We start from the raw sequence: 144,179 nt of genomic DNA, 5'->3' as shown, positions 1-144,179 counted from the left end.
AGTGGGTGGGGCATGAGGAAGAACACAAAGTTAAGTTGCTATGTCACCTCTGGAGAGCTATTTGGACTCTTTGGAGTTTCGTTTCCTAAGCAAAACTAGTGGTTGGTGGGATTAACAGATCCTAGCTCTGGCAGTGGGAGGCTTGGGTGTACTGTGATTGGTTGAGAAGTATGTCACACATAATTTGTTTGAAGTTATATTTAAGATGAGGCTTAGTAAATAATTTTGTTTCCTAAGAGTGAATTCAAGATTGTTCCTATAACATTGTCCCTCTTATTTGCTTGCATTGAAACATGCTTTTATGGGTGGAAGAAGGCAGTGCAGACAGCAGCTGCTGGGCCAGAAATTGGATAATCTGTGTACTTCCCAAGTGTGTGTATGTGTTGGGGAGGGTGAGACACACTGGACCAGGTGGTCACTGCAGTGCTAAATTGGAAACATTCTAAGGAGAGAGAGATGGGGATAACCAACAGTTATTTTTTCTTCTGGATAAGCGGGCACATTCTTTATTTAAGGGAGAAACAGAAGAAATTGTTTTTAGTTCGTCTGACAAAACAGATATAAGCTTGTAATGAAAATGAATTTGTATTCTAATTTGTCCATTTTCAAGGAAGCATGGTTGTGGTTTCCTTTTATAACATGGAAAAAAAAATGAAAAACTGGGAATTTTTCCTTTCATTTGGCTTGTCAATGGGCCTCAGATCCCTCATTTGTAATGAAAAGAGTTTGGCTTGAGTTATCTCTAAAATTTTAGGAGTATAGTATTTGGGTTCTTTATCAGAAATTTAGATTCATATAATTTAAAAGCCCAAGTTCTTGCTTTCATTTTCAGGTAACTCCAAAGAGTTTATTATTGCTTCACAGAGCCCGAACTACTTTATAAATTTATTTTCACCATAGACAATGGGAAATGAGCATAATGGGAGCAATAGCTTAAAAAATATGGTCATTTCCAACCTACCTTCAAAAAATCTTCAAATCCTGAGGGTTGCAATAAAATCTATCAAAAGGGTGGATAATAATGAGTTGGACTTTCTTTGTTACTAAGTTGGGTCAAAATGCCTTAAATTATCTTTTTAGGTACAAGTAGAAATCTTTGGTTATTTAATTTTTAAAAATTCAATGTCTTAGTCATCTAGTGCTGCTATAACAGAAGCACCACAAGTGAATGGCTTTAACAAAGAGAAGTTTATTTCCTCACAGTACAGTAGGCTAAAAGTCCAAATTCAGGGCCTCAGCTCCAGCGGAAGGCTTTCTGTCTCTGTCAGCCTTCTCATCAATCTTCCCCTAGACTAGGAGCTTCTGCTCACAGGGACTCCGGGTCCAAAGACGTGCTCTGCTTTTGGTATTGCTTCCTTGGTGGTATGATGTCCCCCACTCTCTGCTTGGTACCCGTTCCTTTTATCTTTTGTAAGATAAAAGGTGGTGCAGGCCACACTCTAGGGAAACTCCCTTTACATTGGATCAGGGATGTGACCTGAGCAAGGATGTTACATCCCACTCTAATCCTCTTTAACCACAGGCAGAGGTTATGATTTATAATACACAGGAAAATCACAAAATGGAGGGCAACCACACAATACTGGGAATCATGGCCTAACCAAGTTGACATATATTTTGGGGGGAGACAATTCAATCCATGACAGTCAGAAACTGAACTTTTAAAACTGCAAAACAAGCAGCTATTTGGCCATTCTGTTTTGCAGATGATTTTGGACACCACTTACATTGGGTAGAGAGGGAATACGGGGAGTTGGCCCTGGCTTGCCTGTCTGCGGCTTTTCTAGACCTGGGTCTGGTGAAACACGAATCCCAAATAAGATCAGCAACGTCAACAGCAAGTGGGAGACTGCCCAGGCACTTGAGGATGACTAGCCAACTTATTTGTTTTAGCATCTATTTTTATGGAGACAGGGGTGTCTCTTGAAAAATCAGCAAAACCTTCTAGGTAGTTGAGTACCTTATTTCCTCTGACTTCACTATTGGTTTGGAGAGTCCCTTCTTTGGCTTTTGGGGTTTACCTTTTACACAGCTGTTAATACTGTTGCTGCCCAAGTGATCCCAGGTAATTGGGATCTATCTACCTCAAAAATTTTCTCAGAGAGGCGCTTAACCTGGTGAGCTTAGGCGGGGAGCCTGGGCCCGGTTTCTCTGAAGACCTGGCACAGCTGATTCCTTCCTGCCATAGAAGCCGGAGCCACGGGCCGTTGGGAATTGTGGCTCCGAGGTCGTGACCCGTCTTCTCACCCCCAGACTTCTTCTGTGGGATGACCCTTGCCCAAACGTCACAGCGCGGCTGCTTCCTGAACGAGTCACCCTGGTAGAAAGATGCAGCCCTCGCCCCTTGCAGATCTCAGACCCTCTGCCTGCACGGCTGCACCGTGTGTGCATTCCCGGCCGGGTCTCGGTGCCGTCTGTCAACGGCCTCTCATAGCTCGCCAGCGACCAGCACATCAGCAGCAGTGTGGCAGCTACCAACAAGCTCATGCTGTCCAGCAACCCGATCGCCACCGTCATCAGCGTCTCCGTGAAGGTGGTGGACACCTTATAAGAGGACGTCCAGCATGAGCAGGTGCCTGCGCCAAGGCCCCTGTCCTGTGCCTCTCTGACTTCGCTGAGCCCATTGCTGACCCCGTCTGCGACGTGGAGACGAAGCAGGACCACTCGCTGACCACGTCCACAAAGTGGAGACGAAGCTACCCTCTGTCTCGACTACCTCATGAAGTACCAGTCGAGACCCTGTTGGACGCCCACGCCTGGACCAAGTCGTGCAGGCAAAACTTTCGCCCCCTCAACGGCTTTCGGGAGCAGCTCATTCTTTACGAGTTCCAGCTGTTTGGCAAGAACCGGGTGCAGACGGTCAGCTCCCGGACGGGCTTGATCCCTGACGTCTACGAGAAGGAGGCCCGTTTCGTGACTCTGCCGGGAACGGTCAGCCCAGCCCGACATCCGGGTCAGGGGTGCGGATCTGCCGTTCATCCTCCGCCTCGACTTGAACGTGAACGTTCTATTTTCGTTGATAGTGAAAACCGGTTGTGGCCTTTTATGAGGGCAAGAGAAAAGGAAGGGTTGCTGTAGATTTTAACCTTGTAATCCATATCTTTACAGATTAAACTCACTGAATGTAAGAGGTGGAATTAGTTTCCTGCTCTGTGAGTGGAAGGAGCCCTGGTGGTAATGGTTAAGCTCGGCTGCTAGCCCAAAAGTCAGTGGTTGAACCCACTAATGGCGCTGTGGGAGAAAAGACCTGGCAATCTGCTCCTGCAAGACTGCAGCCTAAGAAACTGTATCTGGGGTAGTTCTACTCTGTCCTATAGGGTCTTTATGAGTCGAATCAACTAAGGGCACACAACAACAAGCCTGTGAGTGATTCATTATGGCTGCTTGGGCATGGCCAGGGAGGAGGGGGAGGGAGTTAGTGCCCAGCTCAGATAGTTCTGCCAGCTTTGACCAATATATGTGGTGGGTCTGGAATTCTGCAGCCCTCCCCCAGGCCCACTAACCCCTGACTGCTGAGCAAATCCGCTAGAATCACACCTCATTCTTTAGAACCCAAAGTCAGAGCCTTAGACATCATGGGACCACCTGTGCTTCTCATAGTAAGTCCCGACCTGCTGAATAGGTGGCCTTCAAGAGGTGCTTCTGGAGCCTCGGGAGCTTCAGGCCACTCCTGTTTTCACCTTTAACCACAGCAGCCCAACTCTGATTTTCCATATTGGGCTTGATGCATAAAACAATTTTTGAAGAAAACATTTCTCTGTATAACGTTACTAAAACTTTTTTTTTTTAGTATTCTTCTAGATGGCAAAGTCTCAAGGTGCCCTGGGCAATCCCCCACCAGCCTTTGATGAAAAGCGATGTCAGTCCCCTTCTCCCGGGCACATGCTGAGAGATAGCAGGCCTGACATTAGGTCTCAGAGGTTCCTTTCCTGGGCTTTGGCTCAGAAAGCTGGAGTTTTGGGCTGGGGCCCAGCTGGGCCATCTACGTCATCTCCTCCTCATGTGACATGGAGCCTCTCAGAGGCTTAGTTGCCTCACCTGTCAAAGCAATGACAGTCCTTCTCTCACAGCGTGGTTGTGAGAGTTAAGCGATTCCTTAGCAGAGTGCCTGGCACATGATACTTGCTTAATGTAAATGGCAGCTCTTGTTATTAACGATACATGCCCCTATAACAGAGCCCTGTTGGCAGAGGTTAAGCTTTTGGCTGCTAACCAAAAGGTCAGCAGTTCAAATCTGTTAGCTGCTTCTTGGAAACTCTATGGAGCACTTCTACTCTGTCCTATAGGGTTGCTGTGAGTTGGAATTAACTCGATGGCAATGGGTTTTTTGGGTACCCCCATAACAGCATTTTCCCCATCTGTGCACAGCCCTTTATCCTTTATTGTTTACAAAGTGCTCTTCCAAAAAATCATCCTGTGTGGGAGCAAAAAAAAAAAAAAAAAAAGAAAGAAAAGACTTAAGGTCTCTTCAGATCCTAACTCAGGGGTGAACTAGATGTAGAAGCCTTTTCAGTGTTCCCATTGTGTTTAATCCATATTCAATCAAGGAGTTGTAAAATAAGAAACACAATTCCAGCTCCCCCAAAATGCGTTGTTCAGAATCACTGACCCATTAGAGCCTGTACCTTAATCTGACTAAAGACTGCTATCCATGTAGGCACTTGCCAAAGGTCTCACTAGTAGCCCTTAGGATCTAGGATTGTTCAAACACCCCAGGTGCCCGGGGATCTGGTTTAAGACCAGCTATTCTAATCCAGAGATTTTTAGACAAACCAAAGCACAGTTGACTGAATTGTGGGCCTAGAGTCCAGTGGGGGCTGCATTCCTTTCCCTCCAAAACCTACCCCACACTCACTTCCACAAAGAGGGTGCCCAGGCGTATAATTTTTTTAAGAAAAAAAAAAAAAAAAGAATGAAAATCACTGTTCTAGACTGATCTTCTCATTTTACAGATGGAAAAATGGGCCACAGAACACCAGGGCTGGTGTGGCAGAGCTCCACAAAGCAGCTTTTCTGACAGAAACCCAGATGAGAATTTCTTTTTAAGTATATATACAACACAAGCATAAATATGAGTATATACACATGTGTGTGTGATTTAAAAATTCTAAGTTTACCTCATGAAATTATCTTTCTTTGAATGTATGGTTCTATGAGTTTTGACGCAGGTATAGATTCCTGTAACCACCACTGTAATCAGGACACAGAGCAGTTTCATCACCCTGAAATATTCCCTCATGCTTCCCCTTTGTAGTCAGACTTTCACCCCACCCCAGCCACTGGGAAACACTGATCTGTTCTCCATCCCTGTGGATTTGCTTTCGCCAGAACGTCATGTAAATTAATCATGTGTATGTGGCCTCTGGAAACCCTGGTGGCATAGTGGTTAAGTGCTACAGCTGCTAACCAAACCGTCGGCAGTTCGAATTCGCCTGGCGCTCCTTGGAAATTCTACGGGGCAGTTCTACTCTGTCCTATAGGGTCGCTATGAGTCGGTATCGACTCGATGGTACTGGGTTTGGATTTTGGTTTTTTGATGTAGCCTTTGGAGACTGGCTTTTTTTCCTCAGACATGTGCGAGTTCTAAAATTGAGGCGCTTGGCTCATATCAGAATGATCGGCCTGGGCCTGAGCCCCAACTCCATCTGAGCTTTTTGCTTATTCCCCTGCAACTGTCAAACCCTTAGGGAGACTTAAGTGCAAAACAAAGGGTTTCCCCTGCAACTGTCAAATCTTAGACTTAAGTACACAACAAAGGAAACTTTTTTCTCCGTGGTTAATCTAAAGATACAGAAAGAATGTTCTTAAGGGAGGGCCTTAACACAAGACCATTGTCAGAAATCCCCTCAGCAGCCCTCAGGAAATATTTTAAGATAATTACCTTTTGACCACCCAGGAGACCCTCCCTCACTATTTAAATTAACCAATCCAAATAGGCCACGTGCATGCTTCTGATCAATCTCTGTAAACCCTCCTCCCTTTCTAGTTGTCCCCGCTCTGGCTTCCAATCAGAATGTTGTGATTCAACCTCATAAATATGACTCTGTTACCCCACCATTTCGGAAAGTTTTGATTTCACTTTGTGAGACCAGTATCTCCAGTTCGAACTGTTTTGAACCTTCAATAAATCTCTTTGCTTTTATGCTAACAGAGTAGTGTTCTTACTCTTAGCATAATGTCTGTGAGATTCATTCATGTTGTTTTTTTTTATGATTGGGTAGTGTTCCATTGTATGGATGTACCATGGTCGTTTTACATTCAGTAAACATTTGTGTGAAAAAAAAAATTCAATGTATATCAGTATTTATTTGCAACAAATATATGGCACGTTATTTCTAAATGTAAATAAGAAAAAGCCCAAAACTGTTTTGAGACAAGTTGTATTAGGTGCAAGAATCAAATTTTATAGCCTGTAATAGTGTTGTAGGGGAGAAAACATCACAAGGTTTAATAAAGGAAAAAGAAAGTTTTATTCTGCATATATTCAAAAAGACAAAAGTGGGAAGCAGACACGCATGCTGCCAGAGCTAATGTCCGCCCAAGTCCAAGAAAATATTACAGAGTAAGTAAGAATGCGAAAACGGACAAGCGTGCTGCCACAGCCATGTCTACCCAAGTCCAAGGAAGGTTACAAAGTTATCAGTATGTACTAACATGACAAATGGGCAAAGCTGTAGAAAGCTTTACCTTTTCATAGATTGGCCAGAAACTGTGATCCTACATTTTGAATTGCCTTTCTTAACAATCATTGGTACAGGTTTCAGTAACTGACTTCATTGGTCCAACAAATTTCTATTTACTAAATGTTAATAGAAAAAGACAAGAGTGGAAAGTCCTCTGTGTTCTGGCTTATGTGAAAGGTTTCCCTAAAAGATATTTTCCAAGATTATTCTATCTATTGTCTTTATCTCAGGGCCCAGTTGATGTGTCCTTGTGAGTCCTTGTGAGCCCTTGTGAGCCTAACTTCAGCTGGGTCACATTCTCTGTGCTCAATGACAGGGAATAATCACTCCAATATTATTTCCTAAATAAGTAGCTAGGCTTGATATGCCATCATTAGGGCTGGATTCAGAAACCCTGGTGGTGTAGTGGTTAAGAGCTACAGCTGCTAACCAAAAGGTCTATAGGGCAGTTCTACTTGTCCTGTAGGGTCACGTTGAGTCGGAATCAACTGGATGGCAATGGGTTTTTTTTTTTTTTTTTGGTTTGGGGCGGATTCATGGGCATTCAACCTGTGCAGTCACATGGAGCCCCATGCTTAGAAGGGCTCTGTGCTTGGTTTAATCCTCTATTGTAGCTGTCTTGAAATTTGGCACTGGGTGTTGTAAATGATGAAGCCATATTAATAATCATAATCATAAGGAAAATTTCAAAATCTACTAGTCTTTCCCCAGTCTTTTAGATATTACAGTTTTTCTTTTCCAATTCTTTTAGTTCCCTATCAACAGAATTAGAATATGCTGATGAAGAGGTGGGAACCCTGGTGGTGTAGTGGTTAAGTGCTATGGCTGCCAACCAAGAGGTTGGCAGTTCAGATCTACCAGGCACTCTTTAGAAACCCTATGGGGCAGTTCTACTCTGTCCTGTAGGGTTGCGATGAGTCAGAATTGACTCGACAGCAATGGGGTTTTATGGGCTAAGGAGGTGGAGACTCTCTGGAGGAGGAAAAAAGACTATAGCTGAGAAATTTAAGAACAGCTGTTTCCCCCTACATGGTATATAAGTTCTAGCTATTGAGACTTTTGAGGTTGGGTTTGTATCATCAAGGAGCCTAGTGATCCTCATCTATAAGGATTGTTAATATATGAGATGAACACTTTTTAGGCCAAAGAGGAATAGCATTAGTAAGCTATCTTCCCTTTAAGTTTTACCTGACTTCTCCACTATGGTTGCAAACAGTTATAGTGTTGTATCATTTTTCAAGTTAATATTTTGTAGATTATAAACTCTTAAAAGACTCTTTCCTTACTTTTTTTTTTTAATCATATTTGATAGCAGCTTTTTTTATTGGTTACAAAACCTAAGCCCATATACAAAATTAGGAACACATTTAGATGCATGCCACTTTTGAAAGAACATGTTAATCTTTTTTAACGGAATTAAAAAAAAATGCAATTTTGAAACACTGTTTTGAAAACTTAAAAGTGTAGCAATATACTTAGTTTCCTTTATCTACGAAATGGTGCGATTCCAATTCAAAACCCTGTAAGGTCACAACAAACTGAATCAAGCCAATGCATACCCAGGTTGGCACTACTTGAAGCTATTGCTCATTGAAATGTTAGTTTGCACTTAGAACACAAGAGGAAATAGGAATCCTCACAGTAGAGGCCTGATTTTAATCTCAGTGTGTGCAAAATTTAAAAGGTAACTGTCAGTAAGTATGGATAAAAAAAAAAAATGGATAGTCCAAAAGAAACTAAACTGGAAGGGGTACAAATCACAATATCAAGAAGATTTGGACTTCAAGGGTTTCACCAAAGCTTGTGACCTTAATTAGCTTTGATTTTGTTATTCCCACTTTTAGTGAACACCACACAGTTTCCAAAATTGAGACTATAGAGTCTGAATAGGATGCAGTTACCGTAGGAAGCTTTAACTCAAAACCTGGATAAAGAAAAAAAGGCACAATGAATTTCAACTCAATTTTATGTGCACAAGAGTTGAAAAATCTGAGCCACCTTAAAGAGAAATTGATTCCAAAATTTATAAAACCTGTAAATAATCAGAGGCCAAACCACTGTATTAAAATAGATTCTCCAGCAAGTACAAATCTTGCAGTTTAATCATATGTTTGTATCCCCTTTAGATACAAGACAAAACTCACTCTTCAAAGTGGCTCCACCTTGGCAGATGCATATAGTTTTAATAACGCACACCTGCTATGTGTTTTTTTTAATTAATTTTTATTAAGCTTCAGGTGAACATTTACCATTCCAATCAGTCTGTCACATGTAAGTTTACATACATCTTACTCCCTTCTCCCACTTGCTCTCTCCCTATTGAGTCAGCCCTTTCAGTCTCTCGTTTCGTGCCCATTTTGCCATCTTCCCTCTCTCTCTATCTTCCCATCCCCCCTCCAGTCAAGAGTTGCCAACACACTCTCCAGTGTCCACCTGATTTAATTTGCTATGTGTTTTTTATCAGTGAAAAAACCCCAGCTGATTCACGACGCTCTGATGGCATCTGTCTCAGCTTCATCACAGTAAATACACCCCCCAATGGAAAACGACAGTAGTTTAGACTTTCCATCCTTCACGTCAGTGCATTGGGAAATGATACCCAGTAAACAGTACAGTAGCAACAAAACCATTTTTGTGATAGCACAAATTATTCCATTTAAAAATTTTCAAATCCATATCCTTTCATTAATAGCTAGGTCAGACAATTTTACCAAAAGCAATGACTTTACATAGTAACACCAGATATTGCAGAAAGATCCCTGAAAATCAGGTTTCTGTTAAACACCTGCAGATTATTCCTCTACACAGATCCTTGTCTGAAGGTTTTAGTATGTCAACATGCTTTTAGAGTAGGATCTGAATTAAATGCTTCCAATACTCGAGAAAATGAAGTCTTATGACACTTCTAAATAGTTGCTGGTTTGTTGCCAACCACATTATCAAAAGCACTGGTTTTAAGGAAAAAATAGTTTAAGACTAAATTACAGTAAACATGAAAGCTACACAGTTTAAACTCAACATAAATCAACCAATTATCAATTTAAAACAAAAATATTAACTCCTGAAAGCTGAAGGCAAGATTTTTTTTTTTTTTTTTTACATCACCAATGGGTATTTTAGACCTTTTTCCCCTTTTATGGGTAGGAACTCTTACTTTCACCTTTCGTAGAAGTTCAAGCCCGTAACAGGTCGCAGCTCAGGTAAAACACCGCGCACAGCATTTGATTACTTCAAAGCAGCAGGAACACACCGGCTGAAGTGAATGGTCGAACAGGGCTTGCTGTTCTCAAAATTTAGGTACAATGATGAAAGCGTTGCCATCCATATCTAAAGTTCTTCCTCCAGCCCTGGTTTCTGAGGCAAATAATAAACACACCAATTACTGGTAGATGAAGTACAGTTTTTTAAAACTTATCTGTTTAATCAATAACCAAGCTTTTTTTTTTTTAAGTTACTTATTTTGTGTGTCAGTTCCATCAATGAAAATCATTTGGCTTGTACTTTAAAATCTATTCTTCTACTTAAAGAGCATGAAAATACGTTTGTGGAGGACAATGACAGAGGAAAAGCCTCTTTTTTTGAGTCTGGTTTGGCCAGGACTAATTGTTGTGGAAAAGAGCCCTCGTAGCTCAGTGTTCAAGAGCATTGGTGCTAACCGAACGAAAGGTTGGCAGTTCGAACTCTCCAGCCTCTCAATGGGAGAAAGATGTGGCAGTCTGCTTCCCTAAAGATTTACAGCCTTGGAAATCCTATGGGGGCAGTTCTGCTCTGTCCTATATGGGAACTATGAGTCGAAATTGACTTAATGGCAATGGCTTAATTGTCATGGGGTAGTGTATTTGTTTCTTAGGGCAGCTGTAACAAATTACCACAACCTGGTAGTATTTTGTGTTAGGACTTGGTAGGAATTTATTCTTTTACAATTCTGGAAGCCAAAGTGCAAAATCAAGGTGTCATCAGGGTTGGTTACTTCTGGAGTCTCTGCAGAAGAATCTGTTCCATGCTTCTCTCCTAGCTTCTGGTGGCTGCCTGGCAGCCCTTGGCATTCTTGGGTTTGTATACAGATTATTCCAATCTCTGACCTTGTCCTCACATGGCCTTCTCCCCTATGTCTTTCTGTGTTCTCTTTTTCTGTTGGTGCTATCTTTTATAAGGACAACTGTCATTGGTTTTAGAGCCCACACAGATAATTCAGGATAATCTCATCTCAAGATCTTTTATTTAATTACATCTGGAAATGCCCTTTTTCCAAAAGAGAGCACATTCACTAGTTCCAGCTGACATATCTTTTAAGGAATGAGAAACTGTCATGGATTGAGTTATGTCCCCCCAAAAATATGTGTCAACTTGGTTAGGCTACCATTCCCAGTATTCTGTGGTTGTCCTCTATTATGTGATCATAAATTTATGTTAAAAGGATTAGGGTGGGATTGTAACACCACCCTTACCCAGGTCACATCCCTGATTCAATGTAAAGGGGTTTTCCTGGGGTGTGGCCTGCACCACCCTTTATGTCTCAAGAGATAAAAGGAAAGGGAAGCAAGCAGAGAATGGGGACCTCATACCACCAAGAAAGCAGTACTAGGAGCAGAGCACATCCTTTGGACCTGGGATCCCTGCTCCTGAGAAGCTCCTCGACCAGGGGAAGATTGATGACAAGGAATCTTCCTTCAGAGCCAATAGAGAGAGAAAGCTGTCCCTTGGAGCAGACACCCTGAATTTGGACTTACAACCTACTAGGCTGTGAGAGAATAAATTTCTGTTTGTTAAAGCCATCCACTTGTTTTATTTCTGTTATAGCAGCAGTAAATGACTAAGACAGAAATCATTTTAATTCTCCTCTAATCCAGATTTGTGGGTCCTTGGAGCTGGGGTAACCCACTCAGGACATCTGCTCTTAGGAGTCCTTTTGAACCTTGAGCCTTTAAGAAACTTTCCTAAAGTCACCTTCAAGTCAAATAATAGCCTAGTAAGCAGCTTAGGGGAGATGGTTTGGCCTTAGGCATTGAGCTCTTTGTGCAGCCAGTTTCGGGGAGCAGGAACCCCGGAGTCTGACTGGAATTGTATGGCAGTAGTGACTGTGTTTCTCCAACCAACAGGCCCTGAAACCCTACAGGTGTTCTGACGCTATCTTCTGAGATATTAACAGGACAATGACCTGTATAACCTGTTTTCACTGTCCTCTTTTCAGAGTGCCTTCCTGACGCTACCTAATTCAAATCGTATCTACTCACAATAAATAAATTTTGTTACACTAAATTTTGGTGTTTCTGTGCACATTTTAGGTTTTTGACAGGGGCCACCATCCAACCCACTACAAGTAGTATGTCTTTTGGCCAGTAAAATCTCTTAAGCTTCTGTGAACCAAATAATTTTCATCTTAAATAATGTTACCAGTCCCCTAGGGCTAGGGGCTGTGACTGTAGTAACGGATACATCCCGGACTCTCTGGTGTTCACTGGTACCAACATGTGTTAGTTTGCAAGAGCTAGCTGTTAAATTTCTAAGAATTTTGCAAGCCAGGTATTTCCCACAGACATTACTGAAAGTTAAATTATACAAATATTCAGTTAAATAAATCATATTAGAAATGAAGAACACTATACACACAACTCTATACTTCTATACTCAATACCTACTAATTATTTTACATTTTATTATGAGCTACGCTCTTGAGGTTATTTACGTCTATTGTATGTATACTGTGCATCTGTTTCCAGTTCCACATGCAGTCACATTGATAGCTTGAAATCAGTCATGGCAGAAGTATTAAAAAAAAAAAAAAATTACACCATGGAAATTGGTAAATGCTACAAATTAGGGCCTTTCCCCTCCCTCTGGACCCAGTTGTTGAAACATTTCCAGCACATCACTGATCCTGGTAACCATAACAGTGTGCAACGGAAACTTCAAAGCTGGAAGTCAGCACAATGCACCCCGTGGCTATGGATACCATGTACCCTGGATGTTTAAAGTTTCCCAAGATTTTAGTGAGCAACTTTTAAAATATGCATAATTGAATGTGTTTAGTTTTTACACTTACATTTGACTTTACCTATTACTAATTTTACAAGTCAAAAAGATCCTTTGCCAGTCCACATAGCTTCACTTTTCTTTTTGAAAATATTTTCATTATATCTCAGAGGATAACGTAAATGCTTGCAATAGGGCAAAGCTAATAGTTTGTAAATGCTTGCAAACCTTTTATTTGGGCCAGTTCTGGGGTACAGGGATACAATAACAAAGATACTCTGTAAAGCCATGAGTTTGCGGACTTTTGGTGCTATCTGATGGAATATTTTAGTCTTATTTACTTTCTTCTTTTTCCTTTGTTATGCACTGGCACCCCAGGCATTAAAAAAAACCAAAGAACCTGTGGATTCGGACTCATAGTGACCTTAGAGGAGAGAATATAACTGCCCCATAGAGTTTACACGGAGCAGCTGGTGAATTCAAACTGCTGACCTTGCAGCTAGCAGCCATAGCTCTTAACCATTACACCAGCAGGGCTGCCCAGGCATTAGCCGAAGGTGAGTGAACTGCACTTAGAAACTGTGATTCATTAGCCAGCAAGAACTTACAATAGAATTGATTATCTGGAGGTGTTTGCTGATGGAAGCAGCCCTCCCACCTGTCCGTTTCCATTTTAACCTAAGAGGGCGGGAAGCTTGTTAATACCTCTGATGAGTTTGATCCCTCTGCCTGTGTGGCTTCTGAATTAGGGAAGGATACTTAAAATCCATAAAAGGGAAATAGAAGCAAATATGACAGGAGAAATATAGTTCTAAAAAACTACTTGAAGGTATATCTTTACCCCCTGCTGTTGAGTCGAATCTGACTCATAGCGACCCTACAGGACAGAGCAGAACTGCCCGATAGAGTTTCCAAGGAGCGCCAGGAGGATTCAAACTGCCGACCTTTTGGTTAGCAGCTGTAGCACTTAACCACTACGCCATCAGGGTTTCCGCGATATCTTTAGTCAGTGTCAAATAAAAAGCAAATCCGGATTTAGGCAAAAAGAGACTTTATTAAAAAAAAAACAAAAACCAAACTTTGCAATAGGGTGAGGGGAACAATTGCAGCAGAGGGAGGGAAACTCGGAACAGAGAGAGCTCTCCAACAGTAGTATCTACTAGCGTCTCAAAGGTCAGGAAGAAAGGCAAATCTTTTTGCTAGTTAAGTTAAACTATTGCTCAGTTTTAAGAAGGCTTCAGGAGCTATTTTTTGTTTAAGGTTTAAAGATTATCTCAGGGCAATAGTTTCAGGGACTCATCCACACTCCCTGGATCCAGAAAGTCTAGAATCTATGAGAATTTGGAATTCTGCTCTGCATTTTCCCCCTTTTCATCAGTATTCTTCTGTGGAATCTTTGGTCAAAATGTTCAGTAATGGTAGCCAAGCACCATCCGGTTCTTCTGGTCTCATAGCAATGGAGGCAATTAGCCGTACATTGTATAACCTCCTCCTATTCCTGACTCTCCTTTTTCCTCTGTTGCTCCAGGAGAATAGAGACCAATTGTTGTGCCTTGGATGGCTGCTTGCAAGCTTTTAAGACTCCAGGCACTATGCAACAAAATTGGAAGTAGAACAGAAGCATAAACACATTGTTAGGCCAATTGACTGGGATGTCCCATGAAACTATGGCCCTAAACATTATGGAGTTGATTCTGACTCATGGTAACCCCATGTGTGTCAGAGTAGAATTGTGCTCCATAGGGTTTTCAGTGGCTGATTTTTTGGAAGTACGTTGCTAGGACTTCTTCCAAGGCACCTCTAGGTGAACTTGAACTGCTAACCTTTGGTGTGTAGCCAACTTCATTAACTGTACCAGCCAGGGGCTCTTTTTCTTTTATGTTGTTGTTGTTCTGTGCCAGTGAGCCAACTTAGACTCATAGTGACCCCATGCGACAGAACAGAACTGCCCCATAGGGTTTTCTAGGCTGTAATCTTTATGAAAGCAGGTTACCAAGTCTTACTCCCATGGTGGTGCTGGGTGGATTTGTACTGCCCGAGCATTTAATCGAGGAGCCATTAGGGCTCCTTTTTCTTTTATAGGGAAGAATAAGGAAGGCTAAGAAGAGTTGGGTGTGGAAAATGGGATGAGCAGGTGGTGTCTCTGGATCAGGAAATGTCTGTTTTTCTGGTCAGCCAGTTCTCAGAAGGTGCTGTTAGGGAGTGTTGTCTTGTGTTCCAATGCTTGCTTAAGCTACAAATGCCTGCTTAAGCTCAAGGATGGGCCAAAGTTCAGGGGACTGGGGAAAGGGGAGAAACCTGACTAAAGTCTGGTCAAGTCAAAATAGCAGGCATTTTGTCCAGATTGGTCAATGGGGACAAAAAGTCTAGCTAAGCATCTATGAGACAAAGAAAAGGAATTTCTATGAGTGGGATTTGACTCGATGGCAATGGGTTTGGTGCCTGGCCTTGTCATAGTTAAACAAGAGGGTCATCCATGCATCCTATCTAGGTCCCGTTGGGAAGGGTAGTCTTTGCAGTAAGGTGCTTTCCATAATACAAAAAGCTTGGGGATGGGGGGGGGGGAGTGGGGTGGTGGGGGGAGGTGGTTTCAGCAACACAGGGTGTAGGTAAAGTTCAATGTCATCAGCGAATAATGCAGGTTACATAGGACTTCTTAACTATAGGCTCTTGCAGTGTGCTCTACATGTATGGATTGCTGTATCAGATATTTTTGTTTTGTACTATTCCTTCTTTAAAAAAAAAAGCCTTTGGAATTGGTTGGAGTGTGGAAGTAATCATTTTGCCTAGGACAAGTCTTATAACTTCTTCTGTTATCGTCACAAAGAACTGTGTTAAGATGCGGGCTGTTACCAAAGTATTTTTATAATTGGAAACCACTCCAATATAGGCTTTCAAATAACTTCATGGTGCTCTGAAGCCTGGATACGTTTCTTTCTGAAGCCAGCACAGAGTCAACTTTCCTTTCTTTCATATCTTTCCCTCTGCTCCCTTCTCTCCTTCCTATGAATATTGTCAATTCTTATATTGGGAAACCCTATTATTGTATAGAATTTAATCTTAGAAATTAATAATGAGATACTCAGGTTTGGCATACATAAGCTTGTTTAATTTATTGCAAGGTAGTCATGACAAGGCACATAAGACCTCACAATATTCATTTAGAACCGGAGAATCAGAATTAACAATTACAATGTTAGCTCAGTGGTTGGAGTCCCAATCTTTAGCCTTCAGGTGTTTACCTTTAGTGAGCGGTCTCAGGAGGAAGGCTTAACTGCCTATCTTGAACTAGACAGAGGTCCCTAGTAGCTAGGGCTCAAGGTTTTCTGTGGGCAGAGTCTCAGCAGGCTTTTGGTTTTCAGAGAGAGCAGGTGACTAGAGAAAGATCTCTCGGCTTCTGCCTTCTCGTGAGCAGTAACTCAGGGTTTATTTGTGGAATTCTCCCCTTGGCTTCACACGATAAGGACCAGTGCGACATCAAAGACCAGCATGTTGTGTCTTCTCTCCAGGGTTAGAGATTAGCCGATTGTCACATCTTCTATAAAAGGTTAGAGATTAGGGAGGTTCTTTAGATTTATGTATCAAGGCTAGTTTACAAAGATTAACTATATTATGTTCTGTCACAGCTTTTCAACCCAAAGTGAATTTAAAGGTTTTTTTTTTTTTTTAATTCTTCACATACTCCACATGCTTCTATGTGTAAGCAGAAATTTTCTAAATATCTTTGTAGTGACTTACAAATTTCTAATAATTTACAGTTAATATTAGGGAGCCTCACAAAGGTAGATGCAGTTCTAAATTCATACTATCAGTACTTATTCTGAAAGCGTACTAGTGACTTACGCCATACGTGATGAGAATATTATAGAAACATACAGAACAATTAGAGACAAACGGCCTTTTCACAAAGAGTTATTGTACTTGAATTATCCATTTTCAGTTAACACTGAAACAATATAGAACATAATATTGCTTGATTCAGAAAACACTTTAGAATCTTTTTGTGTCATTAGAACTATAATCATGAACCTACTCCTTTTAATGTGTGCTGATCAGTAAAGATTTACTTTGGTTTCCTTACAGATTTAGAATATTCTCACATACTCATTTCACAAACATTCTAAGTCAAATTAAAGGAATAAATACTTGGGAGGCTGGGTAGTGTTCTTAAGAGTACACAGCCTGAGGGTCAGACACACAGACCTGTATGTGAACGTCAGCCTTCCCACTTGAGGTCAGCCAAACTCTCTGAGCACCTTTCCACATCTGCAAAATGCAGATAGTAAGACATCTAATGGAGTTGTTGTGAGGATTATCCAAACGAATAAAACTGCATATGTAAAAGAACACAGACTTACTCAGTCTGGGTAAATGCTAGTTTCCTTCTCTCATTTATTGAATGTTAGTGCATACAGCGGAGCCCTGGTGGTGTAGCGGTTAAGAGGTCGGCTGCTAACCAAAAGGCTGGCAGTTCGAATCCACCAGCCACTCCTTGGAAACCCCATGCTGCAGTTTTGTGAGTTGGAATCAACTCAGTGGCAATGGGTTTGGTCTGGTTTTTCAGTACAAACGGCAGAAGTCACAGTAGCTGCAATGGTTAAGCGCTTGCCTGCTAACCAAAAGGTCAGTGGTTTGAATCCACCAGCATCTTCGCAGGAAAACAGACCTGATGATCTGTCCCCCTGAACATTACAGCCTGGGAAACACTATGGGGGCAGTTCTACTCTGTCATACAGGGTCACTGTGAGTCTGAATGGACTCAACAACAACATACAGGAAACTAAATGAGACACTACAAGGGTTCGACTTTCAAGGAATGTACAGGCTAATTGGGGAATCATTGAAATAATACTGATATAAAATTTGGCATATTCACCTAGGACTTTGCAGTTTTATCAACATTTGAAATTAATCTTGTAATTTGATCTTGTGCTTTCACCTTAGGTGGCTCCTTTTATCACCAATCCTTTTGCCTTGGTCATTTGGCCCCCTTGGCATAGAAGTTTTATTAACTAACAGCAAAACTTTGCTCCTTCTTGCTTAGCATTGTATTAGTAGTCATTACTGTGGCCGCATTGCATGCGCCTGACAAAACCTTTGCCTTCCAGGCCTGTCTTTCTCTTTTTGCTCCTGCTGGTTTGCATCTCTTGGTTGCCCAACACAGATCAATCTCACTCAGGCCGCTGCCTTCTCAGAAGGAGCCAAACACCAAGCCAGCCAAATGAAACCCTCCAGCCTAGGTGAGTCGGAAATTAAAGGTAATAGAAAAAAAGCATTGAGGGAACGCTGGGTCAGTTGGCCCCACAGGGGCCATAAGCCGGCGAGGGGCGCAGCCTCAGCACGGTCACTATAGTAGAACCAGCAGGATCGCGCTCTGCGGCGGGGGAACAATTGCGCGCAGATCCGCGGCTGCGAACGGGGCCAGATACCCGCTCCGCCACGCTCGAATGTCCTTTTTGTCCTCGGGCGGCCTGGAAGCTATAGAGCTGAGTGAGGCATTAACGCAGCAGCAGAGAGATTTCGTTTTGCGCTTAGTAAATAAAGGTCACCCTGTCGATCACGGGAACGAGGACTGCCTGCAAATTTCTTTCTCGACTCTGGCCGGAGAATTTCACTTTCGGGGCACGAAAAGCTGCGTTAGCGCCCTCAAGAGGCAACACGAGGATTGTTAGGCTTACCTGCTGCACAGCAGGAAGTGAATTACCACCCCATGGCTGTAAAAAGTCCTTGATTCAGGCTTTTCTAGGAGCCCTGCTGGTTCAGTGGTTAAGCACTGGGCTGCTAAGGAAAGGTTGGTTGGAACCCAGCAGCTGCTTAGCGGGAGAAGGGTGTGGCAGTCTGCTTCCCTAAAGATTATAGTCTTGGAAACCCTATGGGGGCAGTTCTACTCTGTCCTGTAGGGTCAACATGAGTAGGAATTGAGTGCAAGGGCTTGGTTTCTGGGCCATTCTTAGCCCAGCAAGGGGAAACATTTTTTTTTTTTAATTGTGCTTTAGGTGAAACTTTACAGCTCAAGTTAGTTTCTCCCACAAAAATTCATACATACATCGTTATGTGACCCTACTTGCTATCCCCATAATGTGACCCTACTTGCTATCCCCATAATGTGACCGTACGTTCCTCCTTTCCCCCGGGATTTCCCGTATCCATTCAACTAACTCCTGTCCCTCTGTGTCTTCTCATCTTGCCTCCAAATAGGAGCTGCCCACTTGAACTAAGAAGCACACTCTTCACAAGTATCATTTTATATTTTATAGTCCAGCCTGTTCTTTGTCTGAAGAGTTGGCATCGGAAATGGTTTTAGTTCTGGGTTAACAGAGAGTCCAAGGGCCATGTCTTCCAGGGTTCTCCAGTCTCAGCCAGATCATTAAGTCTGGTGTGAGACTTTTCCATTTTAACAGAGTCCTTCACAGATTACAGGAATTACTAAAGGGCTAACACTAGGTGACTTTGAGGGATGGGATGACCTGTGTAACAGAGATTATTGTTAGAAGCTTCTTTTAATGTCTGAAAATAGGGCCTGACCTTGATTTGAGTTTCAAAAGTTTGGGGAAATTTTTAGAGACCCACAGATTCTTGAAATGGAGCACAGAATTGTCAACGGCAATTCTGTACAGTATGGTAGATGTAGACTGAATCACAGTTATTGGTGAGTAATTTATTTGGTTAGGTACAAACTAAAAATGGGGAGACAAAGTAATTTCAAACCTTTTAAAAATGTTTACATTTGACATAATTACAGATTTGCAGGATTTTGAAAAAACAAACCTAGGAGTTTCCCCCAATGCTAACCTTTTGCACAACTATAACAGGTTGATCCATTGAACTCCATTGTGTAAGGAGTGGAGCAGATTATGGGCTAGGTCACGAGGCAGTCTTTGAGGTGATTTTTCTGACCACAAGCATTTGCGTGTATTTTATTTAGCGTATTCGGTGTGTGATATATTATTATTTTATAGAGCTGTACATTTGGTGGAGATTGTCAGTTACATAGGTTGCAAATATCTTGTCCAAATTGTTGCTTTCTGTTTTGTTTATTATGTCTTTTATAGTAGAGTTAATTTTTTTCATTACTTTCATTTTTTATTGTGATAAATATATATGTAACAAAATGTATGACATTTCAACAATGTATATTTCACATGTACATGACATTATGTTCATCGTGTTGTTCAGCTGTCAGCCTTATCTATTCTCAAACTCTATCATCACCCTAAACAGAAGCTCAGTGTCCTCTAAGCACTAAGTTCTCCTTTCCCCTTGAGTTTTAAAATTAAATGTACTTGAATTTATCAATATTTTTCCTTATGGTTTGAGTTTTTCTTTGTGTGTGTGTGTCTTAAGAAATCCTTCTATGTCTGAAAGTATAAGGATATTCTTGTATATTTTCTCTTAAATGTCTTTTGAAGTTTTTATTTTTCATATTTATGTCTTTAATCCATCTGTGGGGATCTAATTTTATCCCCCCCCCAACACACACACAGGATAATTGCATTATCAGGATAAATCAGTCATGCTGCAGCAACAAATTAACCCTCAAGTCTCAACGGCTTAACGCGTTGGTGGTGGGTGGGGTGGTGGTGAGCACAGTTGGTTCTCTGCTCCGGAAGTCTTGCAAATACCCAGGCAGAAGTTGGCTCTGCCATTTTGCAGCTGTATCATCCAGAATACACAGCCTCCTTTGTTGTCACTGCTGTGGAAGAGAGCCCAGGGAATCTCATACTTGCTTTTCGTGTCACTTCTGCTCACAGGTCATTGGCCATAACTTGTCACATGGTCTGACCAGCTGTAAGATGACTTGCAAATGTGGACTTCAGTCTGCTTGGAAGGAGAGGAAAACTGAACATTGTTGAGTACTGTGACTGTCTACCAGGTCAACTAACTGTCCCAGCATCGTTTAGTGATTAGCCTATCTATCCTCCTTAGTTTTTTATGTCACCTGTGTTATATCTCTTCCATCCATATAAGCAAGAATTTGTTTTTGGGATCTTTGTTTTGTTCCACTTCTCTAATTTTCTATAATTTCTTAATTACTATCCCTTCATAATGTCTTTATATGTGACATAGTGAGTCACTTATATTGCCCTTTTTCCTCAAAACTGTCTTTTGAATTATAACTAGCTGGTTGCTTCCGTATAAATTTTAGAAGCAGCTTGTTAAGTTGCATGAAAAATCCTGTTAAATTTTGACTGAAATTATGTTTAATTTATAGACTAGTTTTGGTAATACATGGCATCTTTAAGATATTGAGTCTTACGGTTCATAAATACTTATTTAACTTTCAAGTCTTTCAATAAAGGTTTGATTTTTTCTCAATAAAATCCTGCCATACCTTTTTCTAGGTTTATTTCTAAGTACCTCGTAAGTTCAGAAGAGGATGTGGAATGAGGGATACCATTGCTGATGTCAGATGGATCTTGGCTGAAAGCACAGAACACCAGAAGGATGTTTACATGTGTTTTATTGACTACACAAAGGCGTTCAACTGTGTGGATCATAATAAATTATGGATAACATTGTGAAGAATAAGAATTCCAGAACACATTATTGTGCTCATGAAAAACCTGTACACAGACTAAGAGGCATTCGTTTGAATACAGAACAAGGGTATTCTGCATGGTTGAAAATCAGGAAAGGTGTGTGTCAGGGTTGAATCCTTTTGCCATACTTATTCAAACTGTATGTTGAGCAAATAATCTGAGAAGCTGGACTATGTGAAGAAGATCGCAGCACCAGGATTGGAGGAAGATTCATTAATAACTGAAATATGCATATGACACAACCTTGGTTGCTGAAAGAGAAGAGAACTTGAAGCCTTACTGATGAAGATCAAAGACCACAGCCTTCAGTATGGATTACATCTCAACATAAAAAAAACAAAAATCCTTACAACTGGAGCGATAAGCAACATCATGATAAACAGAAAATATTGAAGTTGTTAAGGATTTCATTTTACTTGGGTGAACAATCAATGCCCGTGGAAGCAGCAGTCACAAAATCAAATGATGTATTGCATTGGGCAAAGCTGTTGTAAAAGACCTTTGAAAGTGTTAAAAAGCGAAGATGTCACCTTGAGGACTAAAGTGTGCCGGACCTAAGCCATGACATTTTCAGTTACCTCCTATGCATGTGAAAGCTGGACAACGAATAAGGAATACTGAAGAAGAATTGATGCCTTTGAATTATGGTGTTGGTGAAGAATACTGACTAAACCATGGGCTGCCAGAAGAACAAACAAGAATGTCCTGGAAGAAGTACAGCCAGAGTTGATCTTGGAAGCGAGAATGGTGAGACTTGGTCTCCTGTGCTTTGGACGTGTCAGAAAGGACCAGTCCCTGGAGAACGATATCATGCTTGGTAAGGTAGAGGGTCAGTGAAAAAGAGGAAGACCCTAACCGAGATGGATTGACACAGTGGCTGCAATGATGGGCTCAAACATAGCGACGATTTTGAGGATGGCGCAGGACTGGGCAGTGTTTCGTTATACATAGGGTTGCTATGACTCAGAACTGACTGGATGGCACATAACAACAACAACAACCTTACAGGTTATTTTTAAATAATTTAAATAGTGTCTTTTAAAAATTACATTTTCTAATTGTTGTGTATGTAAAAGAATGTAGTTGACTTTTTGTATTGATTTTGTGTTCAGTGAGCTTTCTAAACCCTCTTTTGTTTATAACTTTTGGTCTGTAGAGTCTCTTGAATTTTATGTGTAGACAATTATACTATTTGAAAAAAATGATACTACCCTTTCCCCCAATCCTTATATTCTTTCTTCTTCCTTCTGCAATGAGTTTACCAAGCTGCACAGTCTCGGGGCACAGTCCTCCACAAGATTGCCCTCACTTCAAACACTTTTGCAAATTTAGGGGCCCCAAGGGCCATCCTCACTTCTCACCAGCTGGTTACAAATTCGGAAATTCCCATGACTACCGTCAAGTTTTTTAATTTGCTAGAAAGACTCACAGAACTCAGGAAAGTGTTATACTTATGATTACAGTTTTAGTATACCAAAAAGATACAAATCAGAACCAGTCAAAGGGAGAGATGCATCAGGTGAGTTCTGGGAGGATCCCAAATATGAAGCTCCTCCTCTCTGCTCTACAACTGGCTCTCTTTTGAGGCAAAACTGACCAATCTCGTTGGTGGACCACAGTTACCCTATCACACAATCACCTGGGTGGGAGTTAAAAGACATGGCTAGAAAGGCCACACACAAAAGTAATTAATGTCACTGGAGCTGCATATGACACTTTTTTTAAAAAATAATCTTTATTGTGCTTTAAGTGGAAATTTACAAATCAAGTCAGTCTCTCACACAAAAACCCATATACACCTTGCTACACACTCCCAGTTACTCTCCCCCTAATGAGACAGCCCGCTGTCTCCCTCCACTCTCTCTTTTCGTGTCCATTTCACCAGCTTCTAACCCCCTCTACCCTCTCATCTCCCCCCCACGCAGAAGAAGCCAACATAGTCTCAAGTGTCCACCTGATCCAAGAAGCTCACTCCTCACCAGCATCCCTCTCCAACCCATTGTCCAGTCCAATCCATGTCTGAAGAGTTGGCTTCGGGAATGGTTCCTGTCCTGGGGCAACAGAAGGTCTGGGGGCCATGACCACTGGGGTCCTTCCAGTCTCAGTCAGACCATTAAGTCTGGTCTTATGAGAATTTGGGGTCTGCATCCCACTGCTCTCCTGCTCCTCAGGGGTTCTGTGTTGTGTTTCCTGACAGGGTAGTCATTGGTTGTAGCCGGGCACCATCTAGTTCTTCTCGTCTCAGGATGATGTAGTCTCTGGTTCACGTGGCCCTTTCTGTCTCCTGGGCTTATAATCACCTTGTGTCCTTGGTGTTCTTCATTCTCCTTTGATCCAGGTGGATTGAGACCACTCGATGCATCTTAGATGGCTGCTTGCTAGCGTTTAAGACCCCAGACGCCACTCTTCAAGGTGGGATGCAGAATGTTTTCTTAATCGATTTTATTATGCCAATTGACTTAGATGTCCCCTGAAACCATGGTTCCCAGACCCCTGCCCCTGCTACATTGGCCTTTGAAGCATTCAGTTTATTCAGGAAACTTCTTTGCTTTTATTTTAGTCCCATTGTGCTGACCTCCCCTGTATTGTGTGCTGTCTTTCCCTTCGCCTAAAGTAGTTCTTATCTGCTATCTAATTAGTGAATGCCCCTCTCCCACCCTCCCTCCCACCCCACTCTCGTAACCACGAAAGAATGTTTTCTTCTCAGTTTAAACTATTTCTCAAGTTCTTATAATAGTGGTCTTATACAATATTTGTCCTTTTGCAACTGACTAATTTCACTCAGCATAATGCCTCCCAGGTTCCTCCATGTTATGAAATGTTTCAGAGATTCCTCACTGTTCTTTATCGATGCGTAGTATTCCATTGTGTGAATATGCCATAATTTATTTATCCATTCATCCATTGATGGGCACCTTGGTTGCTTCCATCTTTTTGCTATTGTAAACAGTGCTGCAATAAACATGGGTGTGCATATATCTGTTCGTGTAAAGGCTCCTATTTCTCTAGGATATATTCCAAGGAGCAGGATTGCTGGATCGTATGGTAGTTCTATTTTTAGCTTTGTAAGGAAGCGCCAAATGGATTTCCAAAGTGGTTGTACCATTTGACATTCCCACCAGCAGTGTATAAGTGTTCCAATCTCTTCACAGCCTCTCCAACATTTATTATTTTGTGTTTTTTGGATTAATGCCAGCCTTGTTGGAGTGAGAAGAAATCTCATTGTAGTTTTAATCTGCATTTCTCTAATGGCTAATGATTGTGAACATTTCCTCATGTGTCTGTCAGCTACCTGAATGTCTTCTTTAGTGAAGTGTCTATTCATATCTTTTGCCCATTTTTTAATTGGGTTATTTGTCTTTTTGCAGTTGAGTTTTTGCAGTATCATGTAGATTTTAGAGATCAGGCACTGATCAGAAATGTCATAGCTAAAAACTTTTTCCCAGGCCGTAGGTAGTCTTTTTACTCTTTTGAAGTCCTTGGATGAGCATAGGTGTTTGATTTTTGGGAGCTCCCAGTTATCTAGTTTTTCTTCTACATTCTTTATAATGTTTTGTGTACTGTTTATGCCATGTAGTAGGGCTCCTAACGTTGTCCCTATTTTTTCTTCCATGAGCTTTATCATTTTAGATTTTATATTTAGGTCCTTCATCCATTTTGAGCTCATTTTTGTGCATGGAGTGAGGTATGGGTCTTGTTTCATTTTTTTGCAGATGAATATCTAGTTATGCCAGCACCATCTGTTAAAAAGGCTGTCTTTTCCCCATTTAACTGTTTTGGGGCCTTTGTCAAATATCAACTGCTCATATGTTGATGGATTTATGTCTGGATTCTCAATTCTGTTCCATTGGTCCATATATCTGTTGTTGTACCAGTACCAGACAGTTTCGACTACTGTGGTAGTATAATAGGTTCTAAAATCAGGTAGAGTAAGGCCTCCCACTTTGTTCTTCTTTTTCAGTAATGCCTTATTTATCCAGGGCCTCTTTTCCTTCCGTATGAAATTGGTGATTTGTTTCTCCATCTCATTAAAGAATGTCATTGGGTTTTGGATCGGAATTGCATTATATGTATAGATCGCTTTTGGTAGAATAGACATTTTATAAAGTTAAATCAACAAAGGTTGTTGTGATTCTATTGTGTCAGTTCGTCCACAGGTACTCTCACTGTTGATTGGTCTATAATTATCAGTAAGATATCTTAGTTAGCCAGATAGTTATTGAAGTTCTTTGTGATAAAAAAATCAATTTTCTGTAATAAAAAGATTTATGGTTAAGTCAAACCAGAGATCTAAATCTAAGGTACTGCCTCTTGTCTTTGGTCTGAAGGGCAGAAGCCTCTTAGACTTCTAGTTCCTGGCTGGTTTACTGATCCGGTAGGATTATGTAGGTGATAAACTGCCACTGTCATTTTATGACTGAGAGCAGATTCTACCATATACATACATACTACAGGGCATTTAATCCTAAAGATTTCCTGGGAAATAGAAGTTTTCTATCAAAAAATGTAGCCAAATCTCCACTTGTGCACTGCTGAGGTTTCATGTCAAAATGCTACAGAATGGAGTGAGTGAATGCTTCTAAATATGTCAGAAGAATATTAGTCCTTAACGATTTTCTTGAGGGAAAGGGAAAATAATCTTAAAATAGCTTTCTTTTTGAAGCAAGTTTTAAAATGAGCTGATAAGAGAAATGGAATAGCATAGACTTAGCTGGGAGTTAAGATACCACCCCTCCTTCTCAGACTGAAGACCACTGTCCCCATATAATGACAGCAGTTTCATTTTGGCTAATTTAGCAGAGATATCCTGTCACTTTCCCAGTTCTATTCTTTTCTAAGTGAGCTGTTATTTGAAGATATTTTTGAGTTAAGTGTACATCCTGTGGTGGTTACCGAAGGATAATCCTTGCTCCTCACAGAGAGAGAAGCCTGGGTAGTGGATCTTATCTAAAAAAAAATATCTAGAACATGCTTATTTCAGGCCAGCAAGACGGGAAATCAGCAGACTTGAAAACTGTTAATGACACCATGCAAGGTAGCATCTTGGTAAATTTGGAAACAGCAATTATTGCCACATCAACAATTGAGGCTTACAATAATGAAGTACATGATAGGCACTCGGCAGTTTATTGAACTGTTTAGGACAAAACTTACTTTGGAAATCCATGTGCTTCAGTTAAGGGAATGTTTATAACACTGATGATCCTTAAACAAAACTTCAGCAGGGAGAAAACAGAAGTAATACTCATATACCCATGAACAGTATTTTTTCATCCAGTTTTCCAGTCTTCTGGAAAGCCCCTTTATCTGAAAGGAATTATTTCACTGGCAATAATTATTTGTTTGGTGCTACGATTCCTAATAGGCTCTGGGATTCCAGATGATACACATTTTCTCATATTCTTTTCTACATCTCCACTTCCTGGCATTTAGATGACATTCAATGAATCTGGGCTGGGAAAATGTTCTGAATATTACTGGATGTCTTGCTGTCTCCCCTACTGGGTATTTCCTGTTACTGACAGCCTTCCTTCCTTTGGGCGGCTGAGCAGTCTGCCTTGAACTTCTCACCAAAGGACTGATGAAGGAGATCATGATAACAAGGGGAAAAAAACAAAAACAAGAACGTTGAGTCTTGAGGTTCAATATCAGACACGTAAGACAAAGGTTTAGAAGAATACGCAATAAATAACAGCAGAGTTTCCCATCTCAGGCATGTTACTGATTCTCCAGGTTGGGGTAGGAGTTGCCAGTGTTTCAAAACCAGTGAGGTCCAGAAAAGAAGCCTTGTGCCTTGCCTATCTTACACTTGCCCAGCCCCAGATGATCTCTGTGAATCAAAGAGAGGAGTAAACATAAGACAGAGAGAGAGAGAGATGGGGTTGGGGGGAGAGGAGATCGGAGAGAACATGAAGAAGGCCTTATCTTCAGAAAAATATATGACATGAGGCAGTGGGTAGAGAGTTTAAAAATAATCTTTCATATCAAGAGATGTGACAATAACAACAACGATAGAAATTTCTGTGGCTCCTGGAGTTACTGAAAGAAATGACCACATTCCATACTTGTTTATATTGTTTAAAGCCTATATTTCCCAGTTGACTGTAAGCTTCTCTAGGTTAGAGACCACCAGGGTAGAGACTACCAGTGCCAGCACAGGTCCTGAGAGGTTTCACATAATTATTAGCTGAATGAATGAATGGAAGAACCTCAGGAAGCCACATGGCTACATCGAGAGGATGCAACCAAATCAAGAAGACTCCCTCACCTTAAGCCACTATAAACCTACAAAGGATGGAGATTTTTCACAGATGCACAAGGTGGTAGTGTTTAACCCAGTGTTCAGGGGAAAGAGAAACTGAATTAATTCTGTGTATCTAATTTTCTATTCAAGTGAAAGGGGTAATCTCTCTTTGGGAAGGAATGAACCTCCCGGCCTCATAATGTCCCCAATTGTAGGTTAACAGACTGGCTGTTCATAATTAAAAGAATGTTTTGCTTTTGATGGCACAAGGGCATGTAGCTTCCATTTACTGCTAGCATTTGCAGATTTACTAAGTACTATATGTTATTTTCTGTTACTTAAGTTTTGTCCCAACACTATTCCAATAATCTCGTAACAAATCAGAGAATTGGACAAGCACGCCTGATCCAGCACTCATAAACTCTCAAGTCGTGGGGGCCAGGGATGGGGACATGGTGGTGACTCAGAACAGTTGAGCAAAGGCAATATTCTGTGAAACTAACTGCTGAGGAAACTCACAGAATGATGCGTTGACACAGATGTTCCGTTGTGTATCCTGACATGACAGTTAGTCTCCTTAATTGTCAGACCCAGGACTTAGTGCAAAATTAACCAGAAATAATGGTAAACAACCAGCACCTGGCAGAGTGGATGCATTCAGTAAATACGCCTTGACGTTCGTTGAATGTATGAGTCAATGGCATTGTATTACTCTTTAACTGGGTTTTCAGTGTTGTGTAGATGGACAGCTTAGATGGATCATTTTCATGTTTTTTTCTGTGATCTTTGAGAGGCAGCATGATGTCCTAGAGGAAAAGGTTAAAATCCCAGCTGTATTATCTTGGGCGAATTGCTTTGTCTTTCCTTCAGTTTCCTCAACAGTAAAATGGAGATGATAGTAGTACCTACTACTTAGGATTGTTGTGAGGATTAATAGTACATATAATACAAGTAATAGTACTTAGTAAGTATTGTGTTAGTTTTGTCAGTTATTAATATTGTATTAGTTAACTAATGTGAATTCAGCATACTCAATTCATCTCGATCCGTGACATAGCTGAAAGCCAACCATTTTTAAGGAACTGCTTTGAGACTGGAAAAACACTTTGGGAAATACCTGTCTTTAGTTAATTAGGAAATCCTGATGGCATAGTAGTTAAGAGTTCGGCTGCTAATCAAAAGATCGGCGGTTAGAATCCGCGAGGCGCTCTTTAGAAACCCTACGGGGCAGTTCTATTCTGTCCTACCGGGTCGCTATGAGTCGGAATCGACTCGACAGCAACCAGTTTTTTTGGTTTTAGTTAATTAGTGTGACATGAATATGGGGTTACCTTGCTTCCCCCCCTCCTATTGCTACTATCCAGGTCATTCTGATAATTATGGACGTCAGTCTTAACCCAAGAAGAAGAGCATAGAACAAAATATCGTTTGACTTTGGATATGAGAACCAAGGAAAATGGATAGTCTCAGTAAATCATTGAAGGATGTATAAGAAAGGTATACGCTGAAATTCCGTGTTGAAGTCATTAGTTAAAGAGGATTACCGGAAAAAGTTGGACAGAGTTACTGGAATACTGACCTATAGACTATCTAGGAAATTGGTTGGCATTTTTTCTTTGCTGTGACACATCAGAAGAGAAAGCATGGAGTTTGTTTGTAATATCAGCATCCTTGGTTTCCAGCCCTGTGGGAAGTCAATACTGCTGAAAATCTGTCTCAGACAGCTGCAATATTAAAGATTCGGCCTCACAGATTTGTGACATGGTGTACTTGCTCTTTTAAAGAAAGTAACTTAGAAAGAAGAGCAAAATGAATGTTCCTAAATATGAGAGAAGACTGAATTATAACAGGAATAAAGAGTAAAATGACAGTTATTTATCAATACAAGGGCAATATTGATTGCTTTATGTACATAATCTCATTTAACCCTTACAACAATGTTGGTGGGCTAATATCTCCATTTTATAGATGAGGACATGGAAGGTAAAAGCATTAGTATTCAATAAGTACTGCTATCTAAAAACTTGGTTAAATAACAAGCCAGTATTGTATAAAGGGAAACCCTGGTGGCATAGTGGTTAAGAGTCTGGCTGCCAACCAAAAGATTGACAGCTTGAATCCACCAGGTGCTCCTTGGAAACCCTATGGGGCAGTTCTACTCTTTCCTATAGGGTCACTGTAGGGTCTCTATGAGTCAGAATTGACTTCATGGCAAAGGTGTTTTTTTTTTTTTTAAATGGTATAAAATGTTAAAAAGTGAAGATGTCACCTTGAGGACTAAGGTACGCCTGACCCAAGCCATGGTATTTTCAGTCACCTCATATGCATGAGAAAGCTGGACAATGAATAAGGAAGCCTGAAGAAGGATTGATGCCTTTAAATTATGATATTGGCAAAGAATATTGAATATACCATGGACTGCCAGAAGGACAAACAAATCTGTCTTGGAAGAAGTACAGCCAGAATGCGCCTTAGAAGCAAAGATGACGAGACTTTGTCTCACATACTTTGGACATATTATCGGGGGGACCAGTCCCTGGAGAAGGACATCATGCTTGGTAAAGTAGAGGGTCCATGAAAGAGAGGAAGACCCTCAATGAGATGGATTGACACAGTGGCTGCAATGAAGGGCTTAAGTATAGCAAGGATTGTGAGGATGGCACAGGACTGTATAGTGTTTCATTCTAATGTACATAGGGTTACTGTGAGTCAAAACCGACTCAGTGGCACCTAACAACAACCGATGGTATATTGGTACAGAATAGGTCAGTAACGCTAGACTAAGTTGATAGTTATGAAGTAGTAGAGTCAGGATTGGACTAAACTCTGATTCTGAGGCCCAAGCTCCGCATAGCACTCTGCTCCCTTCCATTGTTTTGTGTGGCTGCTCTGTCACTCACTAAGAGAGATTTCTGAGCACTTTTACTAGGGTAATTTGCTAAGTGCTAGAGGTAAAAATGTGGGTGTGACAGGGTCCATGTCATGGCCATTGACTTATTCATGGCAGGATCCACAGTCTTCTGCTTTGTTTCGCTTAGGTTGAACAGAACCTGTTGTGGGATTGAAGTAGGTGCTGCTGCCAACTACGGAGCAGAGTAACCTGTGGGCAGTTAATTCATATCAAGATGTAACAAATCAATTGTAGCAAAGTGGGAGATGAGTGTGCTAGGAACTACTAGCATTTCTACCATGGTAACTTCCAGTCGAAGGTACCCGAGATATGCAAAGAGGTAGGACTACCAATAGCCTCTGAACACTCTCCCATTCTCTAACTCACCAACATTTAAATCACTATTACCTTCCATTTATTGAGTGTCTACTACACACCAGACTTTCATAAGGCAACTTAAATTTGTTATTTCCAGTCCTCACCACAATCTTATGAAGTAGGTAATTTGATTCCCATTTTACAGATAAAGAAACTAAGAATGAGTGGGCTACATGGCAAGTCATTGGCTGACATGGGATTTGAACAAAGACATGCCTGACTGGAAGACATTGCCCTCTCACGTTGGTTCTGGTCATTTCATTGGGCATCTAAAAAACTTCCTAATGCAAGGAGAAGGAGCCCTGGTGGCATGGTGGCTAAAGTACTCAGTTGCAAACTGAAAGGTCTGCGGATCGAACATACCAGTTGCTCCTTGGGAGAAAGATGTGGCAGTCTGCTTCTGTAAAGATTTACAGTCTTGGAATCCCTATGATGCAGTTCTTCTCTGTCCTACAGGGTCACTATGAGTCAGAATTGACTCTATGGCAGTGGGTTTTGGAATGCAAGGAGATAGGCATACCTAGGTTCTCCAGGAACACAGGCTTTAAATTTAAAAAACCAACTCTTCAAAGTGCATGGGTAATGGAGAATGGGATGAACTTAAGTGGCTGTGGCCCCATGGTTAGCCAGGTGGGTTTTTGGCGTTGACCTTATGGTCAAGAGACTCTGTGTAGGTAGCAAATGAATGAAAGTTCCTTGAATAAATTGCCTTGACTTGGAACATACCAGAATCTCACAAATGCCTATTTCTATTTCCTCAGGGAAAGACATTAAAAAAAAAAAAAACAAGAAGTTCAAAACATTTGATTTTTTTAAATTTGAATTTCTTCTCTTACATGTGATGTGCTTTCCACTTCTTTGCCCATTAAAAAAAGGAAAAAAAAAAAAATCCTGAGGAATAAGTGAAGAGAAAAAACAGTTCCAATTTAAAAGAAGTGCCAGCAGTGAATGGGACAGCAGGTGCAATTGGTAAATTTAGCCTAATGACAGGAATGCAAGTGGAAAATTATGCTGGAAACTTCCTACTTGGTAAAGCTTTTAGTTGAATTACAGTGGAATGACTTGTTAATAGAGCTCTTTAACCCTAACTCTTGCATAATACACACATTTTATGGAGATGAAACCAAGATATTTGAGATGACTTGCTCAATGTTGTAGGTTTCTTTTCGATTATTAATTTTGACTTTGTTAAGGTGGGATTACTTGCTGAATTTTGGTTGTGGTTATGTGGGAACCATTGGCTTGGAAATACATAGAACTGTATTTTGCACGAGTCACAATTGTTTAGAGTCCCAGTTTTCCCATTGATAGATGAAGATGTTAAGCAAATAGTGCCTAAATTCCTCCCATTTTAACATTTTATGAATTGTTGCTATAGAAAAATAAGAGTTTCACATACTTTTGGTGGGAGTGATATTTCCTTGAGATTAAGTTTTTTTTCAGAAGTATATTTTTAATTTAGTTTGAGCAGGCAAAACTTTAAGAGAGGAAACCTGAAGTATTGATGATACTTACTTGGGGAATGAGTTTCCAGTGTTATTCTATCAAAATCCAGTCCTTTTCTATCAAAAGGAAAATTTGAAATCATAGATTTCTCTATGGAGCAGACCCAGCCCTTCTCCTCACAGAGAAAATGATGGGTGAAATTGGTGGCTTGGTATCCAGGGGTTAAGGATGGTGGATCTCAAAACTTTCAGGAGCAATAGACTTTGGGCTCCCCTTACCTCTTACTCCCAAGTCCTGATTTTTGAAAAAATGCTATTGGTGTGGTACTGAGCAAGTACATTTTGGGAAATTATACATATGTGTGCTTAAATATAAGCATATGGTAATTCATACACTTCTTCCTGTTGCTGTCAAGTCAATTCCAACTCATAGTGACCCTATAGGACAGAGTAGAATTGCCCCATAGGGTTTCCAAGGAGCAGCTGGTGGATTCCAACTGCCAATCTTTTGGTTAGCCAAGCTCTTAACCACTGTGCCACCGGGGCCACTCCTGATGTATATGTAATTTATATTGGAAAATTGTAGGACAAAGGTACTATAGATACAAATATGATTTACTATACGACATAAGGTTAACCAAACAACCCACTGCAAGCCAACCTCGTAATGATGATACTAAGTCAATAGTAATTTACAATCTTAAATGAAAGTGGTGAAAAGTTTTCTGAAAACAATGAAAAACTTAACACAACGGTCATGTGATTCTGATAAGAAACTTGGGCCTAAGTAAGAGCTTTACTATGTTGCCAAGGCTTTATTAAAAAAAAATTTAGTAAAGGCTAAATTATATTTTTCAGTAAGCTTGTATAACGTGCAGCTTAGGGATACCAAAATTTTGTGATAACAACAGACATTTGTGGAGCTCTGCCAGCTCTGCACCAGAACCTCTAGCATCCTTCTATCCTTTCTGTGTGCTCCTGCCTTGGTTTCTGTGTGCTTTTGTGCAAGAGAAGTTGGCCCACACCTGTGATTCTCTTTGGAGGCATGCCCTCATGTACTGGTGCTGCTTTGCCTGCTCATGTAGAAATGCCTGAGAATTGACATCCCACCCAGGGTGGCTAAAACAAACAAACAAAAAAAACAAAAACCAAATCCGTTGCCATCGAGTCGATTCCAACTCATAGTGACCCTATAGGATAGAGTAGAACTGCCCCATAGGGTTTCCAAGGAGCGGCTGGTGGATTCAAACTGCCAGCGTTTTGGTTAGCAGGAGTAGAACTTAACCACTACAACACCAGGGTTTCCCTGGGATGGCTAGTCAGTACAAAAGGCCAGCAACCTGGCCTCAAATGAGGACAAATTCTGAGGCACAGCTTACGGTCCAGAGTTCCTCTGTAGAATGAGGCTGAAGCCACCCTCTGTGGGACTTCGCCTGAAATCACATCCTTGTTGAGCTTCTTCTCTTTGCTGTCCTATCCTCCTGTTCCCTTATTGGTTACTGTTGGAAGCACTTCTTTAATGAGTCATTTGCACCTGGGTTCTTATCTCAGAGCTGGCTTCAGGGGAATCTGATCTAAGACCCGTTCATAACTGATCTAGCAGTTTTCAAGCAAGTAGCCTTTAGCCTCACATAAAAATAAAAATTTGTACTTTGCTGTAGAAGCTCTCCCACATTCCCTGACTCTCTGAACCACAGCAGGCACCTTTAACTGCCTTGATCTGAAAGCAAGATGAGCAACAGTGGATGAGAATTTTTTTCCTAGGGGCTCATGAATGCAAGAGTGCACCTCAGGCTATCCACAGCTGCGGAGAAACCCCGTGCATCCAGTGCTTCACCAGCCCCTGCTGAATGCCATAGAGGAATTTGCCGCCCTCAGGCTATGCACACATTTGTGACATTTACTTTGCCTCTAGAGTCTGCTTACGATGTTGGTTAAATATAAGACTGTAAAATTAGATCATTCTCAAAAGGCAAATAAAAAAATACTTCCAGGTTTTATTTTATAGAAAGTGGATTTTGATGGAACAACACAGTGACAAATAAAGTCCAGTTCCATAGTTAGGCCACACTTCTTCCAAACTCTAGTCTTATTTCATTGGAGAGCAATAGACCTAGCATCACACAGAAGTTTCACGAGGTCCCTAAAATAACCTCTCCCCTGAGCCTTATGCATCCAGGCATCCAAGTAATGTAATGTTTTCACAGCTGAATCCTCCACACTTTGAGTGATGTTGCCTTTTGCTGGAGTTCTCAGCGGTGCAGCTCTTCCACCCAGTTGCATCCAATTTCACTGCTCAGTAGCTCTGGCTTAGCTTCACCCTCATATATTCAATAATTCAGTTGGCAGGTGCAGAGTAGACACGTCTAAAGAGGAACTGCAAGATCTTGGAAGAACAAGGAAAATACTTACTGTTTACTCTCTCTTGGACCCTGACATTTAATTTGGATATGAGAAGGATAAGTAGTTCCCGCATGCTCTGGTGCCAGAGATATTTGTTATTATTTTTTTAAGCATGAATTAGATTTTTACTCATTCTTCTACAAAATGGTTTCAGTCTGTATATCCCTTAAAATGCCCGTGCTATCAATCGATAGGTTGCTCAGATGTGGCCAGTCATTGGGTCATGGTGTTGGGTTGATCAAGCATGGGAACATACCAAAATTTGAAAACCAACGGACATTTTCCTTCATGGAAGCATCTTTCTGAAATTGTACCTGAGCTTGGCAGCTGTGATCATACAAAAAACTTTTTTCTTTAACTGTTTGTTTTAGAATACTTTTAAACTCAGAGAAAATTTGCAAAGATAGTACAGAGAATCCCCCTATGTCCTTCATCCAGCTTTGCCTAATGTGAACATTTTACATAGCCATTCTACATTTGTCAAAATTAAGAAATTAACTGGGGTATGATATCAATAACTAAATATAGACTTTATGTGGAATTCACCAGTTTTCCACTACTGTCCTTTTTACGTTTCAGGGCCCAGTCCAAGATCCCACATTGCGCCTGGTCATCATGTCTCCCTGACCCATACAGAGACTAAAAAAAATCTTTTCAGATGATGTACGTGTGAATCTGTAATTTGAGGAGCTAGGCTGTCTGAGTTCCAGTCATGGTTCTGCTAATCCGTTGGGTAACTTTTGGCAAGGTAATAAAACTTGTTGTGCCTTACCTGTCATTTGGGGATACTAATAATACAACAGCAGTATTTGAGGACACAACTCATACTAACCTCCTGGGGTACTGCAAGAAGTGAGCAAGTGAGTACATAGGCAAGAGCTTAACACTGCCAAGCCTATGATAAGTGCTCGATGCATGCTGTTATTTTTATGGTTATTACCCTTACCCTTATGTAAGGATCGAAATCAAAAAAGCAAACCAAACCTGTTGCCGTCAAGTCAATTCTGACTCATAGTGACCCTACAGGACAGAGTAGAACTGCCCCATAGGGTTTCTAAGGAGTGGCTGGTGGATTGGAATGCTGGCCTTTTGGTTAGCAGCTGAGCTCTTGACCACTGTGCCACCAGGGCTCCATGTAAGCACCCAGCTAAATTTTCACATATTAATTCCTTTCCCTTATGGCCACAGATCACTCATTTTTAAATATTCATTTTCTCCAATAGATAATACTTGCCCATGGTAAAAAAAAAAAAGACTGCACCAGTACTGATGAATATCTAGTAAAAAGCAAGTCTCCTTCCCATCCCTGTCCCCACCGTCCTGTACAGTCTGCCTTACAGAGATAATCACTGTTGTTATTTCCTGTGCACTTTTCAGAGATGTTCTGCACATGGAAACATATTTGTTTAAATCCTCTGCTGGAAAACTTAAAAACATGGTGTATACAAAAGGATGATTATTATCTAAAAGGGGAGAATTAAGTTTGCCTCATTTGTATTGTGACTAGTAATAATAATAGTAGCTGTACTTTATCGAGCACTTGTTACGTAGCTGGTGCACTGTTTTCATATACATATAAAACCTCATTTGTTACTTACAATAGCTCTATGCAGTAGGTACTATTAGCACTCCCACTTTGCAGATAAAGGAAACGGAGGCTAGAGAAGCTAATTGACTTCCTCAAGGTCACTCAGCTAGGAAGCAGTAGAGCTGGGATTGAAACCTAAGAAAGCTTTAGAAAAAATTAGACATAGAAATATGTTACATTTCTTTCTTTGGATTCCTTCTTCCATCCTAATTGTGTTTTCTATCCCTCTTTATATGCCACCATCTTTACCCACTGGAAATAGCTCTAGTTCACTCTCCATTCCTTTTATCATTTACACTTTCCAAAATTCCACTTTCAGAAAGCCTCATTAGCTCTTTACCTCCTAGATAATTGAGTACAAATCATTCATTCTGGCTTCCAAGGCCTACTGTCATGTGGCTTCATCTGAATGGGCTTGTCTTATTTCTCACTAGCACGCTGCATCACATGGAGTAGCCCTCAATAACTGTTTACAGAACTGAGTAGTTGATAGGCCTCCCTTATAAAAGCTACTCAGTAATTTCTTTAATGACACATCTAGAAAGAGAAACTTAAAATTCTCCTTTATAGAGAATGAGGATTTCAACAATTTCAGTTTTCAATTTTGGTGATTTGGATAGTGCAAAATCAGGCTTTCTGGGGTCTACATTAATGATAAGGACACCTAGTAACTCAATGATTAAGTGCTTGGCTGCTAACTGAAAGATCAAACCCACCAGTGACTCCACAGGAGAAAAGACTTGGCAATCTGTTCCCATAAAGTTTACAGCCTGGTAATCCCTATAGGACCGTTCTACTTTGTCATATAGGGTTGCCATGAGTTGGAATTGACCCGACAGAATACAAAAACAACAATTGTATAGTTTGGAGCTACAGAGTAATTATTGACTGAAAATTTGAGAAGGTGAACAGGCGGCTATACTTTCTAATTTCTTCTGGGGAGCCAGAGTTTGAGACACGGTAGTATTTCTGTTCAGACCCAGCCAAATATTTTTTTTTTTTTTTTAAATGCTGTGGACTGCAATAGCTTGGTCTGGCCTTGGATAAAGGCCTGGCATGAAGGTACAATTCCTTTTATGTTTTGAAGACTGGAAACCCACCATCATAGAGCCAATTTTAGGATTCATAAAGAACTCTCTGCTAATACAGAGGAGTTTAAATACTGCTGTATTTCAGAAGAATCACATCACTAATTGACGAGAGTTTTTTCTGTTGAGATGTTGGCGAGAGACATTTGGATAACTTGGCAGAGCTCAACGAGTTGTTGGAAGATTGATTGCCTTGGCTTGGTGATTGGTTTCCTGGCCAACAAGTCGGTAGTGTCCTGTCTGATAACGTTGAGTCTCATTCATCCTTTTTCTATGAGAATGTTTTGAGGCCCTGCAAAGCAGGCACTATGTCTTGCTTATCTCTTTACCCACAGTACCCAGTACATGTCATGGCACGTGGTAGGTACTGAGGAACGATTTGTTTGTCAAATAAATGGATGCAAGTTTTCCTTGTCCATGAAAGGGGGCTTTGGATGTCAGCTTTTTTGGTATCGGTCCAAATTAACTGGTTCAAATTTTCTGTCATTACTGGACTATAAAATGTAAAATGGGAATTTCTGGCCTATGAAGCTTCTTAACAACACCCGGGGACCTACAGAATTAGACATAATAACTCGAAGGTGTGCTGATGATGTACGTGAGGGCACCTGCTTTGAGCCCCAGCTCTTCCCTGGCATGTCACGGGGCATCCTCAGAAGGGCACTTCTGGGTTGAGGGAGCTGGTAAACCTCATGCTTATTTTAACCACTGTGCCATTTTCTCTTTGATCTCCTGATGAGCTCTCCTGATCTCATGGGTGAAACTGAGGCAGTATGGCCACTTCTAAGATATGTAAATAATATTTCTCCTTTGTTTACTTGAGGAAAGACTTGAATGTTTTAGGAGTTAGGAGGAAATATGGACAGTTAATACTGGAAGGACTTCAAGGGAGTAGAGAAATAAATTATTAGAGTAGGGCCAAATGATAGAGTACAGGGACTTTGTGTTCAGCTATAAACATGATGTCTGTTTTCTGAGTCCTTCAGTGGTGCCTGTCGTGGACACTGTGGTGTACCCCAGATTCCTCTGCATGACAGAGGCACTCAGCTTTTGGGAGGTTAGACTACTGAAGGGTCATAGCTGAGTCCTTCTCCACGAATTGTCCACCAGGCGCCCCTTGGAAACCGTATGGGGCAGTTCTACTGTGTCCTATAGGGGTGTATGAGTTGGAAATGGACTCAATGGCAACGGGTTTGGTTTTTTGGTAAAGGAAGCTGCCTTGCCAAAGTTACATTCCTCCCCAGGGGCAGCCTTATCCAGTGACTGGCCAGTGCAGGATGCAAAAGCCTTGCCCCTTGCCTCAATTGGGACTACTCAGAAAGACTTTCCAAATTCATCCAAATTTCCCACCTCTCTGAATTCAAGTATTTTCAAGGAAGCAAAAAGTTAATAGTTCAAAGTTAACAAATGTATCTTGAACAGCTTACATGTTTCTTTCACTGTGATGTCTCCATGATAGATCGAATTGTGTCTGCCACACCCCCAATATGTGTTGATTTCTGTAAGTTCATGCCAGAGGCCCTTTTATCGGAGGCCAGGCCAAGCTGTTGCAATTTGCTCTAGCGTTAATACTTCAACACTTTGTTCAATCTAGCTTCCCTCACCCCTCCCAGCTCTTGTTCCCCAAAATGATCCTTAGTAAACCTCCACTATGCAAACCTGAGAGCATAAGAGTCTGTCTTCTGGAGAACCTGGAGAAAGTGCCCCTATTTTCCCACTTGGCACTCCGGGGCCTCATGCATTGTTCTCCTTTTCTGTATCAAAACTTATCCTCAGGAAAGAGTCTAACAACTCCTTTATGATGAAACGTCATTGGTTGATAATCTATTCCCTCTTGAGAGATATTTGTATTTTAACCGGGGCCAGACCCTCAGGATGCAGCCATAAATTGCTGTGTATGGAATTTCAGGCAACAGTGCATTGAATAGGGGTGTGTTTCAGGGTGCCTGACAGGAGGTGTGACCCAGGAGCCTCCAAAATGCCACCCAATGGGTGAACTCCTGCTGGGGAGGCTGCTTCCTCCTAAGGAGCAAACAGCTGGTACTGTCCTTGACTCTCTGGGTCTGAGAGGAACAGCCACATTCCTGGCTCATTTAAAGAGAGAAACTGGCTTTGTCCAGGAGCATTTCCTTGGCTTTCATTGTGAGGACCGGCAGAACTTTCTGCCCCTCTGAATTTAAGTATTTTCAAGGTAACTAAAGGTTAATAGTTCTAAGTTAACGAATATATCTTCAACAGCTCAACCATTTCTTTCACCGTGACATTTCTGTTATGGACTGAATTGTGCCCTCCCACACCCCCCACACACTCAATTACTGGCTCTTGTACCTGTGGATGTAAACCTGTTTGGAAATAGGGCTTCTTTTTTATTATGTTAATGAGGCCATACCAGAGTAGGGTGGGTCCTAAACCTAATGATTTCTGAGTTATAAGATGATGAAAATAGACAGACACACATGCACACACACACGTGTGCACAGACACACAGGAAGACAGTTGCCATGTGAGGATCCTCTACAAGCCGAGGGGCACCAAGGAATGCCCAGGGCTATTGACAAGGAAAGAACTGACACAGCCAAAACTCTTATGGACTTTTAGCCTCCTGAACTGTGAGAAAATAAATTTCTGTTCTTTAAAGTTACCCACTTATGGTATTTGTGCTACAGTGGCACTAGATAACTAAGACAACTTCCCTACCTTCCTAGGCATTAATCACCCCTTTTTCTATTCCAGTGGTACTTTGTACGTTTTTACAGAGCACTTTGTGTTCTACGTTTCCATTTTTCCAGTTACCTGTTATCTATTCATTAGCCTTTTGTGTTTGCTGATGACAGGGCCAGGCCATTGTTATCTGTGAATCCCTGGCTCCTGGTAAACAGGCTGGCACAGAGCAGTTGCTCAATAACTGTTTGAATGAATAGGTAAATAAATTGACCTCTCACATTCAGACACTATGAAACACAAGTGGGAACAAAGGTGGTAGAAATAGTGAACACTCTTTTAGTACTTATTTAACTTTAACCTTGAACAAGCATGACTCATGGGATGCAATTATAAGGCACCTTGACTTTTGCCTCTCTCTATCACTTTAAGTCATTGGCTATGTTTAGGTAAGACAAGCAATTAAAACGTCTATTCCTATGTTATAGTAAAAATATTGAACTTGATTTAACATTGAGCCTTTTCTTCCTCCTCTAGCTCAGGCCTGACACACAGGAAGAAATATATCGTTAGGGAAGGGGACGTGGTTGGCTTCCTCTCTCAGCCCTCACCTAATGCTCCTATTTCTCCTCCAGGCTTCTTGCTAACCATAGTTTCTGAGCCCCCAGGGTTGGTGTGCCAGAAGAGAAATGGGAGAAAAAAGTTATTGCCTGACCAAATGTGTGATAGTCATGGTCTCTGGGTAAGGCAGGTATTCAAGTTGACTTTTTCTTTCATAGGTTCATTGGAAGACCTCATCCCACAGAGTCGGGGCCTGAAGACCCTTTGTGTGGGTAGTACACACTTTTAGCTTGTTGCCCATCCAGTGAAACCTTCAGCTCCTCTCTGCTGAGTGTGTTTGCCCCTTCCAGATGACCCTCTTGGGTAAGATCTGAGACAAGCAAACAAGCATTGGCTCTCTTGTGTTCTCTCTCTCTCTCCTGACCTACTTCTCATCCAAGGAAACACTCCTCTTTGTCTTCACAAACTCAGACAATTGACTGACCATTATAGCCTCTCCTTCTTTGATTCATCAGCTCTTGGCAAACCCAAACTCTGTGCTTCATATTTCTCAGATGGACAACTTGCACCAGTCCACTGTGTTCTCCACTTGTGGGGACATGTGATCGTCTCTGGTCTCCTCAGGCACTCCACAGTAGACTTGAGGTAAAGGGCCAGCAGCTTCATTTCTTTCTCTTGACATCCCAAACATTCCTTCCAAAACTTTATCTTTGTTGCCTCCTTTTTAATTTCTCCAACCATTTTTGTAAGTCGGAGATGGGTGCTCTGCTAAGTGTTGCAAAACTTGTTTTCTGCATTTCCTTTTTGTTAGGATGGTTTCACTTTGGAATATGACAGCTACTGTCTTCATGTATCAAGCAAAACTAAGGCAGGAAAAGCCCACTTATTCCATGTTTCATGTTATTCTATGAACCAAGAGCTGATCTCAGGTTTCTAAGCATTAGTTCTTTTAATACTCAGAGAAACCCTGTAGTTGAAGAAACAGAGGTACAAGGAAGTTAAGTGACTAGACAAATTTCACTCAGCTAGCAAGTGGCAGAGTCAAAACGGAAATGCAGAGTTCTGGAGCCCATGCTGTTAGTCACTCTGCTCCTCTCATAAATGAGGCACAGTATGTACTGTGAGAGATGTATAATCTGGTGGGGGAGGAGGGGATGAAAGATAAATAACTGTGAAACATGAAATAACAAAATAGGCAGATCCAGAGGATTCTAGGGAGGTTCAAAGGGGAAAAAACAGCACATCTGATTTGGGAAGTAGGATAAGTTTTCATGGATGAGAAATGAATAGACTCTATTGGTTAAGATGGTAGGAAAAGGATTCCAGGTGATGGCAGTAGTGAGAATAAAGCAGAAGGTGGTTTTGGGATCAGTGAGAATCCAGTTTGACTGGTACAGAGGAGAGGTTAGGGGAGCCGTGGGCAATGAGACTGGAAAGGTTGCAGCTTTACTGTGGCTTTGATTGTCAGGGTGAGGATTTTATCTGATCTAGAGTGTAATATGGAGCCATTGAATGTGACAGGAGTGTGAGCAAAGATAGTTGGGAAGAAACGCAAGAGACATTATAGAGATAGAATGAAAGGACCAGGTAGCTGAAGGGATGTGGAGTTAAAAGAAAGGAGGATTCCAAACCCTGGGTTACCACTGACAGAACTAGGAATGGAAGGGGGAGGACTCAGCCTTTCTTTTTCGTTTTGGTAAAATATGCCGAATTGAGCTTTTGGACGATGCTAATATTTAATGACTACTTATAGGCCAAGCAGAGTATGAAGCACATTTTATCTCATTTAATCTCACAAATAAAATCTTATCACATAGTTTTGAAGACCCCTTATTCTCTCATCTCGATCTTCCCTTAGATTACTTTGAGAAGGGGGCTGCCTTGTTCACCATTTAACCTGAGAATCTAGCACAGCGTCAGACACATGATAGGTCCTTAATAAGTATTACAACAAGTGAACATACGAACCTATCCTTTCTGCAAACAGAGGGGGTGCTCTGGGACCCCAGGAACACAGGGGAATGAGTGAGGTATTCAAGCAGTGGTTCCTTCTGAGAGAAACACAGTTGACCACCTCTGAGTGAATCTCCGTAAAAGCAGGAGAAGCTAAGCTTTCAATAGAATGATAAACCTTAGAAGGAGGGCAATCCTTTTATGTGGCCTGTCATTGCTAGCTCCTCTGCTGTAAGGAGATAATAATCACAGGTCAGATGAAGAGGGAGGGACTCCTAATTGCCTTGAGATTATCTGGCACCTAGAAGTTGCTGAGTGTTCTGAATAAAAATCTGACAAAAATTGACCCATTATCCGTGAGGCTGCCAATCAGCCTCATGTATACCGGCTGTAGTTCATTCAGAGGCTGTGGAAAGTTGGATTATTGGGATTTGCCTGTTGGAGAACACGAGTGTTTGTTGAATTTTCTTTTCTTTTAATCTTTGCCACCTGGGACTAGGGCTAACCTGTTCTGCTGTGGTCTAGGCCGATTTTGCTGGGCACACCTCTGTCACAAGCAGCATCTGCTTTTCTGAGAAATGTGCTGATGTGGCTGTAGAAAAGCCTTCTGAATACTTTTGCAGATTTGATGGTACTAATGTCTTTCCCTGGGACCACCTGGACAGTTTCGCCCATTTTCACTACAAGCATAAGCCCGTATTTTAGGGAGAGGTGCCTTGGGTTAATGGTGCAGTCCAAGCCTGTGCAAACAGGATTTTATTTGTACAAAGTTATAGGATTGCTTTCGCCTGAGATTCTCCCAGTCTGTCCCACCTCAGTAAATGGCAATATAATTCTTTTAACTGTCCGGGTCAAAATCTTTGGAGTTGTCCATAGCTCCTCTGAAAATTCTGTCAGCTTTTCCTCAGAATATATTCAGAATTTCACCAGTCCTAAGCCACCTTTGGCTTTTGCTGAATTGTTCCAGTAGTTTCTCAACTGCTCTCCCAGCTTCTGTCTTGCACCTTTAAAGCTGTTTTATACGCAGTATCCAGAAGGATCCTTTAAATATGAACTTAAATCATTTTATTCTTCTACTCTAAACCCCACGGGCTTCGCATACCCCTTAGTTTGCCATGTATGTGGGTGTTGTGACTAGCTACTTTTTTTTTTTTTTAATTAGGATCCGAAGGGTGTCGTTTCACCGTTCAGACGCGAGGTGGCAGTCTGAGACCGCGCAAGGTTTGGACTGCCATGACATTTTTGTGGGGCAACGATCTAGCACTCCTTTCAGGCTGAAACCTGTGTGCAGCCTGGCCTAAAACTGAGGTAACCAAATTATGGTTTAAATTTTTTTTTAATATATTTTTTAGGAGACAAGGTATAGCTTGGAAAAGATAAACTGGAAAGATTCTGAGTTCTCTGAGAGAGAAGCGTCAGAAATTTCTGCTGTTAGAGAGAGTAGAACTTAGGGGGATTGGAGGGTAAGGCAGGGTTGGGGTGGGAGAAGCACCCGAACTCCAAGGTGGGGGGGGTCTGTGTGCGCAGCTGAGGATTGTCTGGCCAGAGGCTTTGGCATTAGGGAAAAGAGTCTAGAGTTTAAAAGTGTTATCCAAATTTCGTCATATTTACAAAACGCCTTATTCTTTCATCTGAGGCTGTGAAGGAGGGCTGGTTAAGAATTCAGATACTGGAGTTAGGTGGTCAAAGGTTTGTAGGTGTGTATGGGGCGGGGTTAGGCTAGAATAAAGGTGTGTGTGTGTAAGTACGTATGCGAGTGGCTCCCTCATGGCCCCGGGGCGGCAGGAAGAGAGAGGCGAGCTGGTCTAGCGCTGTGGGAAGGGCTCCTGCTATATAAGCTGTGAGGGGTCAGCTGGGCCCTGCAGGGCACCCTGGTTCCGCCCTCAAGCTGACACCCCTGGAGGGCTGGAGGCCCTGCCCTGAGGCCCAAACCGACCTGGAGGGGACTGGGGGTAGGGTGGGGTAGGGACGCTGCCCTGCCCAGTGGGTTTCTGAGGCCAGGAGAAACGCCTGGCCTCTCTGGGTCCTCACGTGGCACAGCTGGCATGTGCGAGGCTCCGAGGGCGCTTCCAGGGCAGCCGGATGGAACTGCAGTTATTCACCATGCATCAGAGAACACGTTTAGTGGACGAGGATTGATTTCCTTGGCTTTCATTAGTTTCTTGTGTAGAGACCGGATCGCTCAGAAGGTTCCCTCTGGGCATCCTCTTTTGCGCTTATTATAAGTAGATTTAAGGTCCTTGCTTGGCACAACCCTGGTGGCAGAGCGGTTAAGAGTTCTGCTTCTAACCAAAAGGTCAGTAGTTCGAATCAACCAGGCGCTCCTTGGAAACCCTACGGGTCTGTTGTACTCTGTCCTACAGGGTCGGAAACAGTTGGAATCGACTGGATGGCAACTGGTTGGGTTTAGTTTGGGTTTGGGTTGGTGAAAACAGTTGAAATCTACTCCACGGGCAACAGGTTTGGTTTTTGGTCTTTATTAACAGAAAGGTTCATAGTTAGAACCCACCCAGGAGCACATCCCAAGATCTGGCGATCTGCTCCCGTAAAGATTACAGCCAAGAAAGCCCTGTGGAACTGAGTTGTACTCTGTACCACATGGGGTTGCCATGAATCAATCAATCTACTCCACGGACAAATGGTAACTAGGTTTGGGTTCTAAACTGATGATATTGGGCCAATTAAGAAACTCTTATAAAACCTCAATTTCTTCATCTGTACCCTGAGTATAATAATAGTGCTGACTTGTTAGGATTTTGTAGGGACTAAGTGAGATGAGAGCCCTGGTGGTGCAGTGGTTAAGAGATTGGCTGCTAAGTAAAGTTTTGGCAGTTCCAATCTACCAGCTGCTCCTTGGAAACCCTATAGGGCAGTTCTACCTTGTCCTGTAGGGTCCCTATGGGTTGGAGTCGACTGGACAGCAACTGGTTTGTTTTTTTTGTTTGTTTGGTAAGTGGGATGAGGCCTGCAACGCATAAACACAGTGCCTGACAGGGCAAATAACAGCGCTTATGATCATGATGATTGAGATTCTGATGGACATAATTGCCTCCTTTGTGCTCTGAAGACCTCTTCCGTACTTATAACACGTAATATGATCCTTGTTTTCTAAAAGCTATACACACAGATAAAAAGATTGAAAATATATATGCCAAAATGTTAACTGTGGCAATATCTGGATTATTAAAAAAAAAAAATATATGGATAATATTTATTTTCTTTTCTAATTTAAACATTTTCTAATTTTCTAAAATAAGTATGATTTATGTAATAGAAATAAGTTTAAAACTTTTAAAAAGATAGATTGTGGCTGTTTCTTCAACCACAGGTTGTCCTAAATTTGGTCAGTGTTGAGAATGGTGTGGATGTCCAGAAAGGCTCCACAGTAAGAGTTTTGCTGCATCAACACGGTGTTAAAGCACTCAGAGGGGAAAAAAAGGCACTGCAACCATTGGTCCGGCTTTATGTAGTCATATTGAGATATTGACAGTTTTGATGTTGAAATAAACAGAATACAAATAGGCAGCTACTTGAGCTCATCTAGGAGCCCTGGTGTCACAGTAGGTAAGCATTTGGCTGCTAAACCAAAAGGTTGGCAGTTGGAATCCACTCTGCGGGGCAGTTCTACTCTGTCCTGTAAGGTCACTATGAGTCGGAATTGACTTCAAGGCAATGAGTTTGGGTTTGGGGGAGCTCATCTGACTTTAAAGATACAGGGAAGCCTCTTAGTCTCCCCAAATGCCTCCCTCTCCTGATTCCTGAATTTCCAGTATTGGATATTCCATCCCTTGCTTTGGCATTTCAAATATTTATTAAAATATGTGAGATAATAAATTATATTCCATAAGCTTTTAAACCCTGAACAAAGGCCAGTCTATCTTGTTCACAGCATATTGTTAGCATAGTAACTTGTATGTCGTGGGACAAAAGAATGGATGAATTACTCTTCTGCAGCTTTGTGTGAATAAGTTCATCAGAATTTTTTTTTCCTTTAATAGGACACATTCTCATTGAGGACTGGAGAAGGGGACTTGAAGATGTTTTGAGTGTGCTGTTGCAGAGTGGGAGGGGACAGGGACAAACTGACGGAAAGAAGTCACTAAAAGGGAGACGAGATGGCTGCTGAGAGGAGTAAAGGGTATCAGTAAAACTCAAACATGCCCTTTTCTCATTTTGTTTGTGACTAACTTTTGTGCAATCTAGGGTTTCTCGACTGTAAGCAACAGAAAGTGACAGTGGTAAATTATGTAGAAACAAAACCAAAAAAAAAAGGGGGCGGGGAGGATTTTTTGAAAGTATATGGGCAGCTCACATTAATTAAGGGAAAAACTAAATAACCAAGCTCAGAGTCACAGTGGGCAGGGACCCGGCCATTCCCAGGAATCTCGGCTGTGAGAAGTACCGTATGGACAGGGTGATGCTGCTGGTATGACTCAGCTCCAACTATGTTTGTTTGTTCTCACTGTGATCCAGAGTCAACATTCAGGGAGAGAGGGCCCTAGCTTGGAATTTGTGCCCATCTGTGTAGGGCCACTATGAGTCAGAATCAACTCAGTGGCAACGGGTTTGGTTTTGGGTTTTTTTTGGTGGCGTTAGGAGGTCAGGGCACTCGATCAATAGCTCTTCAGACCATTTTTGATTAGGGAAGGGCAGTTCCTCTGTTAAGACAAGGGGAAAGAAATGTGAATGGCAAACCAACCAGCAACTGCTTCTCCACTCTTTTGCTACTCACTTGGTAAACGGTTTCAAACAAGTGACTTAATCTAGCACCAGTTTTCCCTTTTGAAAAATGGCGTAGAAGACCTGACCCTTTGTAACTCAATGAGCTGTTTGAGATTAAATAGACAATGAGTTATTATATAAACACTGAACTGGAGACTATATTCTGGAACCAAAAAGACAACCAACCAACCAATCAACCACTGTTCTTTTCAGAGCTTAAATTCTACAACAATAGGATATTTATATATGCAATCTGTTAAACAAGAGAGTAACATCTAATGACCTTTAATTTATTTTTTTCTAGCTTGCCTTCAGTCCAGAAGGTCAAAGCACATAAAATAAATGAAGTCAGTGTCTTGACTCACTGCTCTGTATGACTTCCTGCTTATTCTGAGGCTGCAGCTGTTGACTGTATGTACGTATTTCCTACTGTGTTTAAAGTTAGGGGAAATGTCTTGTTTCTTCAGTCTACAGAAGACGGGTTATTTCTAAACAGTGTTTGAAAATAGCTGCTTACTTTGTGGGAACCGTTTTCCTAAGCCCCTCTTACCTGTTATAAACAGGGACCAAAACCAAAAGAACCAAACCTGTTGCCGTCAAGTCGATTCCGACTCATAGTGACCCTATAGGACAGAGTAGAACTGCCCCACAGAGTTTCCAAGGAGTCCCTGGTGGGTTTGAACTGCTGACCCTTTGGTTAGCAGCTGTAGCACTTAACCACTATGACACCAGGGTTTCCAAACAGGGACTGTGATGATTTAATACCTGCCTCGATATCTTTCAAAGGAGCAACCTTGGAATGGAGTGTTTCGGAAGCTAAGGAATAAGTATTTTCTGGGTTGTTTTGAAACATGGTTTTGAAATAGAAGAATCCTAGATGGCAGAGACTCTGAGAGGCCACAGTTGAGCTCAGGCATCAGGAAGAGAGGCTCTAAATCTTCCTGAAAGTGATTTTGCTTTTGATAAAAAGGTGTGGGTATTTGGTTCTTTTCAGTGGAAGAAGAAGATGCCAAGATTTGAAAATGTTTAAGTCTATGTTGTTTTAATTTGTTGTTCTGTTAAGGATTGAATTGTGTCCCCTAAAAATATGTGTGTTGTAAATCCTAACCTCAATGCCTGTGGCCATAACCCCATTTGGGAGTGGGTTGTCTTTGTTAGGTTAATGAAGAAGGATTATTATAGGGTATATCTTGAGTCAATCTCTTTTGAGACATAAAAGAGATTAGACAAGCCAGCAGAGAAAGAGATGGGGTAAGATAGATGCCAAGATACAAGGAGATCTCCAAGGAACCAGGAAGCAGAAGTTGAAGAGACAAGAACCTTTCTCTAGAGCCAGGAGAGAGAAAGTCTTCCCCTTGAGCTAATGCTCTGAATTCAGACTTCTAGCCTCCTAAACAGTGCGAAAATAAATTTCTGTTTATTAAAGCCATCTACTTGTGGTATTTCTCTTTAAATAGGACTTGGCACAAGATTTCTTTCAGAGAGAAATATGTTTTAGTTTTCTAGTGCTGTTATAACAGAAACATCACAAGTGGATGTCTTTAGCAAAGCGAAATTTATTCTCTCACAGTCTAATAGGCTAGAAATCTGAATTTAGGGTGCCAGTTCCAGGGGAAGGCTTTTTTTCCGTGTCGGGTCTGAAAGAACATCCTTGTCATCTCAATCTTCCCCTGGTCTAGGAGCTTTTCAGCACAGGCACCCTGGGTCTTAAGGATGTGCTCTACTCCTGGCACTACTCTCTTGGTGGTATGAGGTCCTTTTCTCTGCCGGATTCTCTCTTTGATATCTCAGAAGAGATTGATGCAGGATACAGCCTAATCCTGAAGTTTGAGTCCTGCCTCATTGACATAAGTGCCTCAAATCTTGCCTCATTAACATCATAGAGGTTAGGATTCACCTGTACACATAGGATAATCACATCGGATCACAAAATGGTGGACAACCACACAGTACTGGGAATCATGGCCTAGCCACGTTGACACACATTCTTCGGAGACACAGTTCAAATCCATAACCCCTAGGTGGAAATTTTGAGTCTCAGTGAAGACAGTAAAAACTTGAACTAGATAGTTAGAAACTATAGAAGCTGATTCAGATTTTAAGTAAGACATTAAGGATCTTTTTATTGTAGACAAAGCTGGGAACTGCTACAATGGGCCAAGCCCAGGGTCCATGGAATCAGCCCTGAAACCCAGCATTCAAGGACAGTTTTGGGGGAAGCCTGCCTTTCTAAGCAAATTTAAGGGGAGCTTAAGTTGTGGCTGTGCAATTGTGCTTCAAGCCTATGGATTTGGAATCTGAACTATTAAGCAGAGGTAGCAAGATAGGAACTAATAGAGAAAACAAGAGGAGGCAATGGGAAGTAGTGTGTAAGGTTTTCTGGAGCCTGGACAATGAGGCAGGTTGGCAAGATCGCCAAGTTCAACAGGAAATGGAACCCTCAGAGACCAGCTCGCATTTAGCAGTGCTTTTTGCTCAGGCTGTTTGGATTAACAGGTTATTATTAAGTAGCCAGCCTATCTCCTGATATCACAATATTCTTCCCTCAGATTAGCTTGCCCTATCTCTTACCAACATTATTTAGACTTAAAACCTCCCCCACTCTATCCTTGTTTGGCTATTCCATTTCTCTGTATTATAGTCTGGTTAACTACTTTGGAGCCTTGGTGGCGCAGTGGTTAAGAGTTACGGCAAGTTAAGCTGCTAACCAAAAGGTTTGCAGTTCAAATCCACCAGCACTCCTTGGAAACCCTATGGGGCAGTTCTGCTCTGTCCTGTGTGGTCCCTATGAGTTGGAATCCACTTGACGGCAATGAGTAACTTTGGTCCTACCTTCCAAAATCATTAATTCTCTCTCGAAAGTGTCTAGCTCACTATTTACTCATTATGTTAACTTTTAAAAACCATTCAATAACTTTATTATTTCTAGAATTTTTTTTTCCCCTTTACATCTGCATGTTATTTTTTCATAATGTCATGCCCTTGGATTTTTTTTCTACTTTGGATATTTTAAAAACATTTGTTTTAAAGACTCTTTCAAATTGTTCTGTATTCATCATGTTAAGTGTAAATTCTCTCATTTATTCCATTAGCTGTCTGTCTCTTATAATGGTGGGTTTGTAATTTTGTCTGTGAGCTCATCTTCAGTGGGAATGGTCTTCTTTGGGAGTTCAGTGGGTACCCTGGACTGTGGAGATAGTTTTTACATTAGGTTCTTAGCTTGGGTTTTCATACTTTGTAGGCAGCGAAAAGGTGGTAAGAATTTGGGCTACATACATACACAGGGCAAATTTGGGGTTTTGAATTCTCAGGATTGATTTTTCATCAAAAACTCAAGATGGCTGGTCTACTTCCAAGTTAAGACCTTGAGCCAATGGAGAGAATTGTTTTAGTTCCTGGTCTGGAGTGGGTTAATTCCTTTTTTTTTGGCTACTGGGTTTATGGAGGAAGCAGAATTCTGTGTCTCCATGAAGAATGGATGTTGTAGTTTTAAAACCAATCCTTAAATGGGAGCTAAAACCTTAGTTCCAAAAGTGTATATCCATTGATGTAGCTTCAGCATTTTGCATGATGTACTTATATGCTCTGGTCTTGTGTTCCATTTTTATTTCTGTCATTTGGAGATTTTCCTTTCTTGCTTTTGAGCTTGGATGAGTGTTTAAGTATTTATTTTTTATATTGAATTTGTCATTTCTATATTATTTCTACATTTCTTGTTGTGAGCAAGAGAACTCAGGTCTGAAGGTTAAGAGATGCCACCTTTACTATAAGTTTGTGTATTGCTTCTGTAAGTGATGGCAAAAGGAAAATTCAACACAATGGCTTACCAATCACATCCCTGCATGTGGAAAAGGAATAGTGACTGATTGTTAGTACACCATTTTGACTATAAATGCCCCCAATAAGGTAGAACATATAGTTTGAAAGAAATAAGTCACATGTTATATGCTTAAAAGTACAATACCTGCTGAATTGATATAAGAAAAATGATTGTACTACAGTAGAGAGAAAGGCTGAATGCCATTTTAATTAAATGTATTGATTAATATGTTTATTTAATGTTGGGACATTTAGAATCCATAATAAATCAGGTATCAAATTATTTTCTCTCATTTCTTTTTTAAAAAGTTTCAAATCTTATTTAAAGTTTACTAAAATTTTAGTGGCATCACTTTTACTTTATCGTAAATTTTATAAAATGATTGCTGTAATTAAGTGGCAACGTAACTCTGATTTACGTAGGGATGGTTAATAGACTAGTACATTGTGTGGTAAAGAAATTAGTGTTAAGCCATTTTGTATTTGCTGTGTGACTGCGTAGATCCTGAAATGACTGGGCAACAGTAGAGCTGCTGAGCTCTGAACATCTTTAAGCTTCTCTACATTTGAGAGACAGTTTCTTTCCTGTATCATTGCTCTCCAAGAAACAACACGTGTCTTAAAGGTCTCCCCCTCTCCAGCCTCCTCTCATCCTCATCATAAGACTCTGTTTCTGTATGAGGACATCAAGTTCCATAAAAGCAAAAGGATTTGCCGTGGCACACACAGCTCGTTCACTGCCCCCTGACTGGGCGTGGTATGTTCATTTTCCCTGGTTATATTAAGTCTGATTCCTCCACAACTGAGAGACTGATTCTGGGATTATTAAAAACAGTTAAGATGGCACTCACAGCCCAATGGACCATGCAATGTGTGAGGTTTTAAAGTAGAAAATGAGGTCTTTTTGTTGTTAGCAGAATGTGCTGGGATACCAGTGGACAACTCCATGGATCCTGATTGTGTTTTCATCACATGGAAAGAGCAATCTTACCAGTAGAGGCGCTGGTTTGCTGATTTTGAGTCCACAGTTCTTGCTATTAGATCTGGCTGCCAGAACCCTCACAGAACTAATTTTCTCAGTATTGGGAAACCTTGGCTGGCAATGACATAACAATAGAATTTCTGCTTTTCTCCTTCCACTCTCAACTCACTACAGGAAAAAAAAAAAAGTCAATGTAAGAAGCAAAAAGCAAATTTTCCTGCATAAGGACTTTTCTCTCTTTAAAAACCTTCTGCTTTTAATTCACCATTCTGTTAAGTCAAGAATTATCAGTTTAGATAAGCCACTCCTTAGCCATGTGTTCCTTCCCAATTTAAAATTGTATCAGACTGAGTAGGACTAAGGCTCCCAGGATTTAATTTATTGATTAAAGCCAATAAAATGAATGGCTATACTTTAAGTTAATAAATTAATCTAATTTTGCATGATGTACTTATGTGCTTTTAATGACCATAAGCAATGACTTGTTATGTGGGGGCTAAAGTTGATGAGGCAGATATTTTCTGATACATTCTTCCTGACTATTAAAATCACATTATAACATTAATGTAACTTGTTTATTTCATTATTTCTTGGTATAAATGTAAAGTTAATTTTGTTAGCTATCTTCTAAAAAAACCAGCTGAGAGTTCCTAATGATTCATTTACTATAATTGTTTTAGAGATATTCATTTTGAAAGACTTCCCCTTTTGAGAAGTTATAGAAGACATGTATTCCAGGCCAGGGGCAGTAGCAGTAATAATTTATTGAGAATAAAAATCAGCCCTTTGTGAAACACACCACGTTTTCGTGTAAGGGCTTCCCTCTCAGTAAATCGTGTTAGGATTGTCAAGAGCAAACATTTACTGGAAGCCCATTAGTAAAGCATGCCATTCACAACTGCAGTTGAATTTTGAGTTCTGCAGGATTCTAGAAGGAAGGTAGTTTGCCAAATCATTGCTCCTTTCCCCTGTATTCCACCACTGACTTCCTCATTCTCTACTCATAAACTTTTATCTTACATAATCATTCAGAAAAAATCATTTGCACAATTACCCAAACCCACTTAATTAACTTCTAAGTGGCAGAACCTATCATTCTAAAATCATCTTTAGAACCTCTTTAGGAGGGCTGTAAGTTTGGTTTTGTTAATATATGAATAAAGCGATATCGTCTTTTTTTTCACTCTTTACTTTCATTACTAGAGGAAGAAGTGGAAAAGTTGATGCATCAGATGGATGAAGATCTTACTGGAGCTTGTGATGGTTAAGGTTGTGTGTCATCTTGGGTAGGCTGTGATTCTCAGTGGTTTGGAAGCTATCTAGTCATCCTCCATGATGTAATCAGCCGATCAGTTGTAAGGAGAGTTTCCTTGGGGGGGATGTGTGTGGCATGCATTACATATATATATGCATATACATACATATATATACACACACACACACACACATATATGTTCTGGCAAAACTCACTAGCTTGCTCTGGATGCTGCATCCAGCTCGTCATCATCTGACCTCCGGTTCTTGGAACTGAAGCCAGCACCTGCTGTATTGCCTGCCGCTCTTGGGATTCGTTGGCCTCCATAGCCTGTGAGACAGCAGCCTGCCATCGTAACTGCTGATCTTGGATTCATCAGCCTCCGCAGCCCATGAGCCAGAAGGGTTTGTCAGCCCCTGCAGCTATGTGAGTCAGGAGCAGCCTCCAGCCTGATGCCTGACCCATAGGCTTGGAACTTGCCAGACTCTACATCTGCATGAGCCATTTCCTTGAGATAAATCTGTCTCTGTCTGTATATGTTTTATATATATATATGTGTATGTATATATAAAAACACACACAAAAAACCAAACACACACACACACACATATGTATTTTCAATTTATATACATACAAGCTTCACTGGTTTTGCTTCTCTAGAGAAGCAAATTATTTTGTGCATGGTAGTCTGGTAGACCAGTCCCTGGCTGCTTATTATTGTAATAAAATAAATTTTCTACCCTAAGGCAAACCCTTACTGCAAAATTAAATTTACTTGGAGAGGTGGGGAAATTATGCTCTAGAGTGGTGGTTTTAAAAAACTTTATAATATGCCAGCTATAAAATTTATTAGAATGTAGATTCCAAGGAAAAAAGTTTAATAAATCTAGAGGGGGGCTCACCTTATGGAATGAGGGATATCACTGCTTATGTCAGATGGATCTTGGACGAAAGTAGAGAATACCAGAAAGATGCTTACCTGTGTTTTATCCACTACACGAAGCCATTTAACTGTGTGCATCATAACAAATTATGGATAACATTGTGAAGAATGGAAATTCAGAACACTTAACTGTGCTTGTGTGGAACCTGTATATGGATCAAGAGGCACTTGATTGAATAGAACAAGAGGATACTGTGTGGTAATTGAAAAACATGTGCAGCAGAGTTATATTTTTTTTTGTCTTTTTAAGAATTTTTATTTTTTATTGTACTTTAGATGAAGGTTTACAGAACAAACTAGTTTCTCGTTAAATGGTTAGTACACGTATTGTTTTATAACATCTGTTAACAACCCCAGACATGTCAAAACTCTCCCTTCTTGACCTTGGGTTCCCTATTACCAGCTTTCCGGTCCCCTCCTGCCTTCTAGTCCTTGCCCCTGGGCTGGTGTGCTCCTTTAGTCTTATTTTGTTTTATGGGCCTGTCTAATCTTTGGCTGAAGGGTGAACCTCAGGAGTGACTTCATTACTGAGCTAAAAGAGTGTCTGGGGGCCATACTCACAGGGTTTCTCCAATCTCTGTCAGGCCAGTAAGTCTAGTCTTTTTTTGTGAGTTAGAATTTTGTTCTATGTTTTTCTCCAGTTCTGTCCAGGACCCTCTATTGTGATCCCTGGCGGAGCAGTCAGTGGTGGTAGCTGGGCACCATCTAGTTATACTAGACTCAGTCTTATGGAGGCCATGGTAGTTGTGGTCCATCAGTCCTTTGGACTAATCTTTCCCTGGAATCTTTTTTTTTTCTTCAATTCTCCCTTGCTCCTGAAGGGGTGAGACAAGTGGAGTATCTTAGATGGCCACTCACAGGCTTTTAAGACCCGAGACACTAAATTCACCAAAGTAGAATTTAGAACATTTTCTTTATAAACTATGTTATGCCAATTGAGCTACAAGTACTGTATTTGTTTTACCTTACTTATTCAATCTATATGATGAACAAAAAATCCAAGAAACTGGACTATATGAAGAAGAACACAGCATCGGGATTGGAAGAAGATTCATTAACAACCTGTGATATGCAGATGACACAACCTTGCTTGCCTGACCTGAAGCACTCATTTACTGATAAAAGTAAAAGACTGCAGTCTTCACTCTGGATTGCACCTGAACATAAAAAAAAAGAAAACAAAAATCCTTACAACTGGACCAATAAACATCAGCATGATAAATGGTGAAGAAATTGAAATTTTCAAAGATTTCATTCTTTGTGGCTCAACAATCAATGCTCATGGAAGCAGCAGTCGAAAAACCAAACGTTTTGCATTGGGAAGATCTGCTGCAAAAGACCTCTTTAAAGCGTTAAAAACAAAGATGGCACTTTGATGACTAAAGTGCACCTGATCCAAGGCATGGTTTTTTCATTCTCATATGCATGTCGAAAGATGGACAATGAAGAAGGAAGACTGAAGAAGAATTGACACATTTAAATTGTGGCGTTGGCGAAAAATATTGAATATACATACCATGGACTGCCAGAAGAACGGACAAATCTGTTTTGGAGGAAGTATAACCAAAATGCTCCTTAGAAGTGATAATGGTGAGACTTTGGCTTACTTTGGACATGTCATCAGGAGGAACCAATCGCTGAAGAAAGACACCATGATTGGTAAAATAGTGAAAGAGGGAAATCCTCAATGAGATGGATTGACACAGTGGCTACAACAACAGGCTCAAACATAGCAATAATTATGAGGATGGCACAAGACTGGGCATCATTTCATTCTGTTGTACATAAAGTCATTATGAGTTGGGGCTGACTGGGTAGCTCCTGACAATGGCAACAACAGGGGGGAGTCCAGGAATCTGTATTTGAAAAAATAGGAACCCCCTGTAATTTTAACGTAGGTGGTTTATCAGAACTCAGTAAGAGAAATACAATGTCAACAACTTTATGATTTAATTGTAATTGTTGCCTTCGACAAATTTTTGTGTTATTTATTAAACCTGGCCATTTGATCCTGATCTTTTTCAGACTCAGCAATTAAAAAAAATCGATTTTTTCATCACTCAGCTTAGACCTTAAATTCTCAAGTGGTACTTGTCTCTGTGTAATTATGTCATGGTCTTGGGTTGGCACAAACCATCTGGACTCAACTACTAACCTAAAGGTTGGTGGTTTGAACCCATCCAGTGGCGCCACAGAAGAAAAACCCGGCGATCTGCTTTCATAAAGGTTATAGCCAAGAAAACCTTATGGAGCAGTTCTACTTTGTAACACATGGGGTCACCATTAGTCGGAATCTACTCTAAGGCAACGGAGTTCTTTTTTGAGGGGGAGCGTTGTGCAAGTGGTCAACGCACTTAGCTGCTAGCTGAAAGGTTGGAAGCCTGAGTCCACTGAGAGAGACACCTTGGGAGAAAGGCCTAGTGATCTACTTCTGAAAAAACTCAGCCATTGAAACCCTGTAGAATCCTGTTCTACCCTGACACACATGCGGTTGCCATGTTTTGGAACTGTCTCCACGCAAATGGTTGTTTAATTGCACAATTGAAAAAAAACCCAAAAAAACCCCCCAATAACCCAACTAGATATCATAAAATGAGTCATGTCTGTTTAAAATTGAGATTGGAAATGATATTAAAGAAAACCAAGAAGTTTTCTTTTGAGGGAAATGTGAAATAAACAAACCCAGGCTGTTAATTATATATTAGGTGAGAATCTCCAATCCACAGTGCAGGTGTAACATCAAAGTTCCCAAGTAAAATGGTTTCTTATTAGCATTTAAGTAAGATTTTTATCTAGTCCTAACACAGAGGCTGAAACCAAAGGAGTTTAATAAGCACCTCATCACTGGAGGTTAGGCCCCTAACAGAGTTTTAATTAGCATTTGGATCATACTAGCAACTTGAAAAAGCGATGCCAAGGGAATGCTGTGTGGATTTTTTTTTTTTTTTTTGGTGCCAGTTCACTCTTGTTGGCAAAAGGGAGCATTAAACAACCTGCAACTGAAACTTAACACACATCTGCTTACCATAATTTTTAAATATTTTCTGTGCTCACAGTATCTCTGCTGTCAGAATTGTGTCACAGTGGGAAGGGTGATAGGAGAAGCAAACATTTCCAGGAAGGTGAAGCAAACTTCTGATTTCTTGTAGCAGTCGTACGCAGCATCTGCATTTAGAAAGCATACAGGTTTTAGGTGTATATAGGTTTTGGGTCACAAACTACAACAAACATACTGGGAGTTAAAAGGAATGACTTCAAACTTCAAGGCCATTTTGATTGTCTTTTATTTCTGAAAGAAAGCCTGTTGTAATAATCTGGCATAGCTCTCTTTGGTATATTTTCCAGGATTCTTCTTGGTTGCTCAGGGTTGACTTTGTGTGTTATTTGAGGGGTATTGAAATCTCTGACCCAAAGCATTTCACAAGCTGCTTGTCAAGTACACTGACCCTCAAACCAGTCTTTTATTTTTTTTAAACTTAGGAAGACAGCTTTTCCTGAAAACCCAGTTCAGTGAAAATTTTCTATGTTAGGGTCCAAAGAGAGATGGGGAATTGACCTGTTCCTCCATCCTCAATTTATCAGAACAATGACCTGTTACTGTCTCACAGATGCTTACATATAGAAAGCCCCTTAGTGGTTCTGCTAATAACCATCTGTTGGATATTAGACAAGTCAATTAACCTCTCTAGCTTTCATTCTTTCCATGAATAAAATAAATGTATTGGATTAAAAATTCCCTAGGCCCCTTTCAACTCAAACAATCCATTGATTGTTATTAATTTTTTATTTAATATGTCTTCTTGAATTTTCTTTTCTAAAAACTTGATTCTGGATGCAATTTTTTGATAGTTGAAATATGATAGATTCAATTCAAAGTAGCAGAATTTTATGGTGGACCTACAGTATATAAGGAACAATAAATAAATTTTCCTGCAGATCAGGTCAACTCTGGATTTTTGAAGGAGAGTCCTGATTTCTGATGTATTAGTCTGTAGTTCTTATAAACTAAGGGTCAAAAACGAATGGAATGTTGTTGGCCATATTCAGCTATTGTTGTGTTTTGTTTGGCCCACAGGGTGTTTAAAAAAATTTGGTCACGAGATGGGCATATGATCTCTAGCTTGATATGATCCTGGCTCTCTCTGTTGTTTACACATGAGGAATTTTCTAAAGACTGTTGTCATAATAAACTCTTGTTAGGAGAGTAACTGCTTTGGATGTAGGGCTTTAAGTTACTGCAGTTAGATAGTTGTAAGAAGCCTGTCAGCCAAAGACCACCAGGGACATATCTGTGGTCAATCAAGATTAGGTTTATTTTGCTTGCTGCAGCAAGGAAGAGGCATATGTGAGGGACTGTTGTGCATTTTGGTAAGGAGTTGGAAGGGACTTAAAGGATTTGGGCTTGTGCTGGGTTAATTTCAAGGAGGATTTAAGAGAGTGGAGTCTAGTTCTGGTTTGGCTGCTTTCATGAAGTACCAAAAAACCCATTGCCTTTGAGTTGTTTCCAACTCATAGCAACCCCATAGGACAGAGGAGAACTGCCCCATAGGGTTTCCAAGTAGCAGTTGGTGGATTTGAACTGCTGACCTTTTGGTCACTGAGCCACCAGTGCTCCTTCATGAAGTAAGAGGTATTTTGTACATTTTATCTAGAGATCATGCTCTAGATTGTAGATACTTGTTATTTTTGGTGATGAGAAAAGTAACACCAAATGTGGGTGTAATGAGCACAGCTTGACCAAAGTAAATGGCGCCACTAAGAAGTGTTCGAGAGAAAAGGATGTTTGTGCTAAAGAATATGACATATAATTTGACAACGACACCAATAATAATCAAAAATAAGCGTATGGTCACGTAGGTACAATTGTGTATATATGTGTACACAGAAGTATTTATATGTAAATATTTTTTTTTATACATACAGATATGTGTGCACACACATATATATTCATAGAGGACACAGTTACAGGTACTTCTCAGACATAACCAAACATCTTGTAAGGTTAGTTTTCTGGGTTTGAAGGCTTAGGACCTTAACCTCATGGAATAACTCAGTCAATCGGCATAATAAAGTTAAGAAAATTCATGTTCTGCATCCTAGTGAGGAGAGTAGCATCTGGGGTCTTAAAAGCTTGAGAGCAGCCATCTAAGATACAACTATTGGTCTTTACTCGTCAGGAGCAAAAGAGAAAGAAGGAGACTAAAGTCCCAGAGAAGAAACTAGTCTATGGGGCCAATAGCCTACACAAACCACAGCCTCATCTCCCCTGAGACCAGAAGAATTAGATGGTGGCTGGCTGCCACTACTGACTGTTCTGATCAGAGCCGCACTAGATGCACCCTGACAGAATGGGAAAAAACACTGAACAGAACTCAAATCCTTAAAAAGTCCAGACTTTCTGGACCAGTTGAGACTAGAGGGCTCCCTAAGACTGTCACCCTGATATGCTCTTTATACCTGGAACCAAAACTATCCCCTGAGCTTACCTTTTAGTGAAGTAATAGATTGGCATGCAAAATAAAGGATATTACCCATGAGTACGGTGCTCTTTAAAAAAAAGTCCATGAGACCAAAAGGTCAACAATTACTCTAAAGCAAAGATGAGGAAATAAGGGGGCAGGAAAACTAGAGTACTGGAAACGGGACAACCAGAATGCACTTAAAGAGAGAGCTGACACATTGTGAAAAATACTGCTAATGTCATTGAACAGTTTGCTTAGAAATTGTCAAATAGGAACCTAAATTGCTGTGTAAACTTTCACCAAAAGCACAATAAAAAATGTTAAATTTTTTTTGTCTAGAGCTGGAAGGATTAAAGTGAGGCTGGTGTTCATTGGTAAAGAAACAGTGGTCACTCGTGTAAGTCAGAAGAAAGGGGTGTTTAGCTATCTTTGTGATTGTGATTGCAGAGTGTCCTTGTCTCTGTTTCAGACGTGATCACAGACTGTTTTATCTCTGTCTTGTTGCACCGTCTCACAGAGTAGCCTTGTTTGATTGTCATTTACTCTGTGAAAACTGTTAACATTCCCTTGAGAGTATTAAAGCCTAACTTTCAGGTGCTGGGGCTAATTTTCACTTTCTCACAAACAAAAGTCATCCCTCCCTTTTCATAAAAAGGCTTAGATGTAAAATAAGCCAATTAGAAATTAGTCCCTAATTCTAACTAATTCATCTTGGTGAAGATAAACCAAGAATCAGTGGGTTCCCTTCCTGTCATTATCTGTTATATACCTGATAAATCGACTTGTCTTTTACTTTCCAAGTCTAGGTGTTTAGTGCTTATTTTTCCTGTGGTTTCTTGTGTGCCCGTTAAGGAGGCAGAACAAATGCACTTTTATATTGCTGAGTTAAGTCTTTTTGGGAAGCTAAAATCTGGTATAGGATTTTAGGATGTGGTAAGATACCCAGGGATCCAAGGCTGCAACCATATTTTTGTTCCTTCAGTAATGGAGGGAGGTCCAGTATTATCGCATCAGACTTATTGGGCAGGGACTAAATCTTAGAAAGTATGGCATATAGAAAACCATCCTGGGTGTCTGGTGGGCTTTTTGTCCTCTCAGGATGTGGTCTTTCTAGCTCAGGCTTTCACTGTTTTTCTCCTATCATGTTTGTGGTTAGAGCATTTAAGTTAGTACCCAAGCACTAGGAACCCAGCCTGAAAAACAAAAAAGTGTCAGTTGAAAATGACATACAGGTCCTCAAAAAATATGATTTTCATCAAACTATACAGCCTATCAGATACTGCTTTGAACATTGAGTTGACTTGGGTCGAATGAGTGCAGACTGACATACAAGTCCCCTACAGTGATGTGTCCTTTAAATATGAACAAGTTCCTGAGAACCTAAGGGTAAGGGGTGAACTCATACTAACCTCCTTCCTTGTAGGAATACCAGTTGTGGGCCCTAATACAGCCTGAAAACAAAACTCCTGTTTGCCTTACTAGTTCCCATTTCTCAGTGCAGGGCTGGCCCAATATGGAAAAAAGTAATGGTGGAGGAAAAAAAAAGAAGGAAATTGCTGTTTTCGACTTCCCCTCATTACTTGCAAATTCCCCACTTCCTGTACTAGCTTTCTCAGCCCCTCTTCCATTTCTTTCCCCAGGCCCAATTCTTCTTTTCTGTGCCCCTGTCCTAACGATTATGATCCAGGATACCTGGAGTCTGGTTTTCCTTTGGTGTGTAAATTAATCTTTGCTTCTCGGCCACCTACAGATCCACTGTTATTACCAATGTGCACAGAATCTAAAAGAAGAAGGAAGAGTGCAGAAGGGCCTATAGGAAGAAGACTTTTTCTTCCCTATATATTTTTGTACTGTTGTGCAGTAACCAGAGAACTGGGTGCTTATTTCAGGGGAAAAAATATTGGGGGAGAACCAGAAAGAGATGGAAAGGAAAGGCAGAAACTCTGGTCAGAGGCACCAACTTGCATGAAAGGAGAAGAAGGTGGTCCTGAGACATACAGAAGGAAGAAGAAAGTGGTCCTGAGATACACAGAAGAACATGGAGGTAGTGATGGGGAGCTGGGATGAGGCTCCTCTCCTGCTGCTTTTTGTTGTCCACTCCCTAGAACACTTGTTTGGACTCTCAGGCACAATCCACTAGTCTCTTAGAGCCTATTTTCTGGGCCACCCTTAGAGACAGGGAAATACCACAAAGGACGAGAAGGGTGGTATGGGCAGTCACTGACCTTGCCACAGAAAGTATCCCCAGTAGGGAATCTGAAGGTTCGTCCTGGCAAAAGCCTTGCTAAATACAGTGGCCATGTTCTATAGAGCAGCAGCATCTTGCTGCCAAGGAGTTTAACTTCAGAAAATAAACAGCCAGTCTGATAGTAGGCAGAATTCTAAAGATGGCACCCCAAAATTCCTTCCCCTGGTTATTTAATCAAAGACTAATTAGGAGCTGCTCTGAAGGGATTTTAGAGAGTAATTATAGTCCCAAGTCATTTGACCTTTTAGAAGTTTACCCAGGAGGTCAGAGATCATTCAGGTGGGCCTGATGTAATCACATGGGCTCTTTATAAGAAGAGGAAGCCAGAGATATTTGAAGACTAAGAAGGATTCAACACGTTGCTGCTGGCTTTGAAGATGGAAGGGGCCACATAAGAAAGAATGACGGCAGCCTCTAGAAGTTGACAGTGCTCCCAGCTGACAGCCAGTAAGGAAATGGGGACCTCAGTCTCATAACTCAGGGAGCTGAATTCTGCAAACAACCTGAATGAACTGGGAAGCAAATTCTTCCCCAGAGTCTCTAGAAAGCAGGGCTTCAAACTGGTTCATTCACGTTTGACCTCCTGCTGAGGACTTGCATTTCTACCCCAGATGTACTGAATCAGAATCTACATTTTAATGAGATCTCCAGGGGATTCTTACTGGTTTGAAGCCCTACTGGAAAGGAATGAGGCTTTGCTGACTCCTTCATTTCCGCCTTGTGGGACTGTGAGCAGAGAATCCAGCTTCTGACCTACAGAGCTGAGAGATAATAAGTTTGTGTTGCTTTAAGCTGTCACATTTGTTGTAATTTTTTACATAGCAATAGAAAACTACTGTAAGTCCTAATATTTACAATGAGCTTCCTATAGTTCTCAAGGGGATGCAAAAAGGCACAACTGCAGAAAACACGCTTTCCTTTAAAGGTTTGCGTTCGCCTTGTTATCTGTAGTCTAAATTCAATATTTAGCACTGTACTTGGAAGTCTCTGCAGCAAAAAAAAAAACAAGGTAGAAAGCCTTATTTCTCTGTAAAACCAAAACCCATTGCCATTGAGTCGATTTTGATTCATAGTGACCTTATAAGACAGAGTAGAACTGCCCATAGGGTTTCCAAGAAGCAGCTGGTAGATTAGAACTGACAACCCTTTGGTTAGCAGCCGATGTCTTTAGCTCCTGTACCACCGGGGCTCCATTTCTCTGTAAGATAGTTTGAATCATGTGTAGACGTTGCTGTATTTATGGTGGGACAAATTTTTAAGTTCTTTTACTCGTACAGAGAAACTGTAGTAAAGTGGATTGGTTAGGAGTTAACAGGGTTTTTTGAAAATTAATTGACATAATGAATTCTAAAGGAGTACGAAATATTATTATTGTGTGTGTGGGTCTCTACAGCCAAAGGAAATGCAAATATTTCAGGAAAATTTCTGCCTAAATATCAGATGACAATTACTTCCTTTTCTTGTCAGGCCCTAAATAAAATATTACATTCTTGTTTTTTTTTTTTTCCTCCTGTGATTTAGAACTCTAAGAGGGTTATGAATCTAAGGAGTTTTTCAATATTAATAATCACATATAAATTTAACTGCTTTGTCAGTTCTCTAATTGTGATGTTTCTTTTCTTGCTGTGTCTCAAAAAGTCAAAATTACTCCATCCTTCCTCCCTCCCACGCCCAGTTTTAGCTCTGTGTGTATAATCTGGTCTCCACTTCGGGGTGAAGGGGTGACCTCACTCCCTGTTTTATACCTAAGATGACTGACATTAAGTTACAGCTCTCCATCCCTCATTCAGTGTACCCAGATGCAGACTTTTTCTGTTCCTTAATAGAATGTTATAAAGAAGCAAAAATGCAAAAAAATTTGCAAGATGTAAAGATTTTAAACTTCTTATAATTTCATTTCCTTCCTTTGGATTTACATATATCTTCTCATAGGAAAAGACCAGTCTAAGTCCTGTGATACCCTGAAGTCCTGGTGACAGTTTATGAAACACATCTATTTTCCAGGCAAAGGAAGGTTGTCATATGGTAGATGTGAGTCTATTTACTGAGGGAGGACTATTCAAGATCTCCTGGTACACCAAGCAAAGTCAACCCAAAACTAGAATAACTTTGACCTTAGTTTTCCAAGGATTTGCTCAAATTCCTCTAGCTGCCCATTTATTTTTATAATTGAGAGTTTGTCTTATAATCTCCAGTGGACACTGCTGATTACTGACCCATGTGTATATTCAATTGGGAAATTAGCCACGTGGGACAATTAGACATCTATACTTCTAAGTGCTCACTCTATGATGATCACAATGCTAGGTAGTATTGAGTTAACAAAGGGAAATAAAAAGGAGGACCTAGTCTTCAATTTGATGGCCAACAAATACTTACTGAGCACCATCTCTGGGCCAGACACACATTATGGGGCTGGCAGGTCAGCTGTTTCAAGACACCGTGACACACATATATTAAAAAATTATGCAGTATGAGGAGTGTTGTGAAGGTGTCCGGAGAGCCCTCAAGTATCTTAAACTCTGCTAGATAGAGCAAGAACATTTAAAACAGAGATTATAATTACTAGGCCAAAGATCGATTTATCCAGCAGATATGTTTTGTTGGATTTAAATTTGTTGCCTATACAGGATTTTAAAAGTGGGTTTGACTGTTAATAATTTTTTAAAAGTATAAAAGTTCATGTAATATTACAGATTTCTAGTTCTGCTTGAAATACGGGAAGTTATGGCAATATTGAGCCTGCTTTCCCACATGTCAGCAATTGTTGGAGCTGAATAGTCCCCTGTAGATGTTTCCTGTGCTCTCCATTTTGCCACAGTCCCTACCAATTCCTACTGTCTCTCTGATACTGAAACTGAGGATCATGTGACATTTATCATTTCACACCTGGGTGGTGCGTTTCACTAATTTACATGCTGACGTAAAGCCACAGGAACAGTTTTTAGTGTATGCATAGGGAGTTTAACAGAGTTGAAATGTCTGAGAATTGAGAAAATGGTAAAAAATGAATTACATTTTGGATAACTTCATAGAAAAAGTGGTAATGCTTAATGGCATTTCAAAAGAGGCCTGTACCATGGTTTCTTAAGACCAGTGGATAAACTATTCTTTGTAGGAAGAATTATTCAAAGTCTTAGGGTTGCCAGTTGAATAAACCCAAACCTGTTGCTCTCAATTTAATTCTGACTCATAGTGTACCTATGGGACAGAGCCGAATTGTCCCATGGGGTTTCCAAGGCTGTAATCTTTACAGAAGCAGACTGCCACATCTGTCTCCCATGGGGCTGCTGATGGATTTGAACTGCCAACCTTTTGGTTAGCAGCCAAGCACTTAGCCACTGAACCACCAGGGCTCCTGCCAGTTGAATAAAACCAAAAAACCAAACCTGTTGCCGTCGAGCTGATTTTGACTCATAGTGACCCTATAGGGCAGAGAACTGCCTCATAGGGTTTCCAAGGAGCACCTGGTGGATTTGAACTGCCAACCTTTTGGTTAGCAGCCATAGCTCTTAAACACTACATCACGAGGGATTCCTGCCAGTTGAATATAAGCCATTAGTTGTTAAAAAAAAAAAAACAGAGGTTAATCAGAGGAGCTTTTTCAAAACACACATGTCCAGTTATTGCCTCCTGAGATACTTTTCTTCCTTGAAATTTTGTTTTATGTGTCTGGAACGAGGACATGAAATGTGTGTTTGGCCAAAGCGCTCTAGTGATTCTCCTGTGTACCCTCTCCTTAGACTTCTGTTTTGAAAACCACTACTGTAAAATACGCTAAAAGATTGACGTAAGTGGATGGAAGGGGAAGACTTATACTTTGAACAATGGTGACAAGTTACTCTATGCTAGGTGTTTTTCTTAACACTTAACACATATAAAAAACTCTCTTGATTGTTGCAACAATCCTGAAGTAGGTATTATCCTATTTTACATATGGGAAACCAGGTTCAGAAAGTTAAGTAACTTTCTCAAGTCACAAAGCTAAGGTCTTCTGTCTCCTGAGCCCATTCTCTTAAACACTATGCTATTCTGAATAGATGAGTGAGCTCTGAGAAGGCCAAGCTGGAAGAGGAGGGAGGAAGTCCTCTGTTCCACATGAGTCACATTGAGGAAGACTGGGAAGGCAGGAAGATTTAGTGTGATTCTTAGGGTCAATTTTTGCATTCTTACCACTAGGATTTCACTGTAACTCTGTGGTGGTTTGGCAATGATTTGTGCAACTGCTCATTGTTTAATAGAGAAATGAGTATAATTTTCAGGTAGCTTTTTTTTTTTTTTAAATAATTTTTATTATGCTTTTTTTTTGTTTATTGTGCTTTAAGTGGAAGTTTACAAATTAAGTCAGTCTCTCACATAAAAACTTATATACACCTTGCTACATACTCCCAATTACTCTCCCCCTGATGATACAGCCTACTCCCTCCCTCTACTCTCTCTTTTTGTATCCATTTTGCCAGCTTCTAACCCCCTCTACCCTCTCATCTACACTCCAGGCAGGAGATACCAACATATTCTCAAGTGTCCACCTGATCCAAGAAGCTCACTCCTCACCAGCATCCCTCTCCAACCCATTGTCCAATCTAATCCATGTCTGAAGAGTTGGCTTCGGAAATGGTTCCTGTCCTGGGCCAAGAGAAGGTCTGGGGGCCATGACCACATGGGTCCTTCTAGTCTCAGTCAGACCATTAAGTCTGGTCTTTTTTTACAAGAATTTGGGGTCTGCATCCCACTTTTTTTTTTTTTTTCTCCTGCTCCTTCAGGGGTTCTCTGTTGTGTTCTCTGTCAGGGCTGTCATTGGTTGTAGCCGGGCACCATCTAGTTCTTCTTCTCTCAGGATGATGTAGTCTCTGGTTCATGTGACCCTTCAGGTAGCCTTTTCTTGTGTGCCCAGTTGTACCTTGGAAGACCATTAATTGCCTTAGGTATGCTGATGATGAATCTTCTTAAGATCACTCAGGCATTTCTGATTTTAACTACATACCTCAAACTCACTTTAAAAATACTATTGACTTGAAAGGAATATTCTTCAATGGACACATCTTTCAACTCTCATTCTTTATTGCTGGAACCTTATACCACCCATAGTTTCTCCCTTTGCTCAGTAAGGATAGAGTTGGCTGAGGGCTCCATCTCTGCCTTTGGATTCTTCCCACAGGAACAGTGGTTCATAGTTTGTAGGTCACCTCGGAGTCAAGGCTGTTGTTGGGTGCCATGGAGTTGATCCTGATTCATAGTGACCCCATGTGACAAAGTAGAACTTCCCCATAGAGTTTTCTTGGCTGTGATCATTTTGGGAGCAGATTGCCAGGACTTTCTCCCTCAGAGCTACTGGGTGAATTTCAACTGCCAACCTTTTTGTGAGTAGTCAAGCACTTAACTGTTTGTGCCACCAAGGCTCCTTGAATCAAGGCTAGCCCCTATAGCATGCTCCACTGGAACTGATGCTTATTAACAGTTTCAGAAGCGATCTTATTCTTTATTGTTTCTGGTACCTGAAGCTATCAATCATCAGGGAAAAAAGTGTCGATGTATTAGAGACAGTAGTTCTGTTCTTGTCTCAGAGCAGAAAACACAATGCATTTAGGCATTTTTGTGTTAGAAGTTTCAAACCAAATTGGTCACAGGCTTTGAAATGAAATATCCCAGGAAATTCACTCTTTCTAGAGGAAAGAACAGGGATGACTTTTAAAATGGAGGCACATATCAATCTTTTCATAAGGAGGACATTGGGGACCCTTCTGTACAAAAGGATCTCAGTTCATTTTAAAGAGCCAGGCAGTAACACCAGCAGTGAATACTACAGTCTCTGATTTCCTATTTTAGCTCCTTTCTTTAAATAACAGTGAGCTTAGTAAAGTAGACGGTTGGCAAAGAGAGGAAGACCCTCAATGAGATGGATTGACACTGTGGCTTTAACAGTGGGCTCAAGCCTAAAAACGATTGTGAAGATGGTGCAGGACCGGGCAGTGTTTCGTTCTGTTGTACATAGGGTCACTATGAGTCGGAATCAACTTGACAGCACCTAACAACAATGACAACAGTCCTTCTTCTGGGGAGTTGAGCTAATGGTCTGTTGGCAGGAATGCAGCAAAATTGGTGCAGCTAATTCCTAGCCACTTATCTTTTTCTCTCCACTCCCTTCCCACATCACCTCCTCTCTACCTCCCGTGAAGGGAAAACAAAGCAAATTCTACAGACTGGAATTTCAAGTCCTGTTCACATTTCACCACTCAACATGACAAAGCCCTATGAAAAAATGAATACATTAATAGTGTGAACAAGACTTGAAGAGAGAACAATGAAAAAAATTAATTTATCCATCTCATATTTCTGGGTATTTCTACTTGCCAGGTGTTGTGCTAACACAGATAATGTTATCATAGTGTGGAAGGACTGATATTTACCTATGGATTTAAAAAAATAAGTTGTATTGAGGGGACCACAAAGGGCAATGTTTAATCTCTTGGGTTTAATGGTCAAACAAATCTACACTGGAACTCCAGATCTCACACTTATCCTTTGTGACCTTGGGCAAGTAATTTAACCTTCAAGCCTCTATAAAATAAAGATTTAAAAGAGGCCAAATTATAGAATAGTTATGAGCCTTGAGTGAGACAATACATTTAAAGTGCTTAGCTCAATGCCCAGTATACTTGATTAATGGTAGTTATTATTATTATTACAATATATTTCCACTTCTAGGCAGCATACTACCCACAGCAATCTCTCTGAGAGATAGAGCGAAAGTACCTGGCAAATTCCACTAATTAATAGAGAATGCTGCAACTCAATTAATGTAAAGACTGATATATGAATTATTTCAGTAGAAGTGTAGATTTGTAACTTTGACCTTCAAACATTAGTCAGGGATATGCTAACAAAATATTTAATAGAATTTCTATTCTATCTAAAAACAGGTAAGAAAGATTAATAATTAGTATGTCAAAGCACAAATTAAATGGTATTCTTTGTACTAACTGAGATGAATGTACAATGTATGAACTCAGGGAAAGAATAATAGAAAAACCCACTCCTCTGACTCGGTGGGGTACCTTTAGGGGAGAGAGTAGGTGTCTGACCAGAAATCTGGATAGAACAATAGTAAAAGCATTTGAACCACAAGAAATCACAGCCCCATTTGTGGCAGGGCAACTTGAGTCTTAGATAATATTACCTACATGGTGGTGGAATACATAGCCAAGAAATTTCAATTAAAACTGGATTCTGACCCATAAAACATTTGGGTGCCCGGAAGATAAAGATGTAAAAAAAAGTTCAGTAGCAATACTTCCATGACCTGGATGGTTGGGACTTTCATGGAAAGAAAGAACAAAAACAAAACTAAAAAAACAAAAACAAAGATGCAACAATTTTTACAGAAGATGAACACACACACACGTGCGTGCTTCACAAAGCATTCAGTAAGCTAATCTGTTACCAGCGTCAATCAGCAGATAGCATTACCAAGAGATTATATTATGAATATACTTTACATTATTGGAGGCCTGGTGGTGCAGTGGTTAAGCATTTGGTAGCTAACCAAAAGGTCAGCAGTTCTAATACACCAGCTGCTCCTTGGAAACCCTATAGGGCAGTTCTACTTTGTCTTATAAGGCTGCTGTGAGTCGGAATCAACTCCATGGCAACAGGTTTGGTTTTGGTTTAGTACAAAGGTAAATGTTGCCCAGGCTTTAATAAGAAAAAGTCTGATTTTGTGATACAAATCAGTAGATATTACAAAAGAAAGCATAGGAAGAGTAATAATAAAATATACAGATCATGTGCTAAAAAAATTATATACCAAAAATGTATGTTATGCCAGTATATGTAAATGTAGCTGAGTTGAAATTCCTGCTCAACATTTTGCCTTTTATAATCTAAAAATTAGATTTGCCTTTTCTATACTCTCTTGCTTATACTTTTATATTCATAGCATAAATATTCATTTTTCTAAATATCCGGCATAAAATATATTTTACTTTAAACAAAACATTTTCACATTATTGAATCTAAATTGCTACATATTTCAGAGCTACCTATTAATGTCATGACAATATTAATCTTTCTTGATGCCATACAAATTTACTTCCATAACTCAGTGTAAAATTTATCAGTATTTCAATGCTAACCAATTTTGTCACAAGGATATCTGTGTGAATGCTTCCCCATTTATTTATTCAGTATCAGCAATCATTCTCAAAGCATGTGGAAGACTCAAAATTTTAGGAGCAATGGGGAAATCAAATATGTATCATCCAGTATGTGAAAGCAAAGGACCCTAGATATTTATAGAAATTTCAATATTGTGCAGAAAAGAGTTAATGTAGCAGGCCTGATGGCTAGTATTTGAAAGCTTGCATACAAGGCAGGTCCTTTCCTGGCTTCTGGGAACATGAATTTCAGGAGGGTTCTCACCACTCTGTGTGAGAGTGGCTCATTGTGCCTAAGCTGTTTGTGCAAGCAATGTGATTTATACTGAACACCTGGTTTCCTTCTGGGAGTCTGGAATTTTGGTATACTGTAGACAGAGGAAACCCTGGAGGCGTAGTGGTTAAGTGCTACGGCTGCAGACCAAAAGGTCTGCAGTTCAAATCTGCCAGGCACTCCTTGGAAACTCTACAGGGCAGTTCTGCTCTGTCCTATAGGGTTGCTATTAGTCGGAATCGACTTGTTGGCAGTGCGTTTTGGGTTTAGGTAGACAGAGGGTGCTTACATGACCAATCTCCAAGAAAACCCTGGGCACTGAGACTCCAGTGAGCTTGCCTGGTAGACCACATTTCACATGTGTTGTCACAACTCATTGCTGGGAAAATTAAGTGTGTCCTGTGTGATTCCACTGGGAGAGGACACTTGGAAGCTTACTCCTGGTTTTCTTTGGACTTTGTCCATGTGCCTTTTCCCTTTGCTGATTTTTCTTATATTCTTTTGCTGTAATATATCATATTTGTGAATATAGGTAGTTCTTGATTTATGATGAGGTTCCGTTCTGACAGCTCTGTGGTAAATCAGTTCTGATATAAGTCGAATACTTGTTTTTTTTTTTTTTTTTAGTTTTCATTATTACTGCCTTATATTACCAGTATCTTTATAAATCCAGTCTTTATTTGTCAGTGTAAGTGTCATAACAATGAAGTCGGAGTTGTAGTGGCTCTCGGGCATGTGCACAGTTCAGCTGTTGTATGTTGTTGGAGCTGAACACTGCCTAACTTTCTATTTGTTATGATTCTCTATACCAACACCAACGCAGCCATTGTAGGCCAGGCCACAGCCTGCTATATGGCTGTGTTTTGATCAGTAAGTCATAATATTGAACATCTGGGTGTGAACATCTGAGAATGAGAACATCAGCAAATTACACATTGCAAAACTCTATGTTGTACATATTACTAACGATAAGATGTACAAAAAAAAGGATGGTTGTATATGTTGTTTGTCATAACTAGAATATGTCGTAAGTTGGGGACTACCGGTACACCTGTACCACAATATGCTCTGAGTCCTCCTAGTGAATCCTCAAGCCTGTGAATGATCTTGGGAGTCTTCTGACACAAATATATTTTTTAGTGGAATTTAATTGGGTCTTTTGATATTAATGTCTCTAACATGTAACAAAACTGATTTTTTTTTTACTATTACTGTATTTTTACACAAATAATGTGCACCTTCTACATTTGGTTGCCAACCGTGCCCTCCCTCCGCAAGGTATTTCTGTAAGCACTGTTATGCCAAGTTTTTTTTTTTTTTTACATGTTGCTGTAAAAAAATCAGCATGCTTACGAAAATACCTCACGGGGGGCGGGGGAAGGTGCAGTTGGCAAAAAACATAGGTGTGCATTATTTGCGTAAAAATCCGATAAGTTGATTTCCTTTTTTAGTTAGTAAAACCTGAATATTTAGGCTTAAATTTGTGCTCTGACTTGTAGTTGGTTATTGTGGAATAGGCATGACCCCAGAGTTGATTCAGTTACTCCTTAATGTGTGCTTGGATAGAAACAAAAGTTTAAATTTCTGCAATGCAAATTTCATTCAAAGAAGTTTATACTCCTGTGAATCTGATTGATGATTTTCAGGACTGTTTTGTTAGTAAAAAAAGAAAATTTTTTTTCTTTTTTTTTTTTTTTGTTATATTAAATGATTGAACCATTTATGAACATTTATTTATTTTTTAATTGTACTTTAGATGAAGCTTTATGGAACAAACTAGCTTCTCATTAAACAATTAGTACACATATTGTTTTGTGACATTGGTTACCAACCCTACGGTATGTCAACACTCTCCCTTCTTGACCTTGGGTTCCTTATTACCAGATTTCTTGTCCCCTCCTGCCTTCTAGTCCTTGCCCCTGAGCTGGTGTGCCCCTTTAGTCTCGTTTTGTCCTATGGGTCTGTCTAATCTTTGGTTCAAGGGTGAACCTTGGGAGTGACTTCATTGCTGAGCCGAAACGGTGTCTGGGGCCATACTCTCCGGGTTTCTACAGTCCCTGTCAGGCCAGTAAGTCTGGTCTTTTTTTGGGAGTTAGAATTTTAATCAGGTCTCATTTTGTCTCTACCAAGAACCACATTGTAGAGAGAACACTACCTGTTTTGATGATTGGAACACTCTTAACCAAGGGAGGTCAACACTTAAAGCATGACATTTTCCATTGATACTGAGTCCAAATAAATGAAGACAGTATGATTTCTAAATCAGCAAGATTGTGTGCTCTCTCCTTAGGATAAAATGTGTGTGTATGTTGTGTGTTTTCCTCTTGAAATGCAAAACAGTCTATCTACAAATTGATACTAGTTGTGGTAGACTGCATAATGCCCTCCTAGCCCCCAAAGAGCTCCATGCGCTAATCCCTAGAACTCGTGAATATGTTACGTTACTTGGCAAAAGGACTTTACCAATGTAATTAAGGCCTTAAAATCGGGAGATTATTCTGGATTATCTGGGTTGGCCCAGTCTAATCCTGTGAGCTTTTAGAAACAGAAAACTTTCTTCCACTGAACTGAGAAAGAGGCAAAGAAAAGGGAAGTCAGAGAGAGTACAAGTGTGAGAAGGATTTGATGCTCTGTTGCCGTTCTAAGACATAGGGGCCCATGTGCAAGAACTAGAAAGGGGCCTCTAAGAACTAAGGGCAGCCTCTGGTTTATAGCTTGCAAGGAAACTGGGACCTCAGTCCTGCAATGAAAGTAGCTCAGTTTGGCCAACAACCTCAATGAGTTTAGAAGTATTCTTCCCTAGTGCCGCCAGTAAAGAATGCAGTCTGCCAAACCAAAAACCAAACCCATTGCCATCAAGTTGATTCTGACTCATAGCAACTGTATAGGACAGAATAGAACTGTCCCATAGGGTTTCCAAGGCTGTAAATCTTTATGGAAGCAGACTGCCACATCTTTCTTCTGAGGAGCAGTTGGTAGGTTTGAACCACTGACTTTTCAGGTAGCAGCCGAGTGCCTTAACCACTGCGCTACCAGGGCTCCTGAGATGCAGTCTGCAGACACTTCAATTTTTATCCTGGTGAGAGATGCGTTGGACTTCTACAGAACTATAAAATAACGGCTATTGTTTTAAGCCATTCAGTTTGTGGTAATTTGTTACAGCAGCAATAGAAAGTAATACACTAGTCCAATTGGTTATTCTAAACCAGACAACTACCAACATTAGGCCTAGGGCATCTTTGCTTTTCAGGAATATTGACAGTTGTTAAACGGATAGTTTCTGGGTTGTAATAACTTAATATTCCTTGTATGCTCACTTACTACTGCAAAAATCAGATTAAGAATTGAAGTTGTGAGAACTGATTTTTACAGTTTGGATAAATTAAATTTATTTTTATGTGTTTTTCTGGTAAAGGAAAATAATTCAGTTTTTCCAATTACTTGTCTGAATAACAGGGGAATCCCAAAGTGTGGGTATCTTGTTACCTCCGTGTATTTTGGGTATCAGGGTGAGCTCACTTATACAGAAAGCACGGGGATGAGCCTGGTGGTTCCTTTCAAGGGGATCCTGAGACACTCTCCTTTTTGTTAAGGACAGAGTTTGCTTGCTCTTTATGAAACGCTTTTGTCATATGAGCAAGAACAGCAAGGGAAGGCAATTATGTGTCCTGCACAAGCAATTTCATCCAGTTGCCATTTACATCCAGGAAGTAAATTCTGGGTTTAATGCTGCCCTAGATTTCTAAATAAAAGGAAGTTGGATGTTGCCCTTGGAGAATAGAAGTCTGTGCCTTATTTAGCATTGAGTGAATGACAAGAGAGAGAATTGCCTCCTTTTTCTTGAAATCTTTTAGTGATAGTTATTTGCTATTCAAAGAGGAACATAGAGGTGGTTATCTTTTGGTATAACAAGAAGAACATGAAAGACAGGAACTCGAGTGTATTTTTCCCCTTCCATTAAAAAGCAAACTTAGATAATTGTAATGCTTGACATTGCATGTGGACAGGGTAGCCAAGTGATTCTGTGAGGTTCAGTACAGGAGGCAGGAGCTTTTATTTGGGCTGACATTTGAGAGAAAGCCTGAGGTTAAAAACAAGTTGCAGGATGGTTTCTCTTACTGATCTTGAGCATGGTCTCTTTTGGCCCCACTACTACTCATTTTCTGTTGCTATTTCAGATGTGAGGTAAAAGTAGTAGAATAGAATTTCTCAAAGGCAAGATACATTAGGTGAAAAAAGTTAATAAGAAAAATATGCATTAAACAGAGTTAAGTTTATTTGCTGTAAGATTTTTCAGAGCCTGTAGATATTAATACATACATACAAACATACTGAGTACTTACTACGTGCCAAGCATTGTTCTAAGTACTTTGCACGTATTAATTAGTTTAATCCCTACACCAACCCTGTTCTGTAGGTACTATTATTATAATACCTGTTAGGGATTGAATTGTGTCCCCTCAAAATGTGTGTTGTAAATCCTAGCTTCTATGCCTGTAGTTATAATTCCATTTGGGAATGGGTTGACTTTGTTATGTTAATAAGATAGGATTAGCATAGGGTGTATTTTGAGTCAATCTCTTTTGAGTTATTTAAGAGATTAAATAAGCAAGTTAGCAAGCAGAGATGGGGAAGAGACATGCCAAGCCACATGAAAATCACCCAGGAGCAGAAGCTCAGAAGAGACAAGGACCTTCCGCCTTTCAACAGAGAGAGAAAGCCTGCCCCTAGAGCCAGTGCTCTAATTCAGACTTCTGGCCTCCTAATCAGTGAGAAAATAAACTTCTCTTTGTTAAAGCCACCCACTTGTAGTATTTCTGTTAACAGCAGTACTAGATAACTTAAGACAAAACCATTTTACACATGTAGAAATGGAAGCTAGAGAGGTTAAGTCACTTGCCCAAGGTTACAGAGCTCATAAGTTTGAGGGCAGGACCCAGTAAGTAGTATGTCTCAAACTTAGTTGACAATAACCTTCCTCCATTTCTTTTTTTACCTGTAGCATTTCATAGGATTAGTGTTCTATGAGACACAGTTTTGGAAATGTTGTAGTAGAGAGGACAGAGTGGTTTGTATTTTTCATCACAGGAGACTGAGATTCCAGTAGCCCCAAGGGCAGGGGAATCCTTTCCCATCTCAGCGACCAGAGATACTACGTTTATAACTAGGATTCAGTATTTTCAATTCTGTGATCTTCCCTCCTGGGTGATTTCTTTCCATATCTAGTAAATAAATTGAGTATGGAGGAAACAAAAAATTCTGACACATATCACACAACCCCAATTCAAATTTTAGAAGCATTTTACTTCACTGAGTATATGCCCTCCATCTCACAAGCCAAGCCTCCAGTATGGCCCTGACCAGATTTTAATGAATTTTAACAGGCTGTCTAAATTCTCCTTCTATACTAAAAGGCTGTTGTTTTAAAAACATAAGAATAAGAAAACAAAATAGCCATAAACATATGAAAACATGCTCATCTTTACTCCTAATCAGAGAAATCAAAATGAAGACTTGAATTATTGTTTTTTCTACCTCACCAGTTGGCACATAAAGCAGTTTGATAATATATAGAGTTGGAAAGATCCTTTCAAACACTGTTGGTGGGAATGTAAATTATTACAGTGTTTTTGAAGGGCTCTTTAGAAGTCTAAAATAAAAGCAATATGAAACGGACAGACCCTTTGGCCCAGATATTTTTGCTGTTTCTATCCCTAGGATGCTCCTCCGTTCTTCTTTCTGCCCAGCTATCTCCCCTACATACTTTATGGTGCAGATATTGGTAGATTGTTGTTATGGATTTAATTGTATCTCTCAAAACCCCTGTACTTGTGAATATAATCTTGTTTGGGGAAATAGGGTTTTTCTTTTATTATCAATTGGGTCAAATTAGGTCATATTGGAATAAGATGGGTCCTAAACCTAATCCATTCTGTTATACATAGGGTTCCTATGAGTCGGAATTGACTCCACAGCCCCTAACAACAACAGCAAACCTAATTTTTTCTGAGTGGTATCTTGTGAAAGGGGTACAGACACAGAGAGACACACACAGGGGGGATACAGATGCCATGTGACAATAGAGGAAGATGCATGTATAAGCCCAGAAACACCAAGAATTTCTGGCAGCTTCTAGTAGAAGCTGAAAGAGACAAAGAAGGACCTTCTCCTAGAGCCAATGCCTAGAATTTGGACTTCTAGCCTCTAGAACTGTTAGACAATAAGTTTCTGTTCTTTAAAGCTACCCACTTGTGGTATTTTTGTTATGGCAGCAGTAGGAAATTAAGACAGTTGTATTATTTTATTGTGATATTAGTGTATTATTGTTGTATTATTTGCTGTCTTCTTTTTAAGAGTATTATATATTCTCGTTGGTTACTAAGTAATTTGCTGTGCCCCTCCCAGTAGGAAAGGTATACTTGCTACCCTGTGGACAGCAAGCTTGGCCAATGGAGTTTGGGTATGACCAAGCAGAAAGTTCAAGAGGCATCGTGTGGTTCCATCATTTTTATTGCTCCTCTCTGCCAGGAGATTAAAATAAGGCTGTTTTTTTTTAGTCTGGGTCCTAGAATAAAGAAGACATAGAGTAGAGCTGAAACGAACTCTCATGTGAGTGAGAAATAAATATTTGGTAAGTCATGGAAATTTTTTATCATTTATTAACTTCAGTGTTGTAATTCAACATAAACGAATACAAGCTCAGTATTCACTTGCTACATAAAGCCTTTGGTGCCTCCCTTAACTTGTTGTTGTTGTTAGGTGCCGTCAAGTCAGTTCTGACTCATAACAACCCTATAGGTCAGAGTAAAACTGCCCAATTGGGTTTCCAAGGAGCAGCTGATGGATTCAAACTGCCGACCTTTTGGTTAGTTGCTGAGCTCTTAACCACTACATCCCCAGGGCATTTTCCAAAGCCTATAAAGAATTTCAAGTCTGTAATATAAATCTTTTGAAGTGTGTGTTTTCTCAAATTGATTTCCAATTATATTAAATATGTTATTACTCTCTGGATGTATTATAAATTCCTTGGAGTCTCATGCCACACCTTATACTTTAAAATTATTTTATCTGGCCCTAGAAACAGTAGGAACTGAATAAATAAACCCTCTTCAGCCAATATAAACCAAAACACACTGCCATCAAGTTGATTCTGATTCATAGCAGCCCTACAAGACAGAATAGAACTGTCCCATAGGGTTTCCGAGGCCGTAATCTTTACAGGAGCAGATTGTCACATCTATCTCCCACAGAGCAGCTGTTAGGTTGGAACCCCTGACCTTTCCATTAGCAGCCTAGCGCTTAACTACTGTGCCACCAGGTCTCCTACTCAGCCAATATACCTACAAGTATTTTTTTTTTTTTATATTGAGGACCTATAATATGCAAGCCACCATTGCTTTAGCGGTTGGTAAAAATGATAATTAAGGATTTTAATTCTGCTGAGGTTGGCAATGAATGTTTGTCTATTCCCACAGAAAGAGGTAGTTGGTTCTAGAATGATTCTTCTTGCTCTCTGACTAGTTCTTAGAGGTCCTTCTGATGATTGACTTGCTTTACATGACTCATGTTTTCACCCATGAAGAGCCTGAGGAAAGCCATTAAAAAGATACTCAACTCAAAGTGGTCCCATTGCTGCTGGAGTGGGAGGTGGATGTGCCCTCTTAAGCCTAGCCCAGCAACCAGTTTGTTTATTCTCACAGTAGAATAAAAGACAATTATTTGATGTGTTTAGATTACCCTAGAGCGAAATTGCTTTAGAAAGGAATGTTTGTGTAAGGCGAGAAGAACAGAGGCAAGAAGGCAGAGAAACAATGATCAGTGCAGTTTCTTCCTGAAAACAACTCCTGTTTTCCCTGGGGCATCAGTGGCTGGCCAGGTGTCTCAGATATAAGATTTATTTACAGCTTTTTATCATTTCTTAGCAAGGAATGCATTAAGATAGGCGTTGAAAGCCACGTCCTATTTTGCAGAGTATTTTTTTTTATGCTATGCTCTTTTATATGCTAAAACAAAAATCATCTTGAAAGGAAGGCAGCTTCCTGAGACCTGTAAAATGACTTCTGGCGACTTCACATCGGAGGCCTTTCTGGCATATTGTGTGATTAGGTGTGACCTTAGTGAAGGAGGAGGGACACCGCTGTCAACCGTTTGATGTCAGTTTGGATGGCATTAATCTGAGAACAGCAGGTACCTGGGATATTTCGTACAAGGGTAGGCAGGACAATACAGCTGTAAATTTTCTATTTTTGCTGAATAGCTGTAAAAAATATATGGCCTCTGTATGAAATTCTTTACTGTGGTCTCATAATATTTTGATACTTAGAATAAATGTCACTGGATCATTGCACAGTTAACCTTGTGAAGTTTTTTGAAGCTAAGAGGCCAGTATAATATGAATTGATAGGAGGCACTAGCCAAGGTTAAACAGTTATTTCCATTAGGTGGTACATGGGCCATTTTAATGTCTTACAAGGAAAGAAAGTGCTTGTTTTCTGGAGAGACTACATACAGGGTAGGATTTTCCTGATTTCACAATGACTGTTGCATCAGTTAGGCATGACCCTTGAAAGGTAATAATGAAGAATGAAAGTGGTAGTCCCTGTGTATAACAGTTTGGAAAACCCCATCATCTCTTCATGCTTCCAGTTTCTTCATCTTTTTATAATCAGTACAATTCTATCTGTGAAGTTTTTCACTCCTCAGAAGCAAGTGTCTAGCAAAATTCAGAATGTCTTACATTTCTATAGTTGCAAAGGGCTCTAAGATTTTTGGTCCGACCATTTCATTTCTTGGTGAATAAAATGAATCCCAGAGTTATTAAGCAACTTGTCCTAGTTCATGTTCGGTGTCAAAGCTGTGATTAAAATGTTAATATTAAAAACATATTTTAGGTGAAGGAAATTTGAAAAACAAAAACAAGAAAATTGAGATCCCAATTTGGATTGAAGGTGGTTATCTCAAGGATATCACTGAGATTTTGTGGGATGGGACCAGAAACCTGCTCACTGCAGAGGAAGATCAGCCATAGAAGGGGTAGGAAAGTGTTAGGAGGGTAAACACATTCATAAACATTGAAATACACACTTGGGAATAGATACAGAATATGGAGAGAATCCAGTGAACGGATCTAGGAGAATTACATTATCCTAGAGGGAGTTCTCATGACTTGTACTCTGTGGCTTAGTCCTTTGCACTGAACTGTCTGTCCAATGTTTTGTGTAGCTGACTTGGATGAATCTATATAATGGATGGCAATCAGAAAGCACGAAGCTGGGTGGAAAGAATTGATAATATGTTTAACGATTGATAAGATAGATACAAAATAATTTACTGAGAAGTGAACCTTGGACTCAAAGCAATGAGTGAAAATGCAAAAAAACTAAGAAATAACCAAAATAACCCTAAAGAATTTGTATAAGTTCAGGTTTGGTGATATTTGGCTTGATAGCAGTGCAAATGGTACATATGTGGATGTTTTAGTTATTCATAAACTCAGCGTAGTCCAGTATTCTGTCAAAAAGTTAAGTGCAGTTTTAAGCTATTTTCATAGAAGTGTTGTGTTTTGGTTTATATCAGAGGACATAATAGAACAATAGTACTCATCAATGGTCAGGCCATTGCTAAACTATTACATCAACTAGGCATGACCCTAACCCTTGAAAGGTGGTAATAAAGAATGAAAGTGCTGGTCCCTAAGCTTTCTAAGGTTGACCCCTTTGAGAATCAGTTGAATGCTACATCTTTTCTCCACAGAATATAAACATGATGACTTAATTTCATATATAATTTCAGGGGGTTTACAGGTGCAGATTGAATGTAGAGATGACCAATAGAGTAATCAGAAAGATGTGGGTTGTGGAAACCACGTCATATGAAAACCAGGTGTTGGAATAAGGGATGCTTATCCAGGAAAAGGAAAGATCCCAGGGGAATATGGGCAGTTTAAAAAAAAAATTTTTTTTTAATTGTCTTTAGGTGAAAGTTTACAGAGCAAATTAGTTTCTCATTAAACAATTAATACACAAATTGTTTTGCGACATTGGTTGCCAGCCCTGAGATGTGTCAACACTTTCCCTTTCTCCACCTGGGCTTTCCTGTTTCCATTAGTCTAGTTTTCCTATCCTTTCCCTTACTGCTTTCTCATCTTTGGTTTTGGTCTGGTGTGTCCATTTAGTCTCTGTATACATGATTGAACTAAGAAGCAGGTTCCTCAGTATTATTGTTTGCCCCACAAACCAAAAACCAAACCCGTTGCCATTGAGTTGATTCTAACTCATAGCGACCCTATGGCTGAAGGGTGAACCTTGGGAGTGACTTCAATACTGATTTAAAAGGGTGTGTGTGTGTGTAAGGTGGGGGCATACTTTTGGGGTTTCCCCAGTCTCTGTCAGACCAGTAAATCTGGTCTTTTTTGTGTGTGTGTGTGTGTGAATTTGAGGGAATATGGGACAGTTATTACTAGAGCTCACTGACACTCAGTTTGCTTCATCCCACTCAGGAGAGAGATTGTGTGCCCATGATGACATCAAACACAATTTCCATTTGGAAAAATGCAGTACCTGACTTCTTACGTACTGACATGGTTAGGTTCTGAAGACCAGGTTGTTATGGAAAATCTTGATATGCTAAATACTCAGAATTTCTTGCCATAGCCCCTCTGTACCTGCAGCAGTCATGGGCCCAGCTCTCCTAGCTGGGATCCAAATCCATGCTGCAGGCTGGGGACTGGTGTCCTCAGCTGCCCTGAGTCTGCAAAGGTGAGCACTGCCCCCTGCCTGCATCCCACTCCCACTGCCCCCTGGGTGGTGCCTGGGCTCAAAGCAAGCAAGGTGCAGAGGGTAGGTGCACTGAAAAGGAGCCAGGAGGTGGGAGGAGAGGCACGAACAGGGAGGCACCGGGTGCCCCACAGGTTCCAAACTGGGGCTAAATACCCCAGGAGCAGTGCAGTTTCTCCCTTGCTTGTCCTGGACAAGCTGTGCAGGGAGAGGGTGTGGGGTCTTTAATGCACAAAATAGATAGTAAATTTTTCACCGTTGTAAATTGAAAATGTCAGATAATGAGATAGTAAGTGAAGAGTAAGTGTATAAATTTCTCTCTTTTCTTTTGCAGGGCTATAGAAATACAGTGCACATAATTTCTAAACAAAGGGGCTTTAAGCAGGGGCTTTGCAAATATTAATATATATATATTTTTTTGCAAACATTATGTGTTTCTCTCATGTTTTGAAGATATTTTTTAGTCTACCCTCTGGAAAGAGACACATGGATTTTTATGTCTTATTTAAGACAAGGTAATAATCATTGTCTGTTTCCCATAAAAAGGAAATACCGTTATTTGCTGCAGATACTCTCATGCCCATGAAAAGGATTTTTCACAATAATAAAGAAGACCTTTCAAACCATTAGGGCTGTCTAAGAGCTAAATGAGCTGGGAGCCTCCTGGGGGCTAGAAGTATTCAAACAGTGATTACATAGAAGGAATTTGGGTACTAGGTGGACTTCTAAGGTCCAGTCACATAAGTCTATGGTTGTTTTCACCTAAATTTCCCTAGGCCCTTTGATTTTCTAAGGCACTTTTTAAACATAAGCAAATCATGAGTAAACATAGCATTTTTAAAGACACCCCAGAGTTTTTGCATAATGCATACACATAAATGTTTATGAAGAATTCTGGAACATGGTATAAAACATTATTACTTTGTAACACACTTTTTTGTTTTTGTGCAAAAGTCCAAATTTCAAAGGTAACAAATGTGCTTGGTGGATGTGAAGATCTGTAATTCAACTATTCATAAAAATTCCAGGGCATACATGATGACCAGCCTTTACTAAGGGGTGGGAATCAGTACCTAATCAAGAATGAGACACTGTCTTTTTTAGGCCACTAGACCATGTTCATGAATAAATTAATTTTTCTTTTTAATTTTTTGTTTATATGTTTTTTCATTAATGGCATGCATGCTGAATCATTGAGGGTGTCTGAATTTTTTCATAGATAATATGGATTTTTTTCTGGCCTCAGCCCCACAACCCTACCCTCAGGGTTCAGAGGGACATATGTGTCCCACATAAAAAAAAAACAAAAACAAAATCCGTATTTTACCAAAAAAAAAAAAAAAAAACCCAAAACAAAAAAACCAATTCAGTACCACTACATAGAAAACAGGGTACTATGGTATTTGTGCACGTGCTTGTTTCTTCTGTTGTACAGGTCCCTGCCTGCTGGCAGCATGTACTGTCAATGCTATAGTGCCTTACCAATAAACCTGCGAGGTGGGCTCTATATATTCCACTGTTCATGAAAGAGTTTTAATATTCAGAGGAGTGATGCCTTGTGAATCACTGATTTAGGAGCATATCCAGCTGTGCTCTTCGCAACACGGAGTTTTCACATCCTCCTTTGCATGGCCCTCTTGTGGCCTGTTTTAAGTCCTAAAATGAATGTAAAGTAGTATTCCCAAGAAAATGAATCCAGCATCCTAGATGTTGACTGTTTTCATTTATATAACAAGTAAACTAAGAATCATTGCTTCATGAAACAGGTCATGGCTGTGTACTAGAGTCACAAATACCTTGTGTGATGGCTCAGTGAATTCCTTTGCCTAGAAATGTAAAATAATGGGGTCACAAAAAATATATATCTATGCAGGGTGATTTACCTGAATTTAAATTTGTGTTGTTTATATTTGAAAATGATCACAAGGGAATCAGGTGCACTGAAGCTATGTTACTTGTTGATGAAATAGCACACTTTTTTAGAGGAAATGACAATAAATTCTAAAATGAGTAGGTTGGATACTGTGGGTTAAAGATGAATAGGGAATGAATATTTGCATCAGAAAGAGTGACATTAATGATACGGTGGCCAGAGGCACTGTCTCCAAACACAGTTAATTTACTATTCCTAGATAGTGTAATCTTAGACACATCGCTTAATCTCTCTCAGCCTCACTATTCTCATCTGTAAAATGGAAATGACAGTTTTACCTGTATCATAATCCTATTGTCAAGATTAAATGGGAAATGCATATAGGGCAAGTAACAAATAGCCTGGTATGTGATAAAGGATAAAATCAAAATAGAAGCATCTAACTTATTTGTACAATGACTAAGACTTCAATGTAACCTCTCCCCCAAACTCTATGTTTGTTGACTAGGAACCAACTCCTATTATTGTTAAGGAAATAAGTTTCTTTTTGGTCAGTCTAAAGAATGTGAATACCTCATGGAAACTCATCTGTTCCCTGATGGAGACACTTTGTTCCCAATCTTCTCTGGAGATTGATGCTCTAAGCAAGGTAACTTTTAACAGACCATTCCTGAAAATTCCCACCATGTCATTGCTTGGAAACCAACATGAGGCTACCCCTTGACCATGTCTTTTAGCCAATCAATGTATTCATGTAACCAAATTTGTCTCACCTTTGACTGATCTTAATCACTGTAAACCAACTGGAATATTTTGTTTTGTACTTCCTCCTCCAGTCCTATAACTGGGATTCCCTGTTCCCCACATGCAATATTCTTTTGTGCTGCAGCTGTCTCTGTTCCCTCAATAAGACTCTCTACTTTCAATTTGAAGCAGACTTTGTGATTCTGCTCTATGACATATGTAGTAGGTGTTTGATAAATATTAGTCCTTTTGTTGTTCTTATTATAAATGTTCACTTTGGGCCTGGGTAAGGCAATGTGGCCAGTTTGGTGGGAAGCAATGTGTGGCAGAAAAAATAACAGATTGTGGATCAGTAGGCCGAGGTTTCTATTCTTGCTCTACCATTAAAATTCTGTGTGGTTGTCAACACAATACCTACCTTCTCTGGATCTAGATAAAGTTTTTTTAGTTGTGCTTTAGATGAAGGTTTACAGGGCAAATTAGTTTCTCATCAAACAATACACATATTGTTTTGTGACATTGGTTGCCAACCCCATGAAGTGTCAAAACTCTCCCCTTTTTGACCTTGGGTTTCCCATTACCAGTTTTGCTGTCCTTTCCTGCCTTCTCGTCCTTGCCCCTGGGTTGGTGTGTCCATTTAGTCTGATTTTGTTTTATGGGCCTGTCTAATCTTTGGCTGAAGGGTGAACCTTAGGAGTGATTTCAGTACTGAGTTAAAAGGGTGTCCAGGGACCATACTCTCGGGGCTTCTTCAGTCTCTGTCAGACCAGTAAGTCTATTTTTTTTTTTTTTTTGTGAGTTAGAATTTTGTTCTACATTTTTCTCCAGCTCTGTCCAGGACCCTCTATTGTGATCCCTGTCAGACCAGTTGGTGGTGGTAGCCTGGCATCATCTAATTGTGCTAGACTCAGTCTAGTGGAGGCTGTGGTAGTTGTAGTCCATTAATCCTTTGGACTAATCTTCCTCTTGTGTCTTTGGTTTTCTTCATTGTCCCAGGGTTTAGATGGGGTGAAACCAGTGGAGTATCTTAGATGGCTTCTCACAAACTTTTAAGACCCCAGGTGATACTCACCAAAGTAGGATGTAGGACATTTCTTTATAAACTATGATGGCAATTGAGCTAGATGTCCCCTGAAACCTTGGTCCTCAGCCCTCAGCTCAATAATTTGGTCCCTCAGGAAGTTTGGATGTGTCCATGAAGCTTCTATGACCTTGTCCTATTCAAGTTGTGCTGGATTCCCCAGTATTGTGTACTGTTTTACCCTTCACCAATGTTACCAATTTTATATTGTCTATTTAGTGTTTCTTCCTCTCCTCCCTAGTAAACATCAAAGATTGTTTCTTTCTGTGTCTAAATCTTTTCATAAGTTTTTAATAATAGTGGTCTCATACAGTATTTGTCCTTTTGTGATTGATTTATTTCACTCAGCATAATGCCTTCCAGAGTCATCCATGTTGTGAGATATTTCACAGATTCATCATTGTTTTTGATTGTTTTGTAGTTTTCCATTGTATGTACCATAGTTTATTCATTCATCTGTTGATGGACACTTAGCTTGTTTCCATCTTTTTGCTCTTGTGAATAATACTGCAGTAAACATGGGTGTGCATATGTCTATTTGTGTGACAGCTCTTATTTCTCTAGGATATGTTCCTAGGTGTGGAATAAGCTGGATTGTATGGTACTTCTATTTCTAACTTTTTAAGAAAGCATCATATTGTTTCCCAAAATGATTGTACCATTTTTCATTCCCACCAGCAGTGCATAAGAGCTCCAGTCTCCTCACAGTCTCTCCAACATTTGTTATTTTCTGTTTTTTTGATTTGTGCCAGTAATGTAGGGGTGAGAGGGTATCTCGTTGTAGTTTTGATTTGCATTTCTCTAATGGTTAGTGATCAAGAGCATTTCCTCGTGTGTCTGTTAGCTACCTGAATGTCTTCCTTGGTGAAGTATCTGTCCATATCTTTTGACCATTTTTAATTAGATTATTTGTCTTTTTTTGTAGAGGTGTTGGATTTTCTTATAGACTTGAGAGATTTTTTTTTTTTTTGTTAGACACTTGTCGGATTTGTCATAGTCAGTTTTTTTCCCCAGTCCTTAGGTTCTCTTTTTTACTCTTTTGTTGAAGTCTTTCGATGAGCATAAGTGTTTAATTTTTAAAAGATCCCAGTTATCTAGCTTATCTTCTGGTGTTTATGTATTGTTAGTTATGGTTTGTATCCTGCTTATGACATGTGTTAGGGTCTCTAGCATTGACCCTATTTTTTCTTCTATGATCTTTATAATTTTTGGTTTTATATTTAGGTCTTCGATCGACTTAGAGTTAGTTTTCGTGTATGGTGTATGGTATGGGCCCTGTTTCATTTTTTTACAAATGGACATCCAGTTTTGCCAGCACCATTTGTTAAAAAGACTCCTTTCCCCATATAATGGTCTTTGGGCCTTTGTTGGAGATCATGTGACCACAGGTGGATGGATTTATATTATATTCTGTTCCATTGGTCAGTGTGTGGACCTAGATTGTTTTGTTTTTGCCTGAATAAATAGACATCTAGACTTAAGATTCTCTAATTTTTTCCAACCATAAAATCTTTGATTTTCTATAACCCAGCATCCTGAGTGTAAAACAACTTTATGACTTTAAATATTAAAATCTACACATTGTGACACAAAGCATTAATCAATTAAGTGGTTTAGATCTATGCTTCCCACACTTTAACATACATTTGAATCAGCTGGGGATTTATGAAAATGTAGATCCTGATTCAGGAGGCCTGGGGTGGGTACAGCCTGAGAGCCTATGTTTCTAACAAGTTCCAAGATCACCTGTGAAAGGATGACGGTCACAGGGCTTCTCACTTTGGTTTCTCTGGTTGACCATGAAGATCTCAGCTGTGTGAATTTGAATACTAATGCTCTCCCAGTGACACCTACTTTAGGTCAGTTGGAAACCCTGGTGGTGTAGTGGTTAGGAATTCAGCTGCTTACCAAAAGATTGACAGTTTGAATCCACCCAGAGTTCCTTGGAAACCCTATGGAACAGTTCTCCTCTGTCCTATAGGGTCGCTATGAGTTGGAATCGACTCAACCCCAACAGCTTTTTTTTTTTTTTTTGTGGTCAGTTTGGAGCCCTGGTGGCTAGTGGTTAAGAGCTTAGCTGCTAACCAAAACGTCAGCGGTTGGAATCCACCAGCTGCTCCTTGGAAGCTTTGGGGCAGTTCTACTCTGTCCTGTAGTGTAGCTATGAGTTGGAATTGACTCAACGAAAACAGGTTTGGTTTTCGGGTGGTCAGTTTGGAAGAAATAAAGTAAAAATAAAAGGCACACTTCAATATGCCAGAGATATAACAGAAATTCATCATGCTGAGTCAAAAAATGAAATAACAGCCTTATAAGAGCCACTTGAGAAATGATGATACTTTTAGGACTAAAGTCAGATATAAATTGTTGGGCAGATGCCGGAGCCCAAGTCCCCCTTTTTTCTCCCCTCCAGATCTTAAGGACCAAAATATCTTTGTAATGGACAAATGAAATTATCCTGAGTATCCATGAATACTAAAACTGTAGGACTGGAGCAATTGAGCTGTCTGATGTATTTCTTACTACCATCTTTAACTTCAGCAAAGTTTTATGATCAGACATTGTCATAAAATTCACCTTTTAGTTAAGAGCTGTGGATAATTTTGCCCTAGAAAGAATTTTTCACAAAGCCTACTTTCTTTAAACTGTCAGCTTGAGTGTCACTAGAAGAAAAGTTTTTAGTGGATAAATCGAAATTAAACTTCAAATAACTCTCTGTCTCAAATTTTCAAGTGGGTAGTGATGCTCCAATGTGACGTGGGAAAAAGAGGGAGACTTCTTACAAAATACCACATCATGGACAGAGAAGGGTCCTTATCTATTTCTGGGGAGAAGTTTTCTTTTGATTTCTCTGGGTTTGTAATATCTTTGATGATGAGGTGTGGAGAATGCATGTTGATGACTAGAAACATCTGCCAATTGCCATTCTCTTCCTGTTGGTCAGATTTTGAAGTCATGGAGAGAAAAGGCAAGAGAGTAAAAACAAGCTTAGAGAAAGATGATGAATTAGATGTTCATATTGGCAGGTAGCTGATGGTCTCTTGGGAAACTTTGAGCTCTTTGTATTAGGCATAGAGAACTTTCACAGGAAAATATAAATAACAAAAATAAGTGGGAAATTGTGCTCTCTTTAATTACAAATGTCCATAGTAATGCAGTGTATGTCAGAAAATATCTGAAGAGACAGACGAGAATTAGATTACGGGAATATCTCTGACTGTATAAATACATTTGTTTATAGAATAGAGGTCTTCCTGAATGGCGAGCAATTCAAATTTTTGCACGTAAAATTTTATTTTGGTTGGAAGCATCCCCCTCTGGTATAGCTAAGCGTTGTTTTGTGACACAGAGATTTACTTGTCAATGTATTTATTTGTGCTATGAGACTGGATATTTTAATATTTGCTTTCCTTATAGGAAGGGAAGGGAGGAATCCCTAGGTGGCACAAACGGTTAAGTGCTAAACTACTAACCAAAAGGTTGGCAATTTGAACCTATCCAGAGGTGCTTTGGAAGACAGGTCTGGCTACCTGCTTCCTTACAGCCTTGAAAGCGCGGGCACAATGAGTTGGAATTGACTGCAACTAACAACAGCAACAATAGGAAGGGATACTTGCACTTGATATTTTCTTTTTTGGAACTCGATTAATTGTAGGCTTTGGACTGTGATTTGAGCCTAAGTATTTTTTTTATCAGTATGAGAGTTCAATCTCAAACTCTTGATATTTTACAAAGGATGTTAGGTTGATCTTAATGTTAAAACTTCCTAGATTTATAATATTTAGATGTATTTGGCTCTGATAGTGTTTTTCATACTATGTTATTGCTTCACCTGGTGGTTAAATAAGGAGCCCTAGTGGAACAGCGTTTAAGTACCCAGCTGCTAACTGAAAGGTTTCAGCTGCTCTGTGGGAGAAAAATGTGGCAGTCTACTTCTCTAAAGATTTATAGCCTTGGAAACTCAATGGGGCAGTTCTACTTTGTCTTTTAGGTTTTTATGAGCCAGAATTGACTTGATGGCAATGGCTAATGAGTAGTGCTTAAATGCCTAAGATGAATACACTAGTTTCTTCTCTCTCTCTCTTTTTAACCAGGTTTTTCAAATCGGTCACCCAACTCTCTGAATCTTCCAACCCTACCAGGTTGTTTTGGTTCTAACTTTGTCTTGGAAACAGGTATAAAGAGATAATAGGTTCACCACCATTTATGAAACTTTTAGAAGTTGGTGTTGGCAGAGAGAGAAAAATCCCGTTTGAAGTAGAATCTTAAGTCATGGGGTTGGAGACAAAGCCCAAAGAGACCCGTAAATCCACCCAGGGGACATGACCATTCTTCAGGTCCAAGTCATGGTGATCAAACTCTTTCTTTTGGTTCTTTGAGAATAGAGAACATATAATACTTCTATAAATGGCCAGCTTCAGGTTTTCTGTATAGGTAATGTTCAAGAAAAACAATTCTTTGGGGGAACCAGCTTATACTTGCTTTGGGTGGAGAGGTAGGACAGAGAGATAGAGGGAGATTGAGAGTTTCATTACAGAGGAATAGCTCTTAAGATTCTTTTTCATATATACATATTTTAATAAATATTTGGCTAATAGTAAAACGGCTCTTTTCCTTTGTTGAAAATTTGGAAAAGTGTAAAGAATAAAAATGACCAGGTGCAACCACTTATTAATATGTTGATGCGTTGTCTTCTCGATATATATTAAGCATAATGTAAAACAAATTCTGGTCCAGTTTTTTAAAAAGCTTTATTATTATGTTGTGAGCATTTCTCTACCATTAAAAATCCGTCATAAACATTATTTTTAATGCCTGTATTATATTCCATATTTTGGATCTACTATAATTTTTTAAACTTTCATTTAGATCGATAAATTAAAACACACATGCATTTCTGGCAAGGCCTCACACTAATCTTCTCTGTCTTAAGGCGTGAACAAAAATGTTGAAAAAGACCACATGAGAATGTAGTCATGCAGAGGGGTAAAGGACCTGCTTAAGTTCCCAGTAGACACAGAACAGAACTGAAAACAGAAGTAGGGCCTCTTGTTCTGTGTCTGATGCTCAAGTTCAATGCCCCTGCCCCCTGCTGCTTGTATCCTTTCCCAGACCTCCAAGGAGGATTTCTGTAGAGACTGTCATTTGGGGCCTATTGATCTGACGGGTGATTTAGTCTGCAGCAAAGGAAGCATAGTGAGAAGATTACTGTCAAAATGGACAGCGTCCGAGGAGTACTGCTGCCCCTGCTTTGAGCCCTCTGAGATTTTGCAGAGGACATAGTCAGGGAGGTCATGAGCCAGCCTGTCTCGGTGAGAAATGAAGAGGGAAAAAATGGCCTTGGTGCAATTGCCACTCTTAATTGCTGTGAAATGGACAAAATGCTTTTCACAGGGTGATCAACAACTGAAAACCATCCATTCAGTTTATAAATGAAACAAAGGAAGATGGACATGCCCATTTCTTAGGTAATCAGCATAGATTGCTTTCAAGAGGATTAAAGAAACCTCTGGGCAATGTAACGGATAGGAGACTCACCACTGACCAGTGTCAGAGTGACTGATTCTGGCCACAATGACATAATCTTCTTCCCCCAGGGTTATTATCCTGCATCTCTTTCCAAACCAATCATGACCTGGCAAGATGTGGTTTTGGAAACCAGAAGGACATAGATTAAAGTGATTGGTTTGTTATTTTCTGTATCTCTTCATTTGTTTTTGTCTTCTTTTAGGAGAATAAAATATATGGCTTCTCATAAAATTATAAGAGCTTTTTCTTCTGTAGTGCCAAATTTATTTTTTATTAGACTTTTGAGTGTTGAATCATTTCCCCATTGATTGGGATAAAAAAATCCCAATGGCTTTTGAAATTCTGTGTTCTGAGAGAGGAAAAAAAAATGGCTTCAACTGTAATAAAATTTGTATTTATGACTAAACCAGTATTCCTGTAGAAGAACATTGCATCTGTACATGTAGAAATGGCTTACATTGATTTATCCCGCACAAAATCCAGTAGAGAATCTTGTTGGGTTTCCTTGAAGCATCTGTGGGTCGAGCACTTGGCTAAAATGTGGCCATTGTGGAAGTTGCCTCTTTAAGAGGGCTCTTCCAAAGGTTGCCGGTGGAAGCATAAGTTATTCTTTTCCTAAATTCAGAGATACCATACCCTCTAGGCCAAGACACAGTTTTACACAGTTCAATCTCTGCTGTGCACACTATCTTTGGTGACTTGGGGGCTCTCACACCTATCTTGTCTATGTGTCAGTAGAAGACTGACCCAAGAGCCTAAGAGTACTGCCCTCTTTTCTGTCCTTTGTGAAGGCTTACTCCAGTGGGAAAACAATGAATCATCATTTTCTCCATCGTTATGACCATCTCTAGCATCATCCTCATCAATTATCATCAATAATTCTTAAGATGTTAAAAGCATAATTCCCATACAGAATGTAAGCACATGTCAAAAAAATTTTTTTTTTTAATGCATTCATCAGGGAACCAGCAACATGATATAGTGGCTTCAAAGAGAATAAGAGAAACTGAGCTTTCTTTATCCTCAATAGAAGTAAAAGAATGCTGAGATAGTATTGCCAAATTAGAAACAACACCGATTAATGCCTTACAGAGGAATAAAATCATAATTGTTGGGGTTTTCTTCTCTCTTAGAAAATAAACTAATGATGCCTTAAACCTCGGTGGCATCGTAGTTAAGTGCTACGGCTGCTAACCAAAAGGTTGGCAGTTTGAATCCACCAGGCACTCCTTGGAGACTCTATGGGGCAGTTCTACTCTGTCCTATAGGGTCGCTATGAGTTGGAATTGACTCGACGGCAATGGGTTTTTTTTTTTTTTTTTTGAACACTTTTCAGAGTTATAAAATGCTTGAATGCTAATCTGGTGTGCAAACATACTTGCATTCTCCTAGAATGATGATTTTGAGGCTGGCTTGTTTAAACATGCTCTTTGCATAACAGTAGAAGGTCATATAAGTATCTTTTTTTTCCCCAAGTTTGGATAGTTTTTCTTAATAATTTTTATAAAAAATGCCTACTCCATGCCAAACATTGTGATGCATGTTCTTTATATATTATTTAATTCTCACAACTGGAAAGTAGGCCTTGTTATCTGCATTTTAATAGATGAAGATGACAGGCACACAGAGGTCAAGAAACTTGCTTAAGGCCTCACAGCTAGTAAATGACAGTTTGTATTTGAACAGACCCCAAAGCCTGTTGCTCTTTCCACTACTCCTTCCTTTCTCTTAGTTAGATCAGATCAAAGTCTCCCTCTTGTGTTGCTATTTCAAGGTCTAACTGCCTATCAGAGAAGACGAATGGATATGTCTTATCAGTAACTCCTCCTGAAGTGTGGCATTACTTCTCAGCTAATCCTTCATTGGCAGAAGGATATCACAGTGCATGACTCTTTGAGATGTTTTCCTTAGATCAAGGCAGCCACAAGAACACCTCAAAGGAATTTTAATTGGATTGCTTTTCCTTTTGCTCACTGCCAGTAAAAGAAATACGCAAATAATACTGAATTTATAGAAGGCTGAAAAGTTATTTAATACCTGCTGTTTGCTCAAGTCACGTTTAAGAAACACACAGTAGCAGAGAGCATGTGTATGTATTACTTCCTTTGAGTAGTAATAAAAAAAATACATCCTGGCTTATTAGGTTAATACACAGTTTAGTATCTGGTTTAATTGGGAAAATGCATATTATTTGCAGGATGTGGTTTGTGTTGGTGGGCATTAGTGAGCTCACACTTTTCTGATCTTTTGTAAAATGAGCTCATTGAAAATCCATGTTAGATGAAATTGCAGCTTAGGTTGAAATGAGAAGCCAATTAGGAAAGCAGCTACTTGTGCCGCTCTCCAAACATGAAATAAGTGTCAGTGCTAAAGCAGATAATCATGCCAGGAAATCACAGGCTTCGCTTCTGTAAATCCTGGACAACCATGAAAGGCTGAATGGTAGGGGGGAAAGGAGAGCGAATGAGGAGCAGGTCGGCGTTGTGCCAGGAGCTAGCTGTGTGACAATGCCATTCAGCCTATCTGAGGTTCTCTCTCCTCCTCTGTAAAGACAGCATGAACCACCAGATGGTTTCTAAGGTCCTGTTGTGCTCTAACCGCTATGTTTTGAGGTGTATGAGGAAGTAAGCATTTACTTATTAGCAGCGGTGTTTATTTTTCTATTCATTTCTTTAGATTGCCTATAACAATATAAAAGAGAATTGAAGAGTTCGAATTCAAATAGTACTGTCCTTTCTTAAAAATCCAAACTTGTTCATATGTTAAATCCTTTGTTATGTTATGTATGTGATCTATGTGTATTTATCTACCTATTTATACAGATGGGGACTGAAAGGTAGTAGCTGCCAAAAGACCATTGGTAGAAAACAGAGACTAGATCCTGGAGGTCTCCAAATTTCTACATTAGTAATATACTTGAGGAGCCCTGATGGCACAGTGGTTAAGAGCTCAGCTACTAACCAAAAGTTCGGCAGTTCAAATCCACCAGCTGCTCCTTGCAAACCCCATGGGGCAGTTCTACTTTGTCCTATGGGGTTGTTATGAGTTGGAATCGACTTGACAGCAACAGGTTTAGTTTTTTTTTTTTTTTTAAATATACATTGAAGGAGCCTTGGTGGTACAATGGTTAAGCACCTGGCTGTCAGGTGCTCTGTGGCAGAAATGACCTGGCTATCTGCTCCTGTAAAGATCACAGCCTAGGAAACCCTATGGGGCAGTTCTACTCTGTTGTGTGGGGTTGTTATGAGTCGGAATTGACTTGATGGCACACAATGACGACGACAACAGCAGCAAGAATAACATACACTGTGTCTCATTTTACAAAAACTTTTAAGGGTAGATCTTATCCAGATTTCATTGCTGTGGAAACTGAGTGTAGCAGAAGCTGTCCTTGCTCCTCCATATCCCCTCACCATTGTAGGCAGGTTGGACTTCCAATTAGCAGCAGCATCTGCATCTCTTTGCTTGATCTCTACAACTCTTCTGGGACATAGAGTGCATATCGTCATCCCCACTGTACAGACAAGAAACTGAGATTTGAGGAAATAAATGCTCAAGCCAGAGGGTAAACGGTAGAGCAGATCATGTGATACATCCTCTCAAGTAATTATTTTTATAGAGTTTATGCTTTTTGACCTCTTTGTTTCTTTTCAATGAATACAAAATATTTTCAGCCTGACAACTGTTGTTGTTAGGTTAGGTTCTGTTTTGACTCATAACAACCCTGTGTACAACAGAACAAAACTCTCCTTTGTCTGTGCCATCCTCACAATCTTTCCTATGCTTGAACCAACTGTTGTAGCCGCTGTGTCAGTTCATCTCGGTGAGGGTCTTCATCTTTTTCACTGACCCTCTACTTTACCAAGCATGATGTCCTTCTCCAGGGACTAGTCCCTCTTGGTAACATGTCCAAAGTGCGCGAGACAAAGTTTTACCATCCTCTCTTCTAAGGAGCATTCTGGCTGTACTTCTTTCAAGACAGATTTGTTCATTTTTCTGGCAGTATGTTCAATATTCTTCGCCAACACCATAATTCAAAGGACAATGCTAATGGATTTTTGAGCAAAGCAAATGAGATGAATACCTTCAAGCAAATCTCAAAATTTTGACATAATTTTTGCCTTTGAACAGCTACTAGTAGTTTTATTTAGAGGTGCCCATCTAAACTCCTGTGTCTTGTCCCTCAGGAATCCATGGACTTCTGAACTCAGGAACTCCCCTAAAGCATTACTGGGGGCAACACGCAAATGCAGAGGTTCTTAACTGGGGAACGTGCATCCCCAAGATATTATATGGAATTATTCTCGTGAGAGGCACCATGGCTTTCCTCAACTTCTTAAAGGATTCTGTGGCCTCCCAAAAGGTTTAGAACTACTACTTTAGGATATGATGTATTACTTGAGTTTGCCCACAACTTTTAGCCTTGTGGCTAACTGAGATGAGTAACCTCTTTGTCAAAGTTTCTCATGTTCTATAAGTGAATCAGGGAATATTACAGCTGGAAGGGACCACTGACATTATCTCTGCCAAATCTATCATGTGAAGGAGGAGACTAAGGCCCCAGATTACTGCAAGACAATATGAAGATGATGGTTTATATTATTTTTAAAAATTATATTATTTCGTATAACTTTAGTTGCAGTTCAAATCTATTTGGATCATGATGTAATTGTTATCTTAGTTCAGTGGGCTCTGTTGAGCTATATACCTAAAGTTCTGCTTCTATAAAACTATAAGATATTGTGCCAAAAATAAAATTAACTCCGTGTTTCTTGTACTGATATTTTGGGACTTGGAACATTTTTTTCTTTAGTCAAAATTGATCATTTGATCATTTCCCTGCCATCCCCCACCCCGCCTTTAAATATTTGTTTTAAAAAATCAGGCCTAAAAAAAAAAAAAGGTTTAAAACATTTTTTTTTTTTTTTTTAGTCACCTGCCCCCACATCCCTGGTGACATAATGGTTAAGAGCTACAGCTGCTAACCAAAAGGTCAGCAGCTCAAATCCACCAGGTGGGTGCTCCTTGGAAACCCTATGGGGCAGTTCTACTCTGTAGAACTGCTGTGAGTTGGAATCACCTTGATATCAATGGGTTTGGTTTTTAAATTTTGGCCTCTACATTCAGTGGATTTACAAATTTTAAGAAAATAAGGCCAATACAATGAAAGGAGTTTGAATCAAGAGCATTGCTTTACAAGAAATATTTTTAGGAATGCACCTTTTACAGAAAGTGAAAATATCTTTAAATCTGCATTCATTAAAAGAAGCTAGTTCTTATTGAGTGAATGAAGTACTTTGTTATTTATAATTCACACTGAAAAAAAGTGTGCCAAGTAGGCTTTATTTTTCCCTTTTACAGGTGGAGAAATTGCCTGTACTCTAGCAACTCGCCAAAGTTACGTGGATTATGTCAGAGATGGGATCTGAATCCAGATCTTACTGCTCTTTCTACTTCATCACGGGGCTTTTTTTTTTGCCACTCTGGCAGAAAGGGTTTTTCCAAACCTACATGAGATCTTGGTGACAGAAGTAAGGATTTGAAGAAAAAATTATTTCTCCTAACTTTTATTAACTCTTTGAGATACAAATCAATTAATTACCTCAGCTGCAGATTAAAATGAATTCATTTAAACCATCAAAAATTTGCATAGTGAAACAGCGATGGTATAATTTGCAAAGATTTTGGAAAACCCAATTTGTAGACATGTAAAGAATTCAAATGCAGATAATTTAGTGTAAAGAAAAATACATAATAAAATTTTTAGACCCATAGGGTTGCTATGAGTCGGAATCAACTTGACGGCACTAGGTTTGGTTTTTTTGGTGTAGATATTCATAGTTCTTAAATATTTGAATATAAAATACTCATATATTTTAAGGGGAAATAAAAACAGACTGAATGCAAGATACATAAACTAGGTCCCTACACATAGCAGGTTATATGCTTCTGTAGATGAGGCCAGTGAGATCAGCTGAGCAAACTATCAAGTAAATGAAGTAAAAATATTATATCCTGTGTTACAAAGGTTTAATCAGAACAGTGAAATTTTGGTTGGATGAGGCAGTGGGTTTTACATACGTGTTCAACAAATATTTATTACTAGATGCTAGGTAGGCCCTGTGCCAGATTCTGGGGACATAGTGGTGAACAAGAGAGGACAGAAGCAGTTTCTTCCCATCCAGAGCTTACATTCTAGGGGGGAAACCAGCAGCTGGATGACCAAGTGCAATGATGCCTGGTTAGCGTCAATGACAGCAGAGTGTTCGGTGCTATTGGAGATAGGAGGCCACTGATTCTAGATTGGGCAGGTGGGAAGGCTTCCCTGGGGAAGTGGCATTAACACTGGAAACTGAGGGATGAGTAGGAATCAGCTAGGTGAATAGGGCCCAAATGTGTGTAAAGGAGTCATCCAGGGAGAAGGAATGGCATTGATGAAACCTCCAAGGAAAACAAACAACCGCATAAACAAACAAATAAAACAAAATGAAACTAACAAACAACAACAACAAAACATAGCATGGCATGTTAAGGAACCAAAAGAGGTTTTGTTTAGCTAGAGTGAAGAGAAAGGGTGGGGTGGAGTGGAGAATGGGAGAGTGGCAAGATATCAGATTGTAAGACATTTACATCCCTAGATACTTTTACCTTGTTCTCATTTCGTGTTATGTCCAGCATACATGTTCCACATTAAATGTTTTTTAGTTTTTTAGAATATCACTTCATAAGAGTTGGATTGAATAGCAGTTGAATTGTTGACAGAATGTTATGTTTTGTGGAGATTTCAGGAAAAATTTACTAAATTCCATATTGAGTCTATTTTCTTTCATATTTTGAAGCCAACTGCTTATTCAGTTTTCAGACATTTCCACAGGTTCTTGAAAAACTTGAGGATTTTGGGTACCATGTACATTGAATCCACAGGGCTAGACGAGACTATAAAACTGGCCAGAGACCAGACAGGAAAAGTCTAGCAGTGAGTTTTGTTCTAAGGGCAATGGGAAACTATGACAAGGTTTAAGCAAGTAAGGAACACTGTCAGATTTGCATTTCAGAAAGAAACAGCATCCTGGCTGCAGTGTGCAGAAAGCATTGAAGATGGAATAAGAGGCAAAGAGGCAAAGAGTGGAAATGTGTTAGGATCCTGCTGCAGATTTCCAGGGGAGAATTGATTGGACCTTGAACTGATGTGAAGTTATAAGAAAGAATAGAATTGTGACCCTTCAAGATGGTGGTAAGTACCTCATCTTCGAGGAGGTACTAGTGATTTAGCCTGTGAGGACACCCTTTTCTACAGTCCTTGAAAAAGCCTTGTTTCATGACCCTTTGGTGGGACCATTTACTAGACCTGGTATAATACCTTGTGAATTATTGTCCATGTCAGAATAAGATGAACTGAAAAAAAAAAAATTGACCAAAAAATGCTTCACAGGTTTTTTGGCCAATGCACCCACTGGCTGACTTGGATATACCTCTGGTCAGGCTACTGCCTTCAGAGCCTCAAAATTGAAGTGTTGGCCTAGTGAAGACTGGATCAGATGTTCACTGTCTTTCTAACAAGATAGATGTTTACCAAGAAGTCTTGTTTTCATTTTCCTTTTTCTATTGTAAAACCTACTATAATGGGGAATGTCTGTCTTCCTATTAGTGATGCTCATAAGAGCAAGTCCCACGTGTCATGGCTGCAATGCACTGAGCTCTCTCACCCGTGTTAGAGCTCCCTGTTCATTTATGTGACCTACTGTTTTTTAAATCAAATCTATTTTGAATTTAAGGGCCAAGGGAGAGCTTGCATGCCTCAGTTTTTATATTGTATAAATGGATGTTAGTTACATACTGTGTTTCCATTTTTATTCCAAGTTTTCAATGAATGACATCTTCTGGGATGTGAATAATTATTTAACTGCCTAAGATTCTGAGGAAATTGTAAGCAAAACTCATTTCAAGAGGTGTTTATTCAGTGTGTAGCCTTTTGTTGAAAATTATATTGGCTAAAAAATAATTTCATATTATTTTTCCTGCGCTACCCATGATTATATTTTTTGGGGGAAAGATAGGAAAGAGACATAAACAATCAGAGAAAATCAGCCAGTATTTTTTTTTTTTAATTGTACTTTAGGTGAAAGTTTACAGAACAAACTAGCTTCTGATTAAACAATTAGTACACATATTGTTTTATGACATTGTCAACACTCTCCCTTTCTCGAACTTGGGTTCCCTATTACCAGCTTCCCTGCCTTCGTATCCTTGCCTCTGGGCTGGTGTGCCCCTTTAGTCTCATTTTGTTTTATGGGCCTGTCTAATCTTTGGCTGAAGGGTGAACCTCAGGAATGACTTTATTACTGAACTAAAAGGGTGTTTGTGGGCCATACTCTTGGGTTTTTTTTTTTCAGTCTATGTCAGGACAGTATTCTGGTCTTCTTTTTGTGTGTGTGTGTATGTGTGTGAGTTAGATTTTGTCCTACATTTTTTTTCCAGCTCTGTCTGGGACCGTCTATTGTGATCCCTGTCAGAGCAGTTGGTGGTGGTAGTCTGGGCACCATCTACTTCTGCTGGACTCAGTCTGGTGGAGGCTGTAGTACTTGTGGTCTATTAGTTCTTTGGACTAATCTTGCCCTTGTGTCTTTGATTTTCTTCATTCTCCTTTGTGTTAGATGGGGTGAGACCAGTGGAATATCTGAGATGGCCACTCACAGGCTTTTAAGACCCCAGATGCTACTCATCAAAGTAGAACATAGAACATTTTCTTTATAGACTATGTTATGCCAGTTGAGCTAGATGTTCCCTGAGGCCATGGTTCCCACAGCCCTCCGCCCAGTAATTCCATCCCTCAGGGAGTTTGGATGTATCTATGGAGCTTCTATGACTTTGCCTTGGGCAAGCTGTGCTTGCTTCCCCAGTATTGTATACTGTCTTATCCTTCACCAAAGTTACCACTTATCTATTGTCTATTTAGTGTATTTCCCTCTTACCCCTCCCCTCCCTCGTAACCATCAAAGATTGTTTCTTTTTGTGTGTAAACGTTTTCATGAGTTTTTGTAGTAGTGGTCTCATATAATATTTATTCTTTTGTGATTGGCTTATTTCACTGAGCATAATGTCCTCCAGATTCATGCATGTCGTGAGATGTTTCGTAACCTCATCATTGTTCATTAATGTTGCATGGTGTTCCATTGTGTGTATGAACCATAGTTTGTTTATCATTCATCTGTTGATGGGCGTCTAGATTGTTTCCATCTTTTTACTATTGTGAACAAAGCTGTAATGCACATGGGTGTGCATATGTTTATTGGTGTGGCGGCTCTTATTTCTCTAGGATGTATTTCTAGGAGTGGGATTACTGGATCGTATGGTATTTCTATTTCTAGCTTTTTAATGAAGTGCCATATTGTTTTCCAAAATGGCTGTACCATTTTTCATTCCCACCAGCAGTGCATAAGAGTTCCAATCTCCCTGCATCCTCTCTATTAAACTACAGCCATAGTTATTGTACTTTTCATTTGGTCACTCCCCCCCACCCACCCCAGTTGTTTTTTAAAGTAGACTTAGTGGAGTAGGACTGTTGAATGCACTGGCTGCATTTTCACTTTCATATGCACATGTGAGGCAATGTTTTTTGTGTTTCAGTTCTCTGGTGCTTACCTGCTATTATATTACCCCTCTGAGTGCTACTTGTAAATGCTTTATAAGCTTTATATTGCAGTTCAAGATTCCATCTGACAGATACGTAGAGCTGTTTTTCAGCCTGTTTGTGGCAAAAACAAATTTTATACAGTGATCAACATTTTTGGTGGCATACCTATGAATGGTTCATAGCGTATCAGTGTGACAAGTCTCATTGACTGGGAACTACTTATCTATAACACAGTGAAGTCACAGAAGGACATGCATTTTTTTTGTATTTATAGACAGCAGCAGATAATAGGAATACTTAAAATTTTTCAGTGAGGGGAATAAATCATGGGTTCTAAGAAGATACACATATGTGTGTGTGTGTGTGTGTGTGTGTGTGTATATATATATATATGGGAGCCCGGGTAGTGCAGTGGTTAAAGTGCTTGGCTGCTAACTGAAAGGTTGGTGATTTGAAATCACCAGCTGCTCTGTGGGAGAAAGATGTGACAGCCCGGTTCTGTAAAGATTTACAGTCTTGCAAACCCTGTGAGGACAGTTCTACTCTGTTCTATACGGTTACTATGAGTCAGAATTGGCTTGACAGCAATGGATTTTTTTTTTGATATATCTATATTACATATATATTTCATGGAAATGTAAATCATTTAGATACTAGATGGGGGAAGAATTGGTTTGAAAGCAAGTTAAGAAAATCTATTAAAATATGTTGTTGTTGTTGTGTGCTGTGGAGTTGATTCCAACTCATAGCCATTCTATGTAATAGAGTAGAACTGCCCGATAGGGTTCCTTCTATATAGCATGGAATTATTTTCTTTTTGATCTTAGGCACAAGATGTATTTGCGATTTCAGCAAGCTGAAATATGCCCAGGTGAGAGAACCAGGAATCTGGAGTATTCTTGAAACCAGACTATTTACCAATGGCTGGAGGAGCTGGAGATACTTCATCTGAATTAGGGGAGACTTGCAAGGGAAGGGGCCAGATTTCTACATCAATGTTGTCCAAAAGAAGTATAGTATAAGCCACTAATGCAATTAAAAATTTTCTAGTACCTAAATTAAAAAAGTAAAAGGAAACAGGTGGTATTAATTATAGTAATATATTTTATTTAACTTAATATATTTAAAATAGTTTTCAACATGCAATCAATTAAATAATGAGACATTTTAAATTCTTGGTTTGTGTACTAAGTGTCTGAAATCTGGTCTAAATTTTACACTTACAGAACGTCTCAATTTGGACTGGTCCTATTTCAAGCGTTCAATAGCTACCTTGTTGCTAGTGCCTACTGTACTGGATAGCAAAGTTCCGGAGTATTTGAATGGTTGTCACATGGAAAGAAATTCATCTTTTTCTTGACAGGTCCATCTGGAAGAGCTGACATTAATGGATAAAAATACATGGAGGCAGATTTGGCCCAATTTTCAGCACAAGTTTATTTGGTGAAAAGTGAATGGCTCAGTGTGTAATGTTCTCTTTTACTGGATTTGCTGAAGCAGAGGCTGAATGGCACTCTTTCAAGGGTCTGGCAGAAGTGGTTCTTGCAGAGGGCAGAATATTAGAAAAGATGATTTTAAAAGAAGATCAAATCATGGCTTTCACACAAATATAAAATGAATGCACATCAACGATTTTACTTAACATGTTAATCAGGGAAACTAGATGTTATGACTTGTTCAAAAGAGAACTCAAAATACCACATATTTATAGTCAGATTAAGAATGCTGAGATAAATTAACAAATGGGTTGCAAAACTCACAACACTGGCCAGTATCCAGGAGGTGACAATAAATTGCATTTCACTATACACATTTGCACTTCTATGGACAGAAATTGCTCTCAGTTTTCTACAAGTTAATTTCTATCTCTACAGAGTTGTAAAGTGGCTTAGTCCACAAAAGTTGTAAATAATACATATGAAAGAGCTTGTCAGGAGAATCACTTTCAGTTTTTCCTTATATAAACGATGAGATATGATGCTGGTCTGAACTGGGGTGGGACCAATTAGTGTGGCCTCTGCTCCTAGCACTATGGCAGATGTTGTGGGGATGCATCCAAGAGAAACAAGACAAACAACATCCTAATGTAGACTAACAGAGTTCACATGGCTTTAGGTCCGGGCTCTCTTTAGTTTTTTCATTTAGACTGTAATGTGTCTTTTCTGTGATTAAAAGTGCATGTTTAGACCCCCAGACTTCTTGGGTTTTCTCCTACTCATTGTTTAGTGCTTGAAATTCTTTTCTTAGAGGTCTGCTTCCTGGAGATTAAGACTTTGAGTGGTATTAAAATTCTAAAGCAGAAAAATAAACATTTAGCCTTTATCAGCTCAAAATATTTCTCAAATCAAGAGCTGTACAAGTTTTCAGAAGAAACAGATGAATAGAAACACAGATAAAAATGCAAAAAGTATATTAAGTACACGTTTATAAGTTGCTGACTCAGATCATAAGGTCAAGCAAGTAGCGAAAGAGACCACAGAATTTCTATAAGATAAATAACTATAAGCAGAACAAGGTCATAAGAATAAATAGAAACATTTTGAAGGTATTTTCAGTAAAGTGCCTTTAAATATAAGAAGATGGAAACTCTAAATGGCATTTATGTGGTGAGAGTAATAGTTGCCCCGCATCGCCCATCTTGGTAGTGAAAAAAAAAGAATGCAAAATACCTTACACCTAAAATAGTGATTTTACAGGAGCTCACTTATCCTGTTTATATGAAAATAGTTTTTGTGATATTCCTATTAAGTAGGATGATAAAAGCTTTATCTACAGATGTGTTTTTCCTGAGATTTATGAAACCATTTGATGTCCTGATTTAAATAAAAAACTGTGCTGCCAATTTATCTCTTTGTTGGGAATAACTTTGCTTAAATTTCATTAAGACCCTGTAAAGGAAAATGGGACCTATGTAAACATTCAGGAATAAAGAGCCAGTATTCTTTATTAGTTCTTTATTTGATCATTTAATGAGATTTACAGAACTCTCATATATTACAACATACATTTAGATAGGCAATTTTAAAGAATGATAGTTCGGTTTTTGAATCTTAGTCATTTAAAATCATGCAATAAAAGTCACGCAGGGAATGAAAAATAAGTGTTTATTAAGATGATTAGCGTTTTTAAGGTCTTATTTCACTTTAATTTATTCCTGCTACAGTATGGCATCATCAATGCCGTAGTGTCACTAGGGTTAGTGTCACAAAGTGCAGTAACTCATGGTGCCTCTCTCCCCCATCAACCTCCTCCTGTACCATACCATACAGAATTCTTTGTAATGTGTACTATCAATATTAATTACAGAACAATATGAGATAAATATAGCTATAAATTGCTTAAATATAATATTCCTTAGATTATATGAATACTAATGACAAAATCCCCCATGTCTCTGTCAGTTTGTTGTACTGTGGGGGCTTGTGTGTGCTGTGATGCTGGAAGCTATGCTACCAGTATTCAGATACCAACAGGGTCAACCGTGGTACACAGGTTTCAGCTGAGCTTCCAGATTAAGACAGACTAGAAAGAAGGACCCAGCGGTATACTTCTTAAATGAATTAGCCAGTGAAACCTTATGAATAGCAGCAGAACACTGTCTGATATAGTGCTGGAAGATGAGCCCCCCAGGTTGGAAGACACTCAAAAGATGACTGAGGAAGAGCTGCCTCTTCAAAGTAGAGTCAACCTTAATGATGTGCATGGAGTCAAGCTTTGAGAACCTTCATTAGCTGATGTGGCACAACCCAAAATGAGAAGAAACAGCTACAAACATCCATTAATAATCAGAATGTGGAATGCATGAAGTATGAATCTAGGAAAATTGGAAATCATCAAAAATGAAATGGAGAGGCAGGGCCAAGATGGCGGACTAGGTGGACGCTACTGCGGATCCCTCTTGCAACAAAGACTCGGAAAAACAAGTGAATTGATCACATACATAACAATCTACGAACCCTGAACAACAAACACAGATTTAGAGACAGAGAACGAACAAATACAGGGAGGCAGCGATTGTTTTCAGAGCCTGCAGCCAGCGTACCAGTCAGCGGATTTTCTGCAAAAACTAGTTTCCCAGTGATGGCTCGGAGACAGCAGTCCATATCAAACCACATAAAGAAGCTGACCATGACAGCTTCTCCAACCCCCCAAACAAAAGAATCAAAATCTTTCCCAAATGAAGATACAATCCTGGAATTATCAGATACAGAATATAAAAAACTAATTTACAGAATGCTTCAAGACATCAGACACAAAATAAGGCAAAATGCAGAAAAAGCCAAGGAACACATTGATAAAACTGTTGAAGAACTCAAAAAGATTATTTAAGAACATAGTGGAAAAATTAGTAAGTTGCAAGAATCCATAGAGAGACAGCAAGTAGAAATCCAAAAGATTAAAAATAAAATTACAGAATTAGACAACACAATAGGAAGTCAGAGGAGCAGACTCGAGCAATTAGAATGCAGACTGAGACATCTGGAGGACCAGGGAATCGACACCAACATAGCTGAAAAAAAATCAGATAAAAGAATTAAAAAAAATGAAGAAACCTTAAGAATCATGTGGGACTCTATCAAGAAGGATAACTTGCATGTGATTGGAGTCCCAGAACAGGGAGGGGGGACAGAAAACACAGAGAAAATAGTTGAAGAACTCCTGACATAAAACTTCCCTGATATCATGAAAGACGAAAGGATATCTATCCAAGATGCTCATTGAACCCCATTTAAGATTGATCCAAAAAGAAAAACACCAAGACATATTATCATTAAACTCGCCAAAACCAAAGATAAACAGAAAATTTTAAAAGCAGCCAGGGAGAAAAGAAAGGTTTCCTTCAAGGGAGAATCAATACGAATAAGTTCAGACTACTCAGCAGAAACCATGCAGGCAAGAAGGGAATGGGACGACATATACAGAACACTGAAGGAGAAAAACTGCCAGCCAAGGATCATATATCCAGCAAAACTCTCTCTGAAATATGAAGGCGAAATTAAGATATTTACAGATAAACACAAGTTTAGAGAATTTGCAAAAACAAAACCAAAGCTACAAGAAATACTAAAGGATATTGTTTGGTCAGAAAACCAATAATATCAGATACCAGCACAATACAAGGTCACAAAACAGAACATCCTGATATCAACTCAAATAGGGAAATCATAAAAACAAACAAATTAAGATTAATTAAAAAAATAATAATACACATAACAGGGAATCATGGAAGTCAATAGGTAAAAGATCACAATAATCAAAAAGAGGGACTAAATACGGGAGGCATTGAACTGCCAGATGGAGAGTGATACAAGGCGATATAGAACAATACAAGTTAGGTTTTTACTTAGGAAAATAGGGGTAAATAAAAAGGTAACCACAAAAAGGTATAACAACTCCATAACTCAAGATAAAAGCCAAGAAAAACGTAACGACTCAACTAACATAAAGTCAAACACTATGAAAATGAGGATCTCACAATTTACCAAGAAAAACGTCTCAGCACAAAAAAGTAGGTGGAAAAATGAAATTGCCAACAACACACATGAAAAGGCATCAAAATGACAACACTAAAAACTTATTTATCTATAATTACCCTGAATGTAAATGGACTAAATGCACCAATAAAGAGACAGAGAGTCACAAACTGGATAAAGAAACACGATCCATCTATATGCTGCCTACAAGAGACACACCTTAGACTTAGAGACACAAACAAACTAAAACTCAAAGGATGGAAAAAAATATATCAAGCAAACAATAAGCAAAAAAGAAGAGGAGTAGCAATATTAATCTCTGACAAAATAGACTTTAGACTTAAATCCACCACAAAGGATAAAGAAGGACACTATGTAATGATAAAAGGGACAATTGATCAGGAAGACATAACTATATTAAATATTTATGCACCCAATGACAGGGCTGCAAGATACGTAAATGAAATTTTAACAGAATTGAAAAGTGAGATAGACACCTCCACAATTATAGTAGGAGACTTCAACACACCACTTTCGGAGAAGGACAGGACATCCAGTAAGAAGCTCAATAGAGACACGGAAGACCTACTTACAACAATCGACCAACTTGACCTCATTGACTTATACAGAACTCTCCACCCAACTGCTGCAAAGTATACTTTTTTTTCTAGTGCACATGGAACATTCTCTAGAATAGACCACATATTAGGTCATAAAACAAACCTTTGCAGAGTCCAAAACATTGAAATATTACAAAGCATCTTCTCAGACCACAAGGCAATAAAACTAGAAATCAATAACAGAAAAACTAGGGAAAAGAAATCAAATACTTGGAAAATGAACAATACCCTCCTGAAAGAAGACTGGGTTATAGAAGACATCAAGGAGGGAATAAGCAAATTCATAGAATGCAACGAAAATGAAAATACTTCCTATCAAAACCTCTGGGACACAGCAAAAGCAGTGCTCAGAAGCCAATTTATATCGATAAATGCACACATACAAAAAGAAGAAAGAGCCAAAAGCAGAGAACTGTCCCTACAACTTGAACAAATAGAAAGTGAGCAACAAAAGAATCCATCAGGCACCAGAAGAAAACAAATAAGAAAAATTAGAGCTGAACTAAATGAATTAGAGAATAGAAAAACAATTGAAAGAATTAACAAAGCCAAAAGCTGGTTCTTTGAAAAAATTAACAAAATTGATAAACCATTGGCTAGACTGACTAAAGAAATACAGGAAAGGAAACAAATAACCCGAATAAGAAACGAGAAGGACCACATCACAACAGAGCCAAATGAAATTAAAAGAATCATTTCAGATTACTATGAAAAATTGTACTCTAACAAATTTGAAGACCTAGAAGAAATGGATGAATTCTTGGAAAAACACTACCTACCTAAACTAACACATTCAGAAGTAGAACAACTAAATAGACCCATAACAAAAAAAGAGATTGAAACGGTAATCAAAAAACTCCCAACAAAAAAAAGCCCTGGCCCGGATGGCTTCACTGCAGAGTTCTACCAAACTTTCAGAGAAGAGTTAACACCACTACTACTGAAGGTATTTCAAAGCATAGAAAATGATGGAATACTACCCAACTCATTCTATGAAGCCACCATCTCCCTGATACCAAAACCAGGTAAAGACATTACAAAAAAAGAAAATTATAGACCTATATCCCTCATGAACATTGATGCAAAAATCCTCAACAAAATTCTAGCCAATAGAATCCAACAACACATCAAAAAAATAATTCACCCTGATCAAGTGGGATTTATACCAGGTATGCAAGGCTGGTTTAATATCAGAAAAACCATTAATGTAATCCATCACATAAATAAAACAAAAGACAAAAACCACATGATCTTATCAATAGATGCAGAAAAGGCATTTGACAAAGTCCAACACCCATTTATGATAAAAACTCTTACCAAAATAGGAATTGAAGGAAAATTCCTCCACATAATAAAGGGCATCTATGCAAAGCCAACAGCCAATATCACTCTAAATGGAGAGAACCTGAAAGCATTTCCCTTGAGAACGGGAAACAGACAAGGATGCCCTTTATCACCGCTCTTATTCAACATCGTACTTGAAGTCCTAGCCAGGGCAATTAGGCTAGACAAAGAAATAAAAGGTATCCGGATTGGCAAGGAGGAAGTAAAGTTATCACCATTTGCAGATGACATGATCTTATACACAGAAAACCCTAAGGAATCCTCCAGAAAACTGCTGAAACTAATAGAAGAGTTTGGCAGAGTCTCAGGTTATAAAATAAACATACAAAAATCACTTGGATTCCTCTACATCAACAAAAAGAACACCGAAGAGGAAAGAACCAAATCAATACCATTCACAGTAGCCCCCAAGAAGATAAAATACTTAGGAATAAATCTTACCGAGGATGTAAAAGACCTATACAAAGAAAGCTACAAAGCTCTACTACAAGAAATTCAAAAGGACATACTTAAGTGGAAAAACATACCTTGCTCATGGATAGGAAGACTTAACATAGTAAAAATGTCTATTCTACCAAAAGCCATCTATACATATAACGCACTTCCGATCCAAATTCCAATGTCATATTTTAAGGGGATAGAGAAACAAATCACCAATTTCATATGGAAGGGAAAGAAGCCCCGGATAAGCAAAGCATTACTGAAAAAGAAGAAAGTGGGAGGCCTCACTCTACCTGATTTCAGAACCTATTATACAGCCACAGTAGTCAAAACAGCCTGGTACTGGTACAACAACAGGCACATAGACCAGTGGAACAGAATTGAGAATCCAGATATAAATCCATCCACGTATGAGCAGCTGATATTTGACAAAGGACCAGTGTCAGTTAATTGGGGGAAAAGATAGTCTTTTTAACAAATGGTGCTGGCAGAACTGGATATCCATTTGCAAAAGAATGAAACAGGGTCCATACCTCACACCATGCACAAAAACTAACTCCAAGTGGATCAAAGACCTAAACATAAAGACTAAAACGATAAAGATCATGGAAGAAAAAATTGGGACAGCCCTAGGAGCCCTAATACAAGGCATAAACAGAATACAAAACATTACCAAAAATGATGAAGAGAAACCAGATAACTGGGAGCTCCTAAAAATCAAACACCTATGCTCATCTAAAGACTTCACCAAAAGAGTAAAAAGACCACCTACAGACTGGGAAAGAATACTCAGCTATGACATCTCAGACCAGCGCCTGATCTCCAAAATCTACATGATTCTGTCAAAACTCAACCACAAAAAGACAAACAACCCAATCAAGAACTGGGCAAAGGATATGAACACACATTTCACTAAAGAAGATATTCAGGCAGCCAACAGATACATGAGAAAATGCTCTCGATCATTAGCTGTTAGAGAAATGCAAATTGAAACTATGATGAGATTCCATCTCACACCAGCAAGGCTGGCATTAATCCAAAAAACACAAAATAATAAATGTTGGAGAGGCTGCGGAGAGATTGGAACTCTTATACACTGCTGGTGGGAATGTAAAATGGTACAACCACTTTGGAAATCTATCTGGCGTTATCTTAAACAGTTAGAAATAGAACTACCATACAACCCAGAAATCCCACTCCTAGGAATATACCCTAGAGATACAAGAGCCTTCACACAAACAGATATATGCACACCCATGTTTATTGCAGCTCTGTTTACAATAGCAAAAAGCTGGAAGCAACCAAGGTGTTCATCAACAGATGAATGGGTAAATAAATTGTGGTATATTCACAGAATGGAATACTACGCATTGATAAAGAACAGTGACGAACCTGTGAAACATTTCATAACATGGAGGAACCTGGAAGGCATTATGCTGAGCGAAATGAGTCAGAGGCAAAAGGACAAATATTGTATAAGACCACTATTATAAGATCTTGAGAAATAGTAAAAACTGAGAAGAACTCATACTTTTGTGGTTACGAAGGGGGGAGGGAGGGAGGGAGGGAGAGGGTTTTTTATTGATTAATCAGTAGATAAGAACTGCTTTGGGTGAAGGGAAAGACAACACTCAATACATGGAAGGTCAGCTCAATTGGACTGGACCAAAAGCAAAGAAGTTTCCGGGATAAAATGAATGCTTCAAAGGTCAGCGGAACAGGGGCGGGGGTCTGGGGAACATGGTTTGAGGGGACTTCTAAGTCAATTGGCAAAATAATTCTATTATGGAAACATTCTGCATCCCACTTTGAAATGTGGCGTCTGGGGTCTTAAATGCTAACAAGCGGCCATCTAAGATGCAGCAATTGGTCTCAACCCACCTGGAGCAAAGGAAAATGAAGAACACCAAGGTCACAGGACAACTAGGAGCCCAGGAGACAGAAAGGGCCACATGAACCAGAGACCTACATCATACTGAGTCCAGAAGAACTAGTTGGTGCCCGGCCACAACTGATGACTGCCCTGACAGAGAGCACAACAGAGAACTCCTGAGGGAGCAGGAGATCAGTGGGATGCAGACCCCAAACTCTCATAAAAAGACCATACTTAATGGTCTGACTGAGACTGGAGGAATCCCGGCGGCCATGCTCCCCAGACCTTCTGTCGGCACAGGACAGGAACCATCCCCGAAGACAACTCATCAGACATGAAAGGGACTGGTCAGTGGGTGGGAGAGATATGCTGATGAAGAGTGAGCTAATTATATCAGGTGGACACTTGAGAATGTGTTGGCAGCTCTTGTCTGGAGGGGGGATGGGAGGATAGAGAGAGAGGGAAGCTGGCAAAATTGTCATGAAAGGAGAGACTGAAAGGGCTGACTCAATAGAGGAAGAGCAGGGGGGAGTACGGAGTAAGATGTATGTAAACTTATATGTGACAGACTGATTGGATTTGTAAACGTTCACTTGAAGCTTAATAAAATTTAATAAAAAAAAATGAAATGGAACACATAAACATTGTTATCCTAGGCATTAGTGAGCTAAGCTGGACTGATAATGGCCATTTTGAATCAGAAAATCATATGGGCTACTATGCCAAGAATGACAACTTGAAAAGGAATGGCGTTTCATTCACCGTCAAAATGAACATTTCAAGATCTATCCTGAAATACAATTCTGTCAATGATAAGATAATATCCATACGCCTACAAGGAAGTCCAGTTAATATGACTATTATTCAAACTTATGCACCAACCACTAAGGCCACAGATGAAGAAACTGAAGATTTTTACCAACTTCTGCAGTTTGAAATTGATCAAACATGCAATCAGGATACATTGATAATTACTGGTGATTGGAGTGCAAAAGTTGGAAACAAAGAAGAAGGATTGGTAGTTGGAAAATATTGCCTTGGTGATAGAAATGATGCTGGAGATGGCATGATAGAATTTTGCAGGAGCAATGACTTCTTCATTGCAAATACCTTTTTTCAACCACATAAACAGTGACTATACACGTGGACCTCGCCAGACGGAATACACAGGAATCAAATTGACTACATCTGAAGAAAGAAATGATGGAAAAGTTCAATATCATCAGTCAGAACAAGGCCAGAGGCTGACTGCAGATCAGACTGTCAATTGCTCATATGGCAAGTTCAAGTTAAAGCTGAAGAAAATTAGAACAAGTCAATGAGAGCCAAAGCACGATCTTGAGTATATCCCACCTGAATTTAGAGATCATCTCAAGAACAGATTCGACGCAGTGAGCACTGATGACTGAAGACCAGATGAGTTGTGGAATGACATCAAGGACATCGTCCGTGAAGAAAACAAGAGGTCATTAAAGACAAGAAAGAAAGAAAAGACCAAAATGAATGTCAGAAGAAACTTGCTCTTGAATATTGAGTAGCTAAATCAAGAGGAAGAAATGATGAAGTAAAAGAATGGAACAGAAGATTTCAAAGGGCAGCTTAAGAAGACAAAGTATTATAATGACATGTGCAAAAAGCTGGAGATAGAAAACCAAAAGGCAATAACACACTTGGCATTTCTCAAGCTGTGAAAGAACTGAAGAAAAAATTCAAGCCTCGAGCTGCAATAGTGAAGGAAGTGGGGAAAATATTAAACGACACAGGAAGCATCAAAAGAAGATGGAAAGAATACACAGTGTCATTATACCAAAAAGAAATCGCCGATGTTCAAACATTTCGAGAGGTAGCATATGAACAGGAACTGATTTATACTGAAGGAAGAAGTCCAAGCTGCACTGAAGGTATTGGTGAAAAACAATTCTCCAGGAATTGACGGAATACCAATTGAGATGTTTTGACAAATGGATGCAGTGCTGGAAGCACTCATCTATCTGTCTATGCCAGGAGATTTGGACAACAGCTATCTGACCAACTGACTGGAAGAGATCCATATTTATGCCTATTCCTAAGAAAGGTGATCCAACTGAATGGGGAAATTATTGAACAATATCATTAATATCACGTAAAAGTAAAATTTTGCTGAAGATCATTCAAAAGCAGCTGCAGCAGTATCTTGACAGGGAACAGCTGGAAATTCAGCTTGGATTCAGAAGAGGATGTGGAACCAGGGATATCATTGCCGATGTCAGATGGATCCTGGCTGAAAGCAGAGAATAACAGAAAGATATTTACCTGTGTTTTATTGACTATGGATAGGCACTTGACTGCATGGATCATAACAAATTATGGATAACATTGCAAAGAACAGGAATTCCAGAACACTTAATTGTACTCATGAGATCAAGAGGCAGTTGTTTGAACAGAACAATGGAATACTGCGTGGTTTAAAATCAGGAAAGGTGTGTGTCAGAGTTTTATCCTTTCACCATACGTATTCAATCTGTATGCTGAGCAAATAATGCGAGAAGCTGGGGTATATGAAAAAAAAATGGGACATCAGGATTGGAGGAAGACTTATTAACAACCTGTGTTATGCAGATGACACAATCTTGCTTGCTGAAAGTGAAGAAGACTTGAAGCACTTACTGATGAAGATCAAAGACCACAGCCTTCAGTATGGATTACACCTTAACAAAAGTCCTCACAACTGTACCAATAAGCAACATCATGATAAATGGAGAAAAGATTGAAGTTGTCAAGGATTTCATTTTACTTGGATCCACAATCAACACCCATGGAAGCAGCAGTCAAGAAAGCAAGAGATCCATTGCACTGGGCAAATCTGTTGTGAAAGACCTCTTTAAAGTGGTCCAAAGCAAAGATGTCACCTTGAAGACTAAGGTGTGCCTGACCCAAGCCATGGTATTTTCAGTTGCATCATAGGCATGTAAAAGGCTGGACAATGTATAAGAAAGATTGGAGAAGAACTGATGCCTTTAAATTGTTGTGTTGAAGAAGAATATTGAATATTACATGGACTGCCAAAAGAATGAACAAATCTGTTTTGGAAGAAGTACAACCAGAATGCTCCTTAGAAGCAAGGATGGCGAGACTAGTCTTATATACTTTGGAATCGTTATCGGAAGGGATCAGCCCCTGGAGAAGGACATCATGCTTGGTAAAGTACAGGGTCAGCAAAAAAGAGGAAGACTCTCAATGAGATGCAACAATGGGCTCAAGCATAACAATTGTGAGCATGGTGCAGGGCTGGGCAGTGTTTTGTTCTGTAATATATAGGGTTGCTATGAGTTGGAACCAACTCAATGGCATCTAACAACAAGAACAACAAAATTGTTTCATAAAATCTCTCTACATTGAATTACAACGTATTAGTTACATTATTAGTAACTGAGTGGAAGGCTTTTTTTTTTTAATTTCTCCTTTTCCTTTAATTAATACTTTATTCTCAAAAAATTGTTGATATAGGTTCATAAATACTAATCACCACAATATTGTAGCTAAAACAGCAGAAAATATGACCAAATCAGTGACTATAAAAACACCTGCAGCAATGAAATGAGCAGTGCATGCTTGTAGCACGTGCAGATGAAACCACGTGATTCAAAGCATCACTGTAACTGAGTAATAATGACAGCACTCACTGGATCACAGTAAACCCAAAGGGTCAAAAAGTAAACTAGCTTAGAGGTTTAGCCTTGTAGCTATATTGACACATGTAAGCTGAGCTTATGAAAAATATTTTTGTTGTTATAACTAACTATAGGGATATTTTTATAAAAAAATAATAAATTTCTGGTAAGACAAAATTTTATAGACAGTCATTTTGGTGTCACCCCCTCTGACAGTGTTACATGGTGCAGTCCACATCCTCTGAACCCCCCTACTGATGTCATTGCCTTGATGAACTCAGTAAACAGGATAATGGTGCCGACACATGTAGGAGCAATACCCATGAGGGATTTATACCACCTCAAACCAAAATTCAATAGGACATTAGTTCTTTACTGAATCCGTAGAGTGGAACTATTTCATGGATGATAAGAGTGCAGTTGGTATCTGTAGTGATTTTTAGGATGTTTACTCAGTAGGGAACTAGGGCGATAAGCTCTGTGCCTGTACTTACACATCCCAAATTTACCCTTTAAATTTCATGTTTACCATTAGCACCTTAGTCCAAGCTACCACCATTTCCCTCTTACATTAGTGTAATTGGTTCCCAACTAGACTGTCTCAAGGTGTGCTCCTCTACAATTTGTTCTTTACACAGTACCTAGAATGTCACTCATCTGTGTTAATCCACCATGAGCTTCTTCCCAATAGATCTGTAGTTAAATTGACTCTTTAGCTCCTCCCTTTTTCTCCCTCCTTGCCCCATTGCGCTCTAGTCATGCTGCTCTTATTTCAGTTCCTTGGGCATGCCAAGCTTATTTTTGCCTTGGGAATTTTGTATTGCAATGTTCTTTCTCTGGCTGAGTCTCTATATTTTCTGAAAAAAAAAAAAATTTTGTGTGTGTGTAAAATTATATTTAAACCTAACTCTTACCCTATATCCTTTAAATATAAGCTTCATGGGATCAGGGTTCATGTTTGTCTCATGTCACTGTGTCCATATACCTAGAAAATGGTCAGACACATAGATTCTTTATAAACATTGAATCAATGGATAGTTAAGAGCATCAGATTTAGCACTGGATGGGCTGGTGTAAATTCCCAGCTCTTTCTTTCTTTCTTTTTTTTTTTTTTACTAGCTATATGATGATGATGCTAGGAAAAAAAAAAAAAAAAGGAGTTGGGAATTTACCTAAAGCCCATCTGATGCCAAATCTGATCTGATGGTCTTAACTATCCATGGTTTTTTTTTTTTTTTTTTTAAATATGATGTTAGGCAAATTGCTCAGTTTTACTAAACCTGTGTTCACATTATTAAATGAAGATACTAACAATGCCCATCTTTATAGTTGTTATGAAAACAAAATAAACGAGGTGTTGAGCATATTACCTTCCCTCCCCACCCCCAAATCTATAGTTTTGACTCTTATTACCCATGCCATACCCACCCCTGTTTTTAGTAGCCAAGGCCCTCTGGGAGTGCCTGGGTTAGTTTAATATAATAAAAATACAAATGACCGGTAAAATACTGGAGATTTCCTAAAATTATTATTAGGAAATGGTGTTATTCTACCATGGGAGCTCAGCAGTATCTTAGCTGAAATTTAATTCAGATGGAACATTTAAAAAGATTTATAAATTGAAGTATTAAAATATTGACCCTAGTTTCTTCCCAGTAGCCACCCCTTTCTCATTACCATGGCAACCCCAAAATCACAAGATGTGGGAGAGAGAATTTCTGATCCCATATTATCCAGAGACCTTTTCTCATCTTTGGATATTCCCACATTTACATAATCAACAAAGGGATCGAATATGAAAATATGGTACCTAAGTTATCGGTGGGGCTGCTTGGGATTGGGAATTCATCAGTGAAGTCTAAAGCAATTTTGAGGCAAAGCAAAGAACAAAGTTGAACACTTTAGGCAACTGTTTAATTATTCATTCATAACTAATCAACTTCAGGGGGTTTGGAATGGAGGGGGAATATATAATATTAAAAAATTTCTTATCTGAGATATAATTAGTATCAGGTTTTTATACAGCTATTAATATCATTCCATGACAGCTACTGTTGAAATTCTTATTATTGTGAGGTGGTGATATGTTGAAAATGAAGGCTCTTAGGCACTGGGGAAGAGGACAGAGTAATAAAGGGATAACTTTCAGAAGTCAGGGGTAATTTTGTGTAAAATTGGGTTGCTGATGATTAGCGTAAGTTTGGAAAAATGTTGCAAGCTACGCCCCAGCTTAATGAGCTGTAGAATGACATAATTAAAGATGGAAAATGATCCCGTGAGTGAATCATAGAGGAACTTTAGGGTCTACATAGGCGATACCCAGAAGGGGGTTTATGTCTTAAGTTTCTTAGCTTATTTTAATTGGAAAGGAAAAGCTATTTTCCTAATGATTCTTCCCTTTTATAAATTTTAGGAGAGAATTAACTGCCGCCTTATGGGCCACAAAGAGTAGATATCTAAGGTGGAATAAAAATCAGTTAACACTTTGTTTTTAGCATTTCAACATTTAGAAAGCACTGGACCCTAAAAAGCACCCAGCACAATGCTACACACTGGGGATTCAGAGGTGAAGTGGACATGGAGTAGACTGAGCACCTCACACACTAGTAGAAGAAAGATGCAAAATTTAAGATCTAATACGACTTAGAAAATGCTTTGATGCTTACAACTCAAAAGTAAAAGGACAAATAACCCAATTTAGAAATGGGCAAAGGATTCGAATAGATTCTTTTTCAAAGAAGAAATACAAATATCTAATAACCACATGCAAAGATAGTATCATTAATCATTAGGGAAACGCAAATAGAACCACAGTTTGATGCCCACTAAAAACACCACTAGGATGGCAATAATAAACAAGACGGGTAATAACAAGTGTTGGTGAAGATATGGAGATTTTGGAATCTTCGTTCATTGATGGTAGGAGTGGAAAATGCTATAGCTGCTTTGGAATAGAGTTTGGCAGTTCCTTAAAAAGTTAGACGTAGAGTTACCACTTAAAGCAGCAATTCCACTCTGTCATATATATCCAAGGGAAATTAAAAATATATGTTCACATAAACACTTAAACACAAATGTTAATAGCAGCATTATTCATAATAGCCAAAAGATAGAAACAACCCAACTGTCCATCAACTAATGAATGGATAAACAAAATGAGGTATATCCATACAATGAAATATTACTCAGCCATATAAAAGGAATGAAATATTGGTTCATGTTACAACATGAATAAACATTGGAAAACATGCTAAGCAAAAGAAGAAGCCAGACAGAAAAAAACCACATACTGTATGATGCCATTTATATGAGTCGTCTAGATTAGGTAAATCCATAAAGACAGAAAGTAGATTAGTGGTTGCTAGGGACAGGGTTAAGGGGGAATGAGGAGTTACTCCCAATGGATATGGAGCTTCTTTTAGGGGTGATAAAAATATTCTGGAATTAGATTAGTGGTGATGATTGCACAACTTTGTGAATATACTAAAATCTACTGAATTGTGTACTTTTAAAGGGTGAATTATATCTCAATAAAATCATTTTAAAAAGAAAATCGTTTGATAGAACCTTGAGCAAAATTTTTTGTGACCCCAGGGAGGCAGCAGTTCCCTCTCTCCAGTCATTGGTAAGAAAAGGAAACAAAAAATGCCTGAGGCCTATGATTTATGATAGTGGGCTAACTTTGATATACACTGTCATCTTGTAAAGAGTGTGGCCCCTTTAAAATTGTAACAGTTTCAGATGGGTTATCTGGAGAAAGTGACATTATCTATCTCCGTGTTAGCTGCTGAATGGTCTCACCCAGAGCAAGAACAGATGTGTAAGACGACTCCAGAAAGGAGTACACAGCTGAGCACAAGCTAGGTGCTCTGAGACTAATGAAAGAATCAAATCAGGTGTGTTAAATCATTAAGTGGTTGAATTGGTGTCAAGTCAGGCAGTCCAAAAACTCACTGCCCTCGAGTTGATTCCAACTTATAGCGACCCTGTAGGACAGAGTAGAAGTTCTTCATTGGGTTTCCAAGGCTGTTTTTTAAATCTTTATGGAAGCCGCAGAGCAGCTGGTGGGTTCGAATTGTGACCTTTTGATTAGCAGCTAAGTTCTTTAACCACGGTGCCCCCAGAGCTCCTTCAAGTCAGGCAAAGGGGGTTGATTTTGGGTAAGAGAATAAAGACACTACTAGTGGACCACATGGTTGGTAACAGTAGGAATTCAAGCAAGGACCCTGACCAGGATGGGCAGAATGGAGGCAGGCTGGAAGCAGGACTGACACTAGGACAAGCAGGGGTATGGTCATCTGGTTGACACCGACAAAAGGAAAATAGGTGAATACCACCACACTAGATCTGAGAATAAATAGCATAGTTTCCAGGTGGCAAGGTCTGCAACTGAAATCTTGTTGTTCATATAAAACTGAAATCTTGTTGTTCATATAGTACTTAGTAATTGCACTGGGCAAATCTGCTGTAAAAGACCTCTTTAAAGTGTTAAAAAGCAAAGATGTCAATTTAAGGATTAAGGTGTGCCTGACTCAAGCCATAATATTTTCAATCACCTAATATACATGTGAGAGCTGGACAATGAATAAGGAAGACTGAAGAATTGATTCCTTTGAATTATGGTGTTGGTGAAGGATATTGAACATGTCACGGACTTCCAGAAGAATGAACAAGTCTGTCTTGGAAGAGGTACAGCCAGAGCGCTCCTTAGAAGCAAGGTTGGTGAGACTTTGTTTCACTTACTTTGGACATGTTAACAGGGGGGAGGAGTCCCTGGAGAAGGAAATCATGCTTGATAAAGTAGAGGGTCAGCAATGAGGAAGGAGGAAGAACCTCAACAAAATGGACTGACACAGTGGCTGCAACAATGGGCTCAAGCATAACAACGACTGTGAGGATGGCACAGGGCTGAGCAGTGTTTTGTTCTGTTGTACATAGGGTCACTTTGAGTTGGAACCGACGTGATGGCATCTAACAACAATAACTTAGTAATCAATGAGTAAATAACACTCTAGGAAGAGTGTCAGCCTTTTAAGATTTTGTTCATTAGAGCTTTTCAGTAGTGATGGAAACACCATCGTCTTTTCCCTTTTGTTATTAGTAAAATAGAATCTTTAATTCTTTTAAAAAATGTTTTTATTGTGCTTTAGGTCAAAGTTTACAGCTGAAGTTAATTTCTCATACAAAAATTTATACACATATTGTTATGTGACAGTTGTAACCCCTATAATATGACAGCACACTCTGCCTTTCCATCCTGGGTTTCCTGTGTCCGTCCAACCGCTCCTGTCCCTTCCTGCCTTCTCATCTTGTCTCAGATAGGAGCTGCCCATTGGTCTTGTGTATCTAAGAAATCTTTTAAATGTCTCGCTAACTACTTCCCTAGAAATAGGAAACATTCTGTTCATAAGAACTGCATCTATATTATTACAGTAATGTGATAGTTAAGGTTGTGTGTCAGCTTGGCTGGACCATGATTCTCAGTGGTTTGATAATCGTATGATGGGATGAGATTTGATATTATGTGATCACCTCCATGATGGGATTTGCTGTGAGTAGCCAATCAGTTGAAAGGGAGTTTCCTTATGTGTATGGCCTACATTGAATATAAGTGGATATTCTGGCAAGGCTTGTAGGCTTTTGCTCGTTCTTGATTCTGCAGCTGGCTCCTGTTCATCTGACCTCCATTTCTTGGGACTTGAGCTAGCAGCTTACTGTGGTCTTGCCTGCGATCTTTGGGATTCATCATCTTCACAGCCTGTGAGCAAGAGCCCTGCTCTCCAACTTGCTTATCTTGGGTTCATCAGTCCCTATGGCTACATGCATCAGGAGAAACCTCTATCCTGACCCATGGACTCTGTATGTTCCAGCCTCTACAACCACGTGAACCATTTCCTTGGTGTAAATCTCTGTCTCTCTATATATTTATACACTTTACTGGTTTTGCTTCTCTAGAAAACCCAGCCTAAGACAAGTGGTAAGGCTGCACCCTGTCAAAGGTGGAAAATTGTGAGACCTGGAAAAACAAGGCAGCCCTGTCGAGTTCTGGTTCTCACAAGTTTCACTGTATTACATTTGTGGCTTTTAATATATGGCTTTCTTAATGAGACTTTTGTAAACTTTTATTTTAAAACTGAACTACCTCAATATGCTCACTTGATCTGTTCTTAAATTTTAACTTATTCATTCAATAACTTTCAGTAATGTTAATATATGCCTACCTTTCTTTTAATTTTCTCCATATCTTTTCAGAACGCAGTTTCTTTGGTCTGCGTTATTAAAAAACTGCTTTTTATTCAGTAAGTGGTAGAAAATGTTTAATTTTGTTTCATATCATGTTTCTAATAATCTTTGTTTAAAATTGCTTTATGCCAAGTTGGAATATTTCAAAATTGGTACATTCCTAAAGGTATATTATTAATGAACTTTTAATATTATATCCGTACACCCTTGAAAAGAAGATTTCACTTTATTGATATATTAGGTACTTTATACATAATTTTTTCAAGTATATAACCTCTGTATTTTAAATATACATTCCATGACATATGTTGTTGTTGTTGTTTGGTGCCATCGAGTCAGTTCCAACTCATAACGGCCCTGTGTACAACAGAATGAAACACTGCCTCGTTCTGCACCACCCTCAGAATCGTTATGCTTGAGTCAGTTGTTGCAGTCATTGTGTCAGTCCATCTCATTGAGGGTCTTCTCCTTCTTTGTTGACCCACTACTTTACCAAGTATAATGTCCTTCTCCAGGGACTGGTCCCTTGTGACAACGTGTCGAAAGTACGTGAGACAAAGTCTCGCCATTCTTGCTTCTAAGGAGCATTCCAGCTGCATTTCTTCCAAGACAGATTTGTTTGTTCTTCTGGCAGTCTATGATATAGTCAATATTCTCTACCAACACCATAATTCAAAGGCATCAGTTCTTCTTCAGTTTTCCTTATTCATTGTCCAGCTTTTACATGTATATTAGGCAACTGAAAATACCATGGCTTGGGCCAGATACACTTTAGTTCTCAAAGGGTCATCTTTGAGCAGCAGGTTTGCCCAATGCAAAACGTCACTTGATTTCTTGACTGCTGCTTTCATGGGCATTGATTGTGGATCCAAGTTAAATGAAACTCTTCACAACTTCAGTGTTTTCTCTGTTTATCATGAGGTTGCTTATTGATCCAGTTCTGAGGATTTTTGTTTTCTTTATGTTAAGGTGTAATGCATACTGAGTGGTTGTATGATCTTCATCAGTAAGTGCTTTAAGTCATGTTTACTTTCAGGAAACAAGGTTGTAAAGATTTATACAATATCATTTTCCCTCAATTATTTTAAGATTTTATGGTAATATTTTAAGCACATTTAAATGGGTTATTTCTTTATGAAAACATGGAGCTTAATTTTAATCTTTATTTAAACATTTAGTAAAATGGAACAAACCTGCACAACTATAATTAAGAGGTTTTTTTTTTTTTGAAGGACAGTGGTATGTGAAATAAATTGCATTTGTGTTATCAATCAGAAACTTGTTGTTGTTGTTAGGTGCCGTCAAGTCAGTTCTGACTCATAGCGACCCTATGCACAACAGAATGAAACACTGCCCTGTCCAGAGCCATCCTTACAATCATTGTTATGCTTGAGCTCATTGTTGCAGCCGCTGTGTCATTCCACCTTGTTGAGGGTCTTCCTCTTTTCCACTGACCCTGTACTCTGCCAAGCAGGATGTTCTTCTCCAGGGACTGATCCCTCCTGACAACATGTCCAAAGTATGTAAGACACAATCTCGCCATCCTTGCCTCTAAGGAGCATTCTGGCTGTACTTCTTCTAAGACAGATTTGTTCGTTCTTCTGGCAGTCCATGGTATATTCAATATTCTTCACCAACACCACAATTCAAAGGCGTCAACTCTTCTTTGGTCTTCCTTATTCATTGTCCAGCTTTCACATGCATATGATGCGATTGAAAATACCATGGCTTGGGTCAGGAGCACCTTAGTCTTCAAGGTGACATCTTTGCTCTTCAACACTTTAAAGAGGTCCTTTGCAGCAGATTTACCCACTGCAATGCATCTTTTGATTTCTTGACTGCTGCTATCATGGCTGTTGATTGTGGATCCAAGTAAAACGAAATCCTTGACAACTTCAATCTTTTCTCCATTTATCATGATGTTGCTCATTGGTCCAGTTGTGAGGATTTTTGTTTTCTTTATGTTGAGGTGCGATCCATACTGAAGGCTGTGGTCTTTGATCTTCATTAGTAAGTGCTTCAAGTCCTCTTCACTTTCAGCGAGCAAGGTTGTGGCATCTGCATAACGCAGGTTGTTAACAATCAGAAACTATCCTCCTTTAACTCTAGAGACTGAAAAGCAGGTGACTGTATGACTTAGGTACCCAACTTCAAACCCGTTTACCTCCTCCGTGTAGACAAATGATTAAATGCCTCACCAGCCTTTTAAGGAACTACTGAGAAAAGTTAAAAAAAATCATGATCCTTCATGTGTGAAAAACCTGAATATTTTCAGTGTCATATATTTAAGTTTTGTAGAGAATATTAATGTGGTGGTAAAAAGGAAATATAAATTGGGAGTAAAATGAAGTTATTTCCAGCAATTTTTATTTATATTGAAATCCATGGTGTCCATAGACTTTTAAATTTTTTCATGGTTATTACAAATATTATCTCATTACTTGGAACAGAAACTGGATTATGGGAAAAAGCATACGGGGACTTTAAAAGGGTAATATTCCTGAAAGAGATGGAACAGGTGTTAAATTGGAATTCCTCCAGAGTTCCATTATATGTAATAGTTCCAGTCTTCCCTACCCTCCTCTCTCTTTCATTTATTTTTTAAACATTTTTTAGGACTCAGATTCCTGGCGCCCCTCCCTGGAAGCCTTCCATAACATTCATGACTGGGTGTTATGGATTGCATTGTGTTCTCAAAAAATATGTGTTGTAAATCCTAATCGCCATGCCTGTGTTTATAATCCCATTTGCAAATGGGTTGTCTTTTTTATGTTAATAAGACAGGTTTAGTGTAGGCTATATCTTGAGTCAGTTTCTTACAAAATATGAAAGGTGGAGATTAAGGAAGCAGAGATGGGGGAAGAGAGATGTGAAGCCACGTGAAGATTGCCCAGGAGCAGAAGCTCAGAAGAGACGAAGTCCTTCCTCCAGAGCTGAGAGAGAGAGAAAAACTTCCCTAGAGTTGCACCCTGAATTTGGGTGCCTCCTAAACTGCAAGAAAATAAATTTCTGTTTGTTAAAGCCATCCACTTGCGGTGATTCTGTTATAGCAGCACTAGGTAACTAAGACACTGGGTTAGGGTTTTCAATTATATAAATACATAAACACTCTGTATTTTTCTCTATGCTGCAGTGTTAATCACACTCAGAGTATTACAATTTTATAATTTCTTGCCTTCCAGATTAGACTGGAACTGTATCCTGTCACCAGTGCTAAACCAGTGGTTCTTGTGTAATAATTATTTGATGATTGATTATCCCTCACCCTGGAAGAATTGAGTTGGCCATGTGCACCGAACTCTGGTGTATCACATGTAATGCAGAATTGGGGGAGGGGTAACATTGGGGAAAAATATGTCCGGAGATATAAATTTAAAGTCAGAACATTTGGAAAAGAATGTTTTCCTCTTTATGTTCTTGTATTTTAGAGCAATGGGAAATATTCTTGACTAGAAATCAAGACTTCTGAGCTCTAATTCTTGCTCTTCAATGGCATCTGCACCTATGTGATGTTGGATAATCCTTGTAACCTTTCTGAACATCAGTTTCTGCATTTGTAAAGAGAAGAAACGTAATTTGGTGATTTCCAGGGTTTCTTTGAGCACCTATATTATTACTATTTGAAGAGCAACATGACACCAGTGACAAGGCTGGGTCCTAACCTGAGCAAACGTCCTTTTAAGGCAGGGCTAGGTATTGATTTGCTTCGTCAAATGTCTGTAAACACTAGTGGAAGCAGGAAACACTGAGAACTTTCCTGATTCATGGTCAAACTGAGGTATGTTGCTCATTTCATACTATTTCAAGAGTTCCAGAAATTAAAATTATAATTGGGTTGCTCCTGACACATAGATGTAATGGCTTGAGGAAGAAGATGTTCAAATATACAGTGGATTTCAACCAAGCTGAAATGAGGTTACCGATTTGCTGTAGATAAATTACCATTGGAAAAGTACAGGGTGCATTAGGTATAACTGCTAATGTAACAAACAGACCGAATAATGTAGTGGGACAAGTAAGTTCTTTCTCTGCCCCACAATTTTCCTGGAATAGTATGGGAAAGTTATCTTCCATTCATTTATTCAGGGACTTAGGTTTCTTTCAAGTCATTTCTCTAGGACATGTTTGTGATCTGCTTGGTTAAAACTGTTTCACTGCTACTTCCTGGTTCCATTTGAGGCTAGAGAGGAGAGGATGAATGCGGGGAAGCACACGTGCAATTTTTTTAAGGCCTAGGCCTGGAAAAGAGCCCTGGTGGGCTGGTTAAGTGCTACGGCTGCTAACCAAAAGGTCGGCAGTTCAAATCCACCAGCCGCTTCTTGGAAACCCTGTGGGGCAGTTCTACTCTGACCTGTAAGATTGCTCTGAGTTGGAATTGACTCCCTGGCAATGGGTTTAGTTTTCTTGGGTTTAAGCCTGGAAATTGCACACAGCCTTTGGCTCACATTCCTTGCTTAGAAGTAAGGGGGGTTTGGAAATGTAGTCCCCAGCTACGTTACCAGAAAGAAGGGAAGAGCAGATTTTGGTGGATAACTTGAAATCTCTACCAATTTTACGACTTTCAGTAATTAGAAGCGAAGTGGTCAGCTGCATTCAGGATGCAATTTGAATTATTGATGCACTTTTTTTTGACTCATTCATCATCATGTTACAAAAATACTATGGTTAAATGGAATTTAGAAAGTTATGTAGAATGCTATGTAACCATTAAAATACTTTTATAAAAGAATAGTTAATGAAATGAAAACGAGTTCACAATATGTAGTTAATTTTAACTAAAAGTTACAAAAAGTGCAATGAAATAAAGTAATTTTTGTAAAATATATTGTTTGGGTAAGTATAGAAAAAAGATTAGATAAAGTCCTAAATGTTACTGTTGGTTATTTCTGGTAGCAGTATTTAAGTGATATTTATTTATTTATTTTTCTACTTGTATATCTGTATTTTCTAAATTTGGGTGAAAATATGTTTATTTGGGTAATAAGCAAAAAATAATAAACAATTATATTAAAGAACAAGAGTTTTGTGATGACCCAGGAGAAGTTAAATTCACGTTCACTGAACTTCAGCTACTGATTCTGGCAGAAGTAGTAATCTCTTTGGTCAAAAGCAGTCAGGTGGACTTGATGGTCTCCCAAAGAAAATATGCCAGAAAACTTGGGATGTAGATAAAAATGGTAATTGTGACTTACGGTCCTCTTTCACTGATATAAGAGCTGTGCTAATAGTAAAGCAAAAGCATATTGTTACGCATTCCCATGAAGTCTTATCACAAAGCCCATAAAAGCACATAAATGTCTTTCTTCCCAAAATCAGTGAAGCAAAATGTCTACAATGAGTGCAGCATAGAAAAGATAAGTCTTTTTTTTTCTTATCTAAATGGCTCAGTTGGTTAAAAACTCCAGTCATCCATTATTTACTACCCTGAGCTTGGATTCCACATTACTTTTGGTCACAATCAAATTAAACAAGAGAACAAATTTTTCATCATTGGAAATTTTCATTTTCCTTCTATGATGAGATATAGCTGGACTGTTGGAAGGTATTTTTTCCACACAATTAAGACAAATAGTCAATTTAACTTACTTTAACTAGTCAGGCTGAGTTCATTTTCCTATCTAAGTCAAAAGTAGAAAGAGATTTACAAAATAGAAGCCTTAACATTACCATCCGTATTCTCTCTTTTTATTAAGAAGTTGTGAGATATGTCCATTAGGAATATGTATGTTGTTGTTATTATTGTGTGCTATCCAGTCATTTCTGACCCATAGCAATCCATAGAGTTTCCTAGGATAAAATCTTTACAGGAGCAGATCTCCAGGTCTTTTCTCCAGTGGAGTTGCTGGTGGGTTTGAACTGCTGAGTTTTTGGTTAGCAGCTCAGAACTTAACCATTGTGCAACCAGGGCTGCTTTAGTGTATAGAAACAAATATTCCAGTCAATTTATAATTAAAATAATCTGAACTGTAACCAAGCTCCTTGCTGACCCTTCTCTATTCCCATTAAAGGAAATAGTATCCTGTAACCTGTGGGTGAGACCAGATGGCTTGCTGCACATTCTTTCTTGCCCTTGCAGTCCCTGGAATGCCTTCCAGATTACCACCTGGAACTTGAAGTCACTACTTACTCCTTAGGCAAAGGTCTGCTCTGTGGTAGAGCCAGGAGATGGAGTGGGCCAGCTTTTCCTACATTTTTGCCCCCTAATTTCTGTAGTCTCATGGGACTGCTTTTGGTAAATACTGAATTTAGACCTTAGTTTTGTCTCTGTATTGACCCAAGTCTGCTATTTGCCTTATCCTCTGGCATTTGGGAAGCACATTGTGCACATGTTATTGATAGCACAACACATGTAGTGAGGGCTATGAAGGATTTAGGAAGCCTCTCATGTTTGTTCACACATTTTTGTTGTGTGTTCAGAAAGCAGATACAGCACAGAACATACTACGGAGTTACTGGTTGTAGATGAAAGAGACCCGTGGCTGTAGAGTTGATCCTGACTCATAGTGACCCTATAGGACTGAGTAGAAATGCTCCAGAGGGTTTTCTAGGCTGTAATCTTTACAGAAGCACACTGCCACATCTTTCTTCTGTGGAGCTGTGGTGGGTTTGAACTACCAACCTTTTGGTTAGCAGCCAAGCACTTAACTACTGTGCCACCAGGTCTCAATGAATTGTCAGAAGAATGAACAAACCTGTCTTGGAAGAAGTACAGACAGAATGCTCCTTAGAAGCAAGGATGGTGAGACTTTTTTTTACCTTGCATATGTTATCAGGAAGGACTAGTCCCTGGAGAAGGATATCATGCTTAGTAAAGTAGAGGGTCAGTGAAAAAGAGGAAGAACCTCCATGAGATGGAGTGACACAGTGGCTGCAACAATGGGTTCAAACATAGCAACAATTATGGAGCTGGCAAAGGATTGGGCAATGTTTTGTTCCATAGTACATAGGGTCGCTATGAGTTGGACTACTCAATGGCACCTAACAACAAGAAGAGAGATTGAGCCTTATTCTTCATTAATCTTCTGTCTAGATAAACTGCATAATCTGCAAGAAATTTGGAACTGCTTTATGTAGTCAAATAATGTGGAATAGCAACAATTAGAAGGTTAAAAAAACTACTTGAGACAGCGACAGTTTTAATACTGTATTTTGTAGTGAACAATAGCTATGTACTAATTCATATACCAACATAATTTATGAACAGCCAGTATTTATCTTAGAGAAAATAATTCATTTTACTAGAACTTGCTGACATTTCTTGAAAGGGCAGATATTTATTACAAGATGTTGCCTTGATCTTCCTACCGTTGTATTCCAGGAAAAATGCTAAAATGGGTATGAAAAAAACCCAAACCTGTTGCCGTCAAGTTGATCCCCACTCAGCGACCCCATAGGACAGAGTAGAATTGCTTCATAGGGTTTCCGAGGAGCAACTGGTGAATTCAAACTGCTGACCTTTTGGTTAACAGCCGAGCTCTTAACCATTGTGCCACCAGGGCTCCAAAATGAGTATATGTGCAATAAAATTTGAGTTGTGGGTAGAAATTCAGAGGAAGTTTTATTATCTTGAAACTCAATATTATATTGCCATATTTTTCTGTCTGAGGTTTAAGCACAGAATTTCATCACGTGATTGTGTGAAACAGCAAGTGCAGGCAAATATATTAGAAATAAAAATAAAGGGTTGTTGCTGTTGTTTTTGTTAGGTGCCGTTGAGTCAGTTCCTGTGTACAATAGAACGAAATACTGCCCGGTTCTGTGCCATGGCCACGATCGTTGTTATGCTTGAGCCCATCATTGCAGCCACTGTGTCACTTCATCTCATTGAAGGTCTTCCTTTTTTTGTTGACGTTGTACTTTAACAAGCATGATGTCCTTCTCCAGAGACTGATCTCTCCTACCCAGCATGATGTCCTTCTCCGGGAACTGATCTCTCCCAACAACATGTTCCAAGTATGTAAGACATAGTCTCGCCATCCTTGCTTCTAAGGAGCTTTCTGGTTGTGCTCTTCCGAGACAGATATGTTTGTTCTTTTGGCAGTCCATGGTATATTCAATATTCTTCGCCAACACCACAATTCAAAGGCATCAACTCTTCTATCATCCTTATTCATTGCCTGGCTTTTGCATGCTATTGAAAATACTATGGATTGGGTCAGGCGCACATCTTTGTCTTCCAGCACTTTAAAGAGGTCTTTTGCAGCAGATTTGCCCAAGGCAATGAGTATTTTGATTTCTTGATTGCTGCTTCCATGGATGATGATTGTGGATCCAAGTAAAATGAAGTCCTTGACTACTTAAATCTTTTCTCTGTTTATCATGATGTTGCTTATTGGTTCAGTTGTGAAGATTTTTGTTTTCTTTATGTTGAGCTGTAATCCATACTGAAGGCTATGGTCTTTGATGTTCATTAGTAAGTGTTTCAAGTCCTCTTCACTTTCAGCAAGCAAGGGATGTGTCGTCTTCATAACGCAGGTTAATGTGTCTTCCACCAATCCTGGTGACCCATTCTTCTTCATATCATCCTTACTTAGAAGTAAGTAATGGCTTTTAAACCTGCTTCTGAAAATACTCAGCATCTTCTGCAAGCAGTGCATGAAGCTCGGCTTGGGGATTGTATCAATGAAATTGTGACATAACCATCAACTGTTTGGTTCAGGAGTTGAGTTGAAGAGAAGACTTTAGTTGGTTACGGTAGAGGAGAAAAGCTGAAGGACTTGGTGGTAACATCAGTTGGAAAGAATAGAGGCAGAATTGGCTAAAATATATTTTCCTTTCTTCCATTGACCTTGTTGGAAGTGCGCATGGATTTAGTGTTGCAAATATGCAGTTTAGGGACTACAGGAGCAATTAACTAGTGATAGTGCTGATGGTGAACTTAAAAAATTTGACTACTGTATTTTAAAAGTCAGTTGTATTATAGTAGTAATAGGATAGTAAATAGTCAAATATTATTTTATAATTTTGGGGTACAAGTTAAGATATATTCTCATTTCAGGAGTTAATCCTGTGATGATGATGCTCAGCTTCAGTCTTTGCTTAATTGAATTTTTATTTAAATACTATGTCATTTAGCACTTAACCAAAATGTACTTCTGTTGCACTTAAAACACACACACACATACACATATATATATATGTATTTTTTTTTCTTTCTGAAGATCAGGGTAATTTCAGAAGGGAATTATAGTGTAAGAATTTAGGGTCCAACAAACTTGGTCTTTCTGTTGGATTCAGGAAGAAAGAACACACTCTCGTTCTTGACTGACTCTCTCGCTTTCAGGTTGGCACGTGTCTCCTAAGCATCCTTTCTTCATGCTCTCAGTTTGCAACTCCAATCTCTCTCCACAGAAACCTGCTTCTAAAAGGATCCTTCCACCTTCCCCAATACAGTGCCCCAAATCTGGACTGTACACTCTAAAGAAATGCCCAGTACTCACGCTGTCTGGCCTTGAGTTTCACAGGTCTTGGGGGTGGGAGGAGTAGAAGTTAGTAGGGGGAGGCGATGGGCTCCTATACCCATCCCATGAGCTAGAAAAATACCTTTCCTTCAAGTTGCCTTCTCAATACTCCTGTAGTCGGAGCTCCAGACCTGCTAGTTCATTTCTATTAATTATTAAATTAATGACCTACTAAAGTAATCACCTCTCTTCCAAGGACAAACATTAATTTTTATGGGACAGTACAGTGTTAACTCATATTGAGAAATAATATTTCCTCCACCGTCAAGGTATCTGCTCTGGCTTGGAGTCATTGAATCCTCATCACTGCATTGAAGGGCTTTGGCTTTCTTTACTGCTCTGTTTGAGGCCCAGGTGAATCATAAAAGAGGAACATTAGCCATTAATACCCACTCTTACTTGCATGTTGGGATGGAATCTCTGTTCCATTATGTTCTTTAGAGTAAATAGCATCCCTTTGATAGAAAAAAGAAGGAAGGCTAGCAGTGACCCATATTTCCTTAATGCCTACACAATCATTTTTTAGGCGTATTGCTAAGGTGGCATTTTCAACAAAGAGGAAGGAGGTGAGGGAGTGAATTATGTTGACATTGGGGGAAGAGAGTCTTAAGTAGAGGAAACAGCAAGTGCAAAAGCCTTGAGGAAGCCTGGACTGTTCCACAAACTGCTAGGAGACCAGTGTGCCAGAGAGGAGTGAGCCAAGGGGATAAGCAGGAGGAAACAGGGTCAAAAAGACCATGGGAGTTTTAAATACATTTAATTCAATTATTTTAAAGTACGATTCATTTTAAATTTACTCCACCATTCAACAAACTTTTTTATTTTTTATACTTTATATAGCTAGATTCTGAGAAGATTTAATTTGAAAGGGTGTAATATTCCTTGCCCCCTTTACATAAAAAAAAAAAAAATTTTTTTTTTTTTTTATATAGCACATCAAAAATTAAATTGAGATCTTCCAGACATCAGAGCTTAGAAAAGGTTTTGTAATGGAAGGAAAAGGGCTGAGCACTTTTTTCTTTCTTGATTCCTTTTCTACGAGAAAAGTGGACCATAGATAGGATGTTTAAGATGTTGGTGGTGGGTGGGAGTGGGCTTTGTTTGTACTGCTTAGTTTGTTTTACACAGTGGAAGTAAGTGGCTAAAGACCTGCCTCCCTTTCTATTCTCCCTAAGTGAGGCTGCGATACCGTAGAATCTTCAGTGGTTTTCAAACTGCACCCTGAGAAGCAAGGCTTAAAGATTCTGAGTCGGTGTGTCTGAGGCTGTTCCATGTGAAAGGGACTAATAAGGTTGGCTTTATGTCCCCCTGCCATTACTTCAACAATTAGTTTTTACCTGTTTTGTATATTAAACCAAAAAAAACCCAAAAACCCCTAAACCTGTTGCTGTTGAGTCGATTCTGACCACTGCGGTCCTATAGGATAGGTTAGAACTGCCCCATAGGGTTTCCAAGGAGTGGCTGGTAGAGTTGAACTGCCGACGTTTTGGTTAGTAGCCAATCTCTTAACCGCTGTGCCACCAGGACTCCATTTTGTATGTTTCTGTAAAAGATTTGTTTGAAGAAAATATTCTTGAACTAAAAAAAAAAAGTTTAAAATTAGTTACCTTAAAAGAAGCTTCTGTTCAAATATCTTATGCTTACAATTTCTATAATTTAAACATCACTATGATTAAAACAAGGAGTCTTGGTGGCTCAGTTGTTAAGCACTCTGCTGCTAAACGAAAGGTCGGGGGTTTGAACCCACTAGCCATTCCGGGGGAGAAAGATGTGGCAGTCTGCTTTGGTAAAGATTACAGCCTTGGAAACCCTATGGGGGAGCTCTACTCTGTCATACAGGATTGTTGTGAGATAGAATCAGCCCCGACTGCAAAAGGTTTTTGTTGTTGTTGTTGTGGTCTATGATTAAAACAAGGAACCCTTGTACTGCAGTGGTTAAGTGCTCTCTTGCTACCCGAAAGGTTGGCAGTTTGAACCCACCTAGGGTCTCCGAGGAAGAAAAGACTTGGAGATCTGCTCCCGTAAAGATTACAGCCTAGGAACCCTGTGGGGCAATTATGTAACATGGGGTCGCTACGAGTCGAAATTGACTCGACCACACCCCGCAAAAACAACATGATTAAAACATAAATATATTTGGGAAGATTAAAGGGATTAGGCCAGGAAGAAATGTCACATCAGAAATTCTTTGCTTAAGTGTCTTATACCAATCAGATTGCTTTTCTAACACCTTTTCTAGTTCCACATGAGGAGTGGGGAACGTTGAGTAAAAGGGAAGAAGAGATGTAACTTTGGAATATCTGATGTTGGAGGAAAGGCAAGCCAAGGTGACTCACACTGAGAAAATTTTGATTAGCCCAAGAATGAAGACATTGAATTCTTGTGGAGTAACTAAGAGGTTATGAGAGAGTGTTAGTAGCACAGAGGTGAAAGGGCATGAAAAACAAAATCTATTTTAAAACTGGGGTTTGTGCTGGCTGTTTTCTTGTTTTTTACACGTCTGGGGTGATGTGGTTCTGTAGGGGAAGCACAGGGCTACATCCCAGGCCTGGGTCCAGGATTAGCTGGAAGAGCAGCCAAAGAGAGTGTGTATGCATGCTACAAAACTTGTGGCTGTGCTCATGTGCAACTTAAAGGAAATTATGATTGGGTTGCTGGGTTAAAGTCAACTGACTAACTATTGGAGTCCAAATAAAATTCAGTTTTCTGTCCTTGGCATTTTTGGTATTTTCTCATTAGGAAAAACCTGGACTGTTTTGTGGACAACAACAAGATAAACTCCATGTGCATATTCCAGAAATGTTTTTGTAGAAAACACTTCTGATCATGGTGTAATCTTTACAACATGTCAATAATATTCTTAAGTCTCAAAAAAAAAAAAAAAAATCCAATTGATTAAATTAACTGAATTCTGTCTTACTTTCTATTAGAATTTAGGCTGCATCTGAAAATGAGAGTTCCAACTCTCAAGATTATGTAGTGCAGAGCGAATATCAGAAGAATGTAAATTGAGAACATTTAAGTGTATTCCGTGCATTTGGCTGTTTCACACAGACTTGGCAATGTTCTATCTCTGTGTCGCAAATCCATCATATACAAATTAGGATGGTAATGCCTCTTAGGGACTGCGTGCTTATACAGAGTTTTCCTATTTATCTGATAGAACAAATTCAGTTTCCCCACTTGTGTCACCTGGTTCAAGGTGCTGCCTCTAAATTCTGTAAATTTGTATTGCCTAACCCCTTGAAAGACTGGCAGGTTGATGTGGAATAAACCAAATTTTATCACTCATCAAAGGCAGTTATGTAACCTCTTCACCATGCTCTGACAGCTGGACTGAATGTGGATGCTGAACTTCACCACTAGAAGGGATGTCCTCTGAAAAGAAAGCCACTAGGAATCATGCAAGGGACACAGTTTGTTTAAGCAAATATTTTTCAAAGCCTGTTCACCTCCATTAATTCTGGCAAATTTAATCTGACTCATTGAAGGAGCAAATGCACTCCACCTCTCCAGCAGGCATTAACTATTGCTGAGGCATATAAATGTTTTCTGTCCTCCTTCGAGCTCTGTTTCCTCTTCAGTGGAACCGTGATGACACAAAAGCCCTTGAGGCGTATCTGTGGCTCCTTCTGCTATTGCGAAATTTACTTGTGAATTTGAGGACTCAAATTTTGCATGTGAGTTGAGCAAATTCTATTAATTGTGTCAAGGAGGCAGGAAAACAAGCTGATGAGTTTTAAGCACTTTTTTCAACACAATCTATTGCAAGAAGACTTTTAGTATCAATCAGATGGGAACCAATCAGCATATTGTTTTCTGTTGAGAAAGAGGAAAAACAGTTCCCAGACTTTGTTCCTATAAACTGTTTTGCATATAGATCTTAGGTACTTCTAATGAAAAGTCTGGGAACTGTTTTTCCTCTTTTATGACAGTTTTTTTTTTTTTTTTTTGGAGTGGAAATGCTGTGTTACGATTTATGTGATTTAGGTAAAGAAGGCTAGATGAAATCCCTTGTTTTAGTTCTGGGATAGTAGAAGTAATAGCTCCAAGATACCGAATGTTTATTATGTGCTAGGCACTGTGCCATCTCCTTTATATTTAATCCTCACTGGAAGCCCAAGTATGAGGTTTAAGTGTTCTCCCACTATATAAATGATAAAATGGAAGCTTAGGGAGATGAAATAACCTGTCTGAAGTCACGCATAGGATTAAGTGGCACCTATTTTTTTTTTTTTAAGGACTTTGAACCCAGAATTTGTCTGACATCAAAATCTATGCCTCACCCTAACCTCTTTCCTATATAAACTCAAAGCAGAGAGAAGATTTTAATCTTTGGCCCATTAGGTCGTAAATACATACTAACTGAGGAATTGTATCTTCTGAGCATGAAAAGAGAGCATCCTCCATCAAAATTACTGATGTAGTAAAAAGATATGAGATGGAAATTTTCCCATTATTTTTCAGGTACCCTGCTTGCCTTTGGGTTCTGAACAAGTACAACACACAATCTCCATTTCAATTTCCAGGAACCTTCCCACTTTGGGCATAAGAGGGTGTCTTAGTCATCTAGTGCTGCTACAGCAGAAATGCAAGTGAATGGCTTCGACAAACAGAGGTCCATTCTCTCACAGTCTAGTAGGCTATAAGTCCAAATTCAGGGTGTCAGCTCCAGAGGAAGGCTTTCTTTCTCTGTCGGCTCTGGAGGAAGGTCCTTGTCCTCAATCTTCCCCTGGTTGAGGAGCTTCTCAGGTGCAGGTACCCCGTGTTCAAAGGACAAGCTCTGCCCCTGGTGTGGCTTTCTTGGTGGTGTGAGGTCCCCAACTCTCTGCTTGCTTCTCTCTTCTTTTATCTCTTAATAGATAAAAGGTGGTGCAGGACACACCCCAGAAAAACTCCCTTTACATTGGATCACGGATGTGACCTGGGTAAGGGTGTTACAATCCCACCCTAATCCTATTTAACATAAAATTGCAATCACAAAATGGAGGTCAACCGCACAATACTGAGAATCAAGGCCTAACCAAGTTGACACACATTTTGGGGGGGGGGGTCACAATTTAATCTATGACAGAGAGCATACCTTCTAGGAACATAACTCTATGGCATAGCATGATCAGTAGCCCATAGATAGGCAATTTATTTGATCGGAATAAAACTAGAATCAAATATAATCAGAATATCATCATTTGACAGCTTTCTAATGAAGTAACACACCTTGGCAAAATCATCCATGCTGCTAATATCACAAAGGGACCAATTGGGTAACATAATATGGTTCTCACTGCATTACCTATGAAGTATTGCAAAAAAAAAAAAAAAATTAACCTGATTCACGTAAGCCTTCAAATATAACTGCCAGTTTATAAGAGCAAAAGAACAGAGGAACATGTTAAACAACACCATGGTGATTTAATCTGCAAAATCCAGAAAGAAGGATGTCTATGGGACAAACAACCCTGTATCTCTAATAAATAAATTAAAAGAGGGGGAGGGACAGAGGGAAGAGAAACAATATATTTAAGAGAGTTAAGAGATATTGCAAGTAGCCAAATTGTGGACTTTGTTTGGTTCCTATTAGAACAAGTCAACTGTTAAAAATAATTTTGAGTGTTTAGAGAAATGTGAACACTGACTAGATATTTGCTGTTATAATAGTAGCATTGTTATTAATTTTTTATGTGTGACAATATAATTGCAGTTATGTTTTAAAAAGGAATTCTTAACCTTTAGAGATAGATACTGAAATATTTAGAAATAAAATGGTACATCTGACATTTACATTATAATGAAGTAAAATAAGATTATCCATAAATTATGATGGTTAGAGGTGGATTATAGATTTGTGAGTAGATTATTCTATCCATTCTAATTTTGTTTATGTTTGAAATTGTCCATAAAAACTAGTATCAACACTATTATTATCAATGCTATCTTACAAAAAATTTTAATTGCCTAACTATACAGGAAATAGCCATAAGAATATGTTTAATTTTGGGGCCCTGGTGGCATAGTGGTTAAGAGCTATGGCTGCTAACTAAAAGGTTGGCAGCTCGAATCCACCAGGCACTCCTTGGAAGCCATATGGGGCAGTCCTAATTTGTTCTGTAGGGTCGCTGTGAGTTGGAATTGACCTGAAGACAATGGGTAGTAATTGATTTTAGATATGGAGAAGGCTGTCCTTGGGGAGCTCCATGCTGAAACTGGATTTCAAAGCAATTCAGGTAACAGTTCCAGCTTGGCCAGGGTGAGGGTGGGTGGATGGGATGATGCAGAAAGGAGGGGTTATTGGGTTTTTTTGTTTTTATTTTGACAGCACTCAATCTAACCCTTAGTTACACTTCTCATTTTCCCCAAGCAGAAAAGAGACCAAAAACAACCAATTTCTTTACCTATTGAGCATTCTGAGTGGTACAAATGGTTAAGTGCTGGACTACTAACTGAAAGGTTGGTGATTCAAACCCACCCAGAAGTGCCTCAGAAATGAGATGTGTTGAAATCTCTATGAAGTGCAGTTCTACTCTGCAATTCAGCGTCACTAGGAGTCAGAACCAACTCGACGGCAGCTAACAACATTGAGCATTCTAATTTACCTTCCTAAGCACAGTAACACCAGGCACCTGCTATGATCCCATACTTGATGTATGTCTCCTCCACTGGGTTGTAAGTGCAGGAGGGAAAAGATATTTTCTGACTGTTTCACCACTGTGTACCTAGGGCTTTTGAAAAGCACCTGGCATATCGCTGACTCTTCATAAATATTTGTTGCAAAATTAAATACATGAAAGAATGAATGATGAACATAAGCAAGTACATACATTTTGGAAGTTAAGAGGCAAGATCTACCTTAAACCAAAAAAAACCTGTTACCGTCGAGTCAGACTCATAGCGACCCTATAGGACAGAGTAGAACGGCTCCGTAAGGTTTCCAAGGAGTAGCTGGTGAATTCGAACTGCCAACCTTTTGGTTAGCAGCCAAGCTGTTAACCACTGTGCCACCAGGGTTCCAAGATCTACCTTACATGGAAGTAAAACAGGTGGTGGTCTTTGTAGAATGATATGAGGAATACTGGGAAAACGAAAAACCACTGAAAAGACTACTATAATTCAGGTGCTGTAATACTTGAAACCTCACCATTAAAGTGTCATTCATGTGTCACCAGAGTCACATTATGACTTCTCCAGAAAGTTCTCTCTGAAAAAAAAATAGTAACAAATATCCTGGATGTGTATTAACTTATGAAACTGTTCTTGTTTCTTTGTGATCTCTGGGGCAGAGGAAAGCAAGGAATGGAGACACAGAGGGAGGTTTTGGGCTTAAGACAATGGTTTCCTCCTTCATAATTTTGCACTTTACCTTCTTTCAGCAGGTGAACTGAAGTGCATGTTACATGTACCAGTGGTGATTTTGGGGGGGTGGGTTTAGGGGCCATACACTTTCTGAAAACAACACATTGTTTTTTTTATTTATGATGAGAACAGCAGTGATTGAAAAGGTTGCCTCTCTACTATGCTTTTATTGGTTGGCCCTCTGGGACCAGATGCCAGGCAAAAGCTAATTCAGTGGAGTTTCTATTTCATGTCTGGGTACTAAATTCCAGAGACTTTAAGAAGCCTCTCATGGGCCATTGCAGCTTGAATACTAAAAGTAATTTAGAGTATGAGCTTGAGTATGAATCTCAAGTCTTTCCTGCACTCTAAAACTGTAGGGGAAATGATTCATTTTTCTTAAGCCTCAGTCCCTGTATGTTAGAAAAGTTATAATAACATCACCAACTCAAAAAGTTGTCGTGAGTGCAGTGTCCCTTTCTTCTCTGTTTTCTGAAAAACTTAGTGTAAGAGTGGTATTTTTTCTTCCGTAAAAGTTTGGTAGAATTCACTAGTGAAGCCATCTAGGCCTTGAGCTTTCTGTGTGAAAAGTGTTTTTTATTGTCTACAAATTCAATATATGTGATATATGTCCTTCTTTTTCATAATTATCTATTTGCTTCCAGGCTAGATTTATTTTTTCCATCATTTAACTTTTTATTATTATTTTATTCATTTTCAAGAAATGAATTAGTTTTTTTTATATTTACTTGTCTTTATTTCATTTATGCCTTTTCTTGTTTCATAATTTCCTATTCTGATTTAATGAGCATTTTTTGTTCATTTATCTTAAACATGCCTATTTCAAAGTCTTTGTAACACTTTATCTCACACGTTGATTTTTACTGTTGCCCATTGATTTACATTTCATTTGTTTATTTTGTTTGCTTTCTTAGCACTAGCTAAGAGAGAGAGCTAGGTGGCATATCTTCATGTATTTAGGCAGGCTCACTTTAAGGGTGTTTTTTGTTTTTTTATTTTCTCTCTTCTTCTCTCCTTCCTTTTCTCTCCACTCTGTCTACGGGTCTTGCCATTTCTTCCACTGGTGTTATCAAGCTGCAGTTCAGAAACCAGGTTTTCAAATGACATTTTATAACCCTGCCATCTGCAATATTAGAGATATAGTAGGTCTAGTCACAAAGCTGTTGGGTGGCTTAACTTAGTTCTTACACACAAAGCTGTATTTGTCCCATACAGGTCTTTTATTTTTTATATAAATTCCTTTTTTTAAGCAGGAATTGATTTCAGGCTCATTTTAGGAGCTGAGAAGTCCCACTTCATATCCTGAATTCTGGCAATGAGCCTGACTTTATTACACACCTCAGAAGTCACTCTTAGCCCTGGCTACCCTTAGAAGGAAACCCTGGTAGTGTAGTGGTTAAGTGCTATGGCTGCTAACCAAAGGGTCGGCAGTTTGAATCCACCAGGCGCTCCTTGGAAACTCTACGGGGCCATTCTACTCTGTCCTATAGAGCTGCTATGAGTCGGAATTGACTCGACGGCACTGGGTTGGGTTTGGTTTTTGGTTTTACCCTTAGAAGCTGAATACTCACCTAAAACCCAGACTGTAAGTCCCTTAAATTTACTTCTTCAGTCCCACCTGCCTTTTACTGTATTCTATCCAATTTCTGCTTGTTTCTGAGCCCAGCCATGCCATTCATTTTTCTTTTTTTTAAATAAATTTTCTATTTTCATCGCTAATATTACTGTTATTATTTCTTTTGTTACGTTTGCCTTAGACAGTCTCACTATTCTCTTTAGACCTTGGATACTTGCCTAATACCCAGGCCTTGGTGTGTAAACACCCTTTGTTGAATACTACAGACATACTATTTGGCTCCAAATTGTTGGGCTCCAAAGCTAACATGTTTTTCTTAGTTTTAATAAACTAAAAGGATTTGTTGATGCTATAATATTGGCTTCTCAGAAGATAACAGAACTTTGGCTGGTATTTTGAAAGTTTCCAGAACTTCAATTTTTGTTTATGTTGGAATTTCTTGTATCGGTGGCTTTTTCTGTTCTTTGAACGTTATGCTGCCTAAAGTTATTTGAAAAGGAATGATGAAGGTCTTTGTGCATATATGAAGCCTATTCTCTTACACAAATTTATTTCCAGAATAGGCTGAGTGCAATTTGCTGGGAGTAAAACAGCCAATTCCTCTGAGCAATTGTTTTTTATTTCTTTTCTTTCCAGACACTACTTTTTAATCTGAGAAAAATAGCCAATCTTGTTCTTTTTCATGCAGGTTGATTCTTTTTCTTTTCTCCTTTGTGCCTCTGCACAAATTTCTAAAGGTGGGTTAGTTGTTTAATATCTTTAAGAGGCGTTTTGGCCACTGCCCAGGATAGCAATGAAATATCTTTGGCGTGAAGGGAGAAGTTTGCTATTTTGGGTACCATTTTTTCAAGGCCTCAGATGATCATGCCGGGAAAGTATGCATATTGTCTCAATGAGCTCTTCAGAGTATAACTCTCTGCTGGCTGACTCTTCAAGTTCAGTCCCTATGTACAGGTACAGTAAATGGCTACCTCAGCCATTACATTTGAAGAGGGCCAAAAAGCTTGCATGTACCTCAAGAAGTTCCCCTATTGATTTGAACAAGTCTCTATTATCTATTATTAGTCTCACTTGCAGGGAAATCATATCTGGTTGTGTACTCTGGGCACTGCACAGCCTAGGAGGAAGTTTTTCACAAAGACTGTGATGCAAATGGTGCCCCCTATGTTTCTACATTGCATTCACTATTTTCTGGGGTGGTCCTGCTGACTTATTGAGGTAAACCATTTCCCCCAGGAAGCTGCTGTTCAAATACTAGTTAAATTAACTAAATACTAGCCATGAACACATTTCTGCAAAAAATAGGCATAGAGGGGATGTGTTTAGATTAGGAAATTTAAATAGATCTGTTACAGATTGAACCGTGTCCCCCAAAATATGTGTTATAAATCTTAACCCCTATACCTGTGGTTATAATCTCAGTTGGGAATTGTTCTCTGTATCAGTGTAGGGTGTGTTTTAAGCCAATCCCCTCTGAGGTATAAAAAGAGCAGATCAGAACAGGAAAGGAAGCAGAGATGGGGGAATACATGATGCCAAGCTCAAAAGAGACAAGGACTCTTCTCTAGAGCCAACAGTGAGAGAAAGCCTTCCCCTAGAGTTAGTGCCCTGAATTTAGACTTACAGCCTCCTAACTGAGAAAATAAATTTCTGTTTCTTAATGCCATCCACTTGTTGTTTTTCTGTTATAGCAGCACTAGATAATTAAGACAGAATTTGGGGAGTGGGTTGCTACTCTAACAATACCTACAATGCGGAAGTGGTTTTGGAATTAGGTGATGGGTGGAGGCTGGATGAGTTTTAAGGTGCCTAATAGTAAAAGAGTGGGTTTAGTGGGAATAGTAAAAGCCTAGCTTGCCTCGAAGAGACTCTTGGTGGAATTATGGATGTCAAAGGCAATTCTGGTGAGGGCTCAGAAGGAAGTGAGGAGAGCCACAGAGAAAATCTCTGTCAATTTAGAGAATACATAACGGTACCATCAATAGAATGTTGCTAGACATGTGGATGTTAAATGTGCTTCCGGTAAGGTTTGAAAAGAAAATGATGAACATATGATCGGACAATGGAGGAAGGGCAATGCTTTTTATGCAGTGGCAAAGAACTTGTCTGAATTATGTTCAAATGTTTGGTGAAAGGTAGAGCTTATAAGTGATGAACTTGAGTACTTGGCTGAGGACAATTCTAAGCAAGATCTTAAAGGGGCCGCATGGTTTCTCCTTGTAGTAAAGTGTGAGAGGAAAGAGATGGGCTTAAAAATGAACCGTGCAAAATGCAAACAAAACTTTAAGATGTGGAAAATTCTGTTGTACAATCCAAAGACACACTCTAAAATTCTCACCAAGGACTTGGTGACTCAATCTCTTGTTAAAGACATTAAGCCTGTGACTGATGGATCTAACCAACTATCACAGCAGAAAACCCATCAGCTTAGATGGGAACAGAGATGGGATGAAAGGAAGAAAAACTGTCTGCCTCTTAGAATTCTACAAGCAGGAAACAAGCCAAGAAAATAAAAGGACCATCCCTGGAGAAGTTTGGAGATCAGCAGAACAGTTCAAGGGAGCATGATACACGAGCCTGTCTTGGTTTCAAAGGGGGTTTCAAAGGGTGAAGCCACGGTCTCCTAGGTTTCAAAGAGTCAGAGCTTCACCAACTTGGTTCCGGAGTGTGGTGCTGACGTTTGGGTATGCCAAGAGGATAGGATCATTGCCCAAAGCTAAGGGAGCTGGTCTGCCATGCCCAATGGGTGAAAGAATGAGGTCTGCTAGAGCTGAGAGGGTAGGATTGCCTCTCAAATGAACTAGGAGACTAAAGCTGCCAAAAGTGGAGGAAACAGAGTTGCCTCCCAGTGGGCCTGGAAGGCAGGGGTGAAGCCCAGGGCTGAGGAGCCTCAATCCAGAATCCAGAGAACATGGCCAACACCCAGAGTCTGGAGGGTGGGGCCATTATCCAGATGGTTCCAGAGAACAGAAGGTTATTTTCAAGACTTGTGAACTAATGTAATTTGTCCTGTTGGGTTTTGACTTGCTTGGTGTCCCTTATACCTTCTTCCCCTCCAATTTCTCTCATTTATAATGGAAATATCTACCTTGTGCCTTTTTCACCATTGTACTTTTGATGCAGCTAATCTATATTCTAGATTTCATAGGTTCACAGAGGAAGAGAAATTTTGCCCCAGGATGGTATGCACCTTAATTCTTACTCATATTTGATTTAGATGATTCAGAAGATGAGATTTTGGACTTGGAGTGGATTTGAGACTTTTGGGATGATGTGCTGGGGTAAGTGTATTTTGTATGTGGAAAGGGCATGAATTTTGGGGGGTCGAAGGACGGAATGTTATGAATTGCACTGTGTACCCCCAAAATATGTGTTGTAAATCCTAACCCTTGTACCTGTGGTTATAACTCCATTTGAGAATGGGTTTTGTTAGGCTAAGAGGCCATATCAGTATAGGGTGTGTTTTCAGCAAATTATCTCTGAGGTATAAAAAGAGCATATTAGAACAGAGAAGAAAGCAAAGATGGAAGAAGATACTGCCATGCCACATGGAGATCACCAAAAAGCCAAGGAATAGAAGCTGAAGAGATGAGGACCTTCCCACAGAGCCAAAAGAGAAAGAAAACCTTCCCCTACAGCCAGGTCCCTGAATTTGGACATCCAGCTTCCTAAACTGTGGGAAGATAAACGTCTGTTTGTTAAAGCCACCCACTTGTCATATTTCTGTTATAGCAGTACTAGATAACTAAGACAAAGTCCAAAGAGAGGTGTCTGTTCTCATCTAGTGAGATAATGGGGACAATGAATGAGCGTGCAGTGGGAAGATTGCGTGTGCTAAGAATAAGATGCCAACAAAGGAAGGCAAGCATCTAGTAAAAGCTGGGGGTAGTGAAAAGAAATTTAACGTTACGCATAGTTTTGCCAGGGCTTGCCATACAAGGTTTTCTAAGACCTTAGAAATTTTTTTTTAAATAATTTTTATTGTGCTTTAAGTGAAAGTTTACAAGTCAAGTCAGTCTCTCACACAAAAACCCATATACACCTTGCTACACACTCCCAATTACTCTCCCCCTAGTGAAACAGCCTGCTCTCTCCCTCCACTCTCTCTTTTCGTGTCCATTTCGCCAGCTTCTAACCCCCTCCACCCTCTCATCTCCCCTCCAGGCAGGAGATGCCAACATAGTCCCAAGTGTCCACCTGATTCAAGAAGCTCACTCCTCACCAGCATCCCTCTCCAACTCATTGTCCAGTCCAATCCACGTCTGAAGAGTTGGCTTCGGGAATGGTTCCTGTCCTGGGCCAACAGAAGGTCTAAGGGCCATGACCACTGGGGTCCTTCTAGTCTCAGTCAGACCATTAAGTCTGGTCTTATGAGAATTTGGGGTCTGCATCTCACTGCTCTCCTGCTCCCTCAGTGGTTCTCTGTTGTGTTCCCTGTCAGGGCAGTCATTGGTTGTAGTTGGGCACCATCTAGTTCTTCTGGTCACAGGATGATGTAGTCTCTGGTTCATGTGGCCCTTTCTGTCTCTTGGGCTCATAATTACCTTGTGTCCTTGGTGTTCTTCATTCTCCTTTGATCCAGGTGGGTTGAGACCAATTGATGCATCTTAGATGCCTGCTTTCTAGCATTTAAGACCCCAGACGCCACTCTTCAAAGTGAAGGCCTTAGAAATTTTAATGATGTTATTAGTAATGATTAATGGAAATTTTATAATCATGGAAATCATTGATCAAAATTTGAGTAAGATTAAAAATGCTCAGTGTATTAGTTTTTCAATTGCTGCAACAAATGACCACAATTTATGGGCTTACACAGCACACATTTACAGTTCCGTAGGTCAGAAGTCTGATATGGTTTCGTTGTCATCAGTTACTGTTGAATGATTCTGACTCCTGGCATTCCCATGTGATATGGTCTTAAAAAAACCGAAAACCCAAACCCACTGCCGTCAAGTTGATTTCTGACGCATAGTGATCCTATAGGACAGAGTAGAACTGCCCCATAGAGTTTCCAAAGGGCACCAGGTGGGTTTGAACTGCTGACCTTTTGGTTAGCTGCTATAGCACTTCACCACTATAGGCCTTAAAAAAAAAAAAAAAGAATTTTTTTTTTTTTTTTTTTGCCTGGCTAAAATCAAGGTGTCAGCAGGCTGTGTTCCTTTTGGTAGGTTCTGGGTAGGATCTTTTTCCTTGTCTTTTCCAATTTCTTAGAGGCTGCCCACATTCCTTGGCCAGTGGTCTTCTTTCTCCATCTTCAAAACCAGCAATGTTGCATCTATCTCACCCTGTTTCCATGATCACATCTCATTCTCTGACTCTCTCTTCTGATTCCCTCTGCCACTTGTAAGTCCATTTATGGTAACATTGGGCCTAACCAGGTAATTTAGGATAACTTCTCTATTTTAAGGTCATCTGAATAGCAACCTTAATTCCATCTGCAGCTGTAATTTCCCTTTGCCATGTAACTGACGTATTTGTAGGTTCTAGAAATTAAGATGTGGACATCTTTTGGTCGGGGTATTATTCTGCTTACCACACTCAGTACAGAAGTCTTAGTAATATAATAGATGACATTTATTGAGCACTTCTCGTTTTTACTGTGTTTGATATTTTACATGCATTATGCACACAACAATCCTAAGAAGTATGTACTCTGATTTTCTCCATTTTACAAATGAAGAACATATAACATAGAAAGGGATAAGTAAGTTGCCCAGGGTTACACGTTAGTGGCCAGCCTTCAATCTGTCTGATACCAGTGTCAGTACTTTGCTTTACAATATTTTTTTCTTAGCTTATGTTGCCTTTTCTTTGAGAACTTTTCCTATGCATTGAGAGAAGTGTCTCTATGTGGCTATTTCTTTACAATGTAACTCTGTTTATGTGGCTATAATTATTTGAACTATGAATGGACAGATGGCCCAAATTGGACTCATTGGATTTTCTCTCCTGAGAATGGAATTGTGGCAAGAGATTCTAGTTAGTTGATTGGAGGCATTGGAGTAGGGAAGTCATGTTTTAGTACAAGACGAACTATTTTTGATCCTGTATTTAGAGAAATGGAAACCCTGGTGGCGTAGTGGTTAAGAGCTACGGCTGCTAACCAAAAGGGTGGAAGTTTGAATCTACCAGGTGCTTCTTGGAAACCATATGGGGCAATTCTACTCTGTCCTCAAGGGTTGCTATGAGTTGGAATTGACTCGATGGCAATGGGTTTGGTTTTTGTTATGTAGAGAAACAGAGTCA

This window comes from Loxodonta africana, chromosome 16 (assembly GCF_030014295.1).
Source record: "Loxodonta africana isolate mLoxAfr1 chromosome 16, mLoxAfr1.hap2, whole genome shotgun sequence".
NCBI lineage: Eukaryota > Metazoa > Chordata > Mammalia > Proboscidea > Elephantidae > Loxodonta > Loxodonta africana.
Note: the sequence above shows the minus strand (reverse complement) of the source record.